Source organism: Condylostylus longicornis, unplaced genomic scaffold, assembly GCF_029603195.1.
Source record: "Condylostylus longicornis isolate FDR11 unplaced genomic scaffold, ASM2960319v2 ptg000048l, whole genome shotgun sequence".
NCBI lineage: Eukaryota > Metazoa > Arthropoda > Insecta > Diptera > Dolichopodidae > Condylostylus > Condylostylus longicornis.
Window position 1 is genome coordinate 17,145,993 of NW_026578017.1, and position 144,179 is coordinate 17,290,171.

The 144,179-nt window shown below is 24.4% G+C and overlaps 1 protein-coding gene across 4 annotated transcripts; it reads right to left on the bottom strand.

Annotated features, from left to right (window-relative positions):
* Positions 1-9,750: 9,750 nt before the first annotated feature.
* LOC129611068 (calcitonin gene-related peptide type 1 receptor) lies at positions 9,751-68,039 on the bottom strand. Of its 4 annotated transcripts, XM_055523995.1 has the most exons (11): positions 67,663-68,039; positions 64,919-65,032; positions 55,530-55,636; positions 53,709-53,800; positions 47,471-47,615; positions 45,825-46,051; positions 44,778-44,954; positions 41,508-41,631; positions 27,883-28,011; positions 16,847-17,164; positions 9,793-9,886 (listed from the first exon to the last, which is right to left on the bottom strand). In XM_055523995.1, exons 1-10 carry the CDS (start codon positions 67,775-67,777, stop codon positions 17,009-17,011), a joined length of 1,386 nt encoding a protein of 461 aa, XP_055379970.1. In that variant the 5' UTR covers positions 67,778-68,039; the 3' UTR covers positions 9,793-9,886; positions 16,847-17,008. The 4 variants fall into 4 exon arrangements, with proteins under 4 accessions (XP_055379973.1, XP_055379972.1, XP_055379971.1 ...); XM_055523998.1 differs by lacking the exon at positions 16,847-17,164 and having other exon boundaries at positions 9,751-9,886; positions 47,471-47,597; XM_055523997.1 differs by lacking the exon at positions 16,847-17,164 and having other exon boundaries at positions 9,751-9,886; positions 27,889-28,011.
* Positions 68,040-144,179: the final 76,140 nt, after the last annotated feature.

The following is a 144,179-nucleotide window of genomic DNA, read 5'->3' on the forward strand; positions in this document are numbered from 1 at the left end:
CATAATATAATCTTCAAATTAAAAAAATTGCTGATGCATTTTTTACAAGAGTACTCTGACAGACAAAATTGCTATTGTGAATTCCAATATCTAGGCTATGATAGAAAGTATTGATATTTAGTTTATATTACGTTCCCTATTACGATATATAGCTGACACAAATCTAATATTAAGCTAATATAGAGAATATCATAATATAGATATAACCATAGTCAGTCAGAAGATAAAAAATGCGAAATTCACTTTTAATTTTTTATAGCTTTTTTAAAATTGTTGATTTACATTTCTTACATGAGCTCCATTTACCCAATGTTATAAAAACTCAATATTATAGATTCTATCACTATAGTCAAAGAAATCATATCTAATTTTAAAAGCATTTTTAATGAATTCAAACTAATGTTTAAGTAATATCGAACTATTTAGAAATAATCGAATTTTAGTTGTTATATTAAATTATAACAGTCAACTAAAATTAATTATTTCAATTTGTTATATTGTGCTAAATTATATTTAAATTTTTTTATATAAAATGTCAATTGAATTTATTAATAAATAATGGGGTTGTATAATTAAATTTTTTAGAAAATTTATAAATGGTAAAGAGAAAATTTTAATGTTATACATTGTCATTATAAATTTAAATGTTATACGTTCTTATTACTTAAATATGAAATTTGAGATCAAATATGCAATCACAGAAATTTCAGGAGTATAAAGTAGATATCAATTATATTTTAAGAATTTATGAAAATTTACGATATTGAAATCGACATACTATCGGCTCATCTTTGAAAATATAGGACAGTTGAACACCTGTAGATATAGAGTAAATAGAGACTTAAAATTCTATATTAACAAAATGCGTATTCAATTTATTTATAGTTTTTTTTTTTTTTAATTTTTTTCTCACTTTTTTGAACAAAATTACAATACTTTTTTTCTTTTATTTTATTTCTTTTACAAAGTCTAAATTTTACATTTTCTATTTTAAATATAATTTTATATATAATATCTATGTGTATATAATATAGTTATAATATTAATTTCTAAAATATATTTACAATATTAATATTATCTTAAAAATTTTAAAATAACTTTTTGTATTCTGGTGATGTAATTTTTCATAAAACAGAAGGGAGGGGTGGAGTGGTGGTATATTGGAGAAAGTCCTGGTATATTATGTATATAAAATATGTGACATTGGAATTTATTTAAAAAATAATTTGCTTACATTGATTTACTATAATTATTATTTGTTTTTTTTTTGGTTTTTTTTGAAATAGATCATAATTATTTTTCATATTCAGCATTATAATGATTAAGTATAAAAATATAATATTTTTATAGATTATTTTATAATAAATTATTTATGAAGTTCCACAAGATGATGGCTTTTTTTTTTTGAATTCTCATACATATTTTATGACATAATATTTTAAAATAACCATAATATGCGTTAATATTATCGTAAGTAAAAAGAAAAGGGAAGGACAAAATGAGTGAGAAATTTCGTAAGAACTAAATGATTTTGGAGAATGACTAATCAAGGACATTTTTAGTGATTTTTGAATACTATTAATGAGCTCTGATTGGAAATATACGTAGATTTTAAAAATATAATTTATTATATGAGAATTATATGAGATTATTATATGAGGTCTCGGTTTAGAGCACTATAAAATGGAAATTTTGCATATTATTTTTAATATTTTAAATTCTAATTTGTAATTGAATATTTCTTTTTTGATTTTCTAAATATTTGGTATAATAATGAATATATTGTACTCTTTATACAATCACCCTGTATGAAACTTTGAGGTTTAAAGTGTATAAATTTTATATAAAATTTAAATCTCTATGAAAATTATGGTGAATTTATTTAGTTCATGATTATATTTTCTATATATTCCCAAATATTTTGAATATTCCCACTTGGAATATAATTGTAAATATATTCTTCTATATAAGTAAATTATTTAAAATTAGAAAAATGAATTTTGAAATTATATTTTATAGAGATCATAATTAAATTCAACACTGTTAACCATATCTTGTGGAATTTTTATCATAAAAAATTTCAACTTTTTAATTTAGTTGTTCGATTTTTATAAAATTTCCCTGTCATTGCCGTTAATCAGTTGTTTTGTCAAACATAATACAAGAATAATTTTTATTTTATTTTTTTTTTTGCAATAATTTTTCTTAACACATACATATACTCGTATGTATTAATAACTTTTCTTTTATACAACATCCGTACACCTATATTTTTTTCAATTGAAAAATTTTTTAATAAATTTTTAATTATAGAGGACATCATTCTGTAAGTGTGTTGCTGTAAATAAAAAAAAATCCATTTTATTTTTTCTTAATTCTTCATGATTTGGATTCAAGAGATTATTGGGTTGTTATTGAAATTTTAACAAAAATTACTTAATTTAGAAGATTTTGTAAAAATGTAAATAAAATTTTAGTATTTTACTAATTTTAAATTTTTTTTTCTCTCTCTCTTTTTTAAATATTTCTTTTTGAACAACCTTAAATATTATGATTTTTCTTAATTTAATAATAGTGAAAGCTATTCTTTTAATTGTAATTTTGTCTTAAATAGTAAAACTTATAATTTTTTAACGTTTATAAAAAAAGTTGTTTTGGTAAATGAAAAACAAAAATGTAAAAAACAAAATTGATAGCTCATAGAGCCAATTAAAGTTTGAATTTTAATTATAACAGGAGTATTTTGACTTCTATGACATTTATTTCAATTAAATGACAAAGTATTGCTGGAAAAATTCAATCTTGCATTCCTCGCCTAAAATACTAAATATGATGAAAATTTGGAGGAAATTATAAGTAGATTGGGTACTGAAAAAGTTTAGCTAATCTAGAGTCAAATTAACAATAATATCAAAGAATCGCTGTGAAAATTCAATATTGCATTCTTCCCCTATGGTCAAATTTTAGAGGAAATTAAAAGTAGAGTTGATACTGAAAAAGTCACACTTGTTAATTTTAATTCATACTAAATTAATTAAGAGTTAGAAGTATAATGAAATGTAAAGCTATTTTTCTAGACAATTGGCGCTGTCTACATTTTCAATGAAGCACTAGATTTATTAAAAATGTCAGAAATTTTTTAGAGTTTTTTTTTTCTCTGGACTAAAAAATGTTTACGATTTTCTTTCAATGTTTACAAAATTCTAAATAAAGGTCTATTGGGATTGTACCTTTATTATACACATTTTTCATGTGCTTCAGATTTAATGTGTGAATTAATGATATCGGGTATTCAACCATTTAGGTTGACTTTTGTATATTGAGTAAAATATTGAATTTTATAATAATTTTAAAATTTAAAAATTTTATAATTTATTTCTCCTTTTTTTTTCTTTTTGGTTAAGTGAATCTCCTGTATTCAATTCAAGGATTAATTAATTAATTTATGTTTTTTTTTCTTTCTATTTTTACAAATTTTCTTCCATATTTATGGTTGTTTTTCTTCCTTGTTTTCAAGCTATAAAATTTCTACATAAGGCTTTTACTTTTTTTTTTTTTGTTTGTATTTTATATTTTTTGTTTTTATTTTATCCTTAAAATTATTATTCTTATACATGGGTGATGATGGTAATGATCATGATTATGGTGATAATGCAACATTAATCACATTAATGAAAATATATTATGTGTGTATATTATTGTATTAAAATCTATATTATACGTACATTAAAGCAAAAATATTAATGTATGTGTAAAAGTACAGGCATCCTTTGAATAATATCCCATTTATGTAATTTAATTTTTTAAAACCAAGATAAACTATTTTGTATAAATTGAATTTGGGTTTTAAATTTTGAAAATGCAAGTAGCTCGAATCGGATTGGGCTTGAATAAAAGATTGTAGATTACAATTTCAAAAATAATATTTCTAAATTTTGCGTTATGGCATTAAACATCTTATATGTATATAGGAAAATGAAGACCGAAACACAATTTACAATAGAATTTTAGAAATAATATAGTAATATTCTTACTAGAAGACTATTGACACTATAGGTGACATTAAGAACGTTCAATTCAGATTTTTGTAGGATGACTGTACTTACATTTATGATATAATATTATGTAAATTATTTTTTTAATTCTATAGTATAAATTTATAAATGCATTTTCTTTTTATTTTATTTTGAGTTTTTATTTTTCAAGGATATTTTTTCCTATTCTCTTCTGCATTAATTTAAAAATAAAACAAAAAAAAAAAAAGAATACCACAACATAGTTTTATGGTTAACAATTTTTTATGGTTTTTTTTTTCAAAGTTACTTAAAAGTTTCGTATATTTTGTTTAAAGAACAATTATTTAGTTTTTGCATTTTTTTTTTTATGTAGGAAGATTTGTTTTGTGGGGTACTGGCATGAAGTTGCAAGAACGCTACTAGATCGGAACAGGGATTCGGGTTTAATTTTAATATAATGTGGTAATGATGTTGCAAAAATGGTAGCTAAATTCATCTGGAAATAATAGCTTTAATAATATTTTATAAGAAACACGTTTACTTTATTGAAATTTTGTAAGAATGTAGTTGATTTATGTTAGAAAACTTCCTAAAAAATCGAATTATACAAACTAAATTTCAATTATTAGAATTGTTTTGTATATAATTGTTCAACCGAAATCACAATGATTTAGATTTCCTTTATAATTAGAAATTTCCAGTTTTATTAACATTTTCACGTTATAATCAAAAGGACATGTAAGCAGAAATGTACGTGTTGTATTGCTTAATAATTTGTAGTACTCTCATATGCATATGTTAAAGTGTATTGTATATGAATTTTAAAGTAATGCGAATTTCTCTAATGAACCATCGCAAACTTTTGTGGGTTATGTGCAAATATGTACTGTGTAAGTACTATGAGTACATAGATCATTCGAGTTTCTCACATTACCTACTTATTAGTAGAAATAACATTTTCAACTGACTTTATTGATTGTTTTGCTTTGACAAATAAAAAATTTATATGGAATTTTATGTATCTCTCACCTATGACTGAGTTCATAAAATTTGTTTTGAAAAAGTGTAATAATCGTAATTGAATGTATTCGAATTGATGGGCCGCAATTTGAGTTGAATTTGCTGAATGCTATTCACGCCGATGGCTGAGCTTAAGTATTATCATACCTCCAATAATTTAAAAAATCATTTTAACGTATTTCAAAATTTTCTAAAATTTTCATCTTAAACAGTGTCGTATAATAAAATCATAATTTTAGTCAAATTATTAAAAAACTGCAGTAAGGACAAAAATTGCCTATAAAAATTAAAATTTTGATTTATAAATAATAACTTACAGCTTAATTGAAGCCTTGAACTGAATTACAGTGTGTAGATTTATCTTATGCTTTATGTAACATTCTCCCATATGTATGTGGATTTATTATAATTATTTTACATTATTTACATATATGATACCCATTATTTTCATAATGATAATAGTAATGAAATATTGCTATTGTAGAGGTTTATTGTTATAAGAAAAGATAAGGAAAACTTGTTTTCCTGACGTAAGTTTTTATTACGTATGAAAATCAAAAAAAAAAATTTATTATATGATGAGAAAAGATAAATGAATGAAAATCAATCTTATAAAATTGAAGAATGCTTTCTGGACTTTTTTTTTAATAAAACAAAAAAACAAATGTTTTAGATTGATGCTATTAGAAAAAACATTATTGCTTGTTTTAATAAAAGTAAGATTTTTTTCGATAAAAAAGAATTTGTTATACAATTACATTATGAACATGTAAGACATATGAGATGATTTTATTTTATATTATTGAATGAAATGCAATTTAGTTAAATCCAAGTGAAATAAAACTAAAATCTGATATACAAATATATGTACATTCTTCTTCAATGAGGAAGTATTGTAAATGAATTTAAATAATGAAAATTTGAAATATTTAAGTTCTTTTTGAGGTATCCAGACGAAATATTGATTATTTCATTAAATGATTGTATTAAACACTTTTTCTTCTGTTCAGAAAACTGCGTTTTATTCGAATTTCGGAATTAATTCTCCGAAAATTAAAAAAAGAAGAATTTCGGAATTAATTTTTCTATTAATTTACAAATTTAGTGCCTACCGAACAATTTTTCTAGAAAAATTTAAATTTTAAAATCATAATAATCTCACAGTTGTGTATATTTTAAGAAATTGTTAATTATGAAATTTTAAATGCAGCCATTTCTCTTTCATTTACTTAATTGTGCTCCTTTATATTTCCGGTTCCATTAATTAATTTAATAAATGAACATTTTTGTCACCAAAAGCATTAAAGACTTTGTATTTGTAAAAATTTCTCTTAAACAAAGTAATAATCAAATAAAAAAAATTCATGATATAATTATGTAGGAGTAATATTAAAAAGGATTATAATTATTCATAACGCCATGTATATAGTTGGGCATTCAATTGTATAATTCATTACATACTGTTCAATAGAGGGATAAAATGCTTAATTAAATTTTTAAATAAATAAATTTTCATTAATATATTATTATTATTATAATTGGAATTAATTGCAATTCAAATAGATTCATGCTTATCCAATTAAATTTCATATATTATAATTATTATTGAAACATTTTAATTTGTACATGTCTATGGATTTTACATAATAATTTGACACACCTTATAAAATTGTTATATTGGTATAAAATGTACAAGTTGCATATTTATTTTAATTATAGAGTACAATGAAATAATTAATTAATATCCTTTTTTTCAAAAGTAATTGTATACATTTTTATAAATGCTTATTTAAGCAAAAAAATAAATGGCATTTCGTAGAAAAGAAAATTTATGAACGCAACTGCTGTTATCAACTATACTCGACTAGTAGAGCTAGTATTTAAAACATAATTTTAAAATTGAAGATTTTATTAAATAAGCGTATTAAATTAGTAAGAAAGATATTAAATATTGTGAAAAAAATTTAATGGCACTGCCACTGACGTAACGGTGAAAGTCTATACAGTTCAGTCAGTGTGCTTCACATAGTGGCAGGAACCAGATGTTTTTTTAGAGAGAAAAAGCCTCATAAAATTTTGTCAATCAATTATCAATAATATCAAAGGAATCCGTACTTTTAAGATGAAATATTTTTAATACCCGTATTTTCAATTATGGGTTTAATACGTAAAAATTTAATTGGTGTAAAAGTTCATTCATGATCTGAAAAAGATGAGAATTTAATCTCGATAATAATGAATAATGAATGTTTTGCAAATTCGTATATCAGTTCAATTTAATATTAATAAAATATCGAACGATAAGTCGAATTTTTCAAAAATTTTTCGGTTTATTTAATTATCCTTTGTTATTCTTGTGTTACGGAGGACTTTCTTGCGGTCACAACGATTTTAATTGCGGATTTCGAATGTTACAACACATATTTCATTTTTTTTTGGAGTACAAGACTATTGATTTCACTATATGGCATTTTTGCACCTATACCCAATTAAATGTTCCAGGAAAGAGTTGATTCATCCAGGAAAGCTTCTCTTACAAAAGCAAACAAATTTTAATTTTTTGTTAAATAGTTTGACTCATGAGTGAAGTGTTGAATGAAATTTTGAATAAGAAATAAAAATTGAATTTTATGAGAAAGAAAAAGTATTTTGTTCTTCCCAACTTTTAGTAGTAACTTTGTCAATTTGAGAATAGCATGTATTTAAATTAATTTTTAAAAAAAATTCGACGGCAATAACATATAATATTTTTAAAAGATTTTCAAAAAAAATTTTAAATCTAGAAAAAAAAAATATTTTTTTTTGTTTTATTTTAATAGTTTACAATTTACGTATAAAAAAGCGAGTTTTATTAAAATATCAAAAAATTCTGTTTTGTTTTTTTAATTTTTTTTTATCACAATTATTCACAAATATAATTAAACTGCTATTAAAAAATTTTATTTTTTTTTTCATACTTATAATAAAATTTTTGTTTTTTTTTTTTTATATATACAGAGTTTTTAATTTAAAGATTTACACAAAAGTTAAACATTGTTGTTCAATTCAATTTAAAAAAATCTTAAGGGAAAGCAGAAAAAACTTCTATTATAAACCAAATCCATCCCACGAATATTTTATTCTGAAAGCTTCAGGATCAAGTTGTTTCAGACTGTAGTGATAATTTTTTTTCCAATTTCCTATGACATATGTTCTATCATTAATAAATAGTATTAGTACTCTCAAAGGCAATCAATAGCCGTAAACTACAATTTAACAGTCCGAATTAATTTGACTTTTCTGTTAGAAATCGGGTCAATTTCAGACAAGATTTAATTAAATTGAAATAACAAAATTTTGTTTAATCTTATGCATATTTTTGTATATGTACAAACTTATATAAATATATATAGAGTGATTCACCAAAAAGTTAGAATCCGTATACCAAGGGATAGCTTGTCGAAAATATGTAAAATTTTTGCTCGGAACATAGTGTTAAATCGGAACCGTTTCCGAGCTTGGACAGGGATTTTTAAGAAAATTTGACGAAATTTTCAAAAATTTGGTATGAAGCGTTTTTGCCAATAACTTCCGTTCCAAAAAAGAAAGAAGTTTCAAATTCATAATTTTTGAAAGAATTTTAAGAGGGCTTTAAATAAATAGCAATAGGTTTTTTGATTGAACACGTTTTTCGGAAATACAAGCATTCGAACTTTAGGAAAATTCAAATTTTCCTCATCTCTCATTTTTCCCCCTTATTTTGTCCCGGCAATTTCTCATGCATTTTTTTAAAACTTTCAAAATCCTCTTATCAGAATTTTGCCCAGCTGCCTAAAGTCATTTCCGACCCTCTATCCGACGGCATAGGCCTCCTAACTTATTGGTGAATCAACTTGTATATAGTTTTAAATTTGATAGTTTTTCTTCTTATAATCCTTAATAATTATAATATACATTTAATTAAAAATTATTAATTTTTCTTTCTTTTGTAAATTTATTAAATTTAAAATATAAATTCTATTTTGCTCTTTTCCCTAAATTAAATATAATATTTACAATGCCTCATCTGTAAGAATTATATTATCATCGGTATTCAAATTATTATCACTAAAATTATCATTATTATTTAATTTGTTATTATTATTTAATATACTAGTAGTCATTGTTGTATTTGTAGTTGTAGTAGTAGTTAATGTTGTTGTTACACAACCATTTTTAATATTATCAATTTTATATGTATTACAATTACTACTATTTGGTAAATCATTTATATTATCAATAATATGATTATCAATACATGATGATGTTGTTGTTGTTATACTATTATTTGATGTTGTTATTAAATTATCAGCAATTGTTGTTGTTAATGTTGTTGCTGCTGTTGTTGTTGTTACTGTTGATATTACTACATTATTTGATATTAATAAATTATCTGTTATTTCTGGTCGTTTTTCAGCTGATTCAACTAATGAAATTTCTTCAATTATTAATGGTTGATGATGTTGTAAATGTTCCATTTCTGAATCTTCTTCGTTGTGATGATGATGATGATGATGAAGATGATGATGAAATTTTGAATTATCAATTGTTTTACGTCTTAAAAGCATTCTTGCACCATTTATAAATGTTTGCTTTTTACCAAATTGTTTCGATGTAAAATTATTAGAACCACTATTAATATTACAACTACCAATATTACTGTTACCACTGTTACTGTTATTATTATTTCGTCCAACAAAATTATTAGAAGCACCACTAATACTATGACAACGTTTTGATAATGAAAGTTTATGACGGCTGAATTTACGGCCAGAAAAATCGTTTAGTCAAACTTTCTCTTCGCCAGGCATTGGTGGTCCACAACGTACAAACTGTAAATCGAAACGAGGCTAATTTTTCAAAAATTTTCTTTTTTTTTTTTGTATTTTTTGTTTTTATATTTTTGTTTTAATTTTCTGCTTGTATTTTTTTGAAGTAAGAAAGTAATAAGTTAAAAAAAAAAAAAGAAAATGAAAAATAAGAAAAGTTTGTTTTGTTATGATGTTTTTTTTTTATATAATTTTTTTTTTGTTATTGTTATGCTATAATTATTATTTTGCTTTTATATGCTGTAAAGGATATGAATGTAAAAGGGAGAAGTTTCAAGGAAGAAGTTTTTTTTTATTATGGTGGAATAAAAATGTATAGAAAACATAGAAAAGAATATGATCAATAAATGTTAAAAGTATGAAAAGAAAGAAAAAAAATTAATATAAGAAATAAGATAATGGAAAGGAAATAAAACGATTTGTTTAAGGTTAAGAAAAATATTTAATATGTAACAGATTACAATAAGGATAAAAGAGAATATATAATTTTTGGTACAATAGATTAATAGTATATAGTAGGAGTAATCAGTAGCAGATTCATTTTCATATTTCTCTTAGAATTTAAGTTCCAAGAAGAATATTATGTTCGAAGTGATGAATTTCTATATTATTTCTATAAATGGAATACTTCTTTAGTATAGATTCTAATTATTAATTTTTAACAATAACCTAAAGGTACTCGTATAATGGTTATTGAATATTGTATTCTAATTCTATATAATGTTATAATAACGAACTCTGTTATAATATTAAATATTTTTTTGTAATTTTTGAGTGAAATTGAGAGATTGAGCTACAATATTCTTAGTTTTGTTTTCTTTTTTAATTTAAGAACAAAAAATATTCGTATAACAAGTAAAATTAACAATGAAAAAATCTCAAGTAATAGCACTTAGTGTGTTCCGATTAAAAATTGCTAACATTTTGATTTAGATTTTTAGAAAATAGGATTTAGAATTTTAAAGGAAAAAAAATTAGAAAATAGGTTAAGAATCATGAACTTTATTAAAAATAAAATTTTATGGTGAGGCTCGAATTGAAAGCGTGTATGTTACAAGTATTTTTGTAAATAAAAGGTGAATAAAAAGCGTAAAAATATAGGGAGAAAATCAAGAATACATGGTAGGAAAGACGTTATTCTGCAAATTACAATTATCTTCATATCGAATAAGGTGAAAACATTGAGGAAATCTGAAAATCATTCTTAGGTTAATATTTAAATAAAATTACCTAATATTTATTTTAGGTTTTATATTATGCATAAATATTAAAATTTGTATTTGTTTATACCATTATAATTCTTTGTATATTATTATCATACTGATAAATAAAACCGTATGCTATTACATTAGTTGAGAAGGGAAAACGTAATATGAAAAATAGGATATGGAAATCTATATGGCACAAAAAGTGTGAATAATGATAATGTTTTAACATACTATCAGTTAAAAAGAATCCAAAAAAACAAAAAAAAAAAACAGGAAAAATATTCACAATAATATAAAAATATACAAAATAATAATAATAATAAAAATATTATAAATGATATTAATATAATGGTTATTAATAAGAGTTGTATAGTAGCAGGAATATTAAAATGTTTCCGAATTATATAAATGTATGTTATGCAATAATAATAATAATAATATTATGTACAATAGAGGAGTGCAAATATTATGAAAAGAAAAATGTACTTAATAGAAATTATATAACAAAATAATGTAATCTTTATTAATGTAAAGGGTGGACCAACTATAATTTACTACTTGGATTAATAAGAAGTTGTAACATATATACGGATGTACATATGTGTCGTATTATTTTAAACCGGAATCAATTGTTCAAAAAATTCACATAGTATCCCGAAAAGAATTTATGACTGGATTGAAAATATTTAATTGAACTTAAATTTGATACCATAATGAAATTTTTAGAGACGAAGATGGAAACAAGTTGAATATAAGCCTCTTTAAAAAAATCATTAGAATAAAACTGAAATGAAAACAGACTTCTTCTGCAATTTGAAGAAGTTGTTTTTATATGACGTACATATTATTATGATCATTTGTCGATGCTGTTGCAAAATCGTTATTAATTTACTATGGTAAGCTTGGGTGGCAGCAAACAATCCTTTTCTAATGCGACATTTCAAATTTTTGAAACAATTATAGCGTGAAACTTTGTTTCGACCATTTTTATAGTTGTTCCGTTTATATTTGTTAGCGTCTGTTTTGTTTTAAATTGAAATCATGATATTTTGGTTGCCTATTTTTTTTCAATTGAACTTCAATTGAAGATCAAAAATTTTAGATATTTGGGCTAATCTATTTGGCAACACTGATGCTACCATTAAATTTTTGTTTCGAAAAGTGCGATTCATGATAAGATACCATTATGTGCCACAATAAGAAGTGCCTTCTTACATTGAGAAATGATATAATATTTCTCATAAATAGTGGAACAAGTTACCAATTTAAATAAATTTATGGTATAAAATCAGTGAATTTTTCAGTTTTAAATTTTTAAAAAAAATAAAATTATAAATGGTCCACACCTATTTTATGATGTTATATATACAAATATGTGTATGTGTATATGTGATCTGTATGATAAATGTAATTATAGTATAGTATTGCAGAAATAGATATTTAACGCTTATAAAATAGAATATAAAAAATATAAAAGATTTTTGCTTTGCGGAAATTGTTAAAATAAAATTTTCAATTTGTTATTTTTTTTCTATAAAATTTGTTTTTCAAGCTCTTTCTTGTGTTTTAACATTTTATTAAATAGTTTTACTAATAAATTTTCAATTTTTTTCAAAATATTTAAAGAAAATAATTTGTTAGCTCTTTAATAAAATTTAATTTTATATAGTTTTTACTTTATACAATATGTACAAGAAGGAAAAGAACTTCTTACATTAATATTATTAAAAAAAGTAAGTGTACATTAAAAATGTTTATTAAAAAATTTTATACAACAGTGAAAAAAATTTTTCAAAATGCACAATACATAAATAAGTAAAAGGAAATAGAAAATAAATAAAAAAATTAAATATTAAAATTTTCATATAGTTATTTTAGGAAATTTTAATAGGAACCACAATTATATAAGTATACAAGTAGAAAAAAACGTAAGTTTAATTTTTTTTTGTATTTAAAAATTAATGTTGCTTTGCTTTAATAAAAATTTTTTTTTTAATTATATTATTTACAAAGAATTAGTTTTTATATAGTTAATTTGAGAGTATTAATAAAATTATATAGTGTTATAACAATTTACTACTTATACGAGTATTTTAATTGTTAGGCATATTTAAAATTTTAATAATAACATATAAGCTTATTTAAATTTAAATTACGCTTTAAAGATTCAATAAATAAAATTTAATTAAGTCAATTTTTAGTAAGTTTGGAAATTCGTCTTAAAACCCTTTATTAACTCGACATTAATTCTCTTTTTTGAATCCGTTTCAAAACATGTGGCTATAGCCAGGCATTAATGTTCGCAGTAACTGTCAGAATAGTGCACATTTTATATTAATACAGCTCATGATGAGTCGATGAAATATTCAAGCTCATGAAAATTTATAATGTACTTAAAAACGTTCTGTTTTTTGGGTATTTCGCACCTATACAATTATCGCATCTATACAATAATCGCATCTACAAAACAACATTTGAGCTGGTTTTTTTGAAAGTCGTATAAGTCCATTTTTTCATATATTGACATATTTAAGGTTTTGTATTTGAATCAATTTAAAAATATTGAGCATAATAACATATTTTGTTTGTTTTATGTCTAAGTAGAACTCTATTTAAATTGTGATTGTAACTGTGAGAAGGTTTCTATAGCTCATCAAAATCACCATTAACTAAGTCTTTTTAAAAAGTGGATTTATACTACTTTCAAAAAACCAGTTCATTTTAAAAGTGCCACATTTCGATATTTTTAAGCTAAAAAGTTTTAATATTTAGATGATGCAATAAAACTGTTATATTTTGAAATTAGGATGGCTTCTTCTTGAAGTCATAGTTGTTATACTATGATCATTGCAAATTTTGTATTTATATTAACGAAGTAAATTACTCATTAAAAGTATTTGAAAAAGTTAACAAATCTTACTATCTACATACGTATATCGGAAATCATTTGATATTTAATGAATATAAAAAGCTCATTTCCCATTACCATTAACTTGTTTTAAACATTATTTCGTATACTATTGTATTCTGTGAACACCGCATAGTATGTATTATTAAAAAATTTTAAATTTAAAGCAGAATTTATTCACAAAAATTAAATTTTCTTTTTGAAATTAATTATCCCCAAATTATGCCATTAAATATTGAAGCAAAAATGACTCTACGTTCATGTATGCACATACATATATGCACATTATTGATTGACAAATTTATTTACTTGAACATATTCTGTAGTATGATTGTGTAGAACATGGTTTCAATAAGCTATTATAATGGAATTATAAAGAAGTGGAGAGCAAAATGATGTGAACAGAATGATGCATTTGACATTTCCGAGAAATAAATATTTTTTTATACAAATTGAGTATTGACTTTAATTGGCAACATTTTGAAATTGACGTAATGAATTGACAATAATAGCAAAAAGATTGTTTATGAAAAAAAACTTGTCAATTATTGAACTTTTTGCAGTCACATTTATGTAGCATTTAAATTTTTTGACAATGAGATCAATATTATTATTGAAATAATGTCTTTTAAATAAATCTTATTGAAGATTCGTCAAAATGAGTTTGTTATACGCAATTTCACTATTATATTGCTATTTTACATTTTGTCATACGTTATACACCGCTTCATATAATACTCTCAAATTGGAGTATTAAGCTTTTAAAATGTTATTTTTAGGTACCCTTAAAATGAAAGCTGTCTGTAATTTGATGTTACAATATAGTTTTGCAAATAAATCGAGTAGGTTCTTTCGAAAATTTTCTTTTAAATCAGAAATTTAGTTAAAAAATTATTAACAATACCCAATGATTTAATGTTCTTTGTGCTGATTGCGTTAAGCTTGAAATTAAATTAAATAAGAATCCTTATAGTGATTATTTCTATATCTGTACTATATATGAAGTAATAAATACCTTGGTATTTAATGTTAGTAGAAGCATGTCCAATTTTTGATATAACAGTAATTTTACTCATGAGTGAAGTAGAAAAATAAAGTATTTTATGCTACAATAATTTTGACATCAGTTCTACAATCTTAATTTATTGGATTATTGAAACTTAATTATTATATTATATTAGCTATAAAAACATTATAATATCGAATTCTTGTTACCTACTCATAATAAAAATGTTTAAAATAATATTGAAATGACAAAGAAATTCTTGAACGTAATCAATAAATTTAAATACTGGATCGAGTAAGAGAGTTGTTGATTATCGTATTAAATTTCACTATAGTCGAGTTTTCAAAAAAGGAGTGATAACTGTAAAGAAATAACTTTCTCACTGAAAGAAAGTCCGTATCGATGCCTGTTGGTCTTTTTGTGCACTTTCACCTCTTAATTTTAAGGTAACCGATTTTGATGAAATTTGCCTTGCAAATAAGCTTTGTGCAACCGATGAATTAATCAAATTTGTACGGAAATCCAATTCCATTTATTATGGGGAATGTAATTTGTATTTTGGACCATATCCAAACAATAATGAACATTTACGTACATCATATTTCTTATATTCTAAAAGAGGAAACCAATCGATGTTTTGTTCTCGTATGTTCTGTTCACAACAAAATTATTTTAGTTATAATATTTTGCATATAAATTAAATAAAGTGAAAGGAACTAAAAAGGATTAAATTAAAATTTGTCGTCTGTTCTTTGTTAAAAAAGAAAAGCAAAAATTAATTTCATTCTATTGCTTGTAAAAGATGTTAAAAAAGAAAATAGTTTTGCAAGTGTAACAAGATTTCAATATTTGATTATTTTTTAATTTATTTTTCTGTTTTCAATAATCCGGTTATTGATAAGCTGATTATTAGATGCAATCTTTGGAAAACATAACATATTTTCAATAAACCTTTCTATTCAATAAACTGAAACTACAAATGAATAACATGTAAAATAATTGGTAATATGAGTGGATGATTATAATTGTAGACGTAGGAAATAAAAAAAGTTCTGATAATTCAGAAATTTTAAAAGAAAATTTTTTGAAATTGTTTAGCTTTATTAAAATAATAATTAAAGCTTCTGGTTCTGATCGAATTTATGACAGAGAAACTGAGATTTTCACAGCTTTTAGTAATTTTGTAATATTATTGGAAGCGCATTACTTAAAGTGTGTTAGAAGCATTTGAATTAGATTTTAGTAGTCAATAAATTGTGCAGTTGTAATTTCTTTTAAGAATCTTTTGTAATTTCAAAGCAAAATTCACATATCGTCGGCAAAACTGTGATACCTCGTAAGTGCAAATATTTCCAAAAGTACTTTATCAATTTTCTGTTTATGAAATCTCAAACAGTCAATCTTTAAAATTTACGAAACAGTAAAAACTAATAAATAATTACATATTCTTTAAATAATTTTCATATTTTCATAAATTTAAAAGATGGATTGTTTGACATTTCCTAAACAGAAAATTGGTAAAGTACTTTTGGAAATATTAGCACTTACATGGTATCACAGTTTTGCCGACGATATACTTTTGTATTTTATTGCATATTTTTTGGAGCGTGCCAGGAAAGAATTAATAATTCTATAGAATTAATTCTATAATATTTTTTAATCATATACAAATTTGGTAATAATCAATTTTTGTCATAATAATTTTCAATTCAAATTTTTAGTTTAATTAATAAAAGCTCGCACACAACCAGTTATTATTATAATTGTGTTGTTAGTATATATAGCCCCAAAGAGAACACACATTATCTATAGCATTTTTTTTGTTTACCCAAACCACTTACCTCTCTATATATGTATATATATTATTAAGAAGGACAATGAAATTCCTTTTGGAAAATATTACTTTTGAAGATTATAAAATTGAATTTTCTTATTTATGAAACTATTATAATAATTTAGGTTTAGAATAGTACTTGTAAAAATTCTAAAAGTTTCTAAAAATTCTATAATGTCGTATCTTTTACATCATCTATTTGTAGACATGCTGCGTGTGTTACTGGAGTTGAAATATCTATATGAGTTGTTGCCGTACTATGATTATTATCTTTACTTTTTATAAAATAATGATCCTGCATAGTTAGCATTCGATTATAAATTCTCTGAAAATATTATTATTTATTTTATTTATATATTTTATTTATATATAATATACAATATTGTTTTTGAAAATATTTTTAATTTAAAATTTGTGGCATTAGGTGCAGATAAGTGAGGATAATATGAGATTAGTATTTTATTTAATATTAATGGGAAAATATTTTACATTCAATATAAATTTAGTTTGGTATATATACAAGTATATAAAAGCAAAGCAACATTTTATAACATTAATAAATATTATTTACATTCAAAAACTTTTTATAAAATTAACAAAATTTCATATTTTGAAAAAAAATTATATTAATTATTGAGAAATGTATTGCAAAATTTTTTTGGAGTATTTAATTATGTGATCTGATTTTTAACTTTAACATGTTCAAATATAAGATGGTTATAGTTGAATTGAACAATAGTTTTAAAGGATCCCTGCTTCATTGGATTCAAAATTCGGCTCTATTTAAGATTTTGAAAAAAATCTGAAGAAATTTTTTATGCTAAATTTTCTCTAATACGTAAATTTGTGGCGACCTTTGTTTTTTAATGAATAGTGTGACTAAATATTAATTTTTTCTATTGTCTATATCTAGTTTATTAAAAATAATATTAAATTCAAGAAGTACATATTATTTTTAAAATTTATGTATAAATACGTAAAATTGTGGTAGAGGATTGCTTTAGTTTTGGCCAATACTGTGTAAGTCACATATAATTGAGCTGTTCTTTTTGAAAGTGGTATAAGTCAACTTTTTGAAAAGATTAAGTTAATGATAATTTTGATGAGCTATAGAAACCTACTCTCCTCAGTAACAATTACAATTTCAATGGAGTTTTAATTAGGTATAAAATAAACAAAAGCAGTTTTGCTGTAAAACGCAAACTCTTAAATATCTTAATGTATGAAAAAATGGGCTTATACTACTGTCAAAAAAAGCAACTCAATTATTTTTCAAAATTTCAAGAATGTTCTCTATAATTTAATTAATAAATTTCGTGCAACTGAATGCATTTTTCAAATCCATTATGCAAGCCTATTTTAAGCAGTTCGCATACACCCCTATAAGGAGTGTACTGATACGATACCACACGAACAAAAATGGGTTAATATTTAATTGTATATAAAATTTTTATTAATAAAAGTCCAATTTGTCATGCATATAATTTGAAAGGATTTTTTTGAATCCATTTCCAAAAGGACTTCAATTTTCATTTAATTGATCCGTTTATTTATTTCTAAACCGCTTTAACCTTTTTTTTGTAATAATAATTCGTTTGATAACGAACTATCAATTTAAATTTATGGCCTATGGATAAATTACAAAAAAAAAATGGCGTAAGTAATGCAAATTCCATATTATGACTGAAAATAAATATTTTTATACTCTTATATCTTTTAATATTTATTTATGGGATTATTAAAAATAAATTAACACATAACATTTTAAATTCTCTAACCTTATCTATATCAAATTATAACACTAAAATGAATAAATAAATTCTCTAAAAAAAAAAGGTAAAATGAATATTTAATATGGGTACAATTTTCAAATCTATTTGGTTATCTGTTTGTTTGTTTGTTTGTTGAGGACAGAATAACAGCTTGAGTATACAACAAACATTTTTAAAATATTATTTAATGACATGGAATTTAATTTGTCTGAATTGTGGGAATTCATGTTATGATGGAAACCGCAACAGTAGTAAAAGTTATTTGGTCATTTTTTTTTTCCAAAGTTTGATAATAAAATATAAAATTTTTGGGAAAAACAAAAATCACAACTTTAAAAAGGCACGTATGTATGACAAAAATTTAAAATGCCAAGATTCATATGGTTTCTACATCAGGCAACACAAAATGGCAAAAAAAAAATATTAAAAAAGCAGACATAAGACATTTTTAATGATCATGGTAAGATCATGGCTTCAAGATAACTTTGAAAACAGGTTCACAAGTTAAGTGGGCTAAAACAATTTGGAATTATATTAGGAGCTTTGAAAGAAATTAATTGCATAGCCTTGAATCAAATATACCAAAACAACATAATACAGTTGGGTTTCGAAAACTCATTAAGTTTTAGTCATCTCCAAAAATTTGTCCTGGCTTTTAGTAATATTGCTTGTAATTTCTTGAAAGAAAAGATTTGTATAGGAATTTGCCTTTGCATTATCGTTTTAGATAGTAAGACGTAACTAATAGTATTTCTTTTCGAAAATTGCAGCGTTTTGGATGTAAAAGTATGTGAAAATAATTAACAAAGTTAATGCAAGTATTTGAATGTATGCATAGAATGTGGTGTAGTAATACAAGGAAATTTTTGATTTCCACCTTTTATCAAGAACTACTGCTATATTTACCAAGAAAATCGAAATCGTCTCCCAAATTTTATATTCTTTGTAATATTAATAATATTTCGCGCAGTATTGGTAATAATTTTTGGTGACTTTAGTAGCAATATTATGAATGTAAATTGTAATTCATAATTCCTTTTATAAAACTATCATATTGTTTTGATGCCATAATGATAACACTGTTTGGAAATAAAAAGTGAAATTGTATAAATAAAAGACAAAAAAAAGAAAAAGAAAATCAAGAATAAAAATTTTAAAGTTTTTAACCTCATTCTAAATTTGGAATTGTGAATCCTTTTGCATTTTTCATTTTTATTTTTCCCATTTTAAATCTACAGCACGTACAAATTTTTCATTTTATGTCAGACAATGGATTAAAATAAATGGTATAGAACAAGTGGAATATGAAGTATCATAAAAAATTATAATTTATAATAATTTTAAAACGAATATACACTCTGAAGAAGTGTCATACAGCTGGTTGTTTACTTATTTCATTCACCACTTTACAAAATAAAATAAAAAAAGTTTTTGGGGTTAAAGTTTTATCATTTATTAATTGCAATGTGTGGGTGAATATATTATTTCTAAAGTAATATTATTGATATTTTCGCAAAAAGGATTTTTTAAAAGATTTCGGAAATTTTTATGTTGTCGAATAAAATTACGGTTGAAATCATTGTATTGAAAATTGTATATGACTGCTTCTCTTAGTTACCAAGACGAAAACTTGCATTTAATCTGTTAAATTGATTGTGGCAAAAGGGGCAAATTTTTGTTAATCATGCTTAATTTATTATATGACTCTTTATATATTATTTGAAATTATTCTATTGAAATTCAAACTTAAAACCCACTTGACTTTGTAGATTTAATTAATAGTTTCAGAAGTAACAGTAGAGTATGAGTATCAAATTTGTGTATAAACAGTATAGGAATTGAACTTTTCTAGGAAGAAATTTTAAGGGTAGCGAAAGAAATTTTTACAAACACAAATAAATTTTTTTTAATTGTGATAGTCGGTTTGTTTGGTTTTAATCTTTGCTGTGGTTGTAGTTTTACTAAAATTTTCATATTTATTTTATTGAAGCAAAATTAAAGATGAAGAATCCTCTTATAAAATAAGATATGTAATAATGATGGATTTATTATTTTAGGGTCAAATAGATCGTATAAAATTATGAGATTTTATGTTTATAAAGGTTGTGAGAAAAATATAAAGAGTCATTGTACGAGAATACTATACGAGTACCATCAAAATATTTATCAACTACTTATATAATATTATTACGTACGTCTTACAATAACAATGGCAAATCAATTCAAATTGATAGTGTTTATGAATCCATAATCGTTTTGTTAAGAATGTTAAAATTAATTATTCACTTTTATAGAATTAAGAAAACAATTATATATGCAATTAGAATAAAATTTTAAGAATAATGACAAGAGCACTTGAAGGGACATATAACAGGTTTTTCAATAAAATGAGAATATTTTGAAAGTATTGTTTAATTTTGACATCGGGAATAATACGTCAATCATTATTGTCCATGTAATTTTACATCTGTTGGAATTAACTGTTATAATGTTTAACAGAATTAACTGTTGGAATAATATTAACATACATTAAATGCTATAATAACAGAATAATAAATTAATAGAATTAACAGTTGGAATAATTAAATTGGGATAATAATTAACTGTTCGAGCAATGATTAACAGGAGCACTAAATTTTTGGTAACCAATGATTTAATCACGATAGCTGTAGTATGTGTCGGACAATATCGAAAGGTTAAGTTTATGTTGGCTGATCATAAAACTTAATTAGAAAATTTAAAAACTGAAGGAATCAGCTCTACTTTTAAAAACAGTCGTAAATTATATTGTATAAATGACAACAAATTTTTGAAACTAAATAATGCCTTTAAAATTTACTCAAAATAATTAAAATTTTAAATAACATTGATTCCCCCATCTTCACTTTATAATAATTATAGTTTTTTAATTGCATTTTGAGGTTGTGTCAGTTTCTGATTATTGGCAGCATAATTTTCATGTTGAGAATATGAGATTAGATCTTTTAAGATTCTTTACAAGAAAGTGATCAGCTTTTTGCAGTGTTGTCACAAAAACCCACAACACTTTCAGATCTACGCAAGATCTCCCAACATGAACTCAACTAAATTCTTCATTTTAACGTTTGTGTTTAGTTTAAAAGTTGTCGCATTTACAATAATAAAGTTTTTTTCGGAAATTGTTCTGACAATATTGACTTCTTTTAGTCGATTTCAAACAGAAACATTTCTTTGTTTTATTATGTAATAATAAAACGCATCAAATCGACATTACTAACTTATTGAATTTTGTCATTTTTTAACAATTTCAGTAATATTTTACATACAAAATTTCTAGTTGAGATTACAATAGTTCTGACACAAAATCCTTTAATATAAAAATTTATTTTTGATTTTCCATCTTGAATTTTGAATTTGTTTTAAAATTTTTTCTTTATTGTAACAAGAATAATGGTTATTTTGTATTATGCAATTTTTCCCTTTTTTTCTAAAATAAATATTCAAGACAGAACCACTTAACCGTATTCTAACTAAAGTACTACACAGATGATGATGGCAGCACTTTCCACTTTCCATTTAGACAAAAGGAGAGGATTTTTTCTAGAAAAACTTTCTTTAATTCTAAGTTATTTTTCTTTTATTACTTAAATCTCTTTATACACTCGTATATTTTGGTTACGTGTGTATATAATTTACATTTTGTATAAATATTTCATATTTCATGTTATATTGAATTTGATATTAATCTTTAACAAATATTTCTGGATGACATCCTTAAAATAAATATTTGTAATAATTTATTTATCCTTGAGAAAATATTTATAAAATATAATGTACATAATCTATTACAATATATGATTTGTGAACATTTTTTTATGTTTACAGAAAAAGCAATTGAAAGGGGCAAAAGGAGAAAAGTGGTGGAAAGAAGGTTTTAAATTAAATGTAGAGAAAAAATATAAGATAAACAAATATATACAAGGAATTTTTAAGAGTTGGTCGAATCAACTGTTTTTATTACAGATTTTTTTTTTGAAGAAATTTCCCAAGAATATTGTCCTGACCTGAATGAAATACCTGAATTTGATGTAAGAATCTTCTGAAAAATATTAATATTTCACTTTGATATTCAATATATAAATTGTTATGATTTTAGTTTGATATGGGTGAACAGTCTATACAGATTGAGTGGCAAATTCTTAGATATTTTATGGATTTTGATTAAATCATCCCAGGAATATTAAAATTAGGGTAAAGATTATACTGTGAATATGCAGCTTAAAATTTTTGAATAAGTTTCTGTTCGTAAAATTCTATTAATTTAAAAAAAATTTTTAGTTAGAACAAAATTTTGTGATAGAAATGAATTTTAGTTGATTTTTGGAAAATTTTAGTTAAATTTTAAATGATTTCATTAAAAAATTCGTAATAAATTTAATTTTCATTATAAAAGGCTTAATTTAAAGTCTAAATAGATTATTGGTGTTTTGACATTATTCTATTTTTTATTATAAGAAATATTTGCGGTATTCCAGCATATTTAGGAAATTCTTAGAAAATATTGAATGAAGAAATTTTAAAAAATTAATTGCAAACTAAATTTTATTATTATTGTGTATAAAAAGAGAAAAACAGTTTTGAAGAATCAAGGATTATTAGATATTCTGCTTCGTATTGTATAGAATGATTGTAGAGGCTGTGCTTTTTCTTTTGTTTATGTGGAACTTTGAAAGGATTAAGAATCGAATGAACACTCCGAAATGCATTCATATTAAACGTATTTTATCATTAGTATATTCCTGAAAATCATCATTGTTTCAATACGAAATTGTTTTCAGGAATTAGTGTTTTTTTTTTCGCCTTAGTCGGCATTTTAATGAGAAATATTATCGCACATTGAGCCTAATTTAGGCCATGTCTAACACATTCTTTTAAGATTCGAATTTGTCCAAAAAAAGTTCATTCTAAAAAAGTTTATTTCGACTTCCAAAGAAATTGTGTATCGTTAAGTACCTTATGTGTTCCCTTTCTTTTAAAATGATGTCATTCGGTGTAGCCACCACTTCGCTTTTTGATATGAAAATATGAATATTATTATTTCAGACAGGACGTGATTTCAAAACGTACTATACGACGATATGAACCATCGATGTAGTTTGATTAAAAAAAATTGGTCACAAGCTGGTTACAAAAAGTGAGTTTGTTGATTGATTATGCTATTGTAAATTTCCTGATTAACAATTTATTGTAAGTCTACATGAAGGCACTAATATTGAAGGTGATAAGCACACAAAATTTAATACATCTGAAGAGTACATTGTTCGCATATTTCGTAACGTACGACACATACAGCATTCCTTGACAAATTGCAAAACTTGCACGTCTAAGTTATGGTTTCATTGTCATGTTCCTTGGACAATTCGATTAAAATTTAATATTTTGCGCTATTTTTTATAATTTCTAAATTTTGGAATGGTTATGAGTATTTGAGTATTTGAGTATTAAATATGTTTTGGTTAAAAACCGAATTGCGAACTTGTGATAATTGAAATCTTACCCTTTATAAAAGCCTTCAAAAACAGACTAAAATCAATCAAATATTTATGATTTTTAGCTTATGATTATAGGAAAGCTTTTATAAAGGAAACGTATACAATGCGTGTATACAGAATAATAAATGATGTTTTTTATATTCCGGAGAATTTCGTAAGAAAAGCAAAAATGATAAAAAATATTTTTATCCTTTAATATTTATTCTTCGATTTTGTCATTATACTTGTCAATTTTTTCATTTTGTTTTTCTTCTTTTTTTATTTTCTTAATATCAGCATTTTCATTCAGTAAATTTTTATTGATTGATTGTCATTGTTAATAAAAATGTGAAGAGTAATACTGATATAAAATTAGGATAAGATTTCCTGACATTATAGTCTTCTTGTACACATTAATAGAAGATTATGATGTAGTCAACAGACTATAATATTTACTTCTTTTTTAGCACTTTTCCAAAAAATTTTTTGAAAAAAGTGCTTATTAGTTTCACTCTGTCCGTCCGTCCGTCCGTCCGTCCGTCCGTCCGTGGACACTTTTTTTGTTTACAAAACTTCTACACCTTTGAAGATAGAAAGCTGAAATTTAATACGTACATAGATCTTCACTAGAAACTTATTTCCGTAGAACAAAATTTTTACCTATCTCCCCCCCTCTAGAAGTTATACCCCCCCAAAACCCTAAAAATGGCCTTTTTTAAATATTTGTTGCAATGAAACCATAAGCATTGAACTGTAGAAGCTTGAAATTTTAGGGCCTTTTAGATATTAATAAGTAGTTCATTTTGTTAGAAGAAAATTTTTTTCCATCTCCACCCCCTCTCAAGTTATCACCTCTTGAAATTCGTAAAATTTGAATTTTTGACACCTTATATTTCCGAAACCGCAAGCTTTTCCAAATTTTTATAAACGCAAAAAGCTAACGGTAAATTCCGTGAAATTAAAAAATATAATTATTTTTCTTAACTCACACAATTAACCCTTAAAATCGAGCATTATGTTAACCCCTTTTTATATTAATTTTTGCTTTATTTCAAAGACTGCATGTATGCGTCATCCTAAATATATGCAATCCTAGAAATAGTTTTGTATATGAATGAAAATAATTTTAATAGTGTGATAGCTATACATAGACTGTATTTAAAAGCAGAATTTTCACTTGTTGAAGGGAAAAGTGCTACAATACAAACCATTGGTTTGTCCCAACTTTATTGTTTATTTTTTTTGTACAGAAAGATAAGATGATTTAATAAAAAACAGTGAAAATAATAATGATGACTTTTTTTGTGCAGATATAGATTTCATTGAAACATTTCAAAATTAAAAATTGAAATTTTACTTAAGAAATAAATAGAAAGTTGACAACCGCACCAAGGGGAAATTAAAAGAAAATGATTTTTCATTTTTATTCATTAAGAAAAAAAAGGAAAAATTAAAGAAAAAACCGCAAAATATTTAGAACAAAAAATCATTGATCTATTTCGGAAAACTTTAATAAAAAATCTTTTTTTCATTTGAGAACAAATTGCGTTTGTGCATTTGAATGAGAAATCCTTTAGGGAAGATTTTTTAAATAGAAAAGACTTTCATACAACATCAAATCTAGGTATGTACATATGAAGAACAATTATACATAAAATATATGTATAAAACCCTGATTACTAAATATTTCAATTTTAATAGAAAATTTATACTTGTTTATGACAAGCCATTTGCAAGAAAATTTTCAAAAATATCATTTTATTTTAGCGCAATATCATAATTAAAATAAGGATGACTGTAGCAAATATAAAAATGTGAAGTACTTTCTACAGAATTGAATAGTGCAATATAATTGAAAAATATTAGATATTTTTTAATTGTAATTTAATTGTGTACAATTGAATAATATTAAAATGAAGTCCTGAAAATAAAATATTTTTAATATATTTTAATTTACTTAAAAAAGCCTGGTTGTAAAATTTTAAGAAAGATTGGCCAAGTTCTTGTATGCTGAATTAAGGAAACTTGGGGCTATTTAGAGGAAATTAGACGCAGAATTGAAGATTTGCTAGAGCGATGTTTTTTAAATACAAAAAAATGCTTTGAAACCATGACCTTAATTTAGCACTAAAATGTTAGCATAGAATATTACATATGGTCAGTATTGTTATATGCAGTTGAAGTATGGACTTTGAAAGTATATAACCACATCTCGAAAGCTTCTTTTCTTTGTACATACTTTCTTTGGTATAACCAAATAGAATTTTTTGGTAAAACCACATCTCGAAAGAAGCTTTCGAATTCTAAAAATTCCTTGGACAGATAAAGTGCCTAATGTTGAAGTGCTGAGGAGAGTGTATAAAAACCGTGAATTACTTACCACCATCAAACGCCGAAAAACAGAATACTTGGGGCATATTATGAGAAATGCGAAGTATCACTATTTACAACTCATAATATAAAGTAAAATAAAGGGAAAAAGAGGAATATGTAGAAAACAAGTATAATGACTCAAAAACGGGCTTAAGAAATTTAACAGTTTTGATAACATCAGCAGTTGAATTACGTTTAAATAAATAGTAAACATTATTTTATAAATCAAGAAAGTCAAGTAAATCACCAACATTCGAAATCGAATAGGCAAAAGATTAAGAAGATGAAGAAAATGCATAGAAAATGTTTTCGTTGATTGGCATGAATTACACACTTTTTCAATTCTATTTTTACAGGAATCCAAAAGTATATTAGAAAAAAGTTTTATTTTAAAAAATCTCTAAAAAGTTCAAAAATTCAAAACTATGAGTATTCACCAGGCGGGATTCTCTTGTAAATACAAATCAGGACGATACAATTTTAATATAAATTACTTACACAATTTAATTTTTAACGAAATCGAAAAAACGAGGCATAAATTTTCATGTTCTAATAAAATCTTCCAAAATAATAATAAATGTTAACTGTTATACATTCTTGAATCTTATTTGCATTATTTCAAATATCTTATCTCTTAAGCTAGAAAATTTGTAAAATGTCAGGATTAAAAATAAATTTTTCTAATGATCCTCTTCCTTGCAAATTTTTTTTTGTTCTAATCATTAATTGCTTTATAATTTATGTATTTTTTGTCCTTTTCATTAATAATACTTCGATGTACAATATTTAAATACTCCAATAAAATTTTGCTTGCGAAAAAAAAAAAGAAAAATCCTTTCTTTTGGCAAGGATAATAAAAAACACATTTTCATTTCATTGATTTTTCTTTTGATTTTTAAATGATGATTTCCTTTTTTATCAAGAATAAAATTAAAATTTTGAACAAAAAAAAAATTAAGAAATAATATTAAAATAAAAGGATAACAATAATTAATCAATATTTTAAGGATCTTGAGCATAAAAATGAATACAAAAAAGAATAAAAATCACAAAATACAAAAAAAAAAACAAAAAATCGATTGATGAACGAATTTAAGCTCAAAATCAATAAAGTTGTATGGGTAATTTTTTTTTATGGTTCAAATTAAAAAATTTCATCGTTTCTGGTTTTTCGCATTGTTGTATTGTTGAAAAAAATTTTTTTTTTCACTTCTTTTTCTTATTTTTTTGCGTTTAGTTTAATTTTTTAATGTAAGCTTTAAAAAAATTTTATAACTTTTTTTTTTTGTTATTTTTTTTTGTTTAGTGGTCGTTATGCATTTATTTTGTTTTTGATTTTTTTTTTTTTGTAATTTTTCTTTCATAAAAATTTCCAGCAAAGTTCTTACCGAGACCTGAGTAGCTGTGTATGAATTCGATCGAGGCCGATTACTAAAGAACATATTACGCCATTTTCGTTTCACCTGAGCGACAACTTCACCATTACAAAAGCAAAATAATATCGCAACACAAAGGCCCTGCAATGAGAAAAAAGAAAATTGTAAAATAAGAGATAAATTAAAAAAACAACAAAATTTACTTATACAAAAGAATAATAATTGCTATTATTGTTGGTGTTTATTAAGTAATAAACATCCTTTCAGAAAATTCTGTAAAATACAATAAAGCGATAAAAGAGGAAAAGAATAAAAGTTAAATAAAATTTTTTATTATTAATTATTTTTTATGAAAACAAAGGATATTGAGGGAAAAATGTGACAATTATTAAAGGAACAATGCGTTTTTGTTTTGTATTTTTGTTTTTGTTTTTTTATTTTTCACAGTTCGAAGCATATAAGCGGATACGAAACACGTGCATGTTTGAATGCGGATTTAAGGATATTTTGGTGTCTGATTTTACTTAATTTTATTTATTAAATATTTGGATTTTATTAAACATTATTTATTTATATTTGGATTTTATTTAATTTTTCTATTAAGATTAATTAAATTCTATTAAGATAATTTTAATTTAAAAAGTTTATAGATATTGAATTTTGCTTTGAATTCCTTAATGAACTATAAATAGGCATATTTATATGAAAACAAGTCTGCTTTAACTTCAAACTACAGTTTAATTGAAATATTTTCAAAACATGAACCATATTGAGAAAATTGTTGAGAAAATTTTGACAAAAGTCAGTATAAGGAAATATTTTGTATTATACAAAAACACTATAAAACACTATTAATAGCCAGTAGTTAATTAGTGAAGTTTCTTAAATTGATTGATTGCACTAAAATCTTGAGAACACATTAAACAGAATTTTCAATTAAAAATTCCAAAATTCACGATTTCAAAAATCATTATATAACTCGCTTTTTATACCCTGCACTTCGTGAAGGGTATATTAACTTCGGTATGGAGTTTGTAACTACTTGAAGGAGTCATCTGCGGTATGGACATATATATATATTCTTGCTCAGCGTAAAATTCTGCGTCGATTTAGACATGTCCGTCTGTCCGTCCGTCTGTCCGTCCGTCCGTCCGATCGCACGATAACTCAAAAACGAATAATGCAATCGACACCAAACTTTCACAAGTTTTTTCTTTTGTGCCAAGGACGAGCCCTATTGTTATTGGACTAATTCGGACAACGGGTTCGGGTAGCTGCCATACAACTCAAAGAGTTTATTTTAAATATTTCAAAAACTAATAAAGCTATAAATATAAAATTTTTTATACATTTGTCCAATTATATTCTACACATGCTCTAAAAATTATAATGGAATAGCTGCACCGGTTCGGGTGGCTACCATACAACTCCAACAGCAAATTTTTTATATTCGGAAAAATAATAAAGTTATATTCATGAAACTTGGCAGTCATGTGTCCAATTATAGGTCAAATATATTTCAGAAGTTTTAGAGGAATTGCTTGACAGGTTCGGGTACTTGCCATACAACTCCAGAGGCTAATTTTAAATATTCGGAAAAATAATATAGTCAGATACATGAAACTTGACAGTTATGTGTCGATTTATAGGCCAGATATATTTCTGAAGTTTTGGTGGAATTGCTTGGCAGGTTCGAGTAGCTCCCATACAAGTCTAAAAGCTTATTTTAAATATTTGGAAAAATAATAAAGTCATATTCATGAAACTTGGCAGTCATGTGTCCAATTATAGGTCAAATATATTTCTGAAGTTTTGATGGAATTGCTTGACAGGTTCGGGTACTTGCCATACAACTCCAAAAGCTTATTTTAAATATTTGGAAAAATAATAAAGTCAGATTCATGAAACTTGGCAGTTGTGTGTCGAGTTATAGGTCAGATATATATCTGAAGTTTTGGATGAATTGCTCTACAGCTACAAGTAGCTCCCATACAAGTCCAAAAGTTTAAATATTTGGAAAAATTATAAGGTCAGATTCATGAAACTTGGCAGTCGGATGTCCAATTATAGGTCAAACATGACCGTGAAGTTTCTATAGAATGATTTCACAAGTTCGAGTAATTACTACACAACAACGAAAGGTGCAGGGTATAATTCAATCGGTTTATACCGACTGAAGTGTTTTTACTTGATTAATGTTAACTTGAAATATTAAAATTATGAGGGTTTTTTTTCGGTACAATTAGGAAAAATAAAAATTTTTTTATCAGTTCGAAATATAAAATAATTTTGCATATATTTAGGCTAAGAGAAAAAATTTCAATTAAACCATTTAAAAAGGTAGCCATAATCTTATTAATTTTTGTTGTTCCAAATTAAAAATCAGAAAACTCTTTCTTCTATAAAAAATCTACGAAGCGCAAAAATTAGTAATTATGTTGTTTTATTGTGCATGTTTTTTTATGGAAAGATTTTTTTTTTTGCTTTTGTGGTTCTTTTTCATTGAAATATCTTAAAAATTTATCTTTCCTTATTAAAGGAGAAGAGAAAATTTTCAAATATACAGAAAAAACACCTTTTCAAAGTTAACCTTTTCTATTGCTACTACTATTATTTATTTTTTTTTTCTGTAAAGATTTTTTAAAACAAAAATTAATAACAATATTAATTTTTTATTTTACTTATGACTAAAGAAAAAGGATGAAATGATGGCCACCCTATGTAGTAAATTTATTATGTAAATTTATGTTTAAGGATTTGAAAAATATGATTAACCCTTGTAGGTTCAATTAAAATAAATAAATGAAAGAAAACAAGGGTATCGAATAAATTCGAATATTTTTTAGAAAATGAATAGCAAATTTTTTTTTTTAATATTCATGTTTTTCTAAAGTAAATTGCTAGTAAAAATACTTAAAATTATTATTCATAAAAAATTTTAAATGTGAATGGGATTTAATTAATTATTTAAAAATTGCTTTCTACAAGACCAAATAAATTATTCTTTAATAACAAATTAATTTTAATACAAAAATGTTAATTAACTTGTCAAGTAACATATTAAGGGAATTAAATTGGGAATTCTATGAATAGTTTTTAATACAAAATTATGCTAAAATGAAAAATAACTTACGAGTATGAATTTTAAATCAAGTTATGAATTTTTCTGAAAGTTTTCTAATAGGTTGGTGTGTAAACAAATTTTAACAATACTCTAAGTAGAAAAGTAAAAAAATGTTTATCGAAAACAAAGATACCACAAAATAGAAGTAGACTTCTATTTGCAAAGCTGCAACAACCTACTCCAAAAAAGAACCTTTGTCTCCAAATTCATTTTTCATCAACTATTTTAAATAATGTGTATTTATTCTAGAAATTGACAACTTCGAAATCTAAATCAATAAAAATTAATGCAGCTCACTTAAAAACCGAAAAGGAATAAGTAAAATTGAAGGAATACTTTTTACTTTCAAAACTACTTCCTCTCCAAAGCCATTTATATTTCCTTTTTTTTTAGTTGCGTTAAAAATTAAGTATACAAAACAAAATGCTGTTTGCCTTGTTCTTAAATTTATGAGTTGCCTTCCTTCCATTTTACCACATTATGGCAAAATTTCAATTCCTTTTTATGTTATATAAAAAAGGGGAACGGAAGTAATTCATTCATTGGAATTGTTTTACGTTTTTACGACTTTTTTCTGTGGTATTTTTCCTTAATACCTTGTAAATTGTTCAAACTATATAATAGTCTTAAGAAAACATTATATAACTTGGGGTAGAAAAAAAAAACATAAAATTAATTTATGAAAAATAAGAAATTGTGGAAATGAATAATGATTATATAAAAAAACAAAATCACTTTTAAAGAAACACACAAAAAAATAAATTCACCTTATTCGAAGGTGTCCTTTATTTTTCTTTCTTACTTTTTTTTGTGAAATTTTAACAACAAATACATTTACAATAACAAAACGGAAAACGAAGAAGAAGAATTTGAATAAAATTAATTAAATTTTGTAACCGTGTTGATATTATATAAGTTCTCGCAACACTTAATATAAAAATAAAACGGACTAACGCAGAATTTGGTTTTTTGTTTTTTTTTGAAGGATTCTAAGAAAAAATTTTAGTGTTATTCTTTTTGTTGTTCTTGCTGTTGGGTTGTAGTATTTTAATTGTTGTCTAGCGTAATATTGTAATGAAAATTGGAAAAGGGAGAAGAAATTTAATAAAATAATAAAATAAGTTGTTGCCGTTGGAATCAAATAAACAAATTAATGACAGAACATTTTTTTATTGTTATTCTTCAATTTTTGAATTTCTTGTTGAAATTTAATTGTTAAAATAAAATAAGAAAAAATAAAGGAAGACAAAAAAATAATATAATGAAAGGCAATTAAGGATATAAACGGTAAAGTTACATTTTTGTAATAGCATAATTTTTTAAAACAAAAAAAAGAAAGCAGACGAAGAAAAAAAATTAATTAATGTGAAGCCGGATTTTGAAGATTTTTGTTTTCATTAAACTTATTGTAATTTTAAGTGTCGACATCTCTTCACTGAAATTTTATTGAAATCATAGGAAATTGAGAATACGATATTGTAAATTTAAATTTCGGTAAACATTTATTGTTACAATGGAATTTATATTAGATGAAGTTGATAACCGCGACACGATTGACGACACAATACATAAGTTCTTGAAACAAATATGAAAATTTATTCTTGATAATAAAATTTCTATTAGTGCGACCACGCTAAGTTTTAGCTTTTTCCGTACTCTACGCGGTATCCAAGAAGGGCGTCTCTCTGCCTTTTCAAGCAATGAACAACATGCTATAAAGATTGCATATTACGCATAATAAATCAATTTCTTGTATAACTTGATCATGCTAAATGGGAGATAAGTCATAGAATTTTCGAGTAAATTTTCAAGTAAAATTTATTTTTTAAATTTTTCGTCCCTATTCTCCGGCGTGCATTGCAAATTCTTACTTTGCATTATCTGTATTGCTACATAAGTCACGATATTCAACACTTTTAATACCGTATTATTGAATTTCTGAAGTCAGAATTTGTCCCAATTTACGCTGTTACACATTATATAAAACCCTATGTATATCAAAATACAGAAATATTAATTCATTTCTATGGGCATATTTCAAATAAATTGTAAACTAATAAAAAGGAAATTTTAAAGACAAAGTAGATATTTAATTAATGTCATTCAAATCTGAATTGAAAGAATGAAAAGATGTCAAGTTCTTTTGAAATTCTTGTTCATTGTAATACAGAAATGTGTTTGTTTTTCATTAATTGTTGTCATTATCGTATTTAATAATGGAAATTTCTTTAAAATTTTACAAATTTATTGAAGAAATTTTTTTGTTTTTTTTTTTGATATTTCGATTTATTTAATAATTAATCAAGCCAAAATTTAATTGAAAATTATTTTGAATTTTTTTTGTTTGAAATTCTTTAAAAAGAAATCATTTTTATTGCAAAGCAAATAATTTCTTTTAAAGTATTCCATACAATATACATATGAAATGAATAATTGATGTACGAGCGGGAAAAGAAGAATGGAAACGAATAGATGTAAGACATTTAATTAACATTATTTGAATTGTTTGAATTTTAAGGATTTATTTGATAAAGGCAAATATCTGTGTATGGGCATAATGTTAAATATATGTATCTGTATATGTATATTTAAATGTATGTATGAATTTTGTAGGACTTTTTGAAGGAAAATACAAAATCTGTGCAAAAATCGATAGGGGTCAAAAAAACTTCTTTGTTGCATATACAAGTATAATAATAAGATTATTATCAAATAATTATTTAAGGAAAACTTGTGTTCTTTGTCATTTTTTAATTTATGAGGGTTATCCACATTATTTACATTTCATTATTTTTCTCTTTTGTTTTGAGATTAATTGAAATTATTTTAAACAAAGAACCTATGTATTTTAAAGAGGTTTTTTCTTTTTAGCACTTTTCCAAAAAATTTTTGAAAAAAAGTGCTTATTAGTTTCACTCTGTCCGTCCGTCCGTCCGTCCGTCCGTCCGTCCGTCTGTCCGTGTGTCTGTTTACAAAACTTCTACACCCTTGAAGATAGAAAGCTGAAATTTTGTATGTACATAGATCTTTACTAGAAACTTATTTCCGTAGAACAAAATTTTTACCTATCTCCCCTCCTCTAGAAGTTATACCCCCCCAAAACCTTAAAAATGGCCATTTTTTAACTATTTGTTGCAATGAAACCATAAGCATTTTTAAAATTTTGCAAACGCATATAGGCAGCGGCTTGCTTCCCCTAGCGCGATATACTATAGTTAAACTTTAGAAAAACAAAATGGCCGTTCAAATTTACTGTTATTTAAAGTCTTTTTTTTCCAAATTTTTGATTTCGTTTTTCTTCTAGACCCCAGCCTGTAGAAGCTTGAAATTTTAGAGGCTTATAGACATTAACAAATAGTTCATTTCGTTAGAAGAAAATTTTTTTCCATCTTCACCCCCTCTCAAGTTATCGCCTCTTGAAATTTGTAAAATTTGAATTTTTGGAGCCTTATATTTCCAAAACCGCAAACGTTTTCAAATTTCTATAAACATAAAAAGCTAGCGGTAAATTCCGTGACATTAAAAAATATAATTATTTTTCTTAACTCACACAATTAACCCTTAAAATCGAGCATTATGTTAACCCCTCTTTATGTTAATTTTTGCTTTATTTCAAAGACTGCATATATGCATCATCCTAAATATATGCAATCCTAGAAATAGTTAAATATGAATGAAAATAATTTTAATAGTGTGATAGGTATGCATAGACTGTATTTAAAAGCAGAATTTTCGCTTGTTGAAGGGAAAAGTGCTACAATACAAACCATTGGTTTGACCCAACTTTATTTAAAATTCTATTTAAAATTTTTTAAATATTTTTCTTTTTAATTGCTCACAAAGTTTATTGTGAGGTTATGGAATTAAGGTGGCTACTTATTTATAATATTGCTAAATCGAGGTAGTTGTTGTATAGCAGAAGATTTCTTTAAACAGAAGTTTTCCAATTCTTTTATTTAAAAAAGTCTTTTATTTTCACATTTTAAATTTAATTAAGCTACGTTGAATGTTTTAATTGAAATATGCCAATTTCTTGAACTAATTAATCTTATTTTAATATTTTTCTAAGTGATTTAAAATTAAGGACTGAGATACCTAAATTAAGGACTGAGATCTTAAAAAAATCAATTTTAATTAAAAATTACAAAAAGCAGAAAATATTAAAAGTTTTCAAAGTCTGATCTAAATCTAAAATTAAAAATGGTTTTGTATGAAAGAATTTGAATACGAGTATAATTTGGGGTTGTCGTACCTTTAAACTTGAGAGTATTTTTAAATAATTGTAATATTATAAAAGGATTGCTTTAAGAGTAAAAACAAAGTAAAATTAATTGTTATGTAAAGAAAATATATTGCGCTTTGTTCAAATAATTAGGTAGACGATTTAATGTGTAAAACTTTATAAACTTCTTATAAAAATTTCAATATTCCAAAATCTAAAGTTTCACGCAATTTTAGAGTGTGGCAACATTCGATAATCATTTAAAATATATTTTACAAAAACACAAACACTTATTCTATAATTAATTGCAAGCAAGGAAAATATTATGAAAATTTTCTTGAGAGTTCAAAGCATAAGGGAAAAAAATTAATATTTTCGTATTTTTGTGTTGGTGTTTGATAATAATTATTTATGTTGGAGTGTAGTTTGCATATTATACGAATTAATAAAATTTTGTAGGCTGTAACGTTTTCTTTACAATGTCTAAGATAAAAAGATTGACCAAAAATGAAAAATTATGTTTATTTTGTAAGAGGAATACACACTTTTTTTTATTTTCCTGAATTTTTTTTCTGTGATTATATTGAAAGAGTTACCCTCCTGAAACCGTTTCATACTTTGTGACGTCATTATCTATGAATTGATACGAACCCGTTTGTCCGAGTACTTTTGATGATTTTTATCGTTTTTCGAATCAGTGTCAGTTAAAGGTCCAATATATGACCGGAAATTTCATGATGGTTCATTTCATTGAAATGTGGTTTATGCTATTTGTAATTTTAGCGATGCAAACTCGTTGAAAATTTTATTTTTAAAAAATGGCAAAGATCAAGAATTGCTGAATAACGGCATTAATTTAAAATACTTAGCTAATTTAAAATATAAACTTCATGTCGACCTCTTGGCCCTTAATTGTTAGTTGTAAAACAAAATTTTAAACAAAACTTTATTTTTTTCTTCCTTTCTTGTTCATTGCTAAAAAAAGCTGTAGTAGAAAAGTTTCTTGTGTTGGTTACCATTGTGTTCTCATAAAATATGAATCGATTTAGCAGAGGACCCTATTTTTAGTGAAACTCATTCTTGCGATCTCCTGTTTTTTTTTCATTTTTCTTCATTCTTTATGAATGAAAATTTTTATAAATTATTGTTGTAAGTATTCTAAGCTTACGTCAGACATAAAATATCCCTTAGAAGAACAAAATTAATTATCATCGGCAATGTATTTAATAACTGTTAAAAAAATGTGTTGCACAGTGGTATCTTTTTGTCCCCCAAAAATTATATTTGTTATACGATTAATCAACGAAATTTAATCTCGATATTTTTTTTATTCACGGTCACTTTAAAACCATTTAATGATTAGATTTTACGGACACACGCATTCGTATGTACATGTACGTGTTCAATGTTAGAATTGAATTAAAAAGCGGTTATTATCTGTTTAGACTGCTAAATGAAAGAAAAGAGAAAAAAATATTCTAATTTTTTTAATATACGGAGTGAGATTCATTAGACCAAGCAAATATAATATGATTTAGATTAAGATCAGAATATTTTGAAAAAAACAATCAAAATTTGGCAATTATGTGTGTGAATTTGTATTTATAGCGTGATAGTAAATTAAACAACTCGTTTATGATATTAAAATGAAATATGAGAAATACGATATAAGGGTAATTAAAGTAGGAATATACCATAAAAATAGGTTATGAACTAAAAATACACTTATTATATGTTATTTGGTATAGAAATTAAAAACTCAATATTATTTTGAAATATTAAATTTGAATTCTATAATACCATCAGTTTCAGAGTAAATTTTGCAAGTTTTCAATATTTTTTATTATTTGGAACAAAATTTTCGTGTTAAGCTTAGTAAACTAAAAACCTTTAATATTAGTCGGTTTTGAAATTTTTTTTTCCAAAAATATTTCTGTACTAAGATTAAAGTGTGTTGTCATTCCGAATTTTAAGTTTCCCAATCAACTGAAATTTTGATCTTGTGTATTGAAACGAATAAATGAAAAAAATATCCAAAAATTAACAAACCATGTCCAATATTGTTATAGTAAATAAAACCAAAAATTAAGGCACGATATTTTAAAGGGGTTTTTGGAATAAGTTCAATATTGTTATAACACAGGAAAACCATTAACTCGAATTTTGGGTGTTTAATTTTTATGTTAATTTTTATCAGATTTTAAGCAATTTTAAAATTGGTTCCGTTCCGTGACTCGGTTTTCTTGTAATTTCTCGCATTTGGTCACCATAATACCATTTAAGTTTGAGTTTGTTGTCGCGTGAACTAAAGTCGATTTTAGTACGGATTAAGGGCGGGATTTCGGACCAAAAATATGAAAATATTGCTTGTTATGTCTGAAAACTACGGCTACCTGGCTTTGCACCGGAGAAGCAAATATTTCTTAAAGAGTCCTTCTAAGAAAAACCGCATTTACCGACGTTACCGTAAGTGAATGAATTACATACTCGTAAAAGTTCTTCGATATTTTATAAAATTTTAAAGAGTTTTCGTGTGGAAAATTTTTACCGCCCCTTTCACATGTCTAGAATTCTTAAAAATTATTTTGAATGAGTTTGGTTTAATTAGTTTTTTATTTATCAGATATTTAATTCAGTTTGCGTGAAAATTTTTAAATTTTAAATATTTTAATTTTTTCGCTTTTTGTTTGAAGATTATCAAAGCGATTTAGCTAAATTTATTAAATTGTTCCCTCTTTTTAATTATTTCTAGTCAAATATCATTTCGTATAACAGATGACATTTGAAGCTTTTCATTTATCGTTCAATTATGGATTGGACATTTGTTAAAATAATCCTTTGCGGAATTTTGATGTCGCTGGTTTTTGTTACTGAAGAACAGTTTCAAAAAAAGGTAACGCGTAAGAAAACTCATTAGAATATTATTAAATTTTAAGATATTGTAAATTTTTGTTTTGTTTTTCAATAGAAACCAGTATTAAAATTTAGGAATTTAGAAGCTTTTGAAAACAAAACATGGTTTACTAATGTTTCATTTGGTATATCAGCTATTAATAGATATACGAGAGTTGCAAATATTCGTGCAATTCCTTTACGTCCCTTAAAATATTTGGATGTACGTACGGAATTATTTTAATTATACATAATTATGTTAAATCAAATTCTATATAAATTTTAGTTGGAAGTTAATATGTTTAAAAGATTAAGCGGTTGGAAACCATGGGTATTTTCCGGTAATGTAAGCCTTTGCGGATATATGAAAACGAAAAAATTCAATCCCATCATAAATGTCATTAAAATTATATTGGAAAAATATTCAAATATAAATCATACTTGTCCAATAACTGTAAGTTTTAGAATACTGCACAAACAGATAATTAATTCTAATTATTTTGGAATGAAATGAGAAAAGTTTATAGAGTTGAGTGAATGAGAGGAAAATGAATGAAATTCTTTTGTAATTCAGAAAAAAACTAATGGGTTTTAACAAAAATAATTCTAATACTAAAAATTTATACTTTCTTTTTCCAATAGCATGAGATAATTCTGCAGGATATAAATTTAGATGATTTACAATTAGGTGCATCAGTTATTCCAGATGGCTATTATCGTATTGATTTTAATGTTTCGGAACGAAAAATATGGGTAGCCTTATGTAAATTTTACTTTGATGTTAAAGAATAATAATTATGCGAAATAAATTTCAATTGATCAAAATGAAATGATTATGAAAGTATTTTTGTAATTAATTAATTATATTTTGAACAATATTTAAAATTTTTCAATATAAATTTGTGAAATTTTCGATAATGCGGAAGCTATGTATAAATTTTATTGTTTTGATTTGTCGGTAAAATTCAAAGTTTTAAAATTAAGGAAAAGATCATATCGTATAGAATGTGAAATGATGAAGTATGGAATTCAAAATTATAAAAATGTTGGGAGAAATGCTATTCAATTCTAGTAATTGGTTGGTTTGAGATAGTCATTTAATGGATTAGTTGCGTATTTGCAAGTTTAAAAAAACTTTAAACTAATTTTTGTATTTTTTTTCTTCTATTTAATAATAATTTGTACGACGCCTGAATACAAGTGCAAATACATACTGTTCGAACTAACTCCTCTGCACATACTTGGTGGGAATACAAGGAAACTGTTCTCAACATGAGAAGTGTTAAGATTAATAAAAAAATCTTTCAACAGCTTATTTCATTTATAAATTGCACAATTATTTTGGAACTTTATGATACAGTTATCAGGATTTTCATAATTATTAGGTAAATATAAAATTTCAGTACTGCTGTTTTCTTATTTAGACAGAATTTCTAGAAATTTAATAATGTTATTCTTTGCAAATAACAGTTTTAAATGTTAATTCAATTTATCATTTTTAAACTGCTTAATGAAATTACTTTTGCAATTCGCAATAATCGCATATACATATTAAAATCATCACTAATTGGTCTTATACAGCTACATAACAATTTTCATTGTGAAAAACTTTTTAACACAAAAAAGTTTACGAATTAGCGTGTGAAAATCTCATTTCATTTTTTTAATTTTTTAATTTTATCCCGGTTAATATTTTTTGTTTTTACTCATTTAAACCACTACCGATTTTCTATATTACATTCAAAAAGCCACTCTACTTTAAGAATGAGTAAAGTTATTATTTAAAACAAAAAGGATACGATAGGAGAAAAAAAGTAATTTATAATAAAAACAATCAAAATAAAGAAAGGATAATAGGTAAAATTTTTCATCATAAACCAGCATTGTGTCTTATTAGCATAATTGAATTTAATAATCCTTTTTCTTTCATATTAAATAGATTAAGAGGCAAAGATTTGTCTAAGCAATTTTGTTTAATTTTTAGTATAGTCTTAAATTTGTGAAAATATGCAATTGAATGGAAAAATTTGTGAACGAAAAGTTCCTAAGATTCAAAGTATCGCTGCAACATTTTGATTTTTTAAAACCTGCTTTATTTATTTAGATTCCGACATATTTGTAGCCACTCAGAAATATTGTTACTGAAGAAAGTTTTAAAAAATATTTTTCTGCAGACTAAATTTTGGTTACCTGAAAAATTTCTCTTCTATTAATAATTTACGAGGCAACTTGCAAAATTTTGCTGTAATTCAACCCTATTCGAAGGCCTTCTATATGAGATTTTTTACAATTTGTGCTCCTAGAGTGTTTAACAAATTGCCACTTGACATTAGAAGAATTAGAATTTGTAAAACATTCTGAGTTAGGACTACGACTAAGTCTTCGCTTTTTGTTAAAGATTATAATGATGTTGAAAATTTAAAAAAAGGGTATTAGCATAATTAATTTGATTTGAAGACTCTTGATCATTCATATATGAACTAAATTGTTTGCACTGATACTTATATATAATAACTTAATTTATTTTAAGTTATATTTATCTCTTCTTATATTTAATTTATATATTGTAAATTTAGGGGGGTATTCGGCGCTAGACCCTTTTTGGACTATAGAATACTATTATTTATTGCAAATTTTTGGTATTTGAGCGATATTTTATGAAGTTCACCCAGCCATGCGTGTACATCACTATTCATTTAATAAATTAATATACATAATGTAGTTCTAAGACTATTGTGTGTATACTAGTAATTATTTCAAGTTTGAATTTATTTTGGAATAAAGATTTATTGAAATGAAATGAATTGAGAAATTCTAGTAAAGAAATTTTTTAAATAGTAACATAATGTAAACAAATTCCATTGAATTGTATTAAACTTACCAGAATAGATAAACATAGTGTTATTAAAAAATTGATAAGAGTTGTTTATAAACTTATAGATTTTCTAAAATTAATTAAAAAAGGAAAAAAAAATTTTAGCATTTCTTTTGAAAATTTTTACACAGTTTACCCTATAAATTTTAATAGCATTTTTGTCTATGGTATTACGAAAAGATATGTAGGTATTAAGAGAAAACCACAAAATCGAATGAATTAAATTAAATCTAATCTTTTGTATACACCTATAAAGTAGTTTAAAAATTATTTTTTTTTTACTCATGTAATCCCCTTTTGTACATCGTACTTAATGTAATTCTAATATTGTCAATGAAAATTTAATCGATTTTATAATACGTATGGTACCTACGTACATGTAGAATATAAAAAAAAACGACACTAATCTTATTACTCTATATAACTTAATTCTTTTACCTTTATGCTTATGCAATATTGTAGTTTACTTACATTATTACTATAGCTACATTTTATTATAAAAATATAAAAGTTTATTCATTTACCTGAAATGATGCTGTAAATGCAGAAACAACTTCATAAAGTCTTTCCCATGGATGTCCTGGTTCTGGCCTGAATGGCGTCAATATATATTGAAGGCCAAGTAATGGTACTAATAGTAAAGTTGCCCTGTTCCCCAGCAAAGAAAAAAGAACAAAGAAAATATTTAAAAAATAATTTAAAAAAGTTCATTATTACTTAAGAAAGAAAAAAGTCAATATTTTTTCAAAAAGGAAATTAATTAAAAAAGAAAATTGCAACCCCTTGCAAGGAGTAATGCAAAAATGTAAGAAAAAAATTAAGGCGTAAATGAAAAAATTAAAGAACAGGAAAAGAACTTTAGTTAATATGAAATTTTTTTTTTTCAAAAAGGATAATTATTAATCGATGAATTTAAAAAAATTAAGAAAAAAAAAAAAGGATTTTGTTTTTTTTTTTTGGAACGGATTCAATAAGTTTTTAAAGATAAAGAAAAAACGATCATCCCTTAAAATTTTTTAAATTAAATTTCTAATTCTTTAATAAAAAATATCTGATTTTTCTCTGCGAAAAAATTTAATTTATTTTTAATAAAAATTTAGAGGATTCTTAAATAAATTTTATTGTTATCAATAAATTTTTGGGTTATCAATCGAAAAAATAATAACATTCTAAGTGCTCTCTTTTCTTGTTATCGATTTTGAAAACAATCCAGTTTTGTAGTTTTGTCTAGAAATTTCTATTGAATAATTTATTACTAGCTCACAATCTTATACATACAATGTTTTAAAATGAAATTATGTTTCAAATTTATTAGAGAGAATTCTTATAGTTTCCTTTGCATGCACGTCCTTTATATACTTAAGCAATTGTACCCTTATGCACTTAAATTAATAAGATGCTGTGTTATAATACTATAGAGGGATATTGTAAATAAAATTGTTATTTTCAAAAAAAATTTTTATTAATTCAAAAATATTTTACAAATTGAATCGCTTGATAATTTTCCAAAACTCCAATTTCTCTAATATTTTAATGTTAAGAAGAAACTTTATTTGTATTCAAATTGAATGAACTTTAATTTTTGTCAAAATATTTTACCTAGTATATAGAATATTCATAAGGTTATTCGCATTCTGTCGTTTCCAAATCATTCTTAATTATACGCCTCTCTGATACAGAACGGAGTTATATTTAAAATTTTAAGAAATAAAAAAAACGGTCGAGATTGATTTCAAAGCCCGTAACTTGGAGCCCGTTGTATTGTGAACATTGCTTCCGCACAAAATTTTACCAACTCTGTTTAAAAGATTCTATACAATCCTATACTATAGCAATCAATTTAGATGCGAGATTACCTGCATATTACGTGCCCAATATTCCTACTTTATCGCACTTGCGGGCTACAACATTAAAAATTGTTTCATAACTTAAATAGTTTATCAATGCACTTATCCCTGCATTACATTTCACAAATTAGTTTTCTGTGTGTTTTCGTTATCCCATTGAAATTATCTGCTGGATTTTCTTATACACCAACTGTAATTAAAACTGTAAATTCCTAATCACTTTGTTCATTCAAATGCTCTTTCAATCTTGTGGTTACTGATCTGTTCGTTTGGCCTATCACGATATATTTTAGCATCAGCTAAACGAAGAGAAAGTAGCAACAAAATTCGTTTAAGACATTATAGTAGTGCCGATGGTTATTTGAAAAATAATATCGTTGACAGTATTGTTTGTGTATCAAAACACTTTGTTTTAAGAGGATTTTTGCGTAGTTTACATATAAAAGTAAATTTAAAATGTTCAATTGTGTCTTTTAATATAAAAGCTTTAGGTGTTGTAATAACGAAAATGAAAAACAAAATGTCTTTTAAGTTTTATATTTTACGAACGCCTTCTCTTTTTTCTAATGAAAAAAATTATTGTAAAACATTTTATTATTTGAAAATTACGCCTTTAAGTTATTTAAATTTCTATTATCCTTACTTATTACTGGATATTATGCTTCATATTGAATTTGAAGACAATTAAAATATATGCAACAAAGTTTTACATTTATATAATGTCCACACTAATACCAAATAAAACCAAATAAAAAAATATTAATTTTAAAATTTTAATTTTTTCTTTTATTTTATCTCATTTCATGTCATTTACGTATTTCTCCCCCGTTTCAAATGTAAAATCATTATAGCTTTTTTCAACATATTGTATTACATGTGACTTAACAAAAATGTAGAAGACATTTTATTCGCGTTCTTTATAATCCTTTATAAAAGGACAACAATAACGCATGCAGTTGCCGTAAAATAAAAATGAAAAACGTTGAAAAATATTAGTAGCAGAAGATAAAATTGAAATTTTTATAATATTCTAAAAATAATTTTTATTGTTCCAGATTGCATTGCATTTTGTTCTAAGATATTTCCCTCCATTTTCATTTTAATATGCGAAGAAAAAAAAATTTATAGGTTTTTCACAGTTGCTACAATAACAAGAGTAATACAAAACAATAATAACTTGTTTATGACTAGGTCCATAAAATAGAACAAATTTTTCAAATTGAAATGTGATATCATTATTCAAGAACAAAAAAAAAAAAGAAAAAAAATGGCAAAACATAGAAGAAGGAGAAGGAATTGTTTTCTGTTTCTCTCATTAAATTTGAAAAGTCATAAACATGTCAGTAAGATTTTTTCCTATATTTCTCTATTCTACATACGAAAGTAATATTAGTGAAATGTTATGAGTTTATAAAATTACATATACAGTGACAGGAAAACAAAGACCGGACAAATTAATCAATTCCTTCATTTTATGCAAAACAGCGAAAAATATACTATTGCAATTATCTAGTTTTGACCATAGAATAATTGGGTCTACAAAAAGCCAACTCTAACTTTCTTCATATTCATACATTCTGAATTAAAATAACATTCTTCTAAAATTCGTTGAACATTGGGTGTAATAGAGTAAATCTAAAGTTTTTCATATATTACTTTTCGAATTTCAATTTAATCGACTAAAGTAATAATATAAGATCTTTATAATCTTACAGCTGAAGTAGCTATCTCTTTATATAAAATTGGAGCTCATTAATTCAAAATCTACAATAACAACAATTTTTTTATGAGCGGTATTAATTTTTAAAGAAATATTTGATTTCCAAAAAAAATTTTCATATCTGTTATACATTATAAAAAATCTGTTATACTTAATATATGTACGTATAATAACTACAATTTTAATTGTATAAAAATATAACTATAAATATAAGAAAATATTTTTACCTAAATGCCTGTAATACTGTATTTGATGGTCCATTTGATTGTGGTCCCGCTGGTGCTCGTAATTTTAATAGAAGAACTCTTACTATATTACACAAGAATACTAAATTTAATAGCATTGATATGCATACAGGTACTACTAAAATATTTGTTTGTGGAACATCGGTGCTCATCCAACAGCTATATAAATATAAATACAAAAAATTTTTTTATTAGAAAATGTTATACATATGAACATTGTTAGATATTATGTACAAAATATTGAGAACAATGCAAGTTCATAAACATTTTTACATATAAAATGCTTATATGTATATGTACACGTTATACTTCTAGTACTTATTTAATTTTATATACAAACATGAAGTGGATGTTACCAGTTTTGAAGTAATTTGGAAGAAACTTTATTAAAAAGTACTATATAACAGTTTTTTTGATAGTTAAGTTTTGATTTATAATTTTTTCATTAGTTGTTTTGAGTATCTTTTGGATTCAATTTTAATTGCCTACTTTTTGGGTGTACGTATTTAGTGAATCCTGAAGATTTTTATTATTTGACATTTAAGACTGCATCAGCGGTAAGAACTCAAAGGACGGTATTTTAAATTGAATAGAGGCAAGTCGACCTTTGATCAAAATGAATTACATAAAATATTTAACACTTTCTGAAACTTTTTATAGATAGTTTTATATTTTTGCGTTTAAAAAAATGAAAGGACAATACTCTTTATATAATATTATAAAAAGTAAATGTTTGTTATTACTTGGATTTCCTCAACTTAATTTTTAAGGGAAAAGCTCTTTTAAAACATTTTAAAAGAAACAAAAATTAAAATGTTACTCTTGTTTCACTTGTGTTATGCTAAATCTATAACAGAGAACAATTTCAATGAATTAAATTCAGCATTCAGTAAATTTTTGATATCTGGTAACATTTATTTCAAGTTTGTTCCTACTTATGCTTACATTGTACACAAAATCAACAATATATATAGATGTATTAATATAATATTTATATATACATTTTATAACAAAGTCAATAAAACTTACTGGATTTTATCAGCTGGATTAGATGATAAACCTCTTGCTAAACCATAAATAAAAATGACAACAGCTGGTGATGTCCATCCAAATGCAATCAGCCATTTAACTAATTTTTGTTCAGATATAAAAGCAGAAACTAGAACTGTATGCAAATAGAATCCTTCACACAACATACATGCATAATTTGTTAACAGGAAATAATGTAAAACTAAATGAAGCATAACACATCCGGCCTTCATTTCGTTTTAAAAAAGAAAAACATAATTTTTTTTTTTTTACACAAATTTATTTGTAGTTGTAGTTGGATTTTTTTTTTGTTTTTTCAATTTTCATATCGTAGAACAATTTAGATGTCGTTTGTTTTTTGTAGTTGTTGTTATCGTGTTATTTGGTTTTTTGTCCATAAAATTCCATTTATCGTTGTGTGTATAAATTTGTTGGTAATATTATCATATTATAAAATTTGCATCAGCCATAATATTTAAAAATGTAGGTTAATCGATTTGACCAAGTGAATATCCAAAGAATCAAACAAAAGAAATTTAAAGCGTATTCGGTATTTTTTCACATATTCAATTTAAAATACAATAATGGTGGTCCGCATAAACGATGTAAGGAAATAAGAAATGATGTCAGCATGAAATTTAGAAATTAGAATAAGAAAGAAAATTTTAAAAAAAAATTTATAGGTATTTTATTTTAAGTGAATTAATTTAAAAAATTACAAATGTTATACTAGGAAAGTACAAGTAATTGAGCTTAATGACAGTTAAGCAATTAAATGCGGTCGTGTTCTACAATGTACTACAATTACAAAGAAATTGAAAAAACTCAAAGAAAGTTTAGTTAGTTATAAGCAGGATAAATGTTTAAACTTTTTTAAAGTTAAGCATTTTTAATAAATTTTTCCAAAGCATATTGCAATTATCACAACTTAATAAGTTTTAATAAAACTATATAGGGAAAACAGTTTGATAGCTAGGGTTGAGAGCTTTGAACAATTTTTAAAGCAATTTTCGAAAGAGAATTTAAGCTTATAAATAATGAGTATGAATATAACTTGAATTATTCTATTAGTTCATATTAGAAATATATTTCATTGAATATTGGTTTTTTTGTTTTTTATCTGAGAGCAGATGTAGACCTGTTACAAAATAGATTTTTGTTCGGTTTTCACCACATCAGAACAACGTTCAGAGTAAGAAATTTGTTTTCTCTTTTATGAGATCTTATTTTGTTATATCAGAGGTCGAAAATTACAAAATTTTTCAATTAGACTAGAACACCATCTAACAACTCTGAATTTGTTCATATTCTATCATATTCACAAATAAATATTATAATTCGCCTCATCCTGCTATGTTATGAACTATTAAAATAAAACAATTCTTGTGACATAATTATTGAGTGACGCAATATGAATTTGAAAATTCCGAAAAACAAATATATGTTATTTAAATGGAAATCACGAAATTATAGTATTGAATTTAAGTGCAAAATTTTAATTTCAAACAATAGCTCCTACTATAGCACTCCATTTTAAGCGTATAGCTTTATTTATTCTGCAAAGAAGAAATACTAGCTATGAAACAGAGAAGAAATAGAGTAGAAAAAAAATTAAAAGTTCAAACATTGAAATAATTTATACTTACCCCACTCTCGCTTAATGTATCGGGATCCGTAACCACTATACGATACCACATAAGCCATAATGAATTATTACCAGCAAATGTTGTAAATAAATTCATATGTAATGTTATCCTTGCACATTTTAATGATCTGAAATTTAAAACATTTCTAAATTTGAAATCAATATGTCTGTTTTTTTTAATTTTCATTCTAAATGGTCATTATATTGATGATGCTATAATTATTTGAAGGCAGCAAAACGATTGATTAGTTATAGAAAAAAAAACATTCTTCAATTGATAGTATAGAATATATAGAGAAAAATGTTATTGATTTTTTTCTTCATTCCATTTTGAATATAGAAGCGAATACATAAATGATTCATGCTGTTCAATAGTTTCTTAAAGACCTTTAAATTTTTCTTTAAATTGTTAGTTTGTGTAGTTTCCAATACAATATTTATTTTTAATTATGCTTAGATAGTTTCTTTCTTTTTAATTGGAAGCAATTTGTTGAATATACTTTTTATGTATTAAACGTATTGTTTTATGTAATAAATTTTTATTTTGCAGCAAATTAAAATTGCATGCAATTTTTTAATATACGTACATTTAATTCAAGCTGTTTATCAAGAAGCTGTTTTATAACAAATAAAATTTAAATAATTTTGGTAGCTGAAAAGTTTAAAGAGTGCTGAAAATGTAATTAATAGCATGAAGAATATGGCAATCATTTCACAGTGGTCTTCAATTCAAAATTAGAGCTAGAAAATTTGTAATAAGTCAAGATAAATAATATTAGTCAATATAGTCGACTGACTTCAAGAATTTAATATTAAAATTGAATCGATGAAACAGTGTATGGGCTTTAGCAGTAATAATTTTTCTTACATTATGGCAACTCCTTTAGGAATTAAAAATTTTTCGAATTAATTAAAATGTTGGCCAACTTAATTTTCTCATAGTAAATTTTACTATGTATAACAAAATTACATCTTAAGTGGCTGTATAATAATTTACATGTAAAATTTTAATAAAATTCAAGAAAGTTAAAAATTAATATAAAATTGCATATTTTCAGGCAAATATATGAAATTTGTCAATAGAAAAAAACTTTTTTTTACTATAAACACCAATTTTTATGTATAAATTTTTATACTTGTCTAACCAAGTTGCTATAAAAATTCTGTTATTCTTACAAATTTATGATACAATCAAGATATAACACTTTTTAAATATAATATTAAATATAGTACGTGTATAATTTAATGAAAGCACAAACCAATATTTTGAATTGAAAGAAATCTCTTTGCTATAATAAACTGTAGGTACATACTACTGCGGTACAAAATAAAATATAAAATTTGTATGCTTTTTTATTTAAAACTTTTATTAAATTTTCTTTTATTCTTAACTTAAAGGATCACAAGTTGTTCTGGAATTACATAGCGAAAATCACATTGAGTTTACAACAATATAAAATAATTAATTGAATTTGGCATAAACTTTTGTTATTTACGAAGTAAAGAAATTTCAGGTATTTTTAGAAAGTTGAGTATTAAATCTTATGGATTTCCATGTTTTAGATAAAAGAAAACATGACGTTGCTCAGTTCAAACCACACTAAAAGAACACTAATCGCCATGACTGCTCTTTTCGCCCTAATTTAATTACAATGATGAAGTAAATCTATGTGATCGATCAGAGAAATATTATCAATCATATTGGTAACGAATAAATATAAGGCTATGCAATGAAGCTCTGTATCTTGGGAACCAGATGTGGCACATCGATGATCCAAAAAAAACATATTCCAGGATTTTGATAAACAACTTTTATTTGCGAAAAAAAAAATTGAAAATTAAAACCGCTTCACTTTTCCTAAAAGTAAGGTCCAAAATAAATGATGCCACTTTTTAGGACTTTTTTAATTTTTGTTTTTCTTTTTTTTTTAGCTTTTATTACAGGATGGAGCAGTAAGGTTTTTGAATTAATTCGATAGAAGCAATGGCTTGCCAGGATATCAGAACCTCTTTAATAAGAGCAAGTTAAAGTTCTTTCTAATGTTTACAGCTGCTATTGATGTAATATTATTTTGCAACTGCTTAACATATTATGTTATTGAAATAAAAACTGTTCTATGAAAAATGCTAAGTATTCGAAAATCTGCTTCGAGAATCTTGTACTTTACCAATGAAGTTGCTGAAATTTGAATCAATTTGAATACACAACAAACGTTTACTTTGGCATTACTTTAATATCTCTTTTTTTTCTTTCCAATTTGTACGTATTCCCTTTTTAACTTATTTGTCATTAACTTATTTCTACTGTAATGTCATTTATATTTTCTCATGGTATACCAAAACTTTCTCTTTAAAATAAATTTCCACTTAGTATAAACGTTTTAAACAAAATACTCGTATATGTAAAAGTATGCATGACGTGTTGTATGAAAAAATAATAATAAAGAGAAGGATAAGTTCTTGGAACTTTCTGTAATATAAATTTGATATTTTTTTTTATTTTCAAAACTTTTTGAAAAAAAAATAAAATATAAGAACAATTTAAATTTTGTTTATTTTTTTTTATCACAACTAATCCTAATGTATAAAATTTTGTTATACATAATTTTCTTAAAATTTTGTATTAATGCAGGAAGATTTTAAATTTATTGGAAATATGTTTAATAAATTGTAATAATTTTTCAAGGAAAAATAAAAACAACAGATGAAAATATAAAGAAGAAAATTAATCGAAAGAGCAGAGTGAGTGTTCGAGTATATCATGTGGAATTGATTTAAATACAAAATGGAGAATATATCATTGTTGTTTTTGTATGTTCAATATAAAGTTCAAGGTTATAAATGAAAGTATTTTTCAGCACAATATCCTTCATATTGTGTATAGTTATTTTTATTCCTACGTATAATTTGTATACTCAAATAAGCATGAGCATTGAAAATGATTTGTTGAAATTGTATACATAATATGTGTGAATGTATAGTTTTTTTCTGAAAATTTTCTGAAGATATCATTTAAAAGGAAAATATTTACAATTGCATACCATAATAATACATTTTTTTTGAAATTGAAACTATAAATTTCTATAATATTGAATTTCGAAAAGGAGGAAAAAGAATATTTTGTATCTTTTAACAAGGATGCTTCAGTATAGCATTTATAGTGTTTCTTCTCCGAAAATATTATGAAACAAGAATTGGTTGTCCTTTTTTAATTTATTGAAAACGAAATAATTTTGTATTATGTTAGTATGAAAGAAGTTGCAGAATGTAATGATGGACGTCGTGAAGAAGAGTTACTCTACTGTTTAATAATTTTTTACAGTACAGTCGATGTTCTATTTTATTGAGTTAAAAGTGGAGGGTTCCAATGATGGCGGAATAAATATTTTTGACTTGTTTTAACATTATTATAACTTTTTGTATTTATATAGGTATAAAATATTCAAAAGAAATTTTGAATGCAATTTAAATTAAAAATTTTGAAAATTAATTTAATTAATATTTTTTATAAAAATTATAAATTTTTTAATGAGTAAATTTTTTATGAAAAATAATTAAAAATTTTACATATTTTATTGCGAGTATTTTGGTTTTTACTTTTTCAATTTGGTAAATTAATTTTTGGATAAATTCAAAATTACAAATTAAATAATTTAATTATTAAAACAAATATTTGATTAATTAATTTGTAATGGCGTTATTTTATTGTTCTTAATAGAGTCTGAAATATTTTTCGAAGATATTGTATAGAAAAATCAAGTACGGCTAGGGCGTAAATATCGTTACAGTCATTGAACTTTGTGCTTTGGAGTGTATCAGAAGGAACCTCAGGAGGAGCAGGATCTTTGTTATGTCAGAAAATTGGGCCGTTCTTGTGGTCCTCTAGTTTGATGTTAGGGGATCAAAACTGCTAAGGGAATGCATTGATGTACTTACCGTCCTGGCTAGGTACAACAAGGCAAATTTAATATGGGTACCGGGACATTATGGTACGTACAGAAATAACAGAGCTCACGGTTTCGCCTGGTGGGAAGCGTGAACTCCTTTCAGTGGGCTGGAGGCATGTTTTTGGTGTCGAGGACAACGGTCCTGCGCGCTTTGAATGATTGGGAGAAATGGGCCAGGGTTGACAATTTTTTTTATATTATAAGGATTTTTAGCTAATTTATAGATTTACAAATTATTTTAACATTACAGAATCTAGCTGAACGGTTCACATTTATCAATACTTTTTAATTATATTTGAAATACACAATTTATGAAGATAGTTGTTATAAAAAAATGTATAATATATCATATAGTCACTCTCATTACAATTTTATAATAATGCTGCTCTACTGTACGAATATCATAAATTCACAACCGAAAAGTAAATGTTCATGAAAGTGTGTTGAAATTGCTAATAAGGTATTAAATTATTATCATTGGCCGGATATGTAATTACTGTTATACACTTTAACATATTGTATTTAATATGCTTTACATACTTATAATTATTTTAAAGTTAATTACAGTCAATTAATAAAAGTATTAATTACATTTTTTACAATTAATCCTTGATATACTTACGCACAAATATTACATATTATGTATAAGTGAATTATAATATTATAATAGAGCATTCTATATGTATTTTTACTATAGCAAGTAAAATTGATTTTTTAATTTTTAATTTTTTTATAAATTCAATTAATATTAATAATATAATTGACAGATTAAAATTTTATAACCAATAAACCACAGAGTTTAAAAATTAATTAAATAAATTTGTATATAATTTTTTAATAACAATTTTTTTTAACTATATAAAATAATTAACGCAGTTTTTTTTAAAGTGTATTAATATTATTAATTTGTCAGCGTCGTCAATAACACAATTTAATCAATAATAAAGTTATAAAATATCTAGGTAATATAATTAAATCTATTATAATTATTGTTAATAGAAGAGAGAAGAAAGAGAATATACAAATTTGTATAAAAATTTAAATGAAAATGTGTGATAGTCTTTTGAAATATCCTTCGCACACAATGATGAAAATATTCACGTAATATTAAAAAGGAGATTATTTCATTTAATAATAATTTCCATACTTCATTATTTATAGTAAACCAAATAAATTGACAGTTTGGCATGTTAATTAAAATAATCAATATATGTATATGTTATATGTCTATATATAGGTATGTGTAAGGATTAATTTTTTATTGTATGCATAAAATGATTGAATTGGGGTGATTAATTCTGAAGAAACGATTTCATATAATTAAATGGAATATTTACTTGAATTATTGCAAGCAAAAACTTGAAGTATCTCTAAATTTCATCTAGAAATTTAGATGAAATTAAGGCAATACACATACATGTATTATAGTTCACTGCAAATAATTGTCAAAAATATGTATCTAATGTATTTATTTGAAGTAATTGAAGGGTCTAAGAAAATATTGTAAAGCCAGAAAGAAATTCGATATAAATTGCTCATTTCCGAAAACTAATAATTTTAAATATAAAATGTTCTGAAACGCTAAGAAGTTTTCACATTTCAGTATCATTATTTCAAAAAATTGCTAATGTACTTTGTATTAAAATTTGTAATTGCATTACAAATGCAATTTTAATAGTATTATGTTTAAGAATTTAATACGTATTAGAGTCATATGTTATCGGGATGACTACCGTTGAATTCTCTAACTTTTTGGTGACTCCAATTTGTAAGATTCAAAGAATTCAATGTCCTAAAAACAGAATAACCAAACCAATTATAAACCAAATTAATTATGTAAATTTTTTGTCCCTATTTTTCATCAAAAAAAAAATCTAAATGAGTAGTCAGTCTAAATTAAAGAAAATCTAAATGAGTAGTCAGTCTTTATTAAATTTTGTTATAAAATAAAATGCTTCCATTATTTTAAGTATATCAAAGCAATTAAATCAGTAATTAAATTATTCATGCTGAAACAATATTATTTTAAAAATGTAATTAAAAATTTTTTAATTTTTATTATTACACACTGCAATTTTCAATTGAAAATTTTAATAAATGATTTGAAATTGAATGAAAACAAGCATTTAAAAAAATAAGAGAATGAAAAAAAAAAATCTTGATAAATTAATAATTGATTTTTTTTTTTACATTTTGTTATTATTAAAAGCATTTTTATATTTTTTCGTGGTATTTTTAAAATCATCATGTTATTTTAAAATCAATTCATATTTACTAAAACAATAAACTCACCTGAAATACGCTAAAATTCCTAATGATAATAAAATGGCTATTAATGATATGCAATATCCAGCTTCGTAAATTAAATTAATTTTTTGTTTCCACTAAAAAAAGTGAAGAACAAAACAAAGATTTTTACTATGAATAACCATAAAAAAATTCAATTATATGAAAAAAAAAATTTATTAAATTTCAATAAAAAAGAAAATTTATTGATAAAAAAAAAATAATTTCAATTTTTTCAAAAAAAAACCTATGACTCGTAAAAATAAAAATGCGAATTAAAAATATTTTAATGCGGAACAATGGCAGATTTTCGATCAAATTGCTTGTACTAAAATTTAAGGAGCAACGTACTATGGAGCAGCGTTCATTAGCATGTAAAATTTCCCCATACAAATGTCTTTAAACTTTTTATTTATACAAAGACATTCAATAAGAATTTAAAAAAAATATTCAATTATAAATAAATTTTTTTAAGTGAAGAAGAATAATGAATTTGCTGACCTTCACCTTAAACTTGACTCATCTATGTATAGTAATCCAAACAGAAAATTTGCGCCTTGATGTTATTAAACTCATTTTTTGAAGCAATAGTATTAATTAGCGGAGATGTTTTTTTTAGTGATTTTGGGTACCGAAAAGGGAAATATGTGTTTTAAGTCACATTTTTGAGTATGTGTATGAGAAATGAGAATTTTTCAATTGTATTTATAAAACACTTTCTCAAAACAAGCGTATTTTTTGCTAAATTGTGCTTACTTGACATTTAATTTAATATTGTGTTAATAGGAATTTTGTCATTTGTATACGCCTGTAGTGAAACTTGATTAACACAACAACACAATTTTCAAAATGCATTGCTCCACTTTTGACGTGTAGAAAAAATCCTGTACCGTAGAATATACGTGACAATGTTATTAGAAATTTTTTTTTACAACATAACGTCGCTACACCCCAAATATGGATGAAACTCTTTCTTACAGTATATGCATTCTGAAAAAATATTAATACAGGTATATTCAAATATAGAAGCGCTTTCCATTGGATATCAAATTAAAATTATAAGTATACTTTTGGGTTCAGCCGATATGCTGAAACCATTTTATGTCAAACATAAAAAAAACTGAGGTACCTAAATGAACAGAGCAATAAAATGGAAATGTGCATATGCGGGTTTGTATTTTTATATTTTACTCGAGTATTATGTAAATTACGTTGACAGACTTTCAAGAATTATCAAAAAATAGTTTTTAAACAAAACGTTTTCATAAAAGCAGTAAATATTTATTTAACAACTACCTATGTTCTTTAAAACAAATTTTCACGCTTCCAATTTTTTAAGGCAGAAATTTAAATTTTACAAATTTCGTCCTTTTCTAAAAAATTCAAGTTTCTTTTCTGTTCATTATTAAAATTCGTATTTGTTATTTATTTCAAGTATTGACTTATTATTTTCAATCCTCTATACATTTTAGGCATTATATTTGCTGTAAAAGGTGATTCCTTTTTTTCTTTCAAAAACAAACTTTGATATTTTGATCCTTTTTCTTTTCTATACATTTCCTTTTTTCAAAAACATTTCACACAAAATGTACTCGTAGAAAGAGTAAGTTTCCTTATAGACAGCAAAATAATCTGCCATTCATTTTGAAAGTAAATAATGGAATTAAAAACCATTCAACCCATACGTTAAACAAAAATCAAGAAAAAAGCAGAAGAAACCCTATAGACTTTGAAAAGGGAAAGTCTTAATAAAAAAGTTCAACTTTATTTAAAAAAAAATTACAATTTTTTTTTATTTATTACTTTTATACCATAATTGTTATTTACCTCCATTTCGTCCACATCAACACAAGTCGTATAATTAGACCAGGTTTTATTTGTAAGTGGATGACGAAACCATTCACCATCTTCATCACAATATTTATGGGCTAATCCTGTGAAAAAAAGAAAAAATTTATTTGTTTTAAAAAAAAATGTAGAAGTTTTTTTTTTTTTCTTCTTTCTTTTACTCATGTACAATCAATTTTGAAATAAAAATGAAACTAAAAAAAAAATCTTAAGACAAAACCCAAAAAAAAAAAAAAAAACAGGAAAGAAGCTAAAAAAATACTTAAAAAAATTCTTTTATAAAAGTATTTAGACCATTTGAACATTAAAAATGAAAATAAAAGCAAAGAAGAAAGAAAAGAAAAATTAAAGTTAATTGTTTTAGGACACGAATACCGTCATTATCCTAGTAAATTGTACTGACAGGTAAAAGAATTTTTCATTGAAAAACATCGGGGCCAAATAAATAATAAAGGATGTTGCAATTTGTACAAAAAATATTAAATTTGAAAATAAAAAAAAAATTTCTGTTTTTATGGTTGTCGGCATAGTTAAAAAATTATTTCACATGGAAATTTTTTTTTTGTGTTTTAATGTTCAGTGTAAAATCAATTAATTTTAAATTATGCTATTTGAACTTATTATTAACCGCCAATTTAATTAAAAATCTATTATTATTTCATTTAACAGTTTTGAGTATAATCGGGGTCAACCTATGTAATATTACCTTTCTATTGTATAGGATACATACACACATTTTCACATAACAAAAAATCTGATATGGTCAGCACATAACCCACCGCAATGTGTACTTACTTATATATGAAATTTAAAGTAAATTTAAAGTAAAGTAATAAACTTACATATAAAATTTCATCAAAATCGGTTCAGCCGAACTTGAAGTAACATGGAGAAGTGCGTTCCCACCGAAAACTCGAAATGCAAAATTTATTTGCCATCACATAACCTACCTATTGTATACACAATGCGGTCGGAATTAAGTTATAAAGTTTTTTTTGAAAATTACAATTTTTATAGGTCTCAATTTCTATAACGCCAACATTCGTAAGACGAAATTCTCCTTAATTCGAACCGTTTTGTTATATTTTGCTTTACCCATTTTTATAGCTCTATTTTTTATACCACATAACGCGAATTCTTTCTAACACATACTAATTTTGTTGCAAAGTGGTGATTTTTGATATGAAGGTCCAACTGTATATAAAGGTGTATGAAATTTTATATATAAACTGTTAATAAATACTTTCCCATGATTGTAGGGTTGTCGCGTGCAAAAGAACAAAATAGTTTAAAGCCAATAAATAATTGGAATTGCTGGCCAAAAGGAAGTCCTGAAGTAGAATGAAAAGATTTCGATGGATCGAATTTTATTAACATGGCAAACTATTAGAAAAAAATTAAAAGAAATTGAAACAAAAGTGAACTTTTTTATAAAAACAAGATTTTGAAAATTAAAGCTTCCTTTGAAAATCTTTGAATTGATTCTATTTGGATCACAAATAATTGAAAATTGCAATAGTAGAAATTTACAATTAAGTGAGAGAAGATGACAATATTGTTTTAGAGCACTCCTGGACCTTAAAATACGTGTATGTATTTTCACAAAATAAAACTTAAACAACTAAAAATTTTATTTCTAAAACATTTCTTTGAGCTTTCAAAAAATTTGGTTCAAATCAGAACAAAAACAAAAAAAAATAAATTATTTCTAAAATTAGAATTCCGAAAATTACATAAAAATATGGTAAAATTTTAATTTTAAGAACTTTACAAGCCCTTTTAAAAACTTTTTATTTGAAGTTTCCACATTTCTTAGAATTGAAGTTGCAAAAAATTTTGTGAATTTCTGGAATTTCTTGTGTCTTGAATTTCTTGGTTTGACACTCAAATTTTGTATAATTTGCGTGATTGTAATGGTACAAATTTCTTAATTCCATTTTTAGAACTTTTCCAAAAAAAATTTGAAAAAAAGTACTTTTAGTTTCACTCGATCCGTTCGTTAGTCTATTTATTATAACGAAACCTAAAACATTTTTTAAAAATTCTCCAAACTCAAAAAAGTAGTGGTGAGCTCTCTAAAACGTGGCATACCTTGCGTAACAAAATGACTGTTAACCGAAATTAACTATTATGTAAAACCCATTTTTTTCAAATTTTTGATACTGCTTTTCTTCTAGATCAGTGATTCCCAAAGTTGTCTATATAGAGCCATCTGGTAGGGGTCTACAAAAAAATAGGAATTTAATTAAATAAGTATTAAGGGGATCTATCAAAAATTCAAAAACACAACAAGGGGTCTACGAGGGAAAAAAGTTTCGGAACCTCTGTTCCAGACAATAAGTTGGAGAAGCCTGAAATATTAACAGCTTTTAGTTTCTACTGAACAGTTAATATAATTGGAGGAAAATTTTTTTGTACTTCGTTCTCCTCTCAAGTCATCGTTTCGCGAAATTTGTAAAATTTGAATTTTCTGCACCTTATATTTCCGAAACAACAAACTTATTCGAATTTTTATAAATGCAGAACGGTAACGGTAAATATTATCCCATTGAAAAATATAATTATTTTTCTTAACTTATTTGCATAACTGTCGAATTTAACCATTACGCTAATGCTTCTTTCATTTTCATATTTTTTTTGTCATCCTAAATATATGCAATAATTTTATACATTGTTGAGTATATCATTGAAAATTATTTTTTAAATAAAGTAGTCGGCATATTTAATAATGAGTACATTGCTTTTCACTTTAAGCTGCATTTTCACTTCTGAAGGGAAAAGTGCTACATTACAAACCATTGAATTGCCACAACTTTATTAAATAGTCAAATTCAAAAATAATTTAAACTCTTCTAAGCAATAAAACAAAATAATTATATAAATAATAATAAGGACATAAAGGAAATTTCTTTTGACGAACACTCATTAAAAATTTTAATTGAATAATTTGAAAATTAATTTGTATTAAAAAAATATTTACTTTTATTTTATTTGAGTAAATTAAAACATTGGAAAAAAAAAATCAATAAAATTTATTTTTAGAAAATTTATTTTTAAATTGACGTTATAATTACTTACTTAAAAAACTACTATAAATAAAAGATATCCTTAAAAGGTCAAAAATAAAACCAATAAAAAGTGTCGTGTCTCTATTTAAAGGATTTTAATTTTCCTTTCTTGTTATTTTAATTATTTTGCAAGTTTTTGCTGTGTTTTTGTTTTTTAAGTGGATTTTTTAATGACTTAAAATGACTCTATAAAATTTCAATTTCTTTTTTGTTATTCTTTTGCTTTTTTGTTCATAATACACAAGTTATAATTGGGTAATTAAATAATATTAAGGTCAAAAGAGAAAACTTTTAAAAGAAAACAATTTTTTTTTCAATTCATTTAGGCTTCTAAGAAAAAATTTTAAGGTTAGATTTTGTTTTCTTTAGAAAATTTTCAAATTAGGCACATTTTTGTTTTGTTTTAGAAGTACACAAGTATAAGGATAAGTATAAGGATAATTTTGCTTTTTTAAAGATTTTATAAATTTTATTTAGTTTTTATTTTTCCAGAATTATTTATTTTTTTTTTCCGAAATTAATTATTACCATAAAATTTAAGTAGATATTAAAAAAAAATATAAAATTTTTCAGATCTTAAATTTTAATATTTTGGATTTATAAATTATGAGCTTTGTGCTACTTTAGAATTAAAATGCTGATGATATTAAATCCTATTAAATGTTGTTATTGCACTAAAATTAGCATATCGTAAAACTTATCGTTTGTTATGTTTATAGTCCGAACAAAATATTAAAATTTCATTAATAACCTATTATTTTACAAATATACCCAAAATTTTCCTATTTAATTAAAAGTTGAAGAATAATTGAATTTAATCGTATTTTGCTTAATACATGGCAAATTATATTTAACATTACTCAGTGGAATAGAAATAAAATAACTATTATAGTATTTCAAACATAAAAAGAACAAATATTTATATAAGGTGGTACATAAATAAATCAACATCCTGAATCGTACAAGGATCTTAACAAAATAAAATTGTTTCCAAATATTGTTTTTTATTTAAGAATTTATTATTGATAATAATTATAATATAAATCTAATAAATCTGAATTTTATGTTCGTTTACTAATCACAAAATTCTCAAGAAAGAGGCTCTTAACATGAATTTTTTGTTTTCAAAACTTTATTAACGAATCCTTACTCGATAATAACAAAAGATGATAGAATATTGAATTTATTTGCACAACTATATAATCTTTGGTAACTGATATTATCCTTCTTTTATTCTATAACACTGAAACCATCATACGCTTATATTAGAATTAATTTACTTAATTTTTTTGTTATATTTGATTATATCATTCGGAAATTTTTCTATGTTAATTATAGACATAAGTTTTTCAAATAGATTTTTTCCATTAAAGAAATTCATTTTGATATTATAATCCCTTGAAAATTAAGCAATAATTAGAGTAAATACATACATACATAATTTATGTTATTAACACTTTTTAAAAGGAAACAAAAGTTAATTGCCTATCGAAATATTCAGAATTTGAGTATTATTAGAATTGACTTTGAGTAGAAGGCATATAGTATTAAAAAGGGTACACACATGTAATATACAACTGATAAGTTTAATTCTAGAACATTTACTTGAATTTCCAAATTTTATAAAATTTTCTTAGCTATTCCGAAACATAATTATAATTTGTTGTAAAATATATTATAAATTGCAACAAAAGATAGTTATGTCTTTTAAAATTATAAATAGTGATCATAAAATTTTAACATTTTGGTCTGCATTGTGAAACTGCCAAGTGTTATAAACTTTAAAGTCCGACATAATTTTTTGAGTTTTTCACGAGAAAACTAAGTTTATCAACGTAAAATTCTCAAAAATCGTAACATTATAATTATTTGTAATATATGTGGAACTTATTCTGACGTATGAATACGAGTATTTGGTAAAGGAATTCCAAACGATTCTATTTTAGTTTATTTTTCAATGAGGTAAGGGATCAAAAATTATTGCAATAAATGCATTAAAACTTCAACTCTCTTGGAAATACCAAAATGTATGTTATGAACAAGAAATGGTGTTAGAAAATTAAAAAGTTAATATTCAAGAATAAAATTGTCGTAAATCAAAGAAGCATTTCCCGAATTTTTTCAAATTTGAAAAAATAATTTGTAGTAAAGGTGTTGAAATTTTACACAAAAATATAAAGAGTAATTCATTCCGTTTAATTAACTTTGTGTTTGGAAATTATTTGCTCACAAGTTATTGTCATTTTATATTGCACCTATAAAGAATACAATTATACAATTACACCATAACAAAATACTAATCCTTTTTCAATTCTCTGATGGAAATTGTTCCAAGACAACAAGCTATACTATTATTAATTCAAGAATGATATAAATCCTAAGTTCACCTACAATATATTCCAAATTATATCCTTTTTTAATGTAACTGTAATATTGTAAGTATTTAAAGTAAAATATTCTACATATAAGCGCAAAAGTGTTATACATATGTGTCGATAAATTAATGAGATTAACTTTTACACATAACTTTTGTGATTAAAAAAAAATATAAATAGGTTTTAGTGAAAATATAGCATAAAATAATTAGTCGAATCATCAAATAACAGGAATTTCAATACAAGTAAATTCTATGTATTTTTATATTGCATACACATTGGGAATAGAAACGTGTACAAATATTATTGTACTTATTTGAATTATACAAACCATAAATTAATTAATATACTAGAGTTATAAAATCGTAATATATACTAACAAAAACGTGAACAAATTATAATTTAATTCAATTCAGGCAACTCTCGGGTATTTATGTTTAAAATGATGTTATTAATTAAAATTATTGTTTATAATTTAGCGTATCATCAATGTTATTTAATCAGGGGTCGTATATTTTATGAATTTTATCAAATGCTTTGTCAAATCCCGTCGAGAAAATGAGAATTTTCCAATGATTTTGAATAATTTTAATAATCTGCTTCAAAAATGTTTAAAGCATTTAGTGATTGTAGTAATTATAAGGGTACAACATTGGAAAAGACTGCAGTAACGTCTTATATGATCAAAAGGTGATTTTGTTTATTAAATAGCTTTCGTGACAAATTTCTTGACGTCCATGCCAAAATAATCTAAGAAGCATTGAAAAGAATTTTGTATTCGATATGGAACTGCTAATTTTTAGTTTATTCTATATGATGATTAAGTAAAGCAAATAAAAATCTAAAATCAAAATGCAAAAAGCATTAGATACACTTTGAATATTTAAGGAACTTAAGATATAAAATGGAGATTTACAGTGAAGAAGAGATTAGAATTAAACGTTTTTCTTGCAAATGAATTCACATTGATTGTTTACGTTTGTATAATTATGTACTTAAATTGTTCACTTCTATTATTCTACTACATATAATTGTATATTTTAGTTAAACGTACATACATATATATATATTTTTAAATACACATTGTGTGTTAGAATACAAATTTACTTCTAAGCATTTGTTTTGTAGGTTAAAAGGAAAATAAATGTATAAAATAATAGTAGAAATGTGTGTTTATTTTTCTAGATTTTAACTTAATAGTTAATACTTTCAATGAGGATATAAAAAGGATATAAAGAAAATAAAACTAATATTTTTTTTTACCGTATACATAGTAAATGATTATTGGTTAATCCTTTCTTTAAATTAAAGAAGAATATTAAAGTGAAATTGTGAAGAAATGGAATTTCACTTAAAATGTTCCTGCTGTATATTGAAGAAAATTAAACCACCAAATGTAATTAAAAGGAATGAGAGTGAAATAAGAAAAGAATTTTACAATTGTTATAGAAATTTTTTATTAAAATCAATAAATTTATATTATTGTAGTTGTTTTATGGGTAAAAGTGTATTACTTTTTATAGAAATTTTCTAATTTCTATGAAAGTCTCTCTAATTTTAATTAAAACGTGAGAATAGAAATATTAATGCGAAAACATGCTTCATTGGTTTCATTACTAAAATTATTTTGTGGTCAGTTATTGTAACAAACGATTCCAATTAAAACTTTTTAAAATTTATTCACTTAACCTAGACATTTAATTTTTTCTATTTTAAATAGAGATTAAAAATATTATAAATAAATTTAGTTTAAATTGTACTTGTACAAGATCGACCTCAATAGTACGCACTGTTATAAAATAAATATTAAATAAAGGCTAAGGCCAAGGCATAAGCATAGTTTATTTGTAGAAGCGTTATTTAAATTGCAATTATCGTATGCTTTACTGTCCTATCCATTGTAAGATTAATTTCTGTACTCTTTTGAATTTTCTTCTAGTATCTAATTTTCTTCATTAATTTTGACTTTATTAAAAATTTTTCACATTTTCAAAATAAAATTTTTTTTTTATATTTTTGATTGTCCTTTAAGGATATTTTTTATAATATTTACATACATATGTAAATGTGTAAATATTAAATATAAGTAACATATATGTATAAGTGTAGATATATAACATAATATGGTAATAAAATAATATAGTGAATTTTAGTATAGTAAAAATTTTAAATTCTATTTGTGTAGACATAATGGAGACTCTCATACATTTTAATGTAGGATTGAATAATAAAAGAAATGATTGAGAAAATTTACTTTAATCATAAAAATTCTCGTTGTTTGTACAATATCTACTCCAAATGGAAGCCAAGTCACGTCAGGAAACCTGTAATAATTATAATAAGAGCAGCAATTGAATGTACTTAAGAATAAAACTAAAAGCGGAAAAAAAAATTTGATGTAAGAAAATAAAACGCAAACACAATATTAAATGAAAATGCATTTTTTTTTGTTTAGCTTCCTTATGGATGACTTGTGATTTTTATTTCTTTAAATAAAAATGAAAATTCATGAAATGACTAGCTAACAATCTTCGGGCAATTGTAAAATCTGATAATATCACAAATTATTCACATGTGTAACTATAATATTTTATAATGAAAATTAAAAGAAATTAGAGTTGTACAATGACAATTTTCGTAATGCATTTAAAAATTAATATTATGGTAAAACAAGAAAATTTCCAAAAAACAAAAAAATATCAGAGAGTACATTTTCTATATAGAATATAAAGCAGAGTGTATTTAATAGGTTTGTGTAATGGTTAAATAATTTTAATGAAGCAACTATACACAATCATTGCACCAATTTACTTGGAATAAATTAGTAGAGTTCGTTGCACTATCAATGACTGTTGGAGCTTTACACTTAGTGGCAATTCGTTCTAAGTCAATACAAAACTTGCTTGTACTTTTTATATTCAAAATTATATTCCTTTAAGTAAAAACGAATTCGGTATGATGATGTTATATGTCATCATAGTAGGATGGTCAATAAATTTAAGAAAAAATGGAAATAACCATCAATAACATTGTCAGCAGAATGCATGCATACATTATACACAAAAAATTCTGGTAATAAAAGCAAATTTAAAAATAAAATCCAATTCAATTAATTTTTGATATTTAACTATTTTCGCTGATATTATGTGACTTGACACACATTGCTTATTTCATGCTCCTATAAGTATTCACTTATATATTAATCTAAGTCAATTGATTTTTTTCACATTTTCATTTGATTATGTGCGTTGAGGCTACAAAAATTATAAATTTTTCTGAGAAAATCAAATTTTTTCAGTTTTTAATTTTCATTGTATTCATTTAATAAATTTGAAAATCTCATTATATAAATAAAATGCCGAATTAATCAAAAACTTTAATTAAGTATATTCAAGTTAAAAATGCTAACATGTAAATTTGGGTAAAAGCACACAAAAAATATTTAAAATTTTTCTCTTATAATATTTATAAATGTCCATAATACTTTTTTGTTATTAAACAAATTTGCGCCTTATATGCATGAAAGACATCTGACACACATGTTTATAAATGCTATTCTATCCTTTATAATTTAAAACTGTTATGAATTTTGAAAAGCACAAAACGAATATCATACCACATCCTGTATACGATATATGAAAAAAAGGCCAAAAAAAACCTTGAACTTCTGCTATAATTTACATAAGAAAGATAAAAAAAAAACTTACATTTATTTTATATACATTTATTCATTTTTATATATCCCCAATATATTCATTCAGAAAAGTACAGAGCAAAAAACAAAAAAAAACAAATAAGAGAAAGAAAATGTCATAAGAATGAAAAAGGACAATGTGGGTAAAATGAAAAAAAAAACCAAATAAATGAAATTATAATGGAAAAAATGAACAAAAAAAAAATAACAAAATCAAAAATCAATACTTACTAGTTGGATCAAATCCTGTTATAAATCCAGGGCATTTTTCATAAGCTGTTTGCCCAGCCAATGTATCTGGCCAACATAACCAACTATCCCATGTGCGAGGACAATAAACGGTCTCTGATTATGTAAAGAAAACAAAAAACAACAATAAAATTAAATATTAATATTTTTGAAAATATTTTTTATGTATGTAGATGTAGATGTGTGAATAAAATTATTAGTAAATAAAAATGGTGAGCTAAAAAAGGATTATAACTGAAAAAACTTTTAAATATAAATTTTAATATAAAAAAAAATTTAGCGCTTGTATGATTGCCGTCTTTCATTTTGTACATTTTAAAAAATTTTAAAAATTTTTTCAAAATAAATCAAAGCTGTAATTACAAGTTTATCTTTAACTTGATCCTTAAAATTTTTGAACTTCAGATGAAATTTAAAAGAACATAACATGGGCTCTGTGAATTGATATTTTTAGTTTTATACTTATTTTTAAATTTTGCGGCCACAAAATTTTAAATGCAAAATAGTTTTAATTTTCTTTTTTCAATTGGTGAGATAATTAAGTTAAAAGAAATCAGGGTATCTCACAAATAAAATGTACCAAAACGTTATTCCCTATCAAATTCTGTTTGAGAACGACAAATTACAAATTTTTTATGGTATTTGTTTATGGATTCACTCCAATAATGCCGGGAATGTTGAAGGATTTTCTCGACCACCATTATACAAGGATATAAAGTAGTATAAAATTTTTCATTTGATTAAGACTTCATTATGAAGTCTTACAAATGATATTAAACATATTCCAAAAAAAAATTCATAAATGATATCACTCACAAATTTTTCTCGTTTTTTTTGTGCCAAAACTAATTAATACACTTACTCACAATAAATGGAATTAATTAAAGTATCATGAGGCGCATATATGATACTTGTCAAAATTTTTCCGATTTTTGTGAAAATATTATGCACAAAACTCGATTAGGAGATTTTTCAGAGAAAATCCAGTAGATTATCAAATTCACCGATTGTAAACTCACTTGGATGCGAAAATTATCATTTTGAAATAATATTCGTTCGATTATTTTTAGAATTCATAGCTCTATTCCTATACTCATTTCTAATACAATGCAGATTTGGTACAACTAAAAATTTTTTTAAAAAATTAAATTGTAAATTTTTTCTTTTTAAAAAATTGTAGACAGAGGAAAACCTTTCAACAATTTTAAAACAAATCAGAAAAATGTCAAATTGTGTTTGTTTTCCTAGTATGGCGGAAGAAAATATAAATTGAAACAATTTACTGTTATATTATGACACTATACCAAATTTTGATATTTTTTGTTTTTAATCTCAAACCTCAACTTAAAAAGAATATTTGGGGTTCCTTTTTTCCTAAATAAAAAATGATTTGTAATAGTGATAAAAAGTATTTTCCTCTTTTATTTTTTTTTATTCTAAATAAAAAGGATAATAACTCAATTAAGGATAATACTTTTTTATATTATTACATTATGCATATATGCTATTGTGTTTGTATATATGTAAAAAAAAGGAACTTATAGAAAAGGGTTTTCATAACTCGTTCGTCATTTAGAATATTTTTTTTTTCGAGTTTATTGATTATGTAGTGAAAATTTTTAGTAAATTTTGTTGAAAGAGAAAAGTTACATTTCCTTTCCTGTTATTGTTGTTGTTGTTTTTTTTTTTTTTGGATTTGTATGACAGATAATCGTCTGACAATTTTATTAATAATTCAAAGGATATGACATGAAATAGGTATATTGTTTTGTTAGATATTGTAATGAGAAACAATTATTATTATAAATTACCATAAGGCGAACCTCAATTTTGAATAGATTTTAAGTATGATAAATTATAGTTGATTTTTTTTTTTTTAGAAATTTTTATGGTTAGTCATTTTTCTGTTTTATTAATTATATAATTATGATCTTGTTATACAGTCAGTTGTAATTAATAAAAAATTGTTCCTCTTTTTGGGAAAATTTTTGTTTTTTTTTTCAATTAGGCATACTGTGTAATTGTTAAAGTTTTTCAAAGTAAAATATAGATTTTATTATACTGACCGCATGAATTAAGTATATATGTGACTGTAAATTAAAAGAAAAAATTAAAGTAAAATTCTTTTAAATAATTAGAATTAATATTCTGATTTAATTGAAATTCAATTAAAAATTATTACTTTATTCTCATCCTAAATGAAGGCAATTAGGATATTGACAGAACAAAGTAAATACATACAGTATATTCATATTATATGAAACACATTATTGTATACATATAGAGTTTTACAAATCATAAATGGATTGACAAGTCTTAATTTTACACTCAAGCTCAATTGTACAGGAATTTTAATTTATATACTGTCGGATATTGGATCGGATATACTTCAAAATTTCATAAAATTGAAATGAAGCGGTGCACAAATAAATCAATCAAACAACGACATTTCTCTAAAAATTCTCTATGCCGATATTTGTAAAACTCAATCACAGACTATAATAAGCTCCTTACTGTAAACAAAGTAGTCATCAAGTTTTTACTTGATTTACGTTATTGATGTTTGAAAAACACAGTTCTTCATACAACAGTTATATTAAATTAAGAATTATTAAGACTCAATTTTCTGAGTACTCAAACTTCATCTAATGCTATATTGCTTATTATGATTTTAGGGTATGATGAAAATGCTTTAATATAGTTTTCTTGCTTTAAATTTAACTTACCATTTGAGTATAATGGGGGTGTATTACTCCATTTTTCATAGCAAGCAGCTTCATATATTGCTAAAGGATTTTCTGTTATATTACCATTAATATTATTCTGAAATGTTTCATTCATTTTTAATAGCTGTCAATTTATCAAAATGTATATTAGCACCGAACGGAAGCCAGTTTTTTTTTATTTTATTTTATTTTAATCCTTTTTTGTTACCGTTGTCAAAATAATAATAAAATATTTATTCACCACACAACCATCAATATTATTACTGATTTTAGGTATTTCCTTTTCAATGGTCCTATCAAAATTTACTGTTAAATTATTGACCTTTTTGATTGAAAATAGTAAAAATGTGTTACAATTTGTTTTAAAGGATCACCATTCAATTCTAAAAAGAAATAAAAAATAGAAAGAATCATTAATTTTAGTGAAGTCAAAAAATAATTTTATTATTTGTAATAACTGTTATTAAAAGGAAAACATGCCCCAAACTAATTAAAATGAACAAAATAATTAAAAGCACATTTCCTTTGTCGAAGGGACTCTTATTCTTTAATTTCATATTATCATTTCAAAATTTCTGTATAAAACCAATCTTCGACAATTTTCATTGTATTCACAGCAAATGGCTCTTTCTCACAATTTCATACATAATTGAAAACACGAGTGAATGAAGGTTTCAGCTACAGTTTCTGAAGTTGCGTGTAAGTTAACCTTCTTTCGAAGCGAAATAATTCAAAAGTGTGACATAACACCTTTTAAAGCTATCTCTTAAACAGAGTCGTTTTTTGAAAAACGGGTTTCGCATATAAAAGGTAAACATGTAAAGCTTCTATTTATGCAATAAACCCATTTTTGTAAAAATTGTAGATGACACCTTTGTGTTTTCAATTATGATTACCTGTTCCTTTGTTAAATCTCCGTTTCTCTTCTCCGTTTACAGTTACACTTTGATTATTCAACCTGAAAAGGCTATCGATTATAAATTAACATTTTAACTAAACTATTGATTTTAAATTTTAAAGTATTTACGTAAACATTTTCTAATAATGCCTCTGATACTACTCTTATGTATATTTACGATATTATACAAAATTTTGTTACAAAGGTGGATAAAATAAGGTCCCAGTTGGTACTTAATTTAGAAAATGTAAATGAACTTTTTTAGAAATATCAACGACCGCTTTTATTTATTCTAAAATCATATGCTTATATTTGAAGCATTTACCTCACCTGTTATCGTATTATTTCCGGGTGCTTATGGTAATCTAAAGTGATGTCATGAAAATTTTATTTTAAAATTGAATTGTTTTTATTTTTCTTTCTGGTGATGCTTGAATATGTTTAAATTAGTATATTTTTTTTGCACATTCTGTAAATTTTAAAAAAATTTATTAAAAAATCAGTTCAGTTTACAAGTTCTTCAATCAGAGTGTCTTTCTTAAAGTAAAATTCTCATAAATCTATTTATATACTTCTTTGCGTTTTTTCGAATTAAAGGGTTCTTGACTATAAAATATTTTACTATCAAGGTTATTAAGAACATGACTTCAAATGTTATAAAGCTTTAGTAAGGGGAAAGCTATAGGCCCAGCTTTCATCATATGAAAGCGAATTTAAGTCTTTTACTACAGCATTATTAGAGTTTTGAATTTATCCTTTACGTAAACTCATTTTGTTTTGCGAAATTTCACAGCGTGCGATATTTGGGAAAAAAATTAAGAATTTTTAAAATTAACTTATATCAATTTTTGACTTAAAGCTCATTTTAGTCAAAGCAAAGTTCCCCAATCTCTGAATCTCTTGCGTCAAATATAAATTTATTATTCTCTTTATTTTTTTATTTCAATTTAAATTAAATTAGATTAGATTCGTAAATTGGCAGGGATCAACCTCACGCCAGGCCACTGCAGCCTTAAAAACTTATTGTAACATTTTGCAAAGCCCCGAATGTTATACCACGTATGCCCCCTTAGTGAATCAATGGCCTCATGGTCAATGCTAAACAATCAATATCAATAATATCATATTCATCATGACAAAATTTAGACAAATGGTCCCTAAGTTGTCCCATTTTTAGTGCAATTGGTATTCTAATTTGCAGTGCTCCATCTTTCTTAGACGCTAACAGCTCCGTGGCCATTCATTTTACTTTAGAGGATTATCATTTTAATTATTCTTTTGAGTGGTATCGTATTATCTATTTATTTATCAAAATATCGTAATATCACTTTGATCAAATTATCAAAAATTATGGATTCAAATTTTATTTTCTCCTAAAATAATTTTTACTTTGATCTTACAAAATAGTTAAAATTTTACCCACACGTTAAAACCAATTTTTTTTTAACGCATAATCCCGTTAAAATTATTTCTCAATAATTATTAAGCGGCAAATAAAGAAGATTAAAGCAAAAAATAAATTCCATATATGAGGTTGATTTAACAAACAATCTAGTATGATACCGCATTTAATTTCAATGAAATTTAAAAAAAAAAAAAACAGAAAATACTTCCACTTATGATACAAAGTATCGCTAAAACCGGAATGCTTTATTCGGCAAAAAATAAAAGGAAAATGAAGGAAATACGCAAAATCGAAACCCAAAACACAAAAAAAATAATACAAAATCGTGCTTTATCCTCCACATTTCTTAATTTTCAAAAAATATATTCAATAAATATGCATACATAAATAACATTACAGATAAGCTAATCCATACATAATTAATATCCTTGAATAACAATGTACATACATTTAAAATTTGAGCGAAAGAAAAAATTAAAACCCAAGAACCTAATACATCAATCCATTTCCAATAAATCATAAAAATATCGACACATTTCGTGATCCTTAAGAGATTTTAAGAGAAAAAATTAGGATAATGGAAGAGGAAAACACCATAAACACATGTTATTAAAAGAATTCAAATTTCTTGAATTTAAATCCAAAAAAGAAAAAAAAAGAAAAACGAAAAAGGAAGTAGGGGAAAATTTCTTACTCAATTGAGTGAATTTTTTCAAATGAGTTTATTTATAAGTTCATCGTTCATCGTACATGTTATCCTTTTAATAAACAAAATATACACAGCTTGCGTCATTCAATTATTTTTCAAGGATAGAAAGTATTTGTGCTTTAAAGAATATTAAATTTTTTGATAAAAAATAATGACATTTTTATTTAATCATAATTTTTTTTTTTATATTATTAATTTTAATAAAAATTTGTTTTTGAAGTTGGCAATCAACACTTTTGTAACTTGGTAATTGCAATGTATGCAATGTATAATAATTAATCTAAATCTTGTGAGTTTGTAGAAAAAATAATAATTATTTCTTCGATTGATTTAACTTCACTTGAATTCAACTAATTTCGATCTGAGGTGAAATTTTTAAAACACTAATTTTCCTGCAGTAGAAGTGGTATTAAGTGATTGGTCTTGTATACCTTATCCCGATATCTTCTTCAATAGCTCAAATTTACCTTAGATACAGAATTCTTTTTTTTTTTTTTTCCTTTGTTCACTCCTAGAAGGAGCATAGGGCTAGTGCATGATTTCTCATGCACTAGCCCTAAATAGAATTCTAAATCAATTTTAAAGGTAAATTTTTGACTTGAGTCTAATAACCCCCTGTTGTTTTACTCATCTCTCGCATCATATTACCCATAAGTATAACTTTTGTCAAAAAATCATTATTTTATCTGACATATACCTTATACACGAAAAAATTTAGAAAAAATATAATAAACTGGCAGGATATAAATTACGTGTGATATATCCCAAAATAATATTTAAAGTAATATTCAAATAATATATGTAATAAGATAAATGAGTTTGGAAGATGATGGTTAACTTTACTGTAATATTGACTTAAAAATATATATGTAGGTACTTCGTAACTCGAACACACAATAATACAAATAAAGAAGTCAGTCAACGTTTGTGTATAAGCTCAATTTATGAATTTCTATTCCATTTTTCATATATACTGTGTTTTTCATATATAGATTTTATCTGAAGATTTCTCTGATGTATTCAGGTATCATAATGACATGAATATAAAGCTTAAAATCATTATTATTATGGAATCGCTTGTAAACACGATATATATATATATATTCTCATATATAAATATGTGTATAAATTAATGGATGAAAATAATATTTTCTTGATATTTAAATATTAAACATCTCATGTAGATTAACACTGTTGGAAAATTTTAATATGACTACCATTAACATTAAAAATATTAATAGATATCATAAAAAATATACGGTTAAAATTAAGGATGCGGTGTATGAATGGAACAATAAAAGTAAAAGCGAATTCAAGATCGTTAATTGACTCATATGTATACTACTTAATATGTGGACTCATTATCGAAAATTTTAAATATTATAGAAAATATTGTATATGTCTAATATGTAGATATAATTTTAAGAATTATTTCAAGGTTCTTAATTATTATTCTCATAATATATATTTAAGGCAATGGATTAAGATTGATGAGTTTTTAAAAATACAAATCGTTCTTTTTGATGTAGAATGAGCGCCTAAAGTATTTTAATTGAATTGTAATTTAAACAAGTGTCTTTTAAATGATGAAGATGAGTGTGAATTCATAAATGAAAGGCAATATTTTAGTAAGAGCTTTACGGCAAATTACTTTCTCTTTTATACTGCTGCACATAATCTGATTCTTACAACGCCGCAATTACCTTTATTTTTTTCCACAGAATTTCTTTTCTTTAAATTCACATAATTTTAATTAAATATTAATTAATCCTAACTTAAATTCTGAGATTGAAAGTATGTGTAATCTGGAAGAAATTTGAATGATTTATTTTCTACATAGAATTGTTCTTTAAAATAACTTTTAAATTATTGACCCTATTATCAATTTACACTTTTAAAAAATTATGACTCATTATTATTAGATTTTCTGTTTTCTATGAAGTCATGCAGCCCGATAATAATCGCATCTTGGCATACATATTTTGTTCTATATACTATTTTTTTATAAAATTCACATGATTTCATTTTTATATAGAAATTTTATGTAGAAAATTTGTTACCTGATGTTTTTGGCAGATACTTAGTTATAAATCCATTAATCAAAACGAAAGTGTGAAAAGTAAGGTAAGATTAAAAATTTTATTGTGTATGGCTGTAGCAATGATTCACGAGCAAGAAGTAGAAGAAGAAAAAAGGGAAATAATTACTTCTTTCCACACTTCAAAGCACATTCTTAAGAAATATGTGACTGAAGAATGATAATAAAAATCTTCGTTTTTTCGTCTTCCATAACATAATGGGTCTCTTAAAGTCATGAAATTTTAAATCTTTTTTGATTTTAAATTGACAGGATAATGAAAAAAAAAAATGAAATGGTTACGAGTATTATTAAAGTTTCTGGATATTGATTTTTTTTTATTGAATTGAATTTGAAGTAGATTTTTCTTTTGGGAAAGGTTGTTTATTTTTTTGATTGCTGGGAAATGATTAGTAAGAAGAAAAAGTTTTTCTTTTCAATGTCTCTGTTCCAGTTTTTCTTTTATGAAAGTTTATGAAATTTTTCACCGTATTTTTTCATTAAGAAAGATGACAATGAAGATAAGAACTTTTTAAGAATGTTTATTTTGGCTTCTAATCAAATAATCGATGTATTTGGTATTCGCGTTGTGGAGGAACAGCAAATTATTTTTTAATATTTAAACTTAAATTCTTAAAGATTATTTAAAAATAATTACAAATATTTTTAAAATTTCAAGAATAGTACAAGATGTACTGAAAAAGATAATAAATCCAATAGTATGACTTTAGCGATAGAATTGCACAAAGTGTCCTCTGCTACAGTCAAATGGAACTTAAAAATATTGAGTTCCAAGACATTTTAATTATTCCTCTAGATTTGCAAGTAATTTATCGTATTTTCATTTAGATAGGTCACGTCTTAACTACGTCTTTGATTATATGAGAAATAAATATTTTTTTTTTTAATTTTTAAAATTAAAAATTCATTCACTTTGTAATGTAATTGAATCAGCAATTCAATCAGTTTCCTTTTCCAAAAGCAATATAAAATGTAACTTCAATTAGTTCATTTTTCATTTTTGTTCATTTTAATTGAAAAATTTTTCTCGGAGGATGCAATTTTTTTTTTAATTTTAAATCAATTCCTTACTTGCATCTAATGAATGTTTTATACAATTAATGTTTGTTCAGGTGTATTCTGCATGTATTATACAAGATATTTTCAAATGGACAAAAAAAATATTAATTTGAGGAATCTGTAATTGAAAATTCTTAAAATAATAAATGATAAAATGCTCTTAAGAATGTACATATATAATTCATAGATTTATGGTGAACTTTCTGTACAATATGATGACGATAATTCAGTGATTGAAAAATTTGGTTTGTCTTAAAATTTTATTTCATTGATTTGTTGCTTCAAATATATTGTCCTTATTATGATCAGTTTATACAGTATGACATTAAAAGCCAATATTTCTTCAATTTAGGCGTCAGGTTTTAAAAGCAATCTTTCCATAACAAGCAATTCCAACAATTCCATTCTACTCATTCCACCAACAATTTACAACAAAATTTGTTCAAAATTATAAGTGAGTATTTATGTTTTAACGAGAATTTAACAGAGTCTCCCACCTAATCCAGTTGCTAATTAGATACCGCACCGCATATACAATACCGCACACCCACATATGAAAAAGTTTTCAATTAATAGAATAAAAAATCCTTATTTTTAAAATACATAATCAATTTATTTTTTGTTTTTGTTTTCTGCTCTTACGGTTTCTTATAGATTCTTATTGCTTCAAAGAACTCACTAACCTTTTCACATCAATTGATCTTAAGCGTTTTCTTGTTTTTTTTTTTATTTCATTTCTAAATCTTTACAGTTAAAATATTTTTACCCTTAAAACATTTATAATTAATTATATATTATGGTCTAGACAAGTGGAAAAATAAAATGAACATTTTCATTTATTTCGATTAGTTTTCTTATAGTAAGTAAATCACACTCAAAAATTCCCATGAGAAGAAAATAAAGGAGCGAACGAAAAAATTACCAAAAAAATAAAATTTCTTTTATATTTTCTTCATGGAAAATTGAAATTTTAAGATTCAGGACACACATAATAGATTCGATTATTTCAACAAAAATTTACAATTCTAAATATAAATTTGGAACTCAATATATAAATTTGTTTAAATGTGTGTTATTTTATACACTATTGGGGATCTATGAGTATTTTGGTATAATTCAATTTTTAGTATTTTAAATCTTTAGGCTTCTACTCCATTTAATGATGGTCACATAATATACGTAATTTTTATGCAGTACGCACGAATGATTGACTGATAATATAGAATATAAGAAATTTTGTTATTCAAGTATATAAGAAGAAATTTATTGGATTAAATTAAAAGAAATTTTATTCAGTCACCTATTATAGCTATTCTAAGTTCATAAAGAAAATTTCAGGTCATTTTAGATTTTATTTTTTAGGATTTTAGAAAGAACAATAATTGTGTATACCAACATGCAGATCATACCATGGAGTTTAACTGCATTTTCTTCAATTTTTTGAATTCGAAATTAAATTAATAAAGGTCAATAACTTGTTTTAAAAGGAAATTTTTTTGTATTATTTTAATTTTATTTACTTATTTTTTTAGTAGTCCCCGTTTTATCACCATTAAACAGGTTCTAAGGCTTATTAATAAGGCTTACTCGTGTATCATATAGCAATATGATGTCAACATTTTATAGACTTCAATAAGTTATTCGTTATAGCTTGTTTTAGAGATAACGTTCTTGAAATATTTATAAGTGTTTTACAAAATTTTTTATTAAATCTTTGTACCTTTCTCTCACTAAAGTCACCTGTAATTGAAAAATATAATTAAGTTTCGGATAGAAGAAAGCCAAAACAAAACAAAATTTTTTCCCTTAAATGAATTATCCTTTTTTTTGAAAAAATATAAGAAATACAAGCGATCCTTCAATGATGTCTGTAGTGGCTAAAATTAAGAATTTTTTATTCCAAAATTTTAATTCAGAAGATTTGCGTACACGTGTTACATACTTAGAGGTTACTGATTTGGCAACATTTTCATATATAAGAAATAACACAGTAAATATTGGAAACCAGAATAGATTTAAAAAATTATAATAAAACAATAAATTTAAGATTTTATATAAAAATAATAAAAATTAATTTTTTTTTCGGAATTTATGCATGTGTCAATTGCTAACAATAAAAATTTAAAATATCGATTGAATTTTAGGTCAAATAATAATAAATATTGCATATTTTTTGGCAATGCTTATCTTTCATATGCATTTATCGTTGTTGTCATTGTTTGTTTGTAAAAACGAAAAGTTTACGATATATATATTTTATTTTTATGCTCTTTTCTAATTTCAGACATACACCAATTTGCACATTACATTAGTGGGAAAACAGAAATAATTATTTATGAAAAGCTCGGGAAAAGGATTATAGACTACTCCGTACACTCTCGATAAGTTGAGTTTTATCTGTCTTTTGACTTGTTTTTTAAGTCCTTCACATTTATAATTTTTAAAATGAACAAAAATTATAACAATTTAACAAATTTCTAATCCCTCCTTCAATACAATCGTCTTTGCATCAGACAATAATGCAGAAAAAAATCAATACTCCAGTTGAAATTGAATTCTATTTTGGAAAATGTGTTTCAAAAATATTCTGTTCACTCAATTGTCTATTGAAATTAGTGAAATTAGAATGATTTAGAAAAATTTTGTATTTATTTCATTAATACGCAGTATGTACTTTTATGACAGAATAGGCACATAATCTAATTAAATAATGAAATTTACACTAGTCTGCTTTTTATTTGCTTTCCAAATATGATTTAGATTATCTCTGAAAAATTTTTATTTGATTTGTCTTAAAGATTGTTTGCCTATGAATTTGTCAACAAAATTCTATTTTTTGGTAATTCTATTGAAAATTAAAGAGGATCTCCACGCTCTTCCTGCTTTCTCTTGTAAATGACGACTGTATTTTGTAAGACTATATTTTAGTTATCAATATACATATTGTTGTTGTTTTCCTTGAATTTGTAAGTAAGGACTTTATTTTTTCATTCTGTGTATAATTTTATGCCTTAGTTGTGGAAAAACTTTATTCTTTTTAAAAGTTTTTTCTTTTTTGTCCCATAGGGATTGCAAAACATTGGCTATGTAGATGGTTGATATGAAAATTTTCTCTTAGTTTTTTTTCATTAATTTTCATTATATTCTTTATTGTTGATTATTGTTTTGTAAATATTTACTTATATAACAATAAAGTTAAGATTAAAATATAAAACAATCAGAATACAACAATGTCGTAGTACAACACACAACAATTTATCATTTCAAAGTTCTTTTACATATAAAACTCAAATTCATTTTACTTTTTAGTTTTGAAATATAAAACAATGAGAGTGACAACATGCTCTTTACAACAATAAAGAAAAAAATTCTATGGAAATTTTTGCAAAACAAAAAAAAAAAAGTATAAGAAAGTTTCCGGATCCTTATGTCAACAGCAAGAAGCATTTATTTCATACTGTCTCAGATTTTTTTTCATATCTATAGTACGTATATGTGTATGAATTTGGGCCAGAAGCAATATACTAAATGTCTTGTTTTACAAAGAAGAAGTAATAGGAATATACAGAAGGTTATATGTACAGAAGGTTGTTATATTGGAAAATGAAACCAAATAGTCTTGTAAATTAAAGGAAAAATGTTTTGTTTTTTTTTTCCAAGTGATCAGAGGATTGAAGTAAACATTAATTCGGTGAAAAGATAAAATCAAATCATATAAACAACTTAGGCGTTATATTAGTCAAATGTTCAGTCTTTTTTTACTAAAGTAATTTTATAATGCAAAAAGCTCTTGAAAGAAGAAAGTGAAACTAAATTCAATGAAGTTTGTTAAAGTAACGTAAATTATTGTACCAATAATGCATCATTTAAGATAAAGAACAGAAGATTTTAAGTTGGCTGCAGGTCTAAAGCATGACAAATGTCTAAAAGACTAGTTTTACTACCTCTTCATTTTCAATTGTTTGCGATTTTCATACCCATTATAATTTAGTTGATGTTATTAACAATTTCTTTATATCTTTCTCGGTGTCTAAAAAATTTTGTTAGAACAGTTAAGTTTGTCAAACCGGTCCAATTTCTAACGTTCCTTAGCCATGAATTTTGTTTTCTCCGGTCATTTTGTGACAATTAAATTTAAAATTTTGAAGAACATTTTCGAAATGAGCTTTATTCAGTTAGAGAACTGTCGTTTAATAGCTAACAAGAGCTGTATATTATCTTTAGATTGTTGAAAAATAAAGCATAATACAAAGTGACGTGTAACTTAGGTGTCTTTTCCCCATTAGTGGCAAAACAGAATTAGTGGCAGCAGTAGCATCTTGCAAGTTGGTTTACATTTTCATTAATTACGATTTTCTAATAATAACATTCTTTTTTACTCTTCCCAAATAGATTTCTTTTAAAGGAACAGTGTTTTTATGGAATATACGAACAAAGTTCATACAATTTTTCACATTCTGTTTATTTAAGTATTTTATTAAATTTCGTATAATAATTACAAATAATCTTTTATATTCAATATACGAAAAATGTGAACACAATTCAAAATTTCCTCTTTACTTCCAAATGTCCAGCAATTTACAATTTTATTTTCATATTTTGAGAGAATTTTCTATTTTCAAATTATTTTTACCATGTTCATTAAAATTTTAATCAAAAGAAAGATGTCTGTCTGCTTAGATAATAAAATAAATATTTTGCGTAGAGTTTAAATGCTATAATATGTAGGGAAAACTAAGTTTATAGACTCATTAAGTCGCCAATTTCAACATTAAACAAAAAATTTCACTTACTCATTTTATTGATATAAAAATAAATTTCATTTAAAGTGCACAATAAAAACTAATGAATAAATTATACGTCCATCATAAATAAATCATTTTGGCAAGAATATTTTTGCAATAAATCAAAATTTACCTCATATATAAATTAAACAAATACGATTAAGTAAAACAATTTTTGTATTATTCAATTTAAAATTAAAATGTCATAATTCTCTACATTATAAAAATTAAAAAAAAAATTGTGTATTTTTGAAAAAAAAATAGGCGAATATCGCGCATCTGACATTAAAAGACATACAACATGTTCGCCTTTATATTGAAATTTTAATGGGATAAATTTAAAATAAAGTTTGGAAAAAATTCAAGAAAAATATGTCAATTTTCAAATTCCCGTCAAAATTTTATGATTTTAAAATTTTTAAAAATAAACAAGAATAATTTTTTCAAAAATAAGTGACTTTTATTATTTTGTTAAAAAGGTAAGAGAAAATTACTCCAAAGCATAAAAATTAAATAAAGTTATAAGATGCTTTTGATTTAGTTTTACTTTATCCGTTCGTCTGTCCATCTGTACATCCGTTTACAGAGCTTCTAACGAAACCATCCGTTTCCATAAACGAAACCATAAACATTTTGTGAATTTTGCAAATGTGGAAAAGTAGTGGCGTAGTTGAGCTTTAAAAAAATAAAATGGCCGTTAAATTTCACCGTTAGCTAAAGTGATTAAAATTTTTATCAAATTTTGATGTTGCTTTTCTTCTAGACCGCATATTATAGGAGTCTGAAATTTTAGCAGTTTTGGGTTTTGTAGATTGTAGATTTCAACTTTGGGTTACTAATAAATAGTTCATTTCGTCAGAAAAGAAGTGTTTGCACCTCCCTAACCCGTCACAAGTTATAGCCTCTCGAAAATTGGTAAATTTGAATTTTTCGGCAACAATATTACTTCCGAAACTGTAAACTTTTTCAAATTTTTATAATTACAAAAACTAACGGTAAATGTCATGCCATTAAAAAATGTAATTAGTTTATCTATTATCTCAACTCAGTCAATTAACGCTTAACGTATGTTTTTTTTTTTTGCCTCATCCTAAATGTATGCAATCTTTGTATTTAATTATGATGTCGATTTTATATTATTACTGAACCGTATAATGTTGAAGTACACATAAAAAATTTTATTTAATTTGGAAACTTTCAGTTGAATTAAAATTTAATTTGTTAGAAGATACTTTAAACACTTCTATTTAACATTCATGAGCGCACTCCATTTTTGATATGAAATTGATTTTGATTCAAGCTATTATGATCTTTAAAATAAACAACAATAATAGCTTAACCAAGAAAGTTCAAAGATTAAAAAAGATTAAAAAGAAAGTTCAAAAATTATTTCTAAAATTTTTTAATTATAAATCAGATGCATTCAAAACCATTATAATAAGGATCCGGTATATAATAATTTTTAATAACTCAATTATACAAAGTTTGTGCAAATTTCATTAAAACGTTCACTTAATTGATTTTATAGGTTTTTATAAATTTATTTTATAAATGAAATTTTGGTTTCACTTTAATTCTATTAAAACTGTACTGTACATGGACTTTTAACCTTAATTTATTTTTTTAAGAAATTTTGTGTATGTAGATGATATTGAATATTTATTAAATGTAAAGCAATATCCTCAGTTTTAATGTGATTAATAATCTTCGTTTAATGTAATTAAAAATGCTTTCATGTATACAAGTTGATGAATAAAGATGAAATATCTAGATAGATTACTGAAATTTTTAGAATATGTTTATAATTCATAGTTCATAAGTTGATCTAAAATTTTTAATTACATTATTGCATGATTAGTTTAGTTTTTAAAAAACTTAAAATTTTTCTTTTAAATTTTATTAAATTTGAAGCACATTGTTTATTGAATGGAAATTCAAGAACAGGCTTCTCATATAATTCAAAAAATTAAATTAATTTCATGAATTTAATCGGAAATACAAAAGTGCTTTATATTAATTTCAAAAAAAAAATAAAATTTAATAAAAATTTTAATTTGTTGCACAAGTGCAAGACGTGTAAAGGAAAAAAGAAATTTTAAAATTGTGAAAATTTTAAGTTTATATCTGCATTAGATTAAATGATTTTCAGCTGTCATTCAAAAAAAAAAATTTAAATCGCATTGACTCTGTCATATGTCAACTATAAAAAAGAAATTAAAAAAAATAACATTCTCTTTTTCTGTTTGAGTTGAAATCTGCAATTTGAATGCGTGTATGTCAGTTTTTTGTATAAAATTCTTCTTTTAACTTATAATGCAAAACAATATAAACAAAAATGCATTCTCGTAAACCATGCTCCATCTATAGATGAGATGAAGGACATTCTATAGAACAAAATCACATTCAACAGAAATGTTTTATCAATGTTGAGAACAAGATCTTGAATATTTCTAATCATAATTTTGTTCACAAAAGAAAATTAGGTTTGGGGATCTATGGGAGAATGTGACAAAAAATGAAATATGATTGATTTTATGATATCACCGAATTTTAGACTGCATATATTACGGGTGTATTAAATTCTAAAAACGAAAGGAGAATTAGAAATTCTTATATCAGTTTCTTTGTTCTCATAATAAATATTACCAAAAATTAATAAAAATCTTTATAAAACGAAATTAGAACCACTTTTTTTTGTAATTTTCGCTATAATAACAAAATTCATTTGATTTAACTTAATTCCCTTCAAGATTCAAACAGGATTTACACAGATAACATAATTTTATTCTGTTGTTTTGATTGCCTTACAAATAAAGTGATTTGTTAATGCTACTCCAATATCAAATCAAATACAACGAAAAAAAGAAATTAAATTAAATTAAATTTATAAAAAAATTCAACTCCCGTACCTTCTCAATATCATTTACCTATACATTTTCTGTAATAAAATTTAAATATTGAATAAAACATTTTTATTTATAGAAAAATTCCTTAGAGGCAAAATATATTTTCCTTATCGTTTCCTATTATAGGACAACAATTCATAAAATATGCAATCATCTATTAGTTTCAATATAACGGTATGATACTGATGATATTATGATTTTTCAAATTGGTGTGAAAATTCCTTAGAGCATAATTTTAGGAGATCAACAGTTAAAATTAAATTTTGTAAAAGTATTTATCAACTAGATATAAACGAATTCGAGAAAATACAAGGAAAATAGGAAAGTATGAAAATTAAAATAAGGAAAATAAAAATTTTTTTGAAGTAAAAATTTTTCTATAAAAATGCTGATATTGTGATTTTATGTTACGCTTTGTTCAGGATCCTGGTTAGTCTATAAAAAATTTTTTTTGCTAATCATTACAATTTTGTCTGTTCATTTATTGTAATTCCAGAGAATGTTGCGTATGTATTATGGAAGAAAATGAATTATTTTAAAAAATGCAAATACAAAAACATGCAGGTACTACACAGTTATATTGTTAGGATGCTAAGCATTTAAAAATATGTATAACGACGCTCTGGAAGAAAAACCACTGTTGAAGTTCTCATGTAAATTGATGAATTTTTAATTTAAATTCCTGGGAAAAATAATTGGTTTTCCATTTAAATTCGAATTTTATAAATGTAGTTGAGAACAGTTACAATAATTAATATAGCAACTTTTAACTAGCGTAATAAATTTCAACTCCCGTAAACGAAAGTTTACGAAAACTCAATTTTAAAGTGCTTTTAACGTATTATTAGCCACTGCTATAATTCACCAAATAACTCCTCAATAATTAAGAATTTTTGAGATTCAATGAAAAAAATACGATAACTTCATTTGCGTCCAAAATTCTACTTATTTTACATTTTCATTTTTCACTTTTAAAATGCCTACTATCATTTAGAAAATTAGTTTTTCTTTTCCCTTTTGAAGATTTTATTAAATCTACGATTTTTAGTCCTTAAATAAGGAAAATGTTTATCATATACTCTAAGGATTTTATAGAATACAGTATAAAGTGGGATATTATATTTCCGTAATGAAATTAATGAAAATAATTTTTTTCATTTTTGATAATTTCCAAAATGAATTTTAAAGCGAAAAATCATAGATAAAATGATAATGACGGTTAATTTGTTTTGCTTTCTTCCTTTTTTTTGTTGTTTTTTAATGAAAAAATTGGTTCATTAGATATAAAATTATAAAGAAATCTTTTTTTATTATATATATGAATGTATATATAATAAATTTAATTATTAGAGAGGATGGTATTTAAGATAGATTTTAAATTTTTTTGAATCAGGTCATTTTTATCGCATTTTCGTGGTAAAGTAATAATTTTAATCCATTTATAATGAGCAAAAATTTTTCAATTATTTTATAATTTTGGTGCGTGAGAATTATTGTGTATAAGAGTTTATAGTCTTGTCTTATAATTTTGCTATTTTTCAAACTAATTTAAAAAATATTTTTTTATGTGCTAAATTAGTTGAAAATGAATCCTTTCTGATCCGACAAGGAAGTGTCAAATATATTTAATGATGCTCGTGTTTGTAGTCAGTAAAATTTTGTTATTTATTAATATTTTAATTTTCAATATGTTGCTAATTTTTTGGATATTTTTATAGTTGTTCGTGTTGTTTTATTTTATTAAATTAGATTTAGAAAGCTTAATGCCCAATTATTTTTAAATATTAAGTATTTATTGTGTTCCAATTGATTAAAAATAGATCAGAAATCTAATTAAAGAAACATGAAAAAATAATGAATATTTTCAAAATTTTGGATAAGTATAATAATGTTTTTCTAAAAACACTAAGAAACCTAAAATATTTCGTATAGTAGTTAATTAAATTTTTTCATATAATTCTTAATATTCAGAAGCACCAAACATAATTCCTGATATGCTATTTTTAGCAAGACTCCAATATTTATTTCTTCTAAATTTAGTTTCGAATAAATTCTTTTGGAAATTCAACATTGCGAAAAATTTGAAAACAAAATTTTTACATAAAGAAAAAAAAATGAATATTCAATAAAAATAAAAAAACTTAAATTGTGTTTGTATTTGTGTACATAAATTCAATAAAATAAATATCCTTGTTTTTCAAATGAATTTTATAAAATTTTATAAGATGTTTTCCATACTTTTTATACTCGATATCTTGCGAGTTTCTATATGCCATAAGTATGGGTTTTTAAACATTATAGCAACAACATTTGCAAATTGAAAATTTTTGAACTATAAATTTCTTTTCGCAACTTTGTAGTAAAATTTCACTTTCATGGAAATATTTTCAAGAAAATTTTTCATGTACATAATTTGATTTTCCATTTTATAATTACATTAGAAACACTTTAAACTGGTAGTAGTAAAGTGGTGTGGATAAAATTATTTTTGGTAGTATTTTAAAATTTTTGCAATCGAAAATGTTCGTGTTTTCCCTTAACGTCTCTTTTTATTCACAATTTCCATCTAAAATTTGTATAATATTTTATTTAAAATAAATTAAGTTTTGTGCAATAAAGGTAATGAACGCGAAGTATTTTTAATTTTCAAAAATTTTTTTAAAATTTTCATCGGAATCATTATTTTATCTATTTAAGGTATTATAAATTAATTAATCCAAGAAAGCCGATTGAACTAATCCTAATAATTGTTATTGTAGCTGAAGTGAACTGGTTTAAGATGGAATTTGAATATGATCATAAATGGTTTAAGATGGAACTGAAAAATACCAGAAAAATTGAGGCATCTGTACTTGTGAAACAAACTTATCACAGACAAAATAATATTTTCCATAAAAACCTCTATTTTATTCAAATTATGTACAAATGTTCTTTAAAAACTGTAAACAAAATTTAAAATGAGGACACCTTATAATTAAATTTAAAAAACCCATTAAACTGCGTAGACTGTGCAACTGTTCAGAGTCCTTTTCAGGTTTTTTGGAAAAAATTTTTTTAAATGCAAAATTCTTTTGTATAACCCAAATCAGGTTATAAAAACGTTACAATAGATTAACAAAAAGTCTATTATAGTTTCTACAATGCAACCAATGCGAAATTTTTAGAAAACTTAAAAAAATAATAGAAAATTGTTTTTTTCTTATATTTTTTAATGAATAAAAACCGAAGGCAAACAATAAAATAAAAGAAAAATGAAAAAAAAAAATCAATTGTTTTTTAGGTTGGAAAATTTTCATTTTAATTTTATTTTATTTTGTTGTTGTGAACGTTTTCTTTATCTTAAAAATATTTTCTTTAAAGTAAGAAAATTTTTTAAATATTTTCTCCTTTCAAATATTACAAAATTTATTTTAACCAACTAAAGCAAACGACCTTCGCATTAATTTTATTTGTATTGTTTTTTTTTGCTTTTTTTATTGTAAATGAAAATATTTTACAAACATACATACATATAGACAATAATAATGGCAGGTGTGTGTGTGTGTGTTTCTTTGTTGTGTTATATTTGTGTTTATTTTTGCTAAATTTTCTCAATTTTTCTTTTCCTTTTTTTCTATGTTATCTTTTTTATTATTCGGTCGAAATATTTTCTTCCTTTAATGTTATTCCATTTAAAAGAAAATATTCTTTATTTTTAGATTTCTAAATACAAGAAAAGGGTGGTCTACGCAAAATTATGTTTTCAACTACTGCTATTGAAATGTTGCTATCGAGTTTAATTTTAATTTTTTATATAAAAGTGTTGAAGAGAAATTCTTGTTGCTCTTCTTTTGAATTGATTGAAAATTGGTTTGACAATTGTTTAAATGTAGAGTGATGTAAGGGAAAATTTTCCCTTAGAGTTCCAACCTTTCAGAAAGAAATCTATGAATTGAGTATCATTTCAAAGTAAATACAAAATTTTAATTGAAATTGAAAATTCTGAATAGCTATGTCATTATTTTCTAAGGGATTATTATGTTATGGTAATGCATATACTCAACAATCCGTATATTATTCGATTGGAACAGTTAGTATTTGGTACGGACGGGATACTAAGGCGTTTTATAGTGCTGTGACAGTAATCAAAATAGTTATTGTTCAACTAGACCTCTATTCAACAGTTTTATCGTGGCAATATAATTGCTTATCTTTTATTTATAACATTCTTAACAGAAAAATCATAAATGATCCACCCAGTATATAACAAAATTTTCAACAATATACTTATAAACACGAAAAGAAACCTGTTTACATACCGCACTCTAGTGGTATAAGAGGTATTTTGTTGAGTTTATTTTGTTCTGGTATAGGGTTATATTGCTTGTTTTAATACGTATATTTAACTGTTTTCTTTTTTCACTTTTATATCAGTTTGCTTTCATTTTATTTTTTAGCGTTAACTTGTTGAATTTCAAGTAGTAATCAGACTTTTGAAAAAGTAATATGATTCTTTGGAATATTATACAATACCTTTATATGTATTTGTATTAACATTATTAAAAATCTTAAGAATGAGAGTGTAGACACCTTTAAATTTCTTTACATTTTTTTTTTTTAGATTATTTTGTGAATGATTAATTAACATTTTATCTTTTATTTGTTTTATTATTACTTCGGTTTTTTTTTCTGAAATTTTACCATTACTGTTTATTTGCTCTTAACGTAAATTCACGTGAGTTGAAATGTTGAAAGGCTTATTACAAAATAAACAGTATATATAGTAATTGGAGTATGATTGAGAACATAAGTGAAGATGATGTTGGAATTTTTCACTCATCAACTGAAAACAAATGAAAGAAAAGTAGAAAGAATAAAAAATAATTGATAACACAAAAAAAAATATAATTAAAATATTTTTCTTAAATTATTTCCATTAATTTTGATTATATATAGCATAGCATATAAATATTAGCATTACATAAAAATATATGGCGAGTAGCGACTATAAATTTATTTTATTGTGTAGGTACTTTCTGACAAAAAAATAAAATTTATTTTAATATTCTGTACTGGTTTGAGTGAATAACTGTTATTAAATGTGTTTATTATACAAAAATTTACATAATATCTAGTCTTCTAATTTGTATATAATTTGCATACTTTTAGGTAACTAAAGTTGAATTAATTTCATTTTGTTTAATTTTAATGTTAATTAAAAATAAAAGGGAAGTAATTTAAATAAGTATTATATAAATTATTATACAATTTGAATAAATTTTGTAGAAATGAAATAATTTTTGGTTGAAATTAAACTCCATGAATAAAAAAAAAATGGCTGAAATGAATTACAGTGCATAATTGGTATGCGTAAATTTATGTAGTAGGTGTACTCTACATTCTATTGAATTAATTTTCAAAAAAACATAAATAAACTATTCAAGTAGAATTTAAAATAAAATTATTAGATTTGCTCTTTGAATATATTTTGCATCTATTCCATTATAACTTCATATAATATGTATGCTGTTTGAAATACAAACAAAAAAAAATGCATACTTTTAGGGAAATTGGAAGAAAATTTGCTACTTTTAATTGAAATTTTTTTGCAGTCTATATAAAGCTAGATTAACTGTGAAGCATGGCAATGCCTCAAAATTTATCTATATGTGATACAATATAAAAAATATTACAGGTATAGACAAGTTTTCATTTTGTCTCCTACTACAAAACTCAAAAGTAATAAATTGTTCTTTCGAAATTATTTATAAAATTCCATAAAATCCTTAAATGACGGTGGGAATGCTAGGCTCAATAAATTACAAATTTAATTGGCATCATAGAAATTTATTTATTTTTAAATTTTCTAAGTCAAATATTAGAGATCTTAATGTAGAAAAAATAATAATTTTTTTTTCCAATTCTAAAATATTTTCTCAAAAATTATTAACATTCCCATTCCTCTTGACCTAATTCCAGTATTCTTGTAATTTAAATTTTAAATGAATAATAAAATTAATTGAACTTTGTTAATTAGGTTTCCAATTTTTTCTCTAATCAAAATTATTTCTCAATATAGAAAATAATTTTGTTTTTCTTTTTCCATTCAGAACTAATTGGAAAAGACATTTAATTTCTTTTACTTATTTTTATTGTTCAATAAAAAGTAAAAAATTTTAATTTTAACTTTTGCCAACATTTTCAAGCATTTTAAACTGCATTTCACCAATTATAACAAGTCAATCGATTTTTTGTCATTTTACTAATTAAAGAAATTTTTATTCTCAAGATAGAAGCGAAGAAGTCTTAATAAAATTAACTTTTTCTCCTTTCAAGAGAATTCGTTTATAATAAGTGAATCATAAAAAACAGAAAAAAGAATGAAATTTTTAAATTTTTAAAATTTAATCGATCTTGTAGCTCTTGAAAATTTTGCAAATTTACTTGAAATCTCATTGAAATAAGAATTTTTTGCAAAGTAGTTAGATTTAATATGAGATTTAATTTATTATTTATGTAGATAAAGTGAAATATTACAAAAAAAATTAGTTTTCAATGAATTCATTATTTAAAACAATGACACCGAAAAATCGAATACAAATATCTGCCGTTTGGTTTAATCTTAGAATACTAGCTTTGTAATTTCTTTCACATTATGTATAATGTCCGTTTGCGTACATTCAGAGAACGAGAAAATTATTTAAGGAATAGCATGAAATTTTGAATTTAATAAATATACTTCCAGCTCATAACGCAATGCGATTATAGAACTGAGAACTAGGAATATTATTTGGTGGTAACATCAAACGAAAATCAAACTAGAAAAACGAAATAAAACTAGAATTTGTTAAGAAAACGAAATTGTTTTATGGACGATTTTTTGTATTATGGAATATACAAAAATTGCACAATCGTACGAGACTATCAGTTTACTTAGTTCATGAAAAATCATTTAAACTCACACCTAACTCTACAAAACATCAATATTTATGTTACAGCTACAAAATCGGTGTAGATATAAAAATACGCCTAAACAACTTGAAATTAAACAAAAATTCATCGCACCCGTAATCTATTCAAAAGCATTCACAGGATATTTTATATAAAATGTAATTTTGCTTTTATTTTCTTAAAATATTTTTCCATTTATTCATAGAATTTTATATATACAATATACACACAAATCCAAAAACAAATTTTTATTTACTATAATTAATTTAGGTAAATCGAATGTAAAGTTTATTCGGTTGCAAATCAAAAATAAATAATTTTTATTGTATTTTCCAATAAGCAAAAATAATAATAATAAAATATTCAAAGAGTACCTACCGCAAATAATCAACAAAGTTAATAAATTACTTTACTTTTCCTTTTTCTGTAAAGTGTTTCCTTTGAAATACGAAAATTCCCATAACTCTATATACAGTAAAAGTAATTTACTTTAAAATAATAAAAATAAATTATAATAAATATTTAAGGTAAAATTAATGTAAAAAGAAAATTAAATTAGATTTTTGATTTATTTAGCAAAGATTTTGTGGTTTGGAAAGATTATTGGGGGTTGAGAATATAACTGTGGGATTTGTGTAAGTGTACACAAAATTTTGTAACATAATGAATATTTCTATAATTCATGGTTTTAGCACAAATCTTAAGCGGACAGTATAGCAGAGAAATTTTCAGCCATAAAATATCAAATTGGCCTCAGTTTTTTAAATAAATTGGAGAGCCATTTAAACATGTTCTATAAAAAACAGAAATTTTTTTAAACTCATTATATTACTGAAAATATTTGGAGAATTCTATGAAAAACTGTATTACAATGAACAAGTATCATTAGGGGAACAAAATTATAACTGAGCTGGCTCTCCATTTTCAAATTTATTAATTTTATTAATTTTTACAATTATACTTTAATATTTTTGGATTTAGTGTGATATAAATATATATATTTGCTTTTGAAATTTAATAGATTCAAGGCTGAGAAACTAATTTAAAGTATATCTATATATGTATGTATGTATTCTATTGAAATAAAACGAAGCTACCTTAATCACTTAAGTGTTAGTGGTATTGATAATGAACTCCACATTGAATATTCTCTTATAATTTTCCAAATTTTTATTTTTATCAATTACTTCAATTACTTGTAAGTTTTACTACAATTTGATTACAACTTGAATGTTTTACAATATATTTTACTCTGTATACGTCTTGATTATATTATATAAAATGAGTTTGTACTGAGAAGAGGAGAAAATATATAATAAAATGTTTACTTAATTAATTCTAATAAATGAACATTTTCGGAAATCTTACACAAATATTTTTTTTTTATTATTTTTTTTCCAACAAGAGGCGACTATAATTCTATAAGTACTTTGAATCAAATCAAATATTGTTACTATGTGCTCTAACAGAAAACCAAAATAAAAATAAAAATATTTTTATTTTTATTTTATTTTCGTAAGGCCCCCATGCTTCACTTCACTGTTACGATATTGTCTACAACTGATCAATTTATTTGAACATAAACTTTTTAATTTAATATATGAAATTTTTATTATATAAAAAAAATGTATTTCTAATACAAACATAAGATTAAAGTCAATTTAATAAGAGTATGTAGCGTTTAAAACCCGAAATATGTATGTAAGCTTATGGTTTTTGGTATATTCACAAAGTCTCATTTAGTATTTACTTTGGGTATCATAATGTACGTGTATTGGTATAAGATTTAATAGGCACTTTAATAAAATCTATTTTCAATGTCAAGAAAATAAAGTTGTAGAAAATAATAACAGGCTATAAAAACAAATTACTATTATCATGGTGCTTGAAATAATTGGATAAACAGAGGGCTTAGAACATCATTATACAATATAATAATGACTAAGTAAATTGTTTGGACTTGGTGTGAATTTTATAAAGTTTCTATATCATTAACAGTTTTATAATATTTTCATCATTTTATTATCATATCTATAAGTAAATGAGATCACATAACAGCAAACTAAACTACTGTTTAACTAATTATTAAAAAATTAATAATAAATATAAAAAACTATTCAAAATTGAAAATATTTCGAAAATATTAAATTTGTGAAATTAACTGTAACAGAAGAATCGTTTCGAAAATTTAAATACTTCGATCTTCAGTCTGGCAACTTAACGGTTTTTTGTTCAATTTCAAATTCCCCCTATTTCGCTTATGCCCCTTATTCCAAATTTCGATTCTTCGATTCCGAATTCCATTGTACTATTATGAATAAATTATATTCCATTGTAAATAAGATGGAATGTGGTTCTCATTGATTAAAATAAAATTTTGACGTCATATTATTGACATCGCTCATATAAAATACACAGTTGATTAAGTTTTTATTACAATTTAATCAAAGAAATGATTGAATTTTAAAATTTCAATATCGTTCTCTTTATTGATCCCTAGAATTATGCTACATTTTTAAATTTGTATGAAGAAATAGATGGGAAATCAAAAGTACTCATAGCTATGACATTTCATCTTAATTGTGAGAATGAAAACTTTCCTTTGATTTCGCTGGCTTTTGAGATCATTCGATACCAAAACTATAATTTTTAACAAAAATATTATTTCAAATGTAACTTACAAATGTAACTTACACCCATATAAAATAACATTAAAGCAAAATATTTTTTCTAAATACATTATTACAATATTGACCCGGAAAAACAATAATTTTATTGTGCACGCAATTGTCCAGTTATAGCTTATATTACACATACACATGTATATTCAATATGTATAAATGTATATATTGATTATTTTTCATCCAAATTCATAAACAAAAATCGTAAAATATATTTTTTCCGTGTTGAGATCTTGAGAAATATTTAATGGCCAAGGTTTCATATATTTTCTTTTTATTTTTTTTTTGTTTATGTTCTTTAATTTAGAATGTCAAGAAAAGCGTAATATTTTTATGGATTTGTGACGTTTTTTGTAAATATAATTTATTTAAAATTACATATTCTATACATGTCAACACGAACACACAAATATACAAGTAAATACATACATTTATATATACAAAAATTTGTTTATTTATTTGTAATTTAACCATTATGTTTTTTTTTTGTTCATTTGATTTGAATTTTGTGGTTTACATAAAAATAAAAAATATTTTTTTATACATGAATGCACACAATCTGTAAAAATGTTAATGTGTAAAAATGTAAATATGAATAATTCAAAAGAATGTTATTTTAGAGAAAAAAGAAAACTCCGTTGTGGAAAAGAGAGAGGGTGAGAGAGAGAGAGAGGTATATTAATAACAAATAAATATCCTTCCGACATAATATTTCGTATATAGAAGGAAAATAGAAGTGAATACACCGAAAATGAAAGAAATCCTTAACTTTTATTAAATTGAGTTGGTTGTAAACATGAAATTAAGTAATAAAATTTTCTTGAACAAAATATTTTTTCATTAGTTTTTCTTTTCGAATGCAACATTTGTGCGGTTTAAATCATTTATACATCAAACTTGCGTTAATGTATGCGGTATGGTATTTAAAATTTACTTAGGTTCGATGAATTCCCCAAAAATTTGCTTTGGTTTTTATTTTATTACGCCTTAAAACATTAATTATTTAACACAAAAGTCTTTTTATTTTTGAATATAAAATTTGAATATAAAGTGGCAAACATAATGATATTTTCCAATACAGATTATTTGTTATGGTGGAGCTCCTAATTGAAAAAAAAAGAAGAGTTCAAATATTTTTGATTTTATAATTCAAAGAAGAAAGTATTTATTGTGGTTTTATTTTATTCGAAACAAAATTGTAATTAAAATCATATTAAATTTGATTTCTAAAACATCAAATTAATTGAAAGTATAAATGAAATTTGTAACAAAAATTTATAAAATTTTCTATTGAAATTCAATATGATAATCAATTATAATTTTGCATATTCAAACGAATGTAAAATGTGAAGAGAAGTCTAAGTATTTATTATAACAACATTTTCCTTTCAGGAAATATTGTTATACGTTAACCACAACATATATCTGACCATTGGTGCAGTGGTTATGGCACCGGCCCTTTAACCGAAGGGTCTCGGGTTCAAACCCCGGTCAGGTCACTATAAAAATTATATTCAATATTATATAACTTAATATGCAATATTAATAAATTTGTACAAGTAATTTTCAAATATTCATAATATGCGATACTAAAAAGACTAAGAAAAATAAGCAGTAAAATATTAATAAACGGAAATATTTAATATAAATAAAAACTACGGTAGGCTAGTCACCTACCTAGCTAACTCTCTATGACTATAGAAACTAGGACATGATAGAGATATCATGAACTAGCCCTATGCTCCTTATAGGAGTGAAGAAGGAAAAAAAAAAAAAAAAAAAAAAAAAAACCACAACATATGAAACTCATTTGTACTAACAAAATGTAACAAAAATTTCGAAATCAAAATTCATTGTGGTTTTACATAACATGATTACAAAATACAACTTCATAAAAGGACATAAGCATGAAAATTTTTAAAATAAAAAGTATAAGTATAAACCTAGCAAAGAAAGTAGAGTTTACTTAATATAGAATTTCACTCAATTGTATATTATAGTTGTAATGGCTATTTGAATTATTTCTATTATACATAGAAAAGTTCTGAAATAATTGGAATCTGGCTTCATTGTTTTGAAAATAAAAATTATTATTGAACTATATTAAAGTTTTATTTTCTATATCTAAGAGCAACAAGAGTTCTACAATATCATGGAGCTCCACAATTTTATAGTATTTCAAATTATAATTTTTATTAATTTGGCTAGTTTAATAGGAAAACACTGCTTTAATTGCGTGAAAGAAGATTAAAAGAAAAAAGGTTTAATATTTAGATATAAAAAACCTTAAAGTTTCGATCGACGTGAACAATAACTATAGCAAATTTTTATGAGTTTTGTGGTTCCTTGAATTAAAGTTATTTGCGGTCTCAGTTAGAGATCTAGTTAAATAAAATTTTTTTAATATTGTGATACGATTATATTTATTTTTCGTCGTCTTGGAAAATTTAGCGACATCATACTCTTTTATACACAAAATAAAATTGTGAGAGATTTTGTATAACGTACGACTTTTCACTTTTTTAAAAATGCTACCAGCTTAATATAACAAAGAGATACAATTCCATTTAATAAAGGAAAATCTTTCTCTTTGTAATTTTATTTCATTTGTTTTTGAAAATTTTTTTGTTTTTTCATTTCATCTTTATCTATTTTGGTGGTATATGAAAATGTTTATGTGTAGAATTATAATGGTGTTTTCTTTGATATACCAAATCTGTAATAAAACAGAACAAAAAAACAATTTTTTTTTTTCAGTATTATATTTCTTGCGGCTTAATTGGTTTTGGTTACAGGTTACCTTTTTCATTTCATATAAAAATAACTTGTAATTTGAAAGAAAAAAAAACACAAATGGTTTTCTTGTTTTTTTTTTCTTTGGAACAATTTCGAAAAAAAAAACACAAGAAAAAAAATTCAACTTCAAATGGTTGCTGGTTGTATAAATAACTTGCTTTCTCTAGGGTAAAGAAAAAAAAATTTAATTTTCTTTTCAGTGAATTTTAAGTACTAGGGTTCCTTTTATTTAAATAATAAAAATAAAATTTTATAATTTTTCTCAAAATTCAATTAATAATAAATAATGTTGCCATACTTTAATTTTTTTCGGTAATGCTTGTATCGATTTACAATGGTCTTCCAAATATTTAAAACTTTAAATGTTATTATAGCTTTAAAAATATTTTTTACCGACCGCGTTGCATACAATAAGGGAATTTTTTGTGATGGCACTTAATTTCACATGTAGAGTTTTTGGCGGAAATGTGTTTTTTCATGTTAGGGAAGCATATATAAAATATTTTTAGGATATTATGTCAGTCTATCTCAAGTAGATCAGTATCTTAAGTTCGGCTGAACCGATTTGAATGACATTTTATATTGTGGGTGACAAGGTTTGGTTAATTTTTGGGATATCTCCAGCCGCGGGAACTTCATTTTCAATTATTTTCAAAAAAATATTCAACTAGATAACTTGAAATTTTATATATAACCTTTAATAGACAGTACAAGAAACTACATAATTTTTGGAAGAAAACAGGAATCAGCAACTGAACTTTTACATACGAGTATAAAGACAAATAATTAAACAATTTCTTTGAAATTCAATATTTACATTTAGTATGTAAAAACAATGAAATTATAATATTTTTTGGAATATCATAGCTCGAAAACTGGACTGAGGGCCGATTTTACATTATTACTATATCTACGGAACGGATTGATGGAATTTCTGGAAATCTGATATTTAAGTTCCGGTTATCACTGAAACTAACCGGAACTTTTTAAGAAATTCGAGTGGCACAAAGCAAAATTCTATTAAGAGCCAAATTCACACTTTTCTAGGTATATTAACTAAAAGCTTGCTAACTTCTGTAAAATTAAAAGTAAGTGTTCAAAAGGTATTTTCATAATCATCTGCAACATTCTCACTAAAGTAGGTACTGTAAATTCCGGTCGGTTGTATGGTGATCTCATCATATTTTGTTTTAAATGGAAATAAAGTTTCTGATTATGGTAACACACAAGCTAGATTTTCTCAAAGTGTTTCACAAAGGACAAATTTCAAAAATAAACTATAAATTTTCAAAAGTTCAAAGGTTTTTCTCATCTTATAAAATTTTATTCTCTTTTATAATGAAATGGACAGTATTTGGTTTTGGTTTTATTAATTATAAAAGACGGATTCGTTTTTAGCACTTTTCCAAAAATTTTTTGAAAAAAAGTGCTTATTAGTTTCACTCTGTCCGTCCGTCCGTCCGTGGACACTTTTTTTGTTTACAAAACTTCTACACCCTTAAAGCTAGAAAGCTGAAATTTAACACCTTTACTAGAAACATAGACCTTTACTAGAAACTTATTTCCATAGAACAAAATTTTTACCTATCTCCCCCCCTCTAGAAGTTATACCCCCCCAAAACCATAAAAATGGCCATTTTTAACTATTTGTTGCAATCAAAGCATAAGCATTTTTGAAATTTTGCAAACGCAGAAAGGCAGTGGCTTGCTTCTCCTTGCGCGGTATTTTATAGTTAAACTTTAGAAAAACAAAATGGCCTTTCAAATTCACCGTTATCTAAAGTCCTTTTTTTCCAAATTTTTGATGTCGGTTTTCTTCTAGATCCCAGCCTGCAGAAGCTTGAAATTTTAGGAGCTTTTAAACATTAATAAACAGTTCATTTTGTTAGAAGAATATTTTTTTTCCATCTCCATCCCCTCTCAAGTTATCACCTCTTGAAATTCGTAAAATTTGAATTTTTGACACCTTATATTTCCGAAACCGCAAGTTTTTTCAAATTTCTATAAACGCAAGAAACTAACGATAAATTCCGTAAAATTAAAAAATATAATTATTTTTCTTAACTCACACAATTAACCCTTAAAATCGAGCATTATGTTAACCCCACTTTATATTAATTTTTGCTTTATTTCAAAGACTGCATATATGCATCATCCTAAATATATGCAATCCGAGAAATAGTTTTGAAAATGAACGAAAATAATTTTAATAGTGTGATAGGTATACATAGACTGTATTTAAAAGCAGAATTTTCTTTTGTTGAAGGGAAAAGTGCTACAATACAAACCATTGGTTTGACCCAACTTTATTGAATTTAGAACTTTTTAAATTTCCAAATATAAAATAGTAAACTTCAAATTGGAATAGTAAATTTTTATTCAATTGTGATTTGTAATGAAAGTTTTATGTAGTAACATTGTAGTAGATAGAAGTAGTATAAATGTGATACATAAAAAAACTTGGTGTTTTTCACACTAATGAGTTAGTTTTCTTATGTATTTTTAAAATCTTTCAGAAATTTCAGAAACAAAATTTTTAAAGTTATTTTTAAAGTTTAATTTCGCTTGCTTTACATTTATTTTAGCAAGAAAACAAGGAAAATAAGAAAAAAATTTCAAAACTTTTTCATTAAAAATCTAAATTAAATTTCTAAAGTTTAAGAAACATTTGACACAAAGTTTCTTTTAATATTCACGTACATTCTTAAAAAGTAAGTTTTAGGATGTAGCTATTTTATTTTTTATTAATAAAAATTGATTGTAATAAAAATATTTTTACTTTTTCATAAATTCTTTAAAAAAAAACAAACAAACATCTACGTTTAAAGCTTATTTCAATATAATCAGCAGGTACCACACACTCGTTTGAGCATAAAATATTTTGAGATTAAATCATAGTTCATATATTGAAAGCATAATCGTGATTACTATAAAAACATCCAAAATAAAATGTAATCCTGGTAAAAATTCAATAAACCAAAGGAAAAAAAAAACTTATATTTTATGTTGGTTTGCTTATAAAACTTGTAAACAATTTGTTTTCGTAAAAATTACTTTATTCGAAGAAATAATTTTGTTTGTTTTATGATTCTTTTAGAAAACATTAAAGAACTATATTTATATTTATAAAAATGAATAAAAAAAGAAAAATATATAAAAATGTCAGATAATATAAAAGAATTTTGATAGTTTAACTAATTTCCTGATCATACGCTGTCATGCCCATAATAAAGATTGAACGAAAAAATTAATGAAACATGTTAAGTTCACAAGAATATAAACAGCGTGTGCATCTTGCAATATGAATGAAATTAATATGCTGTAATTCTTTAATAGGAAAATTTATTATAGTTTTAGCCCAATTTCAAATTAATGACTTATTAAGAATTTCGTAATATCATGGTAAGTTGCCTCTATCCAATTCATTTTTTAAAAGAGATTAATTTCTTAGGAGTCGGATATCTATTTTGTAGGTATTAAGTTTTAATATATTCAACTGTATGAAAAATTGCTAACTAAAGATATGCACATATTCTGACTCTAAAATTCTGATTCTAAAATTTTATATGAAATTTTTCAAATTTTTTACATATCAAATTATAAATTATCTTCATTTTTTCAATATTTTCGGAAAACCACAATGAATATTGTTTATAACCCTGTATAATAATTCATAAAATAATTCGAATTTATCTAAATGAGTTCATAATCGTTGAAAGAAATTGATTTACTTTTTTCCATCTACATTATGTGTATTTTATTTTATATACTATATGTATTTATAAATAGCATAGTTGTATGTGGATAACAACCCGGGAGTTAATACTCAGATATTACATAAAATTTTCAAAAATTTTTCTCCTTCAATAGGTCTTTAATTTTCACATCAAAAATAAATGTGCTTGTGCGTTTCTATACATAATATATTATGTATATGATGAATATATCTATAAGACCCACAAAAGCAAGACAAGAGGCAAAAAAAAAAAAATTTTTTTTTTACGCTTTCCAAATTTACTGGGGGCCATTTTCGATTATCTTCTACAAAAAACATACTAAAATACCAAGATGTTAAGAAGGATATCAAAGGATCATGCCATTCATATATATTATATATAAAATCATGCGTTCATATAATATAGGTGTGTATGTGTACGATACATTAAATTATATTAGATACTACATTTATTTTGTTCTTCGATTATTTACCAATACTGTGTTTTTTTTTTCAAAGTATTTCAATAAAGTATTTAAAAGATACTAAAAGAGAGGATTTACACAATAGTGTTTGTAGAAAATTGTGCGTAAGAAAATTTTTAATATCAAGAATTTCAAAATGAACATGAGTTATATAACATAAACATTTTTAGATAGGCATTAAAATAACAAAACACTTTGTATAAGAATAAAATATTGTTCTTAAGGATATACTCTAATCGTTAATAAAAAATGATAAGGATGTAGAAAATTTTTTTTAAAGACGAATCAATTGATTTTCTATTATTCTTGTTTTTTTTCGCATGAAATATTTAAAAAAATAAATTTTCTTAAAATATATTTACTGAAGAATGAATTTTAAATTTTATTGATTTTTTAAGCTTATAGATATTAGGAAAATGTTTTACGGTCTACGAAGGAATTATAATTATTTTCGGTGAGGTGTTGGAATCAATTTGTTTTCTACTTTCTAATTTAATGTATTTTGTATTAAATAATGAGTGAAATTTCTTAAAACGTGATGTTGATAAAGATATGATTTTAGTCACTTAAAATTTTAAGTGTTTCCAAAATAAATTTAAAAATCCTTGTGTTTATTTTAGTTGTGCAAAAAATTTGCATATCTTTAGGGCTTGAAGAATGGGAAAATCGTCGTTGAGACAACAAAAAAATAAACGACTATTATTAATATTGGTTGTTAAAATATCAGTACATTTGCTGTTGTGGTTTAGCTTTATCGAGCAAAGTTAATTAGGAGGTTGCATATGGATGCACATAGTACATGGTAAAAATTTTATTTAAATAAAAATGCAAAAAGCAAATAAAATTATTGGAAGTAAGTGTAAAATTAAAACAAAAACTTCATTTTTCTAATTTTTTCCTAAATATTCGTGGAAAAGGTTCCAAAATTTTGTTGGTCTAATACTAATGGATTTCTGTCAATAATGTCGTAATAATTTTAGATTTGTGCTTAAGAAATTGAATTTCATTTGATTATTTTAAGTATTTAACAATTTGCAACAGTCTTTTTGCCTTAAGTTATGCTATATTTATTTTAAATACTAGCAACATTTTATACAATTTGAAGCTATCAAAGCATAATTACTTAAAATCCATAAAATTGGTACTTATTCACATTTTTAATAATAACAATGAACTCTAAAAATTTTCAGTTTAATGCTGACAAAAATATTTTCTATTATTCTCTGCAAAAGGAAATAAATTACAATTTCTTAAAAAAAAAAATTGTTTGTATTTTTGTTTTTTTTTAAAATTTGTTTATTCTTAAAAGGCCTGAATAATATAGAACCTGATATGAATTTTTTATTTGATCATATCATCAACCTTTTCATTTGACTTCATTTCTTTGAAATTGTAAATCTACTCTATACACACCAATATATAAGCATAATATTATAGCCACTATTGTTTTTCTTTATTTTTAAATTTATTACATAGAATAGCTAGATAATATTGAACTGCAAAATTCAAAGAAGATTTCTTAACAGCTAAATATTGTACTTTAAAAATCAGAGTTTGTAATATGAAACGGAAATTTAGAAATAGATATTGAGTTTTAAATTTTGTTTGGCAAAAGGTTATTTGCTGCAGAAATTGGCAATTTTAGTATAATTTAAAATTTTAGAAAAATGAGTACTTTAATCCAAATTCAGAAATTTTAAAATATTTTTATTAAAAAGCTAATAAATTAAAAAGATTTCAGGTCAAATAAAAATATTGTAAGAAATCTGTAGACTCTAGAATTTGCCTGACTGTTACGAACTTCAATTATATTCTTAGGTTGACCATACAGTTTTGCAAAACCAAAATACGTTGTTCTGTACAAAATTATACAAACCATACATTGCTCATGTTAAGTATTTCAACCTGTAGTAGGGCAATTATTAGATCATATTTGAGTGGTTAATATCAGAAATGCAAATTTACTATTCCAGCCAAAAAACCATAGTTGTATTTAATGCGATTCGAGGTTAGTTGGCTCATTTGAACTTAAATAAGTCCACTTTCATATTTAATTATTACTACTACTCAAATTACAGAAAAATTATTTACAATTAAAGTTATAAAAGTTTTAACATTTTTAAAAATTGCATGTTAAATGAGTTTAACAAACTCATTCATCCGTTTCTTTTTCCATTATGTTTAAATTGTAATTTTTTTTTTCTCATCGTGTAAACATGGTAGTTTGTTTGATACATCAGTACCTATGTGTGCTTCTGTGTAAGTATGTACATGTGAGAATACTAGATTTTATTTTGTTTATGCACACTGTAGTTGTTTTTAAAAGCTTACAAATTAGAAAGTTTATTTTATTGCGTAAATAAAGATGAAAAGTGAAAAGAAAAAAAATATATAAAAAATAAAATAAAAAGACAAAATAACTGTGAAAAGCAAAAATAAAAAAAAAAATATTTAATATGTACACATGTGCTTACATATATGAGCATTGTGTATAAAATCTACAAATAGAAAATGTGATGAAAAGTAAAATTGTATGTTTTCTTAAATTTTTTTTATCTATTGTAAAGCAACAAACACAAATAATATCAATTCTTTCAGTTGGTTGACTATTGAAGAGGTATTCTATGTATGCATTCATGTATGTGTATGTTGAAACATTTGTAAACATTTTTACAAATGCGAATAATTTAGCATTTGGGAACTGGGAATAACAAAGGCAAGAAAAACAGAAAAACAAAAAAAATAAATTATGATAATAAAAGACAAACAAAAAGAAATTGTAGCTGAACCCGATTATTTTTAAAGAAATAACAAAAGCCAAAGGGTTCACACCCTTTAGGGGTTAATTTATGTGAGTACAATACAAATAACTTTTGTTTTTTGTTTTTTTTTTTTATTGTATCACATGAAAACATAATGCATGTGTAATTTGCTAGTGGATATTTTTATATATTATGCAACCATGTATCTATGTAAACAATTTTAAGATTAGAATTTACGTATATATATTTATTTAGGTATACACAGTGAGATTAAAAAATAGTTCAAATTGACGGTCTGATAACCACAATTCGTGATTATCAGACCGTGAGTGAGAGTTTAATTACAGGGGTCCTATCTAAACCATCCGGTTCTTGTGAGGAATTTATCTAAATGCGCGATTCTAATCCTAAATATATCGTCCGGCTCCACCACGCATCTTCTGTCACACGTGACCAGTCTGACCCCACCCAGAGCCGGATACTTACAGAGATAGTAAAAAATGGTCTCTTTCTTGTTCATTTCACGGGAGCTGCAGCACGTTGTGTTGAAGGGCAATCCCAGCCTATCCAGTTGCTCATCCAAAGACCAGTGTGGACTACCGTATGGGGATAAAATTAGCTTAATATTAAATAAAATTTAAATTTTTATTGTTATACCTAGGATCTAGGACAACTAAAACATTTTCGAAACTTTGAACGTATTTATAACTTGAAAGAAATACGAATAAGGTTAAATAATTAGAAAAAATGACATAGAACTTAGAATAATGGATACGGATACGGATTAAATAACAATATGTACTCAAACAAAACTGCGGTACTGATGACTATAATATTATAGAATATTTCTATTGCTTATATCTGATTAGAAAATTTTTGCTTTAGAAACTGTATTAAAAATCGTATCCGATTTAATGGAATAAAAAAAGAAATTTGACTTTGCCAATTTTTAAGTTTATTCGGTCTGATTTGTAAATTTCTGTATGCAAAAGAAGAAATTTTTCAGCAGAAGACCAATTATATTCAGCAATCAATATTAATGCGATAATATCAAATTTTTGTAAAAAGACGGTCTAATTTTATTCGAGTGACATTAAAATATTATAAAAATGAAACGATAAGGACTACTTTTGGTTTACTTCAATGATGTTTTAAAAGTATTTGAATGTGACTTTATTTTTTTTAATTATTTCTTAAATTGAAATTTAAAAAAATAGAATGAATGGCATTATTCCATTATGTATTTAATTTTACAATCAATTTGCAACAAGAGGCGTAAATTTAATCAACGAGGTTAATTGAGCCAAAGCTGATCAAAATAACTTATTTGATAGCTAAAAAAAAAGTTTTTGTTGTTATGTTGATAATGTTGGAAATTTTTTTGATACTCACTGTACAAATATCTTTCATTACACTTAAAAGGATTTCACAAAAGATTAAAAAAAGAAAATAGAAACATTTGGTTTGAGTTTTTTTAAATTTTAAATTGCAACACTACATTATAATGAAGGGTAAAATGTACATAGTAATACACTTATGTTGCAATATAAAATACACAATAAAAATTGAATTTCTTTAATTAAATATTTTTTAGTTTTAAAAGAAAATTATTTAGTTAAAAGGGAGTAATTTACATTTTACATTTATTTCTATTTATGAAGTACTTAAGAGAAATTTGAAATTGAAAAAACTTGTTGCCTTAAGTGTTTTTGTTTGAAAGTTAATTTGGTGATTTTTGATTTAATTTAGATTTTGTTTTTATAAAAATTAAAATTTCAAATTTTCTAAAAACTCATAATGCATATGTTAGCATAAAAATGTAAATTCGAATTCATTGGATCAATTATCATTGCCATATTATTCATGAGAATTAACCACTCAAAAAAAGAGATGCGTTTTCCAATTTGCTATGTGTATGTATGTGCAAACATGTAAGATTGCTATCATTTAAATTGTATTACAATTTTTTTCGTACTATATAAAGCCTATGAAACATTTATTTTTTATAGATTAGTTATACTCGTATACTTGCTGACTCCATTTGTAAATTTTTTTTCTCTCTAATTTTGCTCTTCTTCACTCAACTTTTGTATCACCAAAAAGAAAAATTTAAATTATATTCAAATTTAATTAAATTTGCATACCCTTCGGATTATTCTTGCAATAAAATCATAGTTACTTTTAATATTAATAGTGTAATAAATATCATATGTTTTGGGAGTATGTTACTTAAAATAAATCTAAAACCAAAGATAATTTCCGCAGAAAAAAGAAGCAAATCTTTTCTTTATGTATGAATATTTATTTAAGCAACATTTTATACAGCTTCCGTTCATGTACGCTGTTCAATTTAAAAGCGACAGAAAGTGATAATATGTATGTAACTGATAAGATGAGAATTTTTATTACACGTAGATATTTTGTTCAAGTTACACAAATTATGAGTATAATATTTTCTTGGAAACAAAATATTTAATGTTATGCTGCGGCAATAAATTTAAATGTCCGGGGTGTGCAACTTGTTTTAAAACAAATCTGGTTCAGAGTTTTTTTGCGAATTATTTTTAAATTTCATAGTGAAATATAAAATCGGGATAGAGGTTGATTACTTTTTAAATTAATTTGTTGCTGGTGAAGAAAATTGATGAAGAAAATTTTTTTGCTATTTTCTTAATTATACATATGGCTTTTTTATATTATTAAAAGAACCGCCTTCACAGGTTTAAAATACCTGATATACCTACCAAATTAAGACTATTTTATGAAAATAATAATAACGATAAAAGAAAAACCATTAAAAATTACTTTTATATTTTCATTTTTAGATCGTCTAGGAAAGGCTAAATATGTATTATAGACGAAAGATGTTATAAAGGAAATCATTTAAAGATATAATCATACACACATCGTAAACATAATCATGTCATGAATGTGAACATCTGCTTCATGTATCAACAGCTATTATATCTATGGTTATAGGATGTTCGTTGAAATTGTGTTGGTAATGGTTATTCCGTTGTTCTTTTCTTGGTTGAATTTTTAAAGGTGATCAATATGTGTATAGGAAGAGCTTGTGCGTATACTATATAGTTAAATGTAATTTGATTCTTATATAATACGAGTAGATTGAATAAGTGTAGGTTTTGTGGTATAGTAGGTACATAAGAGTTATATGTGTGATAAAAATGACATTGACATAAATGATATGCCCAACTTTTAATTGAGTTTTGTGTTTATTCTTTTGTTTTTCGTAATAATTATATAAAATGTGAAAAGTTTCATTATAAATTTTTTTTTTTCATTTAATTTTTTTTTTATGTCTTTAATCGTTTAAAAACCTTATAACTTTTCTTTCTTCATTTTCTTTTTTGCCATAGTATAAATCTATACGTATAGTATGTATGTAGGTGTGTAGTCTCCGTATATTTATCATGTTAAAGGAAAAATATTTTAAGTCAATTACAGCTTAATTACATTTTTTGTAATTTTGTTTTTGTTCTTTTTTGGAATTGACATACGCAGACGATGTAAAACACATAATAAACATAAGACAAAAAACAAACAACAAAAACAAAAGAGAAACAAATTAAAAAGAAAACTCGAGAGAGAAAAAGTAAATAATTTAATTTTAAGGATAAAATGTGTTGTAACTTTATGGTATTATTATAAAGGACATTCATTTAATTTCCTGCCTGTACACAAGTACAATATTGTACTTAAGGAATTATGAAAATTTATTTTTGTTTTCTTCGTATTTTATTTATTTTGTTATTTTTCTTTAATAAATAATTGTTTTAGCAATAAATATGTATACGTATATGAATGCTCAAAACTTGACGAATAATATATGAGAAATTACGGGTGATAATCCCATAAATATTCTTATTATATGTATATAAAAGAAATTATTATACACACAAATGTACACATGCATTAATTTTGAATAATTTATGAAAGAATTTTTCATATGACATTTAAGATTTTCAACATTTTAGAGTATCCAACTTTCTAATTCGCCATACTTGTCAGATATAATTAATACACATGTACATAGGTATACATCACAGAAAAGTTAAAATTTTTAATAATGAATGACAGAATAAATAATGAATATTAGCAAAACATGATTATTAAGAATGTCATTTTTAAGTTTTATGATTTGTTCTTATTTTCCGTGATTTTATATCATTAAGAGCAATTACGAAATAATAATTATATTTATATGACGTATGAATTGTGAACTTTGTTATAGATAAATAAATTTTCAATTAACTTCGTTGATTGTCACTCTGATTAGCCTGACGTTTTCACTTAATTTGAAGTATTCATTCTTCATGGTACTAATTTTAATAGTAGGATGTGATTTTAAAATAATTACTAAATAACTGTAATATTAACAAATTAAATATTTTGTTTAAAAATGGGTAGGTTTTTGTAAGTATTTAAAATTGTTGATATCATAAAAGTAGAATTTTGATAAACAACCCTTATAAATAATAATTTTATCTTAATGTATTTTTAATATATATACATAATATCTTTGTGATTACTGTTTCGTGCTTAGTTAAACAATCGTTAATTGGTAAGCCTAAAAATTTTACATGTGACTTCAAGATGGAAACTTCATAACACAAATGTAAATATGGTTGATTGAGAACATTATAATATAAAATTTTTGTTATTTAAATAATAAATTTTTTTTTTTGTATAATTGTATTAGCTCTTATTATATTAAGTGTTAATTTAATCCCATATCTCAGTTAAAAGTTGCAATTTAATTACTGTCGTTTAATTGTATTGCAATTAAATTTAATTTGTATTTAATTAAAGAATTACATTTCTGATGAACGTGAGAGTGGAACAGAATTGCTGTATATAAAATTTAAATTTAAGAAGTAACATTTTGGCATATCAGGAGCTGTAGTACCTATTTTATAGTTCCCACCTATTCCATTTGTATAATTATACTTGAAATGTATGAAATATATATTTTTCGCATGTTTTTAAGCACATATAACACGTTTTACTGAGACAACTATGAGAGATAGGGGAAAATGTTTAATACTCGTTGTGGCGCATCAAAAAAACAAAAAAAAACCAATTGTACAAATTTCCGAAAAATTTCGAGTCTTTTTTAGAATTTCAAAAAAAAAAAAAAAGCTTTTGCTTTGTCGAGTTCTATTTGGAAAACTGTGGCAAATCAAATAGATTGTAAGGCAAAAAATAAAGAGCAATCAATTGCCTGTAAAACAAGCCCCGATAATTATTTTATGCCGCATAGTTCTGGAGTTATAATAATAATCTGGCACCCCTTCTTTTTAACAGTTTAACAGGCTGTAGCTTGAAAACGAGTATCTGCACCCCCCCCCCCCCCCCCCTCCTACTTATCCATACAATTTTTTGGTGAAAATTGATCAAAGAATCATCCCTGAATTTAATTTTCACCTTACGCGAAACAGGGTATGTCAAGAACAAAGGATTTGGTATTGATTTTGTTATTAAATGTGAATTTTTTATACCCTGCACTTCGTGAAGGGTATATTAACTTTGGTATGGAGTTTGTAACTACTTGAAGGAGTCATCTGCGGTATGGACATATATATATATTCTTGCTCAGATTAAAATTCTGCGTTGATTTAGACATGTCCGTCCGTCCGTCCGATCGCACGATAACTCAAAAACGAATAATGCAATCGACACCAAACTTTCACAAGTTGCTTCTTTTGTGCCAAGGACGAACCCTATTGTTATTGGACCAATTCGGACAACGGGTTCGGGTAGCTGCCATACAACTCAAAGAGTTTATTTTAATTATTTCAAAAACTAATAAAGGTACAAATATAAAATTTTGTACACATGTGTCCAATTATATTCTACATATGTTCTAAAAATTTTAACGAGATAGCTGCACCGGTTCGGGTGGCTGCCATACAACTCCAAAAGCAAATTTTTTTATATTCGGCAAAATAATAAAGTCAGATTCATGAAACTTGGCAGTCGTGTGTCCAATTATAGGTCAAAGATATTTCTGAAGTTTTGGTGGAATTGCTTGACAGGTTCGAGTGGCTCCCATACAAGTCCAAAAGCTTATTTTAAATATTTGAAAAAATAAAAAAGTTAGATTCATGAAACTTGGCAGTTGTGTGTCCAATTATACATCAGATATACCTACGCTACGAAGTTTTGATGGAATTGCTTGTCAGGTTCGGGTACCTGCCATACAACTTCAAAAGCTAATTTTAAATATTTGGAAAAATAATAAAGACAGATTCATGAAACTTGGCAGTTGTGTGTCCAATTATAGGTCAAAGATATTTCTGAAGTTTTGGTGGAATTGCTTGACAGGTCCCAGTGGCTTCCACCCAAGTCCAAAAGCTTATTTTAAATATTTGGAAAAGTAATAAAGTTAGATTCATGAAACTTGGCAGTTGTGTGTCCAATTATAGATCAGTTATATTAGCGAAGTTTTAGTGGAATTGCTTGGCAGGTTCGGGTACCTGCCGTACAACTCCAAAAGCTAATTTTAAATATTTGAAAAAATAATAAAGTCAGATTCACGAAACTTGGTAGTTGTGTGTTCAGTTATAGATCAGACATATCCGTGAAGTTTCTATAGAATGGTTTCACAGGTTTGAGTAATTGCTATACAACAATGAAAGGTGCAGGGTTTAATTCAATCGGTTCATACCGACTGAAACGTTTTTACTTGTTTTAAATTTTTTTTTTGCAATTAATATATTTTTCCTATACATGTACGAGTATATACATAATTTTATGTGTATTTGAGAATATTACATCCAATAAAAGTAAAAATATATCTTTGATGGGCGGTAGTAGGAGTATAAGTCAAAAATATCAACTTTTCACTAGAGCAAAAAAACTTAATAAAATTTTTCACTTTTGCTTTGAACAATATATTTAAATGCATTTGTTTCAAAGGTTTGTAAGTGTCGTAGCGCTATGAATTTTTGATAGAAGATGTATTTTGAGCTCTAGATTACATTGGTGTACTTATCAGGTTTTTGCAAAAAATTGACTTATACTCCTACTACTGCCCATCAAAGATATTTTGTCAGTTGCAGTTAACGTACTTACCTTAATTTTGTTTTTGGATGTACAGGACGTAATTTCAATCAGTGAAATTAATAATGATTTGTTATTGTTGGAAAATTCTGAAATTAGCAAAAAAAAAAATAAAATTTTAGTTAAAAAATAACATGGTATTGCCAAATATTCTTTGTAATTTTAGTTGTCTTTAAAAGTTTTAAAACATCAAAATAATTCGCATAAGATATTTATGAAAAATATTTTCAAAATCGTCTTCAGCTTTCATGGTTGTTATTTCCTTATATTTTATATAATTTCTTACTCTTGTTTTAATAAAAATATTAAATGGAAAAAGTTAGGACGAAACAGCTTAAATTTTGCAAACATTTTTTTAATTTCATCAGTTTTACCTTTATTTTAAAAGTAAACGTAAACCTTCGCTTACTTAGATCATGTTTAATTTGGATCGTTATATGTTCAACTTAAATTAATCTGATTATGTAGCTTACTATAGATTTTCAGTTAAATTCAAGATTCATGCTATAAGTATTATAATTTATGACAAGACAAGTTTTATTAGTCTTTGGAGCCTTTCATTGTATTATGAATTCTTTGATATATTTCCAGCGTGAATAATTCAATTAAATGTATACTGAAAATTTTCTCTTCGTTTAAGTACTCTCTTTCACCTGATTCAACACGATTACAATAACACCGTAGATAATGTTTTATTCAAAATTTTCAATTTTCAAAAGTTTTTATTCGAATTTCTAAAAACATATGCTCCGCAGATTGTATCCAACACCGGTTTTTTTTGCACAAAACTTTTTCTTAACTCTATAACTGAGTTTATTACAGACGAAAATCGTACAACTCTCTCATTATTAGCGTAAAATACAATTCTATTAATTGCCGCTGTTCTTTTGTCAGAATGATCGACAACAAACTTATTTGTTAATAATTAAAAATATTCGAAAAAAATTGATTATTAAAATTTCGTTTGAAATTATATCGTTACATTATGTTTCTCATATAAATTATCATTGCAATAAAATTTTGATATAACAGAATACTTTTTATGTTTTATCTTCAATAATAAATTTTACTATAATGTACATGTACAAATAATAAACAAAGAATTTTAATAGCTATAAATTTCACATTAATTTTCTTTTACAATTTTCAAAAATTTCAATGCTTTTCATACATAATTTTTCATATTCTGCAAAATTTATTTGGCATGTGATATGAATAAAGAATTGTAGTATGGAAATTTGTTTAGGTGTACAAAATTGTATATTTTACTCGTATCGTTTATCGTATATACATTAAGATAGTTTTAATTTGTTTAAAAATTTATAAAAATGTAAAATGAAAATTTATGATATTATGATATTTTACGAGCCCATTATAAAAACATTTGATGTGGTCGGTATATAACCGACCGCAATGTGTATAGTCTAGTTTAGTTGTTACAGAACAATATGAAAATGCGTTTTAAGTACTTCTTTAAAATTTTAATGACACTAGTAAGCTATTAGTTAATATTCCGCGAAAAATGTATATTTGGGTCTTAGAAGAGTTTCGTTTAGTGCCATTTGAATTCCCCGAAAAGTTCGCCAGTCAGTTTCGGTAACAACCTAGCAGGTGTTTGAATATAAATTTCAAGAAATTCTACTAATCAATTCCGCAGATGTGATAAAAAATATAAAATCGTCCCCTAGTTCGATTTTCGAACCCTGATCTTTCCAAAAAATTTATAAATTCATTATTTTAATAAAAATAGTTTGTTTACGCTTTCCTACTATAGCGAAGTGCGTTCCAATCGAAAACTCAACACCCAAAATTTGTGCCATCACAAAAACTCTCTTATTGTATGAAATGTTGTTGGTAAAAATATTGATTTTTTATACATATATTTTTTAACAAGTACATGTTCACTTCATTTATAATAAACAAAAAAATAATATTTATATGAAAATTTAGAAAGGTAATTATGAAAATTTTGAAAATGAAGTAATGTAATGAATTTTTTATGAACACCTGCTATTAGGTATTCATAAAAAATTCATTACATTACTTAAGGCTATAAGAAGCAGTTTTCTAATCAGCAACAATGGATAACAGACTGATTTCAAATAAAGGCAAATAATGCCTTCATTCAAAAGCAAAATAATTTTAAAATCAATTAGAAATTATTGTATAACAAGAACTTAAATCATTTCGACTTCACAGGTTGTATAAATTATATTACAATTAAACTATTCGATTCATTAACTTAATCAAATCCAAATTAAAGAAAAGAGTTCAGGCATTATCAGCCCTTATAATTATGTTCGGATAAAATAAACTTTTCAATATTTTATTCATAAACTTTACTTTTAAGTTTTATACATGTTCAATTTTATTAGTTTTAATTATTTAATTTTTTTCTTTTATAAAAATCTATCCATTAGAATAAATTAGAAATCTTTTTCATCAATTACGATAAGTTTTATATAAAACTAGTTATTGAATTTGAATATATAAAACATTTATTGGGAAAATTATTATTATAAAGAGAATATTGTAATTAAAATCTTTATAAAATATTCTAAACAAAAATTTTTTTTAATACTTACCTAATTTAAAATTTGAACTATCATCAAAGTCTAATGAATATAATATCAAAAAATTTTTTGAATTCTATATGTATAATTAAAATTATTTATAATTTCATATCACGTAAAAACTCTTAATTAGAATTTTGAAATTATTGCGAAAAATTAAAAAAAAATACTTTTTAAAATAGTTACGAGTATTATAAACATTTTGCTTTTAATTTCAATTAAAATTTGAATATTAAAGTACATACTTTATCGTAATAAATTAAAATAGAAAATTGAATAATGTTTTTATCCTTATTCCTTAATATGCTTTTTATATTACTTATATATTATATATTATACACATATACATATTAAATATGTATAGCATAGCATTCACATTCTCTTACATTAAATTCAAATAAGTATATATATGTGTATTCCTCAAATATATTTAAATTAATATTCATTATGCAATCGCCAAGTGATTTTAACAGAACAGCGCGTTAATAGTGAATTATGGAAAATTTTTGTTTTAAATGAAAAATTATTAATTCTACCTTGAATAGTGCAAAATTATCGACTTTGTTTAATGGAATTTGGTTACGATTTATGAAATTTGTGAGTGTTTTAACATATGATTTGAATATTTATTGCGTTGATTGTTTCAACTTGAATAACGTACATAAAATATTTTCAAAAACAATTTGAGCGAATTGAATAATATTGTTGAAACGTTTTTTAAAAGTGTACGTTTTAAATATTAATATTCCCGGAATTTATAAAATGAATTCGTTTGAACTTTCGGATTCATATAATATTCGGGAAGACCATCAGTAAAAGAAAGTTTTGCTCTTATTCGAAAATTTGTAGGCTCCTTAGTCGCAATATTGTCTTTTAGCAAACATGCAAATGAAAGCCTCGTATAAAATGGAACATGCTCTCTGTTTCCACTGCAAATTTTAAAAAATTTCTGCTAGGAATATTGTTCTGTATACATATTTAATATAAAATGTATTAAAAATTTATTAGCAAAAAATATTCTACCATTTATGGTTATTATGTTCCATACTTTGAACGAAAATGATTCCTTAAAAATAAACTTATTTCAAAGAATATGCCGATAAAATGTAGGTTAAAAAATACGTATCATAAATAGTATTGTATACATATGTGCAGGTGTATCTAGACAATACTCTAACGTTACTCAAATATAATAATTTATATAAGCTTGAATACAAATTTACAACAATTTCCTAGAGCGCCTATACCATAAAAATAGCCTCTTTGCATTTTTCTCATGAGAAAATTGTACTTTATGACTTCGCTTGTTCTTAAACTTCGAATACATTGAACATAGAAGTAAAATATTATTTAAACTTTTATCACATACATACACACATAAATGTATATATATACTTTTTATTATCTTATGCATAATGTATTAACATTTAAAGTGATTACCTACCTATTTTCTTTTTATGCTTCCGATCATACTTGGTGGTACACCTTTTGCACTTGTGTTAGTAATTTTTCAAAGAGAAGGGAGAACAACAAAAATATTCAAATGTGTAAAGTCTATTTTATCCCAAGTTTCTTATATGTGATAAAATTTATCATAATGTTATAAACCGTATAAGGATAATAAGCCTTTCTCTTTTCAATAGTAGAAAAATAATTTTTCTTTTATACACTGCTAAAAATATTCCACTTTTATAGAAATATATAGCTTTCCTTTGTAGATTATAAAAGGAAGACTAGAATTTTTCATATATTTATGCAGGATAAAAATTAAAAACGATAAAAGGAAAACAAAAAAAAAATTTATTTCTTGTACAAAATATTAAAGTTTTCATTCGACCGGATGTATACGCATTAAATCAACTTTTTATATATATATATATATATATTTCTCTGTGGTATAACGATGTAAATTTAAACCAAAGGAAGGATATATAAAATAACTTAGGGATAAAATGGTGAACTTTATATTTTAGAAGCGAAGATAATGTAGAAAATATGATTTAAATTCTAATAGAAACACTTTAAGATATTTTAAATACTGATCAATAATATTATTTTACAACAATACTTTCTAATATAAAACTAGATACCTAAAAAGAAGAGCCAAACCTTAAAATTGGCTTTTCTGATAACAATTTTTTGGGTGTTCGTTAATTTTGGGCGTTAGATTTAATCCTAAAAATTTTGTATGGAAGTTTAAATAAATTATATAGTTGGTTGTGCATCTACCTTATTTGATAAGACTGTAGTAACTATAAACCCGCAATGGATATTTATTGTTTAAGTGCTATTCTATCAGAGAATATTTTCTCAGGGGGAATACTTCGTTTTCTATTAAGTATCTTTAAAAACTTTAATTCTTATAATGTAAAATTTGTGCAAAATTTTTTCGAGATATAGGTGGGAACATTTTAAAGCAATAGACTACAGTAACTTCAATTATTATAACACTTTAACGTTTCTTAATTAGTTAAAAACAAAAAAAATTGAGCAGCTTTAGAATCTTAGAGTCACAATTTTATTTAAAGTGTGGAATCCATTTTATTCTCGTATAATTCGTAAAAATTATCGATTTTCTGATCATAGAAGAAAAAGTAATTTCGTTGTTTTATTCAACATTCATAACATCAGTTAGTTCCTAAATATTTGTTATAGGTAAAATGTGTGTGTTATCACTTCCTCCTTAAATACATAAAAAAAAAGTTGAAGATAATTATTTTTTATTCACCCTTAACACGTAAAAATTTGTGGTAGATTACATGAACGTATAGCTAAATAAATCTTAAAAACCTATAATTGTTAAACAAAACTTGTTATGCTGTTGGTTATGTTAATAGCTTTTTAACTATAATCACTTCAGAAACTTTTTAAAACAAAACTATTAATGGAATCACAGAAAAGTTTCCAGAATTCACGTGATACGAAAAAACTTTTGCGTTATCGTACAAATTTCTATTTATTACTTTTATTAATTATTGATAACCTAGTATTCAACTTAATTTTTTAGAGTACAGCAGTACACAATTAAATACAACAATCAGGAAATCACAAAAGTTAACAAAGTTATTTTCACAAGCAAAAATATGAAAGTAAATATTAATTTTACCATAATTTACACATTTGGCATAGATTTTGTAAATTAAAAATACGACTACATTTCGTTTAAAAAGACACTTTCAAATCTTGCGTAATAATAGTACTTTAGAAAATATAGTATATATATCTAATCTATGCACCCGCTAAAATTCGACACTTATGCGAGCTATCGTGTGAAAAATTACTGCGGAAATTCAGTAAACGGATTTGAGATTAATTTGAACATTTAATTTGAATTAGTAAATTCGACAGTTTTATCTATTGTGTATACAATTTTTTATAATGGAAGAAATAAAATAATTTGATCTTTCTGATCTATAGTAGTTTGCAAATACTGAGTAGTCAAAACATTTTTAAGGTAATTAATTTATGTAATCCAATCATCAGTAATTCATCAGCCTTATATTTAATGTTCGTTAATAAAATCCGTGTAATTTTTTTTATGCATATGATAACGTGACAGCAACTTGAGTACTTATAAAATGTATAGGTAAAGTGAATTGATGCAACGATGATGTTTACGCAAAGGTATAATTACCAATCTAATATTACTAGCAATAAAAAAATTAATCTCTTTAGAAAAAACTTTAATTATTAAAATGTTAAGTACTTGAAAGTTGAAACTTTGTCGTCAACTTCCAATAAAATAATTACTTATAATATAGACATTATGCACTGTTACAACTTAAAAAGTTGCAGGAGAAAATCTGTCAGCGACATCTATACGAGTATTCCAGTGATCTTAAAAAAATTTAATAAAAACAAGATAATATACATAAGTACCATGCTAAACAAAAATTATTCACCTTGGAATAAAAATTCCAAAAACAAAAAAATCCAATTAGCTGTATGAGATACCTATAAATAGTTTGGGAAAGAAAAAAAAATAAATATTTTTTCCACCGAACATAAATTTTGAAACTTTATTGAAAACATTTTTTAGGGCGGTAATTTAAAAAATATCAAGTTATCAACCAAGTATTATTATTGTAATAAATATTCTATTGAAAAATAACATGCCCAAATGCAAATGGTTGTGACCAACAAAAACAAAAATATAACCACGAATTTTGTAGCCTAAAGTTGCTTCCAGATTTGAGATAATAAAATATTAGAGTTGCCTGCTAGCTGATATTTTTTAATCAAATTCAAAGTAATTTAAATTACGGGATTTAATAAGGTGTTGATTCATTTGATATCTTTGACTTAGATATAATTACTGTGTCGGTTTTAATTGTTCAAACGAAAATCTTTGTGAAAAATGGATGCGGTATGGAATATTATCATAACAATACAAAATGTCGTTGTATCATAAAAGCAATATAAAATATTGATGGGTTATTTGGATCAAATTGCGAAAATATGACAATTATATAATTTTAATAATAACCAGATATTTTTCAACAATTTGCAAGACTATGGAATATGAATGTATTAAGAAATTGTTTGGATCAAATTTTTTACGAAACATTTTAAGCAAATACCAGCTTAAGATGTGCAAAATTTTTTATGCAACCATATTTGTCGTGATTGATTTTAGAATTTAATATCGTGATTTATCAAAATTTGAAGTTGTATGGCAATTCTATTTCCTTTATCATTAATTTTTGTTGTCTTTTACTTTCGTTGCTTTAGGTTCTTTATATCTTTATACATTTTATTCTGTTGTTGTATTTTTCTCTTATATTGAATAATTACGTATATGTTTCTTAAAAACAGAACACGTATAACTTGAAAACGTAAGGTTTAATCATTTTGAAGTAGTGTTTATTTGTCTAACATTGCGCTTATATTTTGTATGATACGCGTATTATGAAAAATTGATGAATTTTAATATCAAATTTTGCTTGATAGAAAATAAATTTTGCTATCGAATCATAAATAAATTTTTATTGAGAAAACCAAAGTATTTAGAAACGATTATGCAAATAAAGTTATGTCATGTTTGAGTATTATGTTATTTATACAAAATGTTTGATTTGTTGGTCAAACATGCAATCAAACATACACGAAAATTTAATCAAAACAATTGCAAAACTAAAAATTTCTTTCCATTTAAACTCGAGAGCCTAACAGCTAGTCAAGATTAATTTTTAATTTATGACTTTTTCTATAGAGATCAACAAATCAAACATCTATGGTAATCTTATCGCTGTTGTTTTGCTTTTCTTTCTTTTGCCATTAATTACAATTTTCAATTCTTTTACGTAGTTTTTTTCTTCCGCTAAACTTTATCGAAAAATTTTTTTTCGATAATAATTTTTATTTTAAAAAAAAATATTTTTTTTTTCTACTTTTTAATTAAATTTTTGCTGGCGATAAAATATATTTAAAAAACAAAAAACAAAAGCAGAAAAAAAATAAGCGAAAAATAAAAAGCAAATTTTTATCGTAATTTTATTTTCATATACATTTTTTAACGTACTTTATTTTTTTTGAACAGTTTAATCTCACTTTAATAAAAACGGTATAAAAACATGTGTTTTATTTCCAATCGATTACCGCCGCTTGTTTTTTTTTCAAATTTTTTTATTTTTTTTCTCAAAAATCAAACATTATTAAATATTGTACCTCTGGGTTTACAAGAAAAAAATTCAACAATGTTATTCAACTGTATAATCATTCCAATTAACTTTCAAGATTATTATGGTTAAGTATGCGGCAATATCGTATCATAAGTATGTTGATTATCATGGTAACAGCCTACTGTATATGAATTGTTGTTTCTATAGTTAATAATTTTTTTACAGTATGAGCTCAGCTTAATGATTGCAATTTCAAAATTTACTTACACAAGTGGTACATTATCGATTTTTCTATACATTAAACCTTATCATGTAGGTATGTATGTAATTTTTATCTATGTATAAACTTTAAAAGCATCAAAGAGATTATTAAAAATACATCAATTTTTACAGCCTCTTAAATTTTTAAAAGTGAAAAATGAGTTGTATTTATGTATATTATACTTTTTCGCAAAATATTATAGTAAAGAAAATGCAATTAGGATTTTTTTTTTCTTTAATGTTTATAATAAATTTTGCACGCCATTAGCGTTTAAATATTTCTTAATTCTATATCAAAATAAAATTTATTGGCAGCAAGCGTTTTAATAATAAATATTAAAGAGCCAAGTTGATTATAATAATGTGTAGAGGAGGAAATTTGTTTTTAATTCTTTTTGTTATTTATTGCACGTTGTTTATTTAAGTGACGAGTTAATTAATCGCGTTTATATAGAGCGTTTATTAAAAATGGCTATAGAGAACCATTTTAGTTTATTTTTTTTGAATTTGCAATATTAAGATTTATTTTAAAATTTTTATATTAAGAGTTTTATCGATTTTAACAGAATTATTTTATTTTGCTCTTCTTATGAGTTTTCAATATTTTTTTTATAAATTTTTTGATATGAGAAACTTTTTTTATATTTTAGTTGTTATAAACTCATAAATAATTTGTTTATTTTGGCAGATTTGTTTTCAGTCCGGTTTTTTTTTTGTTATTATTAAATTAATTTTTTTTTTATTTTGTTTGCTAATTTATTATTTGTAGCAATAAATATTTTTTTTTCCAAAATAATATACAAAATAATTAATTTTCTCAACTGCTTTATCATAATGTGTTCATTTTATTAATGTAGATATTTTAAATTGAATACAATATATTGTGTATGTTTTGTTTATAGCTATTTTAATTTTTATGGCGTGAAAGCAATGAACATATAATCATATTTTGTAATTATATTATATCATGTATAGGGTGAGTTCCCGTATCTATGGACAGATTTGCATGTGGACAGTAGAAATATCTCTGAAAATATATGCTTTGCCATTTTAAGAGCAATCTGCAATCGATTTTCAGCTTTAAAAAAGTAAAATTTTTTTGGTAGTTTTTTAAGTTTTCGTTGACCCTACCAATTACATTTTCCGATTTATAGAATTAATAACTTAGCCATTGTTTAAACTTTTTGCAACATTCGTATTTTGAAACAATATGAAGTTATCTAACAGAATATATTTAGAAAAATTAAAATTTTGATTCTAACTATAGTTATTAAACAAGAAGCTTTGTTTATGTACATGAAAGTTCTATGTATCTGAAAAACTTTTTAGTCAAAGAACAGTAAAATACTGATATATCGTAATACATATTTTCATTTCCTTCAATCTAGACGAAATGTACTAATACACATATTTGATTTTATGCTAAGAACAAATTAAATTTTTTTATATCTCGATTAAGTAAACGAATTTGGCTCATAGCAAAATTTAATTTTATTTGCTTGTCGTTCCGAAAACACACAAAAGATACGCAATTACGTCATGGTTTGTCTTAATAGCTCTCAAAAAGCTTGGTTCAGAACTTCAAAAAACTTGATTCAGAATCAAAATCTTCCAACCGGATAAGATATATGATGATGGAAAAGCGCTTATTACTGAGTCACTCTGTATAATTGATAAAGAAAAGTATAATATGTTTTAGATTTAATAATTTCAGCAGACAAACCAACCATTATGCATTTTAGTTTTAGTTTAAATTTATGAAAAGCCTAAAAATAAAAAATATTTTTGATTTTTAAATTGATTAAGATAATTAACTAAATTGTTATTTAAGAAATTGTTTTATATACCGCAAACAATTTCCATATTTTACATGATCCCATTCAATTACAAAATACTTTTTATGTAACCACAAAAACTTCCGGTATATTTCAATTTTTAGATACCTATACTACTTGGAATTGAAAAATGGAAATTATATTGATGATCGAAATATATGATAAGAAATAATCAAATATATTGGTCAAGAGTCACGATTTCTATAAAAAGGAAAACAAATTACTTTGATTATTAAAAAAATCATTATTGAATTAAAAAGTTAAACTTACAATAAATTGAATAACAAAATATAGAACGAGGATTCTATTAAAATTAAATTTAACATATTTCTGTAAATTTTAGTCTGAGTTTACAATCTTAATTACTTAATGTAAAATATTTTTCCGCACGGAACTTCATAGTTTTTGAGCTAGTTTAATCATACAATTTTTTACCTCTAATAACCTTCTTTACTTTGGAAATCTTTAACCGTTCGTTTATTATTTTTAATACAAAATAAAATACGAATCTTATCCGCCTTATTATCAAATGAATAGAGACCGGAATTATGATAGAGACTTTATTGCAAAAACTTTACCACAAAATTATCAATAAATCGATTAAATAAATTAAAAATTTTAATATAAATTTTTAACAAGTTATTAGAAACTGCATTTTGGTGTCTTTTTTTATCTCACATCATAATTATATTGGATGAATAATAATAAAAGCATTTTATTCTTAGTATCCATAAAGTACTTATTTCATAAAATATTTTTAAAAGTTAAAAGCATTTTGACAGCAATGTAATTTTTTTTTACGATAGCATTCATAAGCATAGCAGATGTCATGTTAATTTCATAAAAAATATTAAAATATACTGTTATTACTAATACTATGGCATTATGAGAATAAATGAAATGAAGAAATTAACAGAAAATTATCTATAATGAAAATGGAGAATAAAGTCGGTGGTATTAAAATTCTTGATATAAATAATTTCTTTAAATTATGTTCTTGAGTTTTTCTAGTATTTTCAAAACTAGATTATGGAAGTTGCTTCATATTTATAAAGAAATTTGTATGAGTGCTTATACCAATATTAAATATTAATTCTCAAAACACATTTCCACTCGATTTGCTTCTAATGAGAAAAATGTTCTGAGTTCTAAAAATTTTCCAAAGAGTTACAACATTCTATTTATATAACAACTTTAACAAGTTTTATATTACCCATTATAACTGTACTAAGTATACTAAGACGTGTTGTATGTAAACCTTTAAATTGTAAAGTAATGTATGCATTTAAATTATTTTTATATATTTTATAAATGAGCAAAATTACAAAAGAAAAAAAAAATATCCTTTTAAGGATATTTATCATAAAAAGTGCATACACCTAAAAATATTTTGTATGAACAGGGTAAAATTGTTATAACATTAAATACAGGTACCAAACTGTTAAAAAGTTAAAAACTCGTTTACATCTTTTATAAAAATTTCAACTAAAATAACTTTGTTATTATAAACATTTTTGTTTTATTTTTAGTTTCGGACAAGTTATTTTACTTTCTATAATAAAAGTTAAAAATTGTTATAAAAAAATAGAGAAGAAAAAAATGACTTATCTTTTATGCATGAATCTAATTAAAATCTACCAAGTTATTTGATTAAAAATATTAAAGTTTATCAAAAGTATAGATCTAGTACCTGAGCAGTATAATAATAACAATAAAGCTTATAGATAACAATTTAAAAGTGCTTTCGGATATTAGAATTTTAATTATAAAATAAAATTAAAATTTTCGATGGATAGTAACACACAATAACTTTAAAATGTATTGAAAAAATATTTGAGAGAAATTTTAATTAAACTTGTTGTATCTTCAATTAATATTTGATAAACCTTTTTAATTTTTATGGAATTATACAGGGTCTTTGAGACATCAATGACGTAGATGTTTTTTGTCACATTTACTTTATACTGGAATGATTCTTTTAATTGACGAAATATTTTATCTGCATAGTTTAAATCTTAAAAAACTTTGGCAACAGCATAAAATTATTAACATACTAATATTTTTACAACGAAAAATCATGCTAGTATTCTGACCTTCATTTAAATATTAAATATTTCAGTAAAAGTTTAAGCAATAACATTTCTAAGACGATGTGAAAATTTAATAATTTCACTGTCTACATATGATTACTTACTGTGGAACGGCTTCAATTTAAATTTATTACTATTTATGAAATTTATAAGTTAAACTAAAAAGATATTTTACTTCATCATTGTGGATGCTCAAAAATTGTGCATACCTTGTAATTATTGAACACATCATATTACTCGTATTTAAAATTTTAAAGATAAACGTATAGGATTGTTCGCGAAATAGTAAAATCATTCTGATTATAAAGTATTTCTTGTAATTAGCTATGGAATCAGAAAACATTCAACAATAATATGATTTATTTCTATTATCCGCATTTTATAATCTTTGATTAATACTGTAATAAGCAAATTCAAACTTATCAAGTCACTACCCGTACCATTGACTATTATTACTGAGGCACCATTTTGTACGATGCAATTTGTAACATTAAATTTAAAAAAAAAAAAAATCATTATCTACAATTTATTTTTAGCTTTCAGCCTTTTTTTTTCATTCTACTTTCAAAATATTTCTTTTTATTGTTATATTTTTGCAGTATAACAATAATAATAATGTTGTAAATTTGACTTTAATATACAACATTATCTACTATTACGTTTGAATTGATATATAGATATGATGCCTACATTATATATTATCATTTATATAGACATTTATGTAGATATTTTCTGTATGATATGTGGATTATGTAATAATTATATAATATGTGTAATATGTGTTATCACGCATATAATATTCAAGTAGCAAATTCTGATGAATAAAATAATGCTAAACATTATCATGTATATGTATACAGTCAATGGTTGAACCTATATGCAGCCCCGGATTTATCATACATGCAAAGTATGCATTTGCAATGGGCGATAAAAAATAGGGGCGCCATTGAAAACTTAAAAAACCCCTAAATTTAAAAAAAAAAAATTTTCACCAAAAAAAAAGGATTCCAAGTTTTTTTTTATACATCAATTTATAGCGAAATTAACTTAATAAAATCTACCTACATGCAAACATAATATTTTGTTTCTACACATATTTTCTATTTGCACCATATAACAAAAAATGTTCATAGAATTAAAATTACTCATACATTTCTTTACTCTACACTACTCTTTCATTCTTATTTTTTATGTACTGTATATGCCTATAAACACAGAATATTATTTCACACAGCTGTATACATTCAAACGTTCATATATATAAGTGAAATCGTCTCATATAATATACATACATATATAGAAGCAATGTACGCAACAAATAAAAATATTCAAAAATACACATGTACACATAATTTATATTGTCTAATATGAATAAGATCAACACTCATGCGTACACATATAATTATCTCATAAAGCAAAATTTTTATTTTGCTGAGATTGCTCCCTATCAACACTCGCTCGTACACATATAATTATATCACAAAGCAATGTTTTTATTATGCTTAGTGGCTACACTCGTTCGTACACATTATATTTAAATTGTTTCATACATGCAAAATTTTATTTTTGCTTAGTTGGCGCCCACTCACCAAACAAACAAACACATTATTATAATGTATTACTTTTCTGTATACTATTGCATTAGTAAACAACAAGAACAAAACAAAAAAAACACAAATTAAGAATGAGAATAGAAAGAAATTAGAAAAAGAGAATGAGAGCAATATTCTTAAATGATGGAAAGCATAGCTTGATATTGAGATTGTGTATACCAATATTTTGTTTTTGTTTAACAACAAAAAATTTTGAATGAATTTTAAAATTACATGATCGTTATGAATTTCTACTACTATGTTCTGCTTTCGTTTTTGAAAAAACTGTTATCAATCACAGAATTAAATTTTAATTGATAAAATCTACTACTTATATTGAATTGAAAAAATGTTGTTTAATAATCAAGTGAATGTTAAGAATTTTTATGCTGAATTGATGTAGTGTAAGTCATCCAAAAAATAAGAGTAAAATGAAATGGCGCATAATTTGCTTCACACATTTATCTCCAAAATTAAAACAGTTAAGCAAAACGACATTCTGAAATTTCAAAACCACGAGCCTATAAATACCAGTAAATGCATTTATTTTAATAAAATCTAAAAAATATAATGAACAGTATAAAAGCTTATAGCTATGTACATGAAAAGCTTAGTTTTTAATTCACAAATTTTAGAACGAAACTTTGATTTTCCTTAAATTTTTGAATGCAAGTCGAAACTTTTTTTATACGCTGCTTCATTTCTCAGGCGATTTGTGAAATAAAAAGCCAAATTTTACGAATAAAAATAAAAATAATTATAAAAATAAAAATAAAATTACGAATAAAAATAAAAATAATTTTTTACTTTTTTTCATATTCAAATAAGCTGTGAAAAAGTTCATTTGATATAATTTTCATAGAACCTTTTACAATAAGTTTCACTTACGTCAAAAAGTAAATTTTTTGGTTGTTAAAATCAAAAAATCAAGTTTAAGTGATTGATATAAATCTGATCATAACTTCATAAAAAAACGTACAGTTAAATAAATTACCTTGTTTTTGAATTTATAAAACAAAAAATTGAAAGTTTAGTTCCAGACTTTAATTCTATAATTCAGCACGATAAGGTTACAAGAAACTGCTTTATGATGCACAATGTGCAATGCCTATTAAATTTTGTTCACAGTAATAAAATAGGTGAAAAGGTTGAAGGGGGGGGGGGGGCGCACTTTTTAGGAACCGCTTAGGGCGACGAATACATCAGAACCGCGCCTGCCTATATGCACAGGTAAGTGATTAATGATAGTAACAGGTGATATTAAATAATGTAAAATATAATATGCGGCCTGAATATAAAATTCCGTAATATATTATTATTTTCTAACTGCATATTATGTTATTCTATAATATTCCCATTAATTTTATTTGAGTACATTTGTATACAATTTTTTTATACGTTCAACTACTTGTATTATTATATATTTGAATATGTTAAACAGTATAAATTGAAATAAGTATGTATTTTAAATGTAAAATCAATATTGATTAACATTTCATTCAATAATTGGCATGTAAAATAAAATGCATTATTCATATTTAATTTTATTATATAGTTACCATTTGAAAGGTTAAAATCATTTAAATATAAATTTTATTTTACATTCAAGTTTTGTAATACAATAAAAGCTGACATACAATGTAATGTTATATTAAATTATATTGGGGTCAATAATATATTAATGTTTTTGTTTTTAAATGGTAATATTTTAATTCTAGTAAAAACAGCATCTAGTAATACATTTACATTTCTAAAATAGCATTGTAAGAGCTTATAACATAAAATTATATTAAATGCTAATATTCTTAATATAAAATAATTTATTGTTAATTTATTGTTTTAAGGACTTGTTAACAATTAGAATAAATATCGTATATGAAATAACTGTAATTCCTTGACTTCTGTTGCTGTTACAATATTTAACGATTGTAACCAATTATAATAAATCAATTAAATATGATAGTATAAACGATAATTGAGATACCAAATAATTGTCGCAAAGATCATATAATAAGTATATTATTATTTTTGTGTAATTATGTAGTATAAGCAGAAAATAGTTGAAGCATATACTTCTCATATAGCATATACTTCTCATATAAAAATTAAATTGAATAACTAATAAGAAATTTAAAAATTTAATTTGATTAATATCTGCCGGAGTTTCTATTTTTGGTATTTTTTCATAAAAATTTTTTAAAAAAGTGTCCATTAGTTTCATTCTGCCCGTCCGTACATCAGTTCGTCTGTAAATTTTTAACAAAACTTCTACACCCTTGAAGACAGAAAGCTGAAATTTTACATGTACATCGATTTTTATTAGAAACTTATTTGCGTAGAAGAAGGTTTTTACCTATCTCTCCCTCTAAAAGTTATAACCATCCAAAATGCTTAAAACATCATTACTATATTGCGAAACCATAAGCAATTTTTAAATTTTATAAATGTCGAAACGTAGTGGCTGGCTTCTTCTACTGCGGTATACAATATTTCAATTTTAGAAAATCAAAACGGCCGTAAAATTTACCGTTATATGTTCTTTCCAAATTTTTGAAACCGTTTTTCTAAACTCTGAAATTAGCAACTTTTAGAACCTATAAATAAATAGTTCATTTAATTAGAAGAAAATTTTTTCCCACCTCCACCCTATTTAGAATTTCGTGAAACTATTAAGTGTGATTGATTTCAATATCTAGCTTGGAATCTACTTTAAATTAATTTATTGTTCTCGTCACTAAGCTTTCTATTTTCAATAATATGTATATCTATAGTTTATGAATGTGATTTTTATTCAAAACTTTTTCTTGTAAATCTGTCGAAAATCAAGGTATTTATGCGAAAAATCAAAAGATATATAATTTCCTGTAACTTTATATTGTTATTAACAAAACAAAATATTTTCCTTTAAATTATTGAACTTTAAGTCATAATAGCTTTCAATTTCCGGCATATTAATGGAAAACATAAAAAATAATTATAAAAAAATATATTTTTGTTTTTATAAAATGGCAACTAGAAAAAAAGAGATGTCAGAAAGAAATACTGAAAATATTGTTTCTTCGAAATTTCACGAAAGAAAATTGAAAATTCATCATCAGTACACCAGAGTATAAGTGAAATTTTCTTTATTTTTCCTGTTGGTTATGTTCACAAGAGTAAGAACGTGTTATATACAATCTGGAAAACTGGGGAATTTTTATTTTTTTTCTATCCATGATTTTTGTTAGTTTACATTGAAAATTTTGCACGAAATATTCTATTTTGTATAAGATATATATGTAGTCGTTTTTCATCACATATTATATTTATGAGGAAAAACAACATGTTTTGTTTGTTATTTCATTGTACATAATTCAGTTTTGTATCATATAGTATAGAGCATAAAGGGCGCATGGAAAAGAAATTTAAAATTTAAAATATGTAGACGTACGTGTTGTCTATTGCTAAAATATTTTGAAAAATTAAATCATAATGTGTTAAAATGTTGAAAAGAATTATCGCTTAAGTCGCTTGTTATTAGAACTGAAGTTTCTAAGAAAAATATATTTTTGATGGCAAAAACAATTTAATAAAGCTCAGTTCCTATAAAGAATATTGTGTAGTATTAGAATTTTCGTAAAAGATTTCTTAAATACATATTGTATCTTATGAATTTTGGTGTATTTTACTTTTATTTCGGACAAAGAATTTTAGAATATTTAGAAAAATTTTCATGAATAATTATTATGAAAAACTTTTGTGTTTAAAGAAGTTTTCGTGTTAATTAAAATGGGACAAATTAAAAATTCAGTTTGCAGATTTTGTTAATTGTAACTCATATTAAGCAAATAAAATTTTAATTATTATTTTACGTTTTGCTCTGCACTTTGTTAACTTAATATCAATCGTAGAATCAGTATACATGCAGTCACTTCAAAATTTTTATTTAATTCATAATAAGGATATTTTCATTAAATATTTGTACAAAAAGAGTACTGTGAAAGAATTTACTAAAAAAAATAAAAAAAAAATTTTGCAATAGTTACGAAAAAATTTGCTCTAGAATTTTACAAAAAAAAAATTAGTTTGTACACATTTGTTTGAAAGAATTTAAAATGCTTGTCGTGCTTTTAAAAAATTATTTGGCATTTTCTCACGCTAAAAATCATTTAAAAAATATTTTTTATGAAAATATGCAAAAAATTTTCATATTGTTCTTGTTATATACATAAAACATTTCGATAGTTTATCATTTGTTATTATTCGCAAATTATTATACAAAATAGTAAATTGCTTAGACGTATATTTTCACGTCATATGCAGTAGTGAAGCTAATAAAACTTATAATACAATATACTAAATGAGGTAACTTTTTTAGTTTCTCTACTCCTTGCTTTTGATAAGTTGACTTAAAATTTTAAATTTAAACTTTTCTTAATAACAAATATTGGAACAGTTTCTTCCTTTAATTACGTATATACAAGAAAATCATAGAAATGTTCCAGAGCCTAATTCAACGTATCCGAAGAATTTGCTATTCAAAATTAAAGTAACTTTTTTTGAATTTGGGTCTTGAATGTTGTCTGATTGGCAATCATGCCAGGAGGATGGACCGGCTCGAAAACAAACTTTTCAGGAGCTGCTATAACGGAGAGGAGAAGGAGACGCTAACATACGTGCTATGCTCTTGTCCAGTCACTAGCAAATTCCAGTCGGAGTTTTCTTGGGTTTTACTGTTTTGAGTGAGCTACGTGTTTAGTAAATGTAAATGCTAGGGGGCTTAGTCGGTTTCTGAAGAATTCGGGCTGGTTCTAATAGTAGGCGTAGAGAAAGATCCGACACAACATTAAATATACCTGGCCACCCATTAAAAATTTAGATTACCTAAATATATACTCAAAATAAAAATAAAATACAAGTTTTTGGTTAAAATATTTTTTTTATAGTTCAAATATAAGATTTTAATTTCCATTATTAGTTGCAATTGAAAATATTTTTCAAAATAACTATAGGAAATCGCGATACCTATTTATATATGTAAGGTTATATTTGTATATTAGCAATTTTGTATGTTAGTCGCTCTTCATTGAACTCAAAACGAAAGAACTCAAATGCTACCTATATATAAGTATGCATTCATTTACATTTGAGTAATATACCAAATAGTATTTGAAGTATGGTTATAATTTAATATACTTAGTCCTTTAAACTTAAACATATAAACGTGCACCAATACACTTATAGTATTATAGAAAGATTACAAATATTTTAATTTAAAACGCGTTATTCTAATTTCCTAGATTTTAAAATCTAAATTTTGAAGGGGCTTTACTTGTATAATGTTTAATAATTCAATTTTACAGAACTTTTATATATTCGAACTCTTCTAGATATATAAAACTCTATAGTAGACTCTATATTAGATTTTTAGTAGTATAATTTTAAAATGATGGTATATGTGATGTAAAAGGATGTTAAAAATAATCATATAATAAAAAAATAAATACTACATATCATGGGAAAATATTACATATATTCATATTGTGGCAGCGATTATTATTAATTCCATATTACATATAAACCGATATAACGTTATTATACACTTGGGTACTTTCCCATCCAAATGATTTAAAGCATATCTAAATATATTATGTATTATGTATAGATATATGTATAAATATGTATGTACATAATATTTTGAGGTACTTCCATATTTTAATAACTATGTAGAAAGTAAATATTTTGAAAAAAAAAAAAAATTGTAGCAATGTAAAATAGTTAAAAGGAATGGAAGTTATTAGCTCTTGAAAATTTCAACGATTTCATTCACACATTCAAACTTGAATAACATTTTTCAGCCTATTCGATAAAATGTGTACTAAAACAACATCATAAAGTTATATATACTAATAATCTGTATACATATATATATTACGAGTACATAGTTGTACGCAATAATAGCACTTTTGCAAGATATTCAATATTACAGTGAATAGGCTAATAGGTTCTATTCATTGTTTGGTTTTTTGAACAAAAATGTTATAATTTTAATTATTCTAAAATATTTAAGTTTTTGTATGTATGAATGAGTTTATGTTTATAAAATCATAAAAAATTATGCTTTAAATTTTTTTTTCTAAATATGATACACACATCGTAAGTTCTATAATATTCACGTACCGTACAAAAATTGTTTTCAATTAACATAGCAAAAAAATCATTTATATTGTTCATAATGATAAGTCTATATTATAATAATTGTTTCGTGTAACAGAGAAGTGAGTCTGAGTTGGTTCTATAATATGGTTGGTACATTATGGGTAGTTAATTCAGCATTTCTCAAAATGAGCTTAAAATTTTATAATTAAAGCAATTTTACCTATTTAATTTATGGTATAGAAACTCGGTTTTATACAAATATATTTTTGCAATTTGGCCAAACATAATACAACCAATATTATATATGTACATAGTATGTACCTCAACTCTCATACAAAATTATTAGACTCAAAATTTGATTTCTGGCGCGATTTGATTTCGACTAATTTTTTACCACACTATTATCTTTGTGGTTTTAGATTGTTATATACTGGCATAAGATAAATATTCGAACTGATATATTCACAAGAACTGATATACTCGTATGAACTGATATATTCATCTTTTAATTGCAATTATTTTCCATGTTAATAATATTTTGAATAACAATATTATTTTAAATCAAAAATATTTGAATTAAGTTTTCGAGTTAAGAGTGCATTTATTTGGTATTTTTTATAGTTAATTAGAATTCGAGCGTACATTCTTTTTCTACACATTGACAATATAGAGGGTTTTATTGCATAATAATAGTTTGAATTTCCAATTAAGCAGTAAATGCAAGTATGCATAGTTATTGTAAAAATCATATTATTTTATACTAATATTTCGCAATAAGTCAAATTAGTTTTCCGGAACAAACTTTAAATTGTCAGTGAATTAAATTCATGAGTGCGTTAACGTGATGTAGTTATGTAGCTACTTGTTATACATGCATAGGTAATTGTACATGCATAGCTAGTTCTAATATCCTTTTTCGTCAGACTATATTAACAAATTGTTTTAGTGGCACACTCTGTTCATTAAAATTTTGCTGTAATTATGTATGTACATATTAATAATGGTTTTTAATAAATTATTCAAATATTCTGTAAATGAATTTTTAGTCTCATTTACATTAGGTAATTTTCTATGAAGCTATGTATGCTGATTTAAATTAGTTATACATATGTATATATTTTAATATATTAAATGTTAATGATTCTTCTGAATAGAATTTCGGGGTACTTGTAAATTATAGTTTATTTAAAATAAAGTTTTTTTTAGAATTGAAACAAAATTTGTAAGCATAAATACATTATTTATTTTACTTTGAATTTAAGTCTATGGAAATTAGTTGCAAGAATTTTAATAATAGATTTTGTAAAATTAAAATCATAAAGTAATAAAATCGTCTGTAAAGAATTTATAGCATCTTATTAATTAATTAATTTAATGGTTTTCATTATTAAATCTTTAAATTGATTTTCTTGTTGTATTAATTTGAGGTTTAATTTAAAAATTTTTCTTTATCACCTTAAAATACCATCCAACAAAATATTGTAAAAATTTCGTTTGAAAATAATTTATAGATTTCATATTCAAATAATTATTGTTGGCTCTTGACAAGCAAATCTTAAAACTTTTATTTTTTGAAACAAATTCTATACTTACTTGGTTGCTGTTCGACTATTTTATATAATTGTCATGCATTATTACAGTGTCCGTATTGAATTTAAATCTTAACCGCACTTTATAGTTATAGTGTAGTCATTTCAATAAAATTCAAATAAATTTAATATGTATACATTGAATTTTAGCATATTTTAACAAATTATGTGTAAAATTAATTGAAAAAAAAGAACCTTAAACTTATTTCAATAATTTAAGTTCATAAATTAACATTTTAATTGTATACGTATCAGATCTGAAAGTATACGCAATGTTTGTTAATAAACACTTAACATGTCACTTTTGAAACATAAACTATTATATTTTATTCAAAAAACTTGAAAATATATAAAAAAATTAAAAAAAACTTAATCTACTTTTTAAAATCATCGACTTATCGGATAATGTTTCTGCACTACAGAATTTAAGTACAAATAATGTAGGCAGATAATGTGAGGTTAATTATATGATATAAAAAAGATAAAAATTGTGATATGAAATTTTAATTGAAATTTATGTTTTTGCTCTAATTATTAACTAAAAATTAAGATATGAGTGAAGTGTATGGCATACACAAAATTTTTATTATTACTCTATAGCCAATTGATTTGAATTTTAACTTCAAATTTGTGTCATGCATGTTATAAAAATATTTTTATAGTTAAGTAGATTTTTTCATAATTAAATATGTTTTTTATGGGATCAAGTAATATCAAGTCGGCCGTAAACCAATGATAAAACCAGTAGTGGAAAAACAAAAAATTAAGAATTGCAAATTTGAGAATTGTTCCTATTAGGGTGCTTCTGCTTCAGTAAATAGTATGCATTTTATTCGAATTGGACTCGAACCAGTGACATATCGCTTTCAGGTGAACGTTCTGCCGATTGAGATATACAGAGGCATGGAGAACTTACCGGCCAATAAATTGAAATCTGAAATTCATAAATTGAAATCTACGTGATTACCAAGTATTGTTTATATAAGATGCTATTTGGAATCTTCTATTTGAAACACACAATCGCAAGAGAATATTAAAAGGTATTGGGCGAATCACACTAATCATATTATTAGTTACCAATACAACGTATAGTTGTTTATATTTATTATTAATTCTTATAAGAATATAAACAACTACATATTATATATTTTATTAAATATTCATTTCTTATATGTTATATGTATATTTTATTAAAATCTATTATATATTATTAAAATGTTAAATTTATGTGCACAATATGACGTTAAGTATGAAGTTAATCTAATAATAAACAACTCATAGTCAAAAAATTATCAGTAAGAATGTTTTTTTATATAAGCAACTAATCACTTTATTATAAAAATTGTTGAATATTTGGTTTGCATAAGTACTTAACGTTGGTTTATTTTCTGATATAATAAATTATTTAAGACATCCGATTATAAATACATTTTTTTTTGTGGTAAACCATCGCCACTAACCCCAATGTTTAACCCAAGATATTAAAATTCAAATTATTTAAATTTAAGTGAAAAGAAAAGTGATATTTTAACCCTGGCTATTTTAAGCTCACATAATATTTAATAGTTTCAATTGATTTTCTACAGAAACAAGATTTACAAAAAGAAAATTACATTTTATAAACATGAAAACAATTTTATTTTTAATTTCTATCATTTTAATGAATTGTAACATATCAAGGCCCTTTATTATAAATTCTTTGGAAAAAAATTATTTCGGAAATGATGTAAGAATTAAAATTTATTATCATGGACAAACTGCTGCTATTATTGGACGTGAACTAAAATTTGATAATAATTTCATTCGATGTGAATTGGTATCTTTGGATAAGAAAAGTATGTTTGATAAAATATCAGAATTACAGCAACCAATTGAAATTTCATTTAATGATATGTTAAAAGTTATTGAATATTGTCGGAATATTGATAAGAGATTATTACAGCCTGGTAGTGAATTTAATCCAAAAGGTGTTTCAACAGTATTTTCAAAAATTTATCCGGGTACAAGATGGTGTGGTGCTGGTCATATAGCAAATAAATATCATGAACTTGGTTCAGAAAGAGATACGGATTTATGTTGTCGAGCACATGATTATTGCCCAGTAATATTAGAAAAATCTGAAACAAAATTTAATTTGTATAATAATTCATCTTATACAAAAAGTCATTGTGCTTGTGATGATTCATTTTATAATTGTTTGAAAGAAGTTGGTAATGCTCAATCGAAAACAGTTGGTTTTATATTTTTCAATACCTTGGGAATGGAATGTTTTTGGAATGAAAATGGTGATAATAATTATGAATTTCGTATACCAAAGAAATTTTATTAAGAAAGTTTTTCAGTAATTTAAAAATTAATTAAATTTGATTCAAGTACAATAATTAAATCGTTATTAAAAAGGTCAATATGTAGTTGAAAATTTTATTTAATTGTTACAAAATATTACTTATGAAAAATATGTGGAAATTTAAAGAAAATCTTTTAATAAAAAAAAGTTCTGTGCTATGTTATATCAGCTATATAAAATATCAATAAAAATTGGTAAATTCAGTAGAGTTTGGTATTTAAACTTTCCCATTACAAACAAATTCTCCAACTCTCCATAAATTTATATTTTTTAATAATATTTGCGGCATACGATAAAGTATCCGCTAAAAATAATATAAAAATAATTCTAGTAGTAATAAGAGCAATAACTTGGAATAAATTTATTGTTGTTGTTAAAAACAGATTGCGAATTTCATGCTAATAATTTTAAGAAACTGAAAAATTTAGCACACAGTATGAAGAAGTAGAAGCAGTAAAGAAGAAAATTAATTTGCTCAAAAATATAAAATTAAATTTAAATTAAATTTTGTTTTTTTTTGTCGCTTTTCTTTTTCCTGGAAAACTTTTTGATTTTTAGGAACACCGTCCCTTTCGACTTTAGAAAGTGATGAAAACATTTAAAAATTAAAGAATTTTTCTTCCATAACTGTTCGAAAAGTTTTTAAGTTTTCAAAAGCGTTTATAATTATTTTTGTATTTTTAATAAAAAAAAAGTAGAAGAAAGTTTTCAGTTAATTTAATTGGAAGTTTCTAAAAATGAAATACGAATGAATGTTTTACATTTACAATGAATTTTTTATATATGGGTCTTTACGAACATATGTTATTACATATAAACATTGAATAGTAACAAACTAATAATGGTAACCATATTTTCTAGGTCTGCAAATCTTTTCTAAAAATTTTTTAGAATTATTCATATAAACGTTTTACATTTCGAGTTTTTGACAAAAATAATTCTAAATGAAATAATTCTAAACGAAATATGACAATTTTGTTTTTAATTAAACACCCTAAGAAAAATAAAGTCAAATCTACTCTGTGTAATTTAAATGGAAAATTCTATACGAAAATATATTTTATATGGAAATACCTAATTGCACACGTATGAATCAGTTTAGCGAGAAATATCGCCGCCTTTTATTAAATATTATAAATCAAACTTAGTGTTCTACGATAGTAAATTAATATGAAACAAATGAAATTGAGAAAGATGACAGAAATGTATTGTCAATCACAGTATCCAATTATCAATACGAAGTAAAATTGATAAATATGGTTTTGCCTTGGTTCTCAATTGATAATACAAAAATACTACATACTTAGTTATTTTGTAAGCTCATTACAATTCATCACATTTCCTATTATAATAGATCTGGATTTTTTATGTTAGATCAATGTGAGTCCAATCTTTTGATTAAATGCCAATATCTAATTGAAATAAACAAGTACTTAGTCTGCTATATTCTAATCGAAATCACATATAATTTACAAAATATCCAACAGTTTCTTTAAGAATAACCAATAGTTTTATTTAATTTTTACAAAAGTAGAAAAATGGAAAATTTTACGAATAATGCTTTGAATTTCACTTGAATTTTTATTTGAATTTTATACCCTATATTTTAGGTTTGATCTTTATTTTCCCCATATCGAGAATTAAAACTTCATGAAAATTCAATGCTACTAAACTTGTTTTTTTTTTTCTAATAAAGAGCAATATAAAAAAATATTTTCGTTCTTTCCTACATTTTTTCCAAAAATTTAATTAAAAAAATTTTTTTTTATCTTAAAAACAAGAGAAAAAAAATTCATTTGAATTATTTTTAGTAAATTATTTTTAACTTTTTTAATAAATTATATTAAATTTTTTTTTTGCTTAGCTTATAATTCGAAAATAAAATGAAAATGATTGCGGGTGGTTAGACTTTGTGTTTATAAATAAATTTTAGTTTTCTATTACAATTTCATTTTTTTTTTTGTTTATAGAAAAATTCGAATTTAAAACCTAAACACATTGTACATTTTTAATTTATTGATAAAGAAAACATATAGAATTAAGAATAAATCCTGTTTAATTGAAGTAGCCTTGTATATATGTACTCGTATATGTGATATTTCATGTTTATACGCATTTTGATTTAATTAATTGAAGATCCAGGTGTCAAGTAGTTATATAATAAAATGTTCCATTTATTCTTGTAATATATAGAAAATAATAATGGATAACACACATGGTTTATATCATAAATAAATTAGAAGAACTTAAACTTAATCCGTACCCAATTTCCTGCAAAGTGAAAACAGGTTACGCTTATGACATGCTCCACGTACATTAATTGGATTCAATAATATTTTACTATTTTACATCTGTTCACTAAATCAAGAATTAACAAACTTATACTAAAATAATATTATAAAACAAATCTATTATATTATGCAAGACTTGGCTAACTTTAATTATTCAAACCTTAAATATCAATGCATTGGGCATAATTTCCAAGTCAAATTACAGACAGACACCAAATATTATTAAAAACAATGAGATGGAATTAATATGAATTTCTAATTAAATTACAGCACTTAATTTTGAAATTCTTATAATTTCTTGATTTAATATAATTTAATTTCAGAAAATTTTGCTTCTGGATTCTTGAACTTTTGTATAAGTGCCTTTCAGTTTCTTTTATCATTAAATTAATACATAACTTACTCCACTTTATTTTTTATTTAAAGAGTGTGTAAGAAAACTACAATTTTATTTTATTAAAAATGTTTTTAATATTCGTAAACAATCGAATTTTTTTTTTGCTGCTTTCTATTTTTTACAACTTCAATATAAAAAAAAAATTCAATTAATTTGAATATTTATTGATTTTAATACCATTTAAATGCTTTGATTTCGTTTGATTTCTTGTTTTGTTTAGTTTCTTTAGTGAATTTTTTGGTTTCGTATAAAAATAAATGAAATTAAAAACTTAATTTAAGTCTTTCAAAATATCTACCATGTAGCTATGTAAAAATATAATTTTCGGTTTTCATTTCAATGTTATTACTTATCAATTGTATACATGTGTGCAGGGTTATTTTTGAAACAAAAACATGTAGAGCAATATATGATCTAAGCCTTTTTTTTAAGAATAATATTGTGAAATGTGAAAATAAATTGCTCGAATGTTTTAATTACTTGTTATAATTAATTTATTTTTAAGTGTTTTCGGATAGTTTCCATCAAAATTTCACAGTTGGATATGATCACGCATTTATTATGGTATTTAATTTTTAAAAGAAATTTATTATATGGTAATATAGTTGTCTTGCCTACGTCAAACTGGTTGTTTTCCTTAATTGTATTTATGAGGAAATTTCCGTATTTCATTTATAAATTCTTTTATTAATGAGTGTTTTGTAACATACTTAAATATTGTATATCTCGTTGATTTTTATAAAACATATTTCAGTATAAAAGCTTGCTTTATGTTATGACATATGTTGTAAACATGCTTGGAATCAACGGAGATTGCCTTGTATAGAACGGCAAACACTTTGAACAGATAGAACAGAGAAAAATTGCACTTTGTACATTTCTAGGGGCGGCTTTGAAAACACGTCGCATGATGCGGTGGATAAATCTTTGTAGATTTATCATCAGGGCCTTTGTTGATATAACCTCGTTATAGATCAAAATGCATTGCCATGAAGATACCCAGGGTTTGATTGAGAAAGAATATCATAAAGATGTATGCGACCAAGAGGTGCCGCCAAAGATGGGTGTTGTGAGTTGGCCTAGGTTGAAATTATTTTCAAAAAAACTCTAAGAAGTTCAAAATTTTATTTTATAAAAATTAAAACGCTTAAGTATGTAAATACTTTAAAAGAAAAGTATTCTAAAGAAAAAACTCTAAACTTTGAAATAAATTATAGCTATAATTTATGTAAATTATTGTTACATGATGAGTTTGCCTGATCCTGTTGTATTATCAATTTTTATGTGTGAGCGTTCATATGTTGTTGTTGTACCAGAAATTATTAACAAATTATTATAAAACGCTTAAAATTTGTTTTTAATACCGTAAAGTATCTCACACAATCAAAAACTAATTTGTTTTAAGATAATAATAAAATTAAAATCCCATATTAAAAATTAGTGAATCATTAATTTATTTGTAAAGTAGATATTTTTGTTTTCACGAATTACCAAAATTTTTAAAAGTCTTAATAAAAAAAAACAACTTAATTTTGTATTTTTCTCGACAGCTTTAGTTTTTTGTTAATAATTTTCTTCAATTAAGCACATAATTATTGTTCTTGTAAATAATTATATTGCAAAGATCTCCAAACTTGATCAGTTTTAGAATTTAATGAGAGTTTAAAGGGTTTAGTAAATTTCTGTAATAAAAAGGCTCAAATTTGCTTTCAAAATTTACCTTAATTTTAAAGCTAACAAGAGTCTGCAACATTTGATTTGAAACAAGTTCAATGGCTTCTGAAACATGACTAAATTGTTGATATTACAATTTTATGGGAAATTTTAAAGTTTATGTTTCATCAGGATTAAGTTACTGATATAAGATCGTGATTAACTTACGTCCTTAACTTAAATTAATTTACTATTAATTTTTCAAATAACATAAATCGCTATTCTATATATAAATAATATAGGAAGGTATGTATGTCTTGATTCTTACGATTCTTAATTTTCAATCGGGAAAATTGAAACTCAAAACTTTCAAGGGTATTTAATTATTCCTTTGAATATCAACATCAATAAACTTTACAATACATATAATAAGTATGTATAAATTTACTTACATATTTACGTTCAGATGTAGGTATTTGCTATATTGCAGAATAATATAGGTGCGCCATAGTACTATATATAATATTGTTTAGTTGTATACCTTTTATGTTTTATTTATTCCACGGTTCTCATACTTTAGTTGGAAAGAAAAGGAAGAAAAACAGCGCAACAAGTATTTTCTAAAATAATTTCGGGGTTTTTGTTTTTATTTTCAAATACATGTAATTAAAATTCAAGGAATATTTTAGAAAGTTATGAGAAAATATTTTTATCAAAACAAATTTCTTATTATTTCTTTAAAATTAAAAGTCTAAAAATTCAATGTTACTTTATTATCTTTAAAAACTTTTCTAAAAGAAAATTGTCTTAAAGGTAAAATAATTAAGTATTATCTATATTTTCACTTTTTTGGAAGTGTAATCGAAAAATATTATGAAAATGTTATAAAAAACAAACAAACCAAAAATATAATATATAAGTTGGAGCAAAAACATTTTTAGAGAAACTACAAGAATCACAGCGATGCTATAGCTTATACAAAGCGATAATTCGACCCAGTAGTTAAAATCCATGAACTGAAGAATTCATTGATAAAATTGTCTATAGTTATTCATTCCATCTTGATCTTAAGCACTCTTTCGAGGACCGTCCAATCGACAATATCCCGTTAATACACATTAACAAACCTATTACGAACAGCGTATTACGAACTGCGGATAAATTATTGTTCTACATCGAAACTGATCATAATTCAATTTTTGTTTAATTGCTTTTATAAATAAATACCAACGCAATGGTATACTTAATGCCGCAAGTGACAGAGCTGTAATTTTCACTGAAAGTGTAATGCTTTAAATATACCTATGAATGGATGTATAACGATTTTAATATTTAGTAATTCATATTATAGTATTTACTAATTGAATTAAAATTTATTACATAATATTCATTAGGTAAAATAAAACTGAAAAATAATAAATAAATAAATTTACTTTTGTATTATAATATTTTTAAAAATACTTCATAAAACAATAAAAAAAAATATTTTTATATCAAATAATTTATATTGTAGGAAATTCTTAAATTATTTTATAATGTTTAAGGTTCAACACTTTCGATATTATATGTACATTCGTATATGTTTATTTATATATTACGAAAAACTAGGAAACATGATTTTGTTAATATATAGCTAATAAGCAGTAAAAACTTATTAAAAATAATAAAAATTTTTGAAAACCATAAAATAATTTATAAAATAACCAAAAAAAATTTGCTTTAAAAAATTATATTAAAGAAAGTTGCCACCCTCTGTGTTGATAGACAACCTTAAACTGTTAATGTCAACAAAATAACACTGAAAAGAGAAATTTTTATGATGACGAACAAAATTATGTAAAATTATTGTTTGACATGTTTGACATATAAAAGAAAAGTTAACCACATAGGAAGGCTCTGTGTAAAAATAAAGTAAATAAGAAGAAAGAAACAAAATAAAAACGTTAAAATGAAAATCAAAGGAAATAGTTTAAAATTTTTACAAAATAACAAAGGAGGAACCAATGTCACTCAGTCACTTATATGAGTGTATTTTATTTCAGAAAGAAATTGTAACTTAATTGGAAATAAGTTTAGAATGCAAAATATAAATACTTTTTAAAATTGAAGCTAATACTTAATGTGTTACGTGTTTACCTGTTTTTTAAGAGAAGTTTCGGCTCTGAACGATAATAAAAAGGCATTTAATTAGTAAATTACCAAGGAGAGTTGGCATAGAATTTTTAAAATTAAGTAATAATTTTTTTACAAGTTTACAAATTCTGATTTTCTACATATTAAACAAATAACATTAAATCGTGTCATCTTACAGTTTTTTCTACAGTGCGCTTAAGTTTTTGTTACAAGTTTAGTGTCAAATCTAAATTAACTTGTTTTTATTTAATGCCGATGACGTTTTATTCTGCCTTATTATCCTTTTGTCCTACGATTTATATTTTAAATGTTTTCTTTTCTTGAATCATTTGTCCCAATTGTGTAAAATTTTGTTTACAAATCAACAAGCCTAAAAATGAATTTATTTTTCCATTAGGGTATTTTTAGAATTTATTTTCCTTTTTTTTATATATATTTAGAAAAATATGTATTCATGTACAATGTAGGTATATATACATATATACACATCTAAGTATATAATGTTTTGTATTTTAAGATTCTTTATTTATACTGTTCTGTCTTTTGTTTGTAAGATAAAATAAAAAAAAAATCTTTTGTTCAAAATATTTTGCTTGTATTTTGTATTTTTAATATAGTTTCTGTAGTACGAACGCGTTTCTTATACTTATTACCGACCGTATTGTGTAAACAATAGGTAGGTTATGTGATGGCAACAAATTTTGCATATCGAGTTTTCGGTGGGAACGTACTTCTCCATAGTAGGGAAGTGTAAATAAACTATTTTTAGAAACCTGTCGGTCTGTCGGTCTGTCGGTCTGTCGGTCTGTGTGTGCACGCGTGTATCTCAAGTTCGGCTGAACCGATTTTGATGAAATTTTATATGTAAGTTTGTTTCCACCATGGCACGGATCGATCAACTTTTGGTATATATCAGGCCTCGGGAACTGCACTTTTTAGCGGGCCTGTTTTACATTTTTGAACATTTTGAAGAAAGTATTCAACCGATTTACTTGAAATTTCATATATAAGCTCAGCTCGACCGTCCGCAAAAATTCGTATGTTTTGGAAGAAATCAGGCATCGGCAACTAGACGTTTACTACGGGCCAAATATACATTTTTGTGTATATAAAGAGAAATAATCAACCGATATCATTGAAATTTAATATATGAACTCCTCGTATTAAAACAATGAACATATAAATTTTTTGGAAAGATCAGGGCTCGAAAACGGATTTGCGGGCCGATTTTACATTTTTCACCATTTTGAAGAAAGTATTCAAGCGATTTACTTGAAATTTCAAATATAAGTTTTGCTCGATCATACGCAAAAATTCCTAACTTTTGGAAGAAATCAGGCATCAGCAACTGGGCGTTTACTACGGGCCAAATATACATTTTTGTGTATATAAAGAGAAATAATCAAGCGATTTCATTGAAATTTAATATATGAATTCCTCGTATTAAAACAATGAACATGTAAATTTTTTGCAAAGATCAGGCATCGGCAACTAGACGTTTACTACGGGCCAAACATACACTTTTGTGTATATAAAGAGAAATAATCAACCGATTTCACTGAAATTTAATATATGAATTCCTCATATTAAAGCAATGAACATATAAATTTTTTGGAAAGATCAGGGCTCGAGAACTGATTTGCGGGCCGATTTTACATTTTGCACCATATCCACAGAACAAATTGATGGAATTTCTTAAAATTTGATATTTGAGTTTTGGTTGTTATCGAAACTAACTGGCGAGCATTTCAGGGAATTCGGGTAGCACAAAGCGAAACTCTACTAAGAGCCAAATTTACATTTTTCTAAGTATGTTAAGTATAAGCTTACTAATGTCCTAAAAATTGGAAAGAAGTATTTAACAGACATTTTTATAATATTCTGTAACACTTTCATTTAACTAGACAATACACAATGCGGTCGGTTATGTGCTGACCACATCAGATTTTTTTTCTTTTCTCTTTCATTGGTTTTTCGTTTCTTTGTAAATTTTTCGCACTATATATGTACATATATGTATATATTTTATATAAATAAAATTTGCCAATATTATTGTGGTTTGCTTGAATTAAAAAGGATATTTTTATTTCCTTTATTAATATTTTTATATTTTATGTATGTATATTTAAATATTATCAACTTACATACTTATGTACGCAGGAACAATAAAAATAGTATGGTGTTGTGAAAAATAATATTTTTGAATGACATTTTGTTTTGACATATCGGAAAACATTATTTTGGTTGATTGCCCTTTTCTTTCATTCTAATTAGGCGAAGAAAAAAAAAAAATAAAAGAAAAGAAAAAAGTATCTAAAGAATAGTGAAAATCTTCCAATTATTTCTTAATAATACCTAACTTATGTAAGAGTTGTAATTAGTAGAGGTATTTATTACAAATCACACCAATTAATTGTTAAGCTTATTAAAAAAGCAATTTGATGTGGTCAGCACATAACCGACTGCAAATGTATTGTTTAAGAAAAAGTTGCATAATATGATGAAAATTACATTTGAATACTTCTTTCAAATTTTAAGAACGGCAGTAAACTTTTAGTGAACATATTTAGAAAAATGTGAATTTGTCATGGCATTGCATACAATGGGAAGGTATAGATTATTTTATGATGGGAAGTGTAAATAAACTATTTTTGACAACCGTCGGCCTGTCGGTTTGTCGGACTGTCGGTCTGTCGGTTTGTAAGGAAATAATCAACCAATTTTCTTGAAATTAAATATTTAAATTCGGGATGTTACAAAAATAAATCTATAAATTTTTTGGAAATATCAGGCATCGGAAAGCGAACGTTTTTTACCATATTTACGGAACGGATTGATGGAACTTCCTGAAAATTGGAATTCGAGTTCTGGTTGTTACCGAAAATAACTGGTGAACTTTTGGGAAAAAGCGAAATTTTACTAAGAGCCAAATTTTAGAATTGAAAGAAAATGTTCAAAACAATGTAATGTACATTGCGGTCGGTTATGCGCTAACAACATCAGGTTTTTATATTATTTTAACCCTTCTGCATTAGTAGACAACCCTTCTGCATTAGAGACTAGACTAATAGTTGAGTAAATATGATAGGCTTGATATCGATAGAGTGACTTCGCAAATTTCGTTTCGTTTTAAAGCCTTCGTAGCTACAATGTGGGTTTCAAAGATTGGTTAGTCAAAAAAATTTTGTGCGTGACTAAATTGAAAAACTTCCACTGCGTAAATTCTACGATCATTAATTACTTCTTCAAATATGCAAAGTTATTTATAAAATAACTTTTCGTAAGCGGCTTTTCTTTTTTGTTAACTATGAAAATAATTCTCCGAAATTAAAATATCAAAAAAATATCAACATGTAAATTAATAAATAACATTTTATATTCAATTTTAAAAACATTATTTATGATAAGGAAAAAAAATATAATTTACTTAACTACTTAGCATGTTCAAATATTTTAAATTATAACCTTGTCAAGTAAAAAAAAAGATTTTGATTTTATTTTTTTTTTGTCTTAAAAACCATTGCACATTCACCAAGCTATTTTAATAAAAAAATTTAATGAACACTTCCAAAAAATCTGTATAAAATTCAAGTGTAGATGATCTCCTTAAAATTATTTATATTTATACATTTATTATTATTTTTTATTAGCTTAAATTACCATTAGTCAAAAAAGCAAAAAAAAAAACAAATAAAAGCGTGTGTACATAACATAAACACGTACATAACAAAATACATAAAAATGTATTTAAATGCTTATATGATTGAATTATTAACACCTATTTAGTGTAATAATATAGACTACAACGACGGTTATAGCGGCTCTTGGTTTATCACAAAAGAAAATTTTAATTTTTTCCGTAGGTATATAAGTAAGAATTTATTTTTTATTTATGCGATTGTTGACTTTAAATTTTGTCATAATTTGACACTTTATCATCACTGTTAAACATTGGCCCTCTATTCATACATATATACTATTGTACATTGTGTGTTACAAATATAGGTACCTTTAGAACATTAATACATGATTCATAACAATGGACATTTGCATGTAGGTACATATAGTTTAGATACATGACAATTGTTTCTTACAGAAAAAAAAAAATTTTAAGTCAATATTTCCAAAACATATAACTGAATATAATAATAAATTGATTAAATCCGGTATAAATTTATTAACATGAAGTGTATATAACTCACCTATACACTTTTTAGATACGTATAAATAGTTTTACTTAACAATATATCTAATATAAATTTTAATGGTTTTAAGTAATTGTAATTTTAAGTAATTTTAAAACTTATAAATATAAAATATATCCAAATTTTCTCCAAGTTCCAATCGGATATTTCGTTTGCATACTATTGAAGAATACTTCATGTTATCTATATTATGTTTGTGTATATACAAATTTTAGTTTCCTATAGTGTGGCATACATAACAGAACACATTTCCTTATAGTATACATGTATGTATAGAGCTTAGCCAAAATATAATTTAATTTATTTGACCAAATCTTGATTAAGTTCAAGATAATAAAGGAAAAAGCAAAATAAAAAGTTTATTTAAATTGAACCTTGAATACATTTAAGATTTATATATATACTTATATATACTTATATACTTATACTTATATATATATACTTATAAATTTAATCAACTATATTCGAAGTATTTTGTTTTGATTTTACCTCAAAAGAAAATAAATTTTATATTTGTATTTCAGAATTGATTAAAATTAAAAACAATGTTCCAAGAGTTTTGTCTGGATAAAAAGTTGATGGTGCTAATAATTTTCATGTTTTTATTTTATATATTTGTACAGTTTAATATATATCATTATTCAATCAAACACACATATTATTTACTTTTTACTTAACAAAAAAAAAAACCTTCGTTTCTTTTTAATTTTGAAATTCTTATTCTATTTAAATAAGTTTAATTAAATTACCAATTAAAATTTTAATTTCCAGAATTTAAGTGCAGTAAAGCGTACATACTGTTATTGAAATAAAATCAGAACCTGCTGTAGTGTATTTGAGATTATTAAAACCATAATTATTAAAATTAATTGTGTCAATTTTGTAATGTAAGCTGATTAACAGTCAACTTCAAAACCACATTCAATATTCATAAATATTGCATACATTTAGGATGAAAACAAAATTAAAAGTCGTAATAAGTTTTTAGTTAGTTTGGTTTTTTACGGTATTTAATTGCATTTCCGGTTAAGAAGAAATTAATCGTTACGAATTTGCATTTTTGGAATCTTTATAGATTTTATAGTTTCACATAAACCAATTCTTAAACTTTAAAATTTTCTAAGTTTGACAGGTTATAAATCGGATGTAAATGATTTATTTACTTATGTTCAGAAGCTTCTACCGCAAACTAATTGTCCTGGAAAAAACCGCAAAAAATGTATGAATATGTGTAGAAATAAAATAAATAAAATGAATAAAATGTACAAACTATAAATAAATTTAAATATAGAAAACCAAATGCAATATTATATTTATGTACATAAATGCAATTTGTTATGTGCAATACAATTTTTTTGTATAAATCGAAATTCAAATACGTACTTATATACTTATATAACAAATTCGAAAAAAACTCTATAAAATTCTTTTACTTATTATATTAATTCCAAGAATAAATCTTAATAACACTTTACAATAAG

Bases quoted from the DNA above. Each gene is read 5' to 3' on its own strand.
- LOC129611068 (XM_055523995.1), bottom strand. From the start codon at position 67,777: ATGAATGAAACATTTCAGAATAATATTAATGGTAATATAACAGAAAAT. The intron at 65,033-67,662 runs GTAAGTTAAATT...TTACATAATCAG, and splicing joins ACCCCCATTATACTCAAATG to AGACCGTTTATTGTCCTCGC. The intron at 28,012-41,507 runs GTAAATGAATAA...TTCTCATTGCAG, and splicing joins CATTTACAGCATCATTTCAG to GGCCTTTGTGTTGCGATATT.